General features: G+C 50.4%; 1 protein-coding gene across 1 annotated transcript; it reads left to right on the forward strand.

Moving 5' to 3' along the window:
* Positions 1-15,199: 15,199 nt before the first annotated feature.
* LOC140402553 (acidic phospholipase A2 E-like) lies at positions 15,200-86,191 on the forward strand. The gene is made up of 4 exons (XM_072490404.1): positions 15,200-15,422; positions 59,372-59,537; positions 71,935-72,038; positions 85,807-86,191. The coding sequence occupies exons 1-4, from the start codon at positions 15,380-15,382 to the stop codon at positions 85,956-85,958; spliced, it is 465 nt and encodes a 154-aa protein (XP_072346505.1). The 5' UTR covers positions 15,200-15,379; the 3' UTR covers positions 85,959-86,191.
* The last annotated feature ends 57,988 nt before the right edge of the window (positions 86,192-144,179 follow it).

Genomic DNA, 144,179 nt, shown 5'->3' on the forward strand with positions numbered 1-144,179 from the left:
ACAATCGACCGGTACCGGGTATGCCTCTGAGGCTGCACGGAGCTGGCAAGGACTCAAAACCCTGTGGAATGGGTGCAGCGCTGCCAAGTGCCTGTTGCTAATCCACGAGGGGACCTGACCCTGTCTCAGGTCCTCCAGATTACTCCTCCCCTCTCCTAGCAACCAGGCACCATACAGCCCACACACTTCATTCTGGGCAGCCTGATCCGATGAATTTCGATCTTCTTTAATTAGCGCGTTAATGGCTTTTGCATGCCCTTCCAATTGCGCGATTATTTCTTTTAGATGTAGGGTCATTGCCACCTCCTCGTGCAAACCCGACCGCACTACTGTGTTCTCATCCTTCAATACCTTTCTCAGCTGGCCTTTTAGCTGATTGATTTGCAAGGCCAGCTCTACAGTATCCACACTGTTGACAATGGATGTCCCCGTATTGAAGGCAGTGAACCCATCATTGACTAGCCCTCTACGTTGTCTACTGGAGTCCCCATTAAATTCCCCCGCCCTATTGTACAAATCCTCCACTTCCACGTCCCCAAAATCCAAGTTGTGGAATTTCTGGAACATGTCCTTCAGCAGCGCCTGGTACAATAGTTCAGTCTTGCGAGGGCACCACTCTGGTAACTTCACCTCGGTTAGGTTTAGCACCACTGAGGCAACCGCGTAATGTACCCCCTGGTATAATAGTTTCTTTGTTGGGACGAGCAGCAAACCATTTTCGGGCCCCCGGGTGGTGATTGGACAGTTGTGAGGGTCGATTGGTTGGGCTGTGGGTAGGGGCCTCTTTACCTGAACCAGCAGTTCGGTAGCTCTCACGGTTTCTTCCCCTCCGGGGGTTACACATCCCTTCCCATTATGATCCCAATTTATCCCATGCCCGGTGTCTTGCCACCACCTTACAAAGGTGATTGATGCCCATTGTGGACATGCCTTGGCCGACCCCCACAAACATAGATACATGCCCTGGTCGGAAGCCCACCACTTATCCCAGCAAACGGTGATCCTACCCGGTGACCCCGTGATGGTTCGGTAGGTGTTATTGTCCATTCGTTCCCAGTCCGAGGATCGATCCCTCATGTCCAGGCTCAGCTTCCTGAGCCACCACCATCTCCCCACAGGAACGTCCCCCTCGCAGGTTAAACACACCCGCCTGCCCTCAGTCACCCTAACCCGGTCAGTCGAAGGACTCTTCTGTCTCGCCTCTGCGGAGTTCTCCCGGTCCCACCATCGCCAAGATCATCAAACTCCACATCGTCGGGTGCCCCATCTGTAAAAAACAAAACACATCCTTGCCTCTACAGCCCTACCTACCTTAAAGTGCATGGGTTCTATCCAGCGGCAGCAGCAGCTCCCGCTTTGAAGTTGCCGCAGCCTGTCTGTGATTCTGTGTTTACAGCCCGGCTCCCCAGGGTCCTAGTGCCTGCCGCTATCCGGCGGCAGCAGCAGCTCCCGCTTTGAAGTTGCCGCAGCCTGTCTGTGATTCTGTGTTTACAGCCCGGCTGCACCAGGGTCCTAGTGCCTGGTGCTTCATCATTTTACCATTGCACCAGGCGCTTCTGTGTTCCCACGATCCTAAATACTTCACACACAACTACACACTAATTAGAACTAGCAGGGGAAAAGAAAAAGGAATATGATATATACAATGCCACCCGTCTCCGGGTGGCCAAATTAAAACTGTGCCCCGCTAAACTGAGGCAGTTCGCCTGTTTGGTCGAACGGCTCGGGCCAGACCGTCCCCTCCCGGGGGTTCGGGCTGCCCCTTGCCTCTCCTTCCCCAACAGGGTTCGGGGATCCCTCAGCGCTCCCTCCTACTCGGGCCCCCTTACTGCGGGACCGGGTTCTAGGGAGCTGTGATGGGGACCATCTTAGAGGGGGCTTGGAGACCCGATTGCTCCTTCGTCCCCTGACTGGTTCCCAAGCCCAAGGTGATATTTCCACTTCCTCCGCCTCCTTAGCCTCTATACTAAGGCAGGCCACCTGACCCACAGGTAAGGGCTTGGGAATCATCACTGTCCCTGGGCTGGGTGCTTGCAGCACTGTCGGTCTCTTTGGGACTGCCCCTTCGGGACAGCACCTTGTCACCGGTTGTGTGACCGTGGAGTCAGGGACCTCCCCCACCGTCGTTAATTCTACGGGGGGTTTCTCCACTACCACCCCCCGTCTTCCCCCCACCTTGCTCTTTCTTGTCCTTATGGGGTGGAACAATTTAAATTGGCTGATGTGGCGTTCGCATGGGTCCCACCTTAAGGGATTTAAACTGCAAATAGCCGCTGAGGAAGCCTCCAGAATGGGACCCTGCACCTGGACCGGACCAGGGTCTGGGGCTAGAACTACCCCTGCGCTCCCTTTTTCCTGAGGCTGCTCCCTGGGTAGTCATACGGGTTCTTGTGGTGTGGGTGCGGGCAGGCCCTGGCCCGTTGCCATTGCCACCTGTCCTGAGCCTTGCAAAAGGGCTAAAATTTTACTTATCTCGATGGTTCCCGGGGCAGCTGCTCCTGCCGCCGGGGTCTGACTTTCTACTGCGGGAGCCCTCTCCTGCTTGCTAGGGTTTTTACATTCCCTCTTGAAATGCCCGGCCTTCCCACACCCGTAGCATACCGGTTTCTCGTCGGAGGTCCGGGTGCCCTCATGCTTCCACTCTCTCTTAGGGGCTGCTGGCGCGATTTCATGCACCCTACCCTTAAGGGGCTTGTCCTCACCCCTCTCCCCATTACGATATGCAAGGGTGAGTTTTCTAAGGACCTCTGCCTCATTAAGGTCCGGACTCTGCGGGTCGAACCAGTGTTCGGCCTTTGCCCTAACGTGAGGGAGACAGTTAGCTACGAGGGTCTTCAGCCAGTGGGCTGTTCTCTCATCTAAATTCTGCCTATCCGCGGGAGCCCCACACGCCTCCACATAGACAGTCCACAGCCTGTCTGCGAACATATTTGGCGATTCCCCTAGCTGCTGCTTGGTTTCCCCCACCCTCATGAAGGGGCTACCCAGATTCAAGCCCATTGCCTCCAGAACAGCAGTCTGTGCTGCCGCCCATGTGTCAGGTCTTCCCCCATTCCCAGAGGTCACTGTCCTGCATAGCTGTGCATCTAGGGTCATCAGGAGCATCCTTATTTGCTCCCCCTCGTCGCAGTCATTAATGCTGGCGGCCTGCTCCACCTCCATAAAATGAAGCGACGGATCCCCTTTTGGAGTTAGCCTGGGAACGTGGGCCACCATCCCCCTGAGCGCGGGTGCCCCATGAGGAATGATAATGTCGCCCTCAACCGGTCCCCTATTCGCCCGCCCCGCCGGGGGACCATACCTTCTTTGTCTGACAGGGCACATCCGCCCTACCTGGGGTTCCTGCTCCTCCTCCCCACTGTCCAGCTCTCCTGCCCCGTTGGGTAGCCCCCCTGTCCCCGGGCTAACTACCCATATAGGAGACGCCGCTATCTGGGGATACACCACTGACCCCCCTTGGACCTGCCCCTGACCGGGCGGTCCAAACCCTACCTGCTGACCCGGCCCCATCACCGGCATCCCAGGCAGCGGTCTGTCCCCATCCCATGGGGACCCACATACGAAACCAGGCGGACACGCCGCCAGCTGGGGGTACCCTGCCGACCCCCCTTGGACTTGCCCCTGAACGTGCAGTCCGATCCCCCCCTGCCGGCCCGGACACAATCCCGGTGCCTCAGGAGGCGGTCTATTCCCCTTGGCCTTTGGGGAATCATCCGCTGCGAGGAGCACCTTGCCCCTAGGGAACCCCCCTGGACCTACCAGGTGTACCTGTCCCCTGAACCTGGACAAGGTCTCCTCCAACTCCGTTATTCGTGCCTGGCACGGCCCATGGGCACAGTCCCCTACTTCCTCGCGAGCCACTCGGTACGCTGCCTGGATGTCCCGGAATTTCCCCTCCAGCTTCCTACACTGCTCTGTACTCCGAGCATAGAGTTCCTGGAGCCTCCGTTCCTTTTCTTTACCCTCCACTATCTGGCAGTGGAGATAGTCCTTCTCACACCGGTTAGACTCGCTTTCCTGTTTCATTTCTGCCATTTCTTCCCGCAGTCGTTCCGCTACACTCGCGCTGTCCTGTTTAATTTCTGCCAATTCCTCCCGCAGTCGTTCCGCTGCGCTAGCGCTGTCCCCTGCGCTGGCCCTCACTTCTCTCAACTCCTGCTCTAACTCTTCGACCCTATCCTCTGTCTTGACTACCTGCTCGGACAGGCAAACCAGCCAAACTGCCTTCTCCAAGTGCCTTTTGTGCGCCTTGCTTTCTGTCCATGCAGCCGCTGCCATTACCGGTTGCTCCGCATTGATTAATTCTGAGACCCAAGGTTTGGTGAGGTTGACCTTTTGCCACAAATACGAGGATATTCTCTCCTCCATTTTGCTTCGTTCCCTCACCCCCTCTGCCAAGTCACATACTCCAAACCACCGGGCTCCTGCCTGACACGCCATTGTAGAGGGTGCCATCTCCGCTACTCCACTACTGGGCCGATATCTGGGGTTTGAATATCTGTGTGTGTCTCTCTCCAGTTGGCACTGAAACTTCAGAGGCCAGGGGATGTCGCACTGGGACACTTCCACTGAAGAGAGCACTGATTCAAGCCTGCCGTTTATTCCTAACCGGCAGCCTGAGGCTTATATCACACAGATCTCCAGACCCCTACCAATACCCAGGTGATTCTCTCTCTTGCCGGTGGTGCAACACCCACCCAGTTCCTACTCCGCTAGAGTAGCTTTCCCAAGAGAGAGAATAGGACACTGCTGTTTATTTCCTAACCAGCAGTCTGTCCTGAGTGAATCGCTCAAGATGACCCTCGATTCTTGAACCCGGAATTAAGGTGAGGAGTATTTTAACAATGACTTGGTCAGAGATCGCTGGTGAAAGATTGAAGAATTTAAACGACTCCAATTATCATCAAATCAAGGTTTATTGCAAAACCCAGGTCAAAATCGTCAACAGAAGAAACACAATAAAATCTTATGCTCTAATACACACTAAGTCTATTCAAAAGTAATATAGCGGACACAACGAAAATTCTTATGATTACACAGTTTTTAGCAATATCACAAGGCATAAAACAAGTTCCCTTCCCCAAAGCCTCAACCACTATTAAAGTCAAGGGAGTTTCGCAAGCTGCTGCAGGGTACTTACGGTCACAGGCTGCAGAGGTCAAGTCAGGGGTGCAGAGGTCGAGCCAAGAACGAAGAGAGACCCAATCGAAAACACAGCCCCTTTTATATTGTTTTACCTGGCTTTGTCCTGTGATCGGCCAGCCCCTTTTGCATTGAAAAAGGTAAGATTTAAAGTTCCCGCTGGTCCCGCCCCCTTTGAGCCGGTCAGACCTGTCGAGATGGGAGTACCTCCCCTAGGTCCGCCTCCAGTCTGTTTTTTTGAGATAACGAGGTTGAGCTCCCTTGAAGATTTTCAAAGACTTCCATCTGCTCCGGAGATAGCTGCTATGTTGATGGGGTGTTGATTGGATTCTGCTCTGGTGGAGGCCAGGTCATTTACATTTGCATGGGGCTATGACCATCCCATTGTCCTGCTTGCAGGCAGGCCCCCTGTGTATTCCCGTGCCCCTTGGTCTGTGTTTTGATCTTATCTCGTTGTCTGGCTCCTTCTTCGCGGTCGGGAACTCGGCCGGTCGGGGCGGAGCATCGGGGGATGGGCCTCTCCCCACACCACTGCCGGTCCCTAGCCTACCTCTTACTCCCAGCTAGGTTCCCCCCACCCCCTCATGGTCCCGTCCAAATCCAACCAGAACAAAGGCCAACACCCCATCCCCCAAGCCCATCCTCCCTACTCCCTTGTCCAAATCCCAGCATCCTTATCCTGCTTCTCGTTCCCTCCAATAACCACATTAATTCCCCGCTCCACCTCCCCGTGACCCTGGCCTCCAGGCAAAATGCCCCCAGCAAGCCCAAGAGCAAGAAGAGTAAAGACATATCTCACTATATTCCAATAGTTACAGCTACCCTGAACCAACTTTCACACACAATAAATCCCCCCAGCCCTCCTCAAACCAGTCCCTGTCCTTTGTCCTTGATGAAGGCCTCAGCCTGCTCCGGCTTGTTAAAATAGTGATGCTTCGAGTCCAGCGTGCCTCTCAGCCTCGCTGGATACACCACCCCGATCCGCACACCGTTATTGTACAGCTCCGCCCGCGCCTGATTGAAGGCCGCCCGCCGCTTCGCCAGTCCGGTACCAATATCCTGCTTGATGTGCACCGTGTGTGCCTCCCAATCGATGTTCCGACTCTTCTTGGCCCACTCCAGACCCGCTCGTTCCCCGGTAACTGTGAAATCGGACGATCACCGCCCGCGGCGGCTCGTTCGGCTGCGGTTTCTGCCGCAGAGCCCGATGCTCCCTGTCCAATTCCGGAGCGGAGAACACTTCATCCCCTCCCACCAATCGAGAGGACATTTCTGAAAAGTACTCGGCCGGTCTTGGGCCCTCCACACCCTCCGATAAGCCCACCACTCTGAGGGTCATGCGCCTCGACCTGTTCTCCAGAACTTCAACTTTGGCCTTCAGGCCCTTATTCCTGTCCGCCACGAGCAGCATCTCAGCTTCCTGCGAGGCAAACTGAGCCCCATACCTCGAAAAGGCCTCCTCCACGCCCTTCAGCATCTCTCCTTGCTCCTTCACAGCCTTGACCGTCTTGCTCAGCTGCTACTATATTGGGCCCAATGCCTCCTCGATGGTGGCTTTGAACGAGTCTTTAATCTCCTTCCCTTGTTGCTCAAATTGCCCAAACTTCTCCAACTCCTGCAGCATCTCCCCAGCCAGCGTCTCTAACGTGATGGGTGTGGCCGCCTCCGGCAGCTTTTCTCCCCAGATTCCTTTGCTGGTCTTCCAGCCGGACTTCATTCTGTCGCCATTCTGTTCTCCACACCAACCTTCTGGGTTAGAACCCAGTCAGGCAGCACGGTTGCACAGTGGTTAGCACAGTTGCTTCACAGCTCCAGGGTCCCAGGTACGATTCCCGGCTGGGTTACTGTCTGTACGACGTCTGCACGTCCTCTCCGTGTGTGCGTGGGTTTCCTCCGGGTGCTCCGGTTTCCTCCCACAGTCCAAAGATGTGCAGGTTAGGTGGATTGACCATGCTAAATTGTCCTTAGTGTCCAAAAAAGGTTGGGTGGGGTTACTGGGTTACAGGGATAGCGTGGGAGTGTGGGGTTAAATAGGGGGCTCTTTCCAAGGGCCGGTGCAGACTCGATGGGCAGAATAGCCTTTGTCTGCACTGTAAATTCTATGGTCCAACCCAAAATCTCCCAAAACAAAGAACAAAGAAAAGTACAGCACAGGAACAGGCCCTTCGGCCCTCCAAGCCTGCGCCGACCATGCTGCCCGTCTAAACTAAAGTCTTCTACACTTCCGGGGTCCGTATCCCTCTATTCCCACCCTAAAACACCAGGAAAATAATCAATAATCCGGGACCCTTGCAGGAGCCACATTTCCTGTGGCCGACTTTCACATGTCGTCACCGGAGGTCCACGGTCTGGACTCTCTGATTTTGAGGCTCTGTCCCCGATGCCAGCGTGGGAACGGTGGCTTTTCACGCCCGAAGAAATGGTGTAAAACAGCCACCGATCCTCCGTGTGGCTGGGGGCTGGCACGCCGTCAGTGTCGAGCACCCGGCTCTATCTGCCGATCCGGCCCGGAGAATTGCCCGGTCCGTGGCCGCACATGCGCACGGCGGCCCCACTGCCTGCGGATCGGCTCTCCGCCCTCTCCCACCGGACAAGTAATCCAGACGTCTGGACTAATGCTCCAGAGACTCGAGTTCAGTTTCCACCACAGCAGCTTGGGGGAGTTTAAATTCAATTAACTAATAAATCTGGAATAAAAAACGAGCTGGATGTGCAGCAACACTCAATGTGTTGGATGAGAACAAGGTTGGTCTCAGTTGTGATGCCCTCCAGGTTGCATAACTCTCATTTGCGTGTAAAAATAACTGGTGCTTGGGGAAGGTCTTCTGCTCCAAGTGTGTCTGGACCCCAGCAAAAGTCAGGAAGCCTGAAGCCCGACGTGACGATTTTCTTCCCATTCCGAGTATTTTCTAACAGTGCAAATGCAGACATTGCTGACTTTGTATTTCCAGAATTGTCTGTGTTTTTGGGTTGTGTGAACTCCAGCTGGCATTTGTGACATGATTGCACAGGGAACCAAAGAACTGGAATCGAGTTAGATTATTAAAAGAACTCCTGGGTATATTCTCAAGTAATTGAATTGAGTGGTTAGGAAGTAATTCAGCTTCGTAGAAAATAGATCGAAGTTACAATGTGAACATATTGAATGATGTCAGTAAAGTGTACGATGGGTGTGTGAAATTTTCCTACTGTTTTGACTGAAAAAGAACGAGCAGGTTGTTTTGCAGACCGGTGGAGTCCAGCATTTGGGGTAATTGAACATTTTGGGTTTTCTTGCAGAAACAGTGTGTTAAAATGTTGCCATATGTTATCTTCAAGATTCAAGATCTCTGTGCCCACTTTTATAACGCAAACAACTTTAGTGAATTTGTCATGTTACAATCACACCCTCCAGCCAGTGTCATTAATAATTACCAATTGACACGAATATCAAAACAATGTTTGAAAGTTAAATAAAACAAGATGCTGTAAATCCTCAGCAGATCAGGCAGCATCTGAGGGGGGGGGGGAGAGACAGTCAACATTTCAGGTTGACGACCATTCACCAGAACTGGGAAAGGTTAGAGATGTAATAGGATTGAAGCAAGTACAGAGGCAGGGAGAGGCGAGGGAGAAAAGAACAAATGGGTATCTCTGAAAGGGAGGAGTGCAGGAGAGATTCAATGGCAGAAGGGAGGCTTGGGAAGGTCAAATGGAGATGGGAACACAATTAGGTGTAAATTGAGAGAGGTGGATACTCAGCGAGACCTTGGCGTCCTCGTGCATCAGTCGCTGAAAGTAAGCGCGCAGGTACAGCTGGCAGTAAAGAAGGCAAATGGTGTGTTGGTCTTCCTGGCGAGAGGGTTTGAGAATAGGAATAGGGATATTTTACCACAATTGTATCGGCATTGGTGAGGTCACACCTGGAGTATTGTGGGCAGTTTTGGTCTCCTTATCTGAGGAAGGATGTTCTTGCTATGGAGGGAGGACAGCGAAGGTTTACCCGGCTGATTCCCGGGTTGGTGGGACTGCAATATGAGGGGAGACTTAATTGGTTAAGATTTTATTCATTCGAGTTTAGAAGAGTGAGAGAGGATCTCATAGAAACTTAGAAAGTTCTAACAGGATTAGTCAGGGTGGATTCAGAAAGAATGTTCCCGATGGTGGGGGAATCCAGAACAAGGAGTCCTAGTTTGAGGATTAGGGGAAAATCTTTTTGGACTGAGGTGAGGAGAAATGTCTTCACCCAGAGAGCGGTGAATCTGTGGAATTCACTCCCACAGAAAGTAGTTGAGGCAAAAACATTGTTTAATTTCAATAAGGAATTCAATATCGCTCTTGGGGCTAAAGGGATCAGGGGGGGTGGGGGGGGGGGGGTGGGGGGGGGGGGGTGGGGTGGGGGGGCGGATCAGGGTATTGAACGTGATGATCAGCCATGATCATAATGAATGGTGGAGCAGGCTCGAAGGGCCGAATGGCCTCCTCCTGCTTCTATTTTCTCTGTCTGTTTCTAATGTGCGGCGGTTGTTGAATGTGGCGCTGACCCTGCGGCCAGGCCGGGACCGGAGATAATTGTATCATTGGTCACGGAGAAGGTGTTTGACCGGGTGGAGTGGGGGCACCTTTTCCTGGAGTTGGAGAAGTTTGGGTTTGGACCTGGGTTTGTGTCGTGGGTGCGGCCCCGTTTTCCAGTATTTGCACCAACACCAGGAGCTTGCGGTCTTTTCGGTTACATCGGGTACGAGGCTAACAGGAAGATCGGGCAACACGGCCACACTCTGTGGGGTCCTTATCCTTTTTCAGAGGCAGCGAGATAGACCCCTGCTCCAACGTCTCTGCGAGGGTGTCCCGTGCCAAAGAGTCCCTAAACATGCCCAGCAACAGCGGACCCAACGGATCCGAAAACTTCTTTTAAAATTCCATTGGAAACCCATCCGGCCCCGGTGCCTTCCCTGCCTGCATGTGTTTCAACGCGATCTGAATCTCCTCCAGGCCCAGTGGTGCCTCCAGTTCCACCCACAATTCCTCCCCCACCTTGGGAAACTCCAAACCCACCCAGGAACTCTGCCATCCCTCGTTCGTCCTGCGGAGGCTCTGACCTATACAGGCTCACATAAAATAAACACTCCATTCACCTTATCCGGGGCTGAGTCCAGCCTCCCCTCCAAATCCCTAACCTGAACAATCTCCCTGGCCACATCCTGCCACGTTAGTTGGTGAGCCAAGTGAGGGCTGGCCTTCTCCCCATACTCATACACCGCCCCATTCACCCGCCTCAATTAGCCCTGTCCGTGGACAGCAAGTCAAACTGTATTTGCAGATTTTCCCGCACGCCTAAAACTCCGGGGTCATGTCCCTCACACACCTACGACCCACCCCGAGAATCTCATCCAGCTGTTTCTGTCGCTCCTCCCTCGCCTCCCTGTCCACATGTGCCTTAAACCCTCTGATCTCTCCCCTGATCACCACCTTCAGCCCCTCCCACAAATTCGAGGGAGAGAATCCTCATTATCATTATGTTCCACAGACTCCCGTATGGCCCTCGGAATCCTCACACAGAACCCCAAGTCCGACAGCACCCTACGTCTAACCGCCCCCCCCCTACGACCCTCCCTCCCGACATCAAACACCAGGTCCACCCAATGTGGGGCCTGATGTGAAATAACCCCCGCCGAGTACTCAGCCTTCCTCACCCCAGCGAGAAGAGTCCGACTCAGCATAAAATAATCAGGCCCCGGATACACTTGGGCTGGATTCTCCGATTCTGAGGCTCTGTCCCCACGGCAACGTGGCAACGGCAGAAAGAATGGTGTAAAACAGCCACCGACCCTGCGTTTGGCTGGGGGCCGGCATTCCGGCAGCACAGAGCACCCGGCTCGATCTGCCGATACGGCCCGGAGAATTGCTGGGTCTGTGGCCGCGCTTACGCAGGGCGGCGGCTGCAACCGCCCCGCCGTGCTACATGGCGGAGGCCGCTCGCGGACCCGGCCCACGAAATAGTGCCCCCACTGTGGTCGGCTTGCACACCCCGGACCACTCCCCTCCCCCCTCCCCTGGCTGTGACGCCGCTGGACTGAGTCCGCAGCCGCCGCTGCGTTCCCGACGGCTGAGACAACATCGACCAACGGCGTCGGGAACTCGGCCGGTCGGGGCGGAGCATCGGGGGGTGGGCCTCAGGCAATGTCCTGAGGGTGTCCATACGCCGCTTTAGGGCGGAGCATCGCGAAAGCTGCGCCGCCCCCAATTCGGTCGGGGACTTTGATTCTCCGGCCGATCGCCGAACCCAATTTTGCCGTCGGCGACGGGAGAATCCAGCCCCTTGTGTACCAAATAAAAAAATGAGAACTCCTTCTCCCCAGGGCGTGTAAACTGCCACAGATCTGCCCCCCCACCGACATTCCCCCCACCCTCCATCACCGCCATAAATGCAGACAATACCTTCACCATCCCTGCCGGGACCAAGGATTTCGGCCTGGAGCGATGCACCTTCGGGTCCAACACACAGTTTAGATCCCCCCTAAAATCAATTGGTGGGTCTCCATATCCGGCACTGTAGCCAGCAGCCGTTTCATAAACGACACATCGTCCCAATTCAGGGCGCTCACATTCACCAGAACCACCGACATCTCCTCTAATGCCCCTGCTACCATCACGTACCGTCCACTCTGATCAGCTATAACCCTCTCCCCCGGAACCAAACTCTGTTATTAATTAAGATCACCACCTCCCGGGCCCGACTATCAAAGCCCGAGTGAAACACCTGGCTCGCCCAGGATTTCCGGAGCCTAGAGGGGTCCCGTACCCACATGTGAGCCTCTTGTAAAAACACCACATCGGCCCCCAGACTCTTTCAATGTGCAAAAGCCTTCACCCCATTTACAGGTCCCCCCCCCCACCCAGGCCTCGCACATTCCAGGTGACTAACCCTGTCGGAGGCCTCTCACCCCCCTTCACACTCAAGTCAGCCATTACCACCGCAATGCATCATACCGTCATCACCGGTTCCTTAGGCCTCAGGCACACCTAAGATGGCCACCTGCCCCACCCAATGGTTGAGACAAAGAAAATCACCTGATCCCGGTTAGCTCCCTACCCCTTTCCCGCCCCCTTCATACCTACTGCCTACCCCCTGATGCACGATCAATTAACTCAAAGACGAGGTTGTAACATAACTGAAGGCTTTAGTAGACTAGATCTGTTCCCCAGCAGCTTCGGTACAGAATGAGGGCTGCTGGGACAGCACCGGTTCTTATACCCCGCCTGTCAGGGCGGAGCTACATACCAAACAGCCAATGGTAAACTCCTAGATTTACCCAATAGTCTACAGCCTCTTGGGTACTGCAATACCTGATAATACCACACACCTCAAGCCAGCAAACTGCCTCCTGCCTCAGCTAACCCCCTGCCCCTCTCAAAAATAACATTCTAGACTGATCGAGCCTCAGCAGACTGGTCCTTCAAATCGCAGCTGTAGATAAATTAATCTATTTAATAGATTTATCACTACTGTAGATAAACGTAGCAGGTCATCATTCACAAAAAACAGAATAAAAAACCAAAATATAAAAAAAGTAAAAAAATAACAAAAATTTTTTCTTTTTTGCATTTTTGGCCGTATTAAATTACAGTAGTTAGACCCGATAAAAGGTCTAAACCAGCAGCATTAATCCAGAATGCAGCCTCATGTTAAACAACTTTAAGTCCAGCCTCCGGTGACTTCTCCCACTTACTTTACAAGTCAATCCATTCATTTATTTTTGAAACATTCTCATTCACGTTTCTGTCCCCCTCCCTCTCTCGCTCTTTCTCTCTTCAAAATAAACCTTCTTGGGGACTTGAGGGTCTTGAATTGAGGCCTAGTCAGAGAGGCTGAATTAAACCTCAGGAGTCAATGATACACAGGCCACAATACACAGCTCCCGGTAAGACCCAGCCGGGTCTTAACAGGTCGGTGCTGAACTGGCCGGCCTTATATCCAACATAGATTGAGTTTCCCCCAACCACGTAACGAGTCTGATGGTCGCGCCCCAGCACGAGGGCGGGGTTGGGGAGGGGACGGTGGGTGGCTGGTGGGTGGGGGGGGAGCTGAGTCTACCCCACCCCACAATCTCCCCAAACATCTTCGTAGAAAATGGGAGTTGGCCATCCATCCCCTCTGACACCCCCACAATTCGGGTATTTTGGCTCCTGGAACAATTCTCCAAATCATTCACTTTGTCCTTCAGCACTTTATTCAGATCGGCCATCAGAGACGTCTCCGCTTCCAGAGAGGAGATCTGGGGCGGGATTCTCTGACCCCCCTGCGGGTCGGAAAATCGCCGGGGAGCGGCGTAAATCCCGCCCCGCGGCTCCGACGCTGGCTGCCGAATTCTCCAGCGTTGGGTTTTTGGCGGGGGCGGGGATCACGCTGCGCCGGTCGGGGACCGTTGGCAGTGGTGCCCCGCCGGCGATTCTCAGGTCCCCGATGGGCCGAGCGGCCGCACGTTTTTGGCCAGTCCCGCCGGCGTGGATTAGACCAGGTCCGTACCGGCGAGACCTTTCTCTGAGGGCGGTCTGAGCAGTTCTCGGGGGGGTGCGGGAGGATCCGTCCCTGGGGGGGAGGCCCCCTATAGTGGCCTGGCCCGCGATCGGGGCCCACTCTGCGGGCAGGCCTGTGCCATTGGGGCACTCTTTCCCTCCGCGCCGGCCTCTGTAAAGTTCCACCATGGCCGGCGCGGAGAAGAAACCCCCTGTCCATGCGCAGGAATCACGCCAGTGGTTCTGGGAACACGCTGGCGCTCCTGCGCATGCGCCAACTCCCGCTGGCCGGAGGATTCCGCACCTTCCGGGCGGCCCACGCCGGAGTGGTTCACGCCGCTCTTTGGCTCCGGTACGGCCCGCCCGCCGGATACCGGAGAATCCCGGCCCTGGTCACTGAGCCTCGAGAGGGCCACCTCCGTGCCTCGCTCTGTGTCACCGTGCACCGTTACCGTTTCCATGGTCCTCTCCAGCGCCAAACAAATGGGAGCCAAGGCCTCTTCCATCGATTTGTGGAGGTTCCGCGACACAAGCCGCCAGTGTTTGTCACATTCCGCTGCCAAGGTGCGAGGAGGCATCTCGGCCGTTAGTGGAGGGGCCGGAGTCACAGAGGCTGCCTCCGCCATTTTCTCCACCGACGAGCCTCGAGAGGGTCCGATTCAGTCGATGAACTTCTACTTTCAGCCTTTTCCCCCTGGGTTTTCTGGGCATTTCACCTGTGTAGGTTCCTTATTCCATCAAACAAGTGGGTTTTAAACAAAGATACCCCCTGAAACTAAGGGGAAAAAATAAAATAAATGGAGAGAAAACTTGTTGGAGCCACCTCGTGCCTGCCTCAGAACCAGAGAATTCCTCAGTGCACAGGGGGCCATTCAGCCCATCGAGTTTGCAACCCTCTGAAAGGTCACTCTACTTAGGCCCATTCCCTGTGCCTATCCCTATCACCCCATAACCTCGCCTAACCGATACATCCCTGGACACTAAGGGACAATTTAGCATGGCCAATCCACTTAACCTGCCCGACTTTGAGCTGTGGGAGGAAACTGGAGCACCCGGAGGTAACCCACGCAGACACGGGGAGACATTGCAAACGCCGCACAGTCACCCAAGGCTGGAATTGAACCCTCGGCGCTGGCGCTGTGAGGCAGCAGTGCTAACCACTGTGCCACCGTGGTGTCCCCTACATAACCTACATCTTCCCCCTACATAACGCCACCGGAAGTCAACCTGTCACAAAGCTGACCAAATCCAACAACCCAACACATGTTTTCTCAGGAATCTAACTCTAGTAAAATAGGGACCTTTCCTGGGACACATTTACTGGGACGCAGAGCGACACAACTCGGTCAGTAAATTCACACTCCGATAGATGAGGGAGATCATTAATCTGATCATTGTGACTGAATAAATTGGAGTGGGAATTGTGCTGGACTTACAGCTGAGTGACTCGGTCTGAGTGCTGATAGCTGAGTGCAACCTATAAAGTGACACTTTTTAGATGTCTTCACTTCTCAGTATTTTGCTCAGAGAATCCAAGCCTACAAGCCCCGCACCAGAATAACAGGTTCCTCAAACCTCTCACCTGTTGGACAACAGCAAAATATCTGAATCAGCAGCCGAGGATTCTTCACCCTATTTGCATTTGCTGAGCTAATCTGGGTTGTAACCACCCCGAGAGCCGAATAAAAGAGGCAGAGCCACGGAGAGACAAACATCGATCACTCGGAGGAAACGAGAAGTCATGGAGTCCCCGAAACTCACTGCCATCCTCATCGTGCTCGGAGGTAAGTGATCAACTGGAGACCTCAGGGATGTGCTGTAGGAGTGGGGGGAACAGCAAGTGAGGCAGCACCCAAAACTGGGGTAATTCAGAACAGAGAATTGTCAATGAGAAAGAAGTTAAAAGAAATGTGAATACCTGTCCTGGGAGTGTTTGATGGGGACAGTGTAGAGGGACCTTTACTCTGTATCTAACCCCGTGCTGTACCTGTCCTGGGAGTGTTTGATGGGGACAGTGTAGAGGGAGCTTCACTCTGTATCTAACCCCGTGCTGTACCTGTCCTGAGAGTGTTTGATGGGGACAGTGTAGAGGGTGCTTTACTCTGTATCTAACCCCGTGCTGTACCTGTCCTGGGAGTGTTTGATGGGGACAGTGTAGAGGGAGCTTTACTCTGTATCTTACCCCGTGCTGTACCTGTCCTGGGAGTGTTTGTTGGGGACAGTGTAGAGGGAGCTTTACTCTGTATCTAACCCTGTGCTGTACCTGTCCTGGGAGTGTTTGATGGGGACAGTGTAGAGGGACCTTTACTCTGTATCTAACTCCGTGCTGTACCTGTCCTGGGAGTGTTTGATGGGGACAGTGTAGAGGGAGCTTTACTCTGTATCTAACCCCGTGCTATACCTGTCCTGGGAGTGTTTGATGGGGACAGTTTTAGGGAGCTTTACTCTGTATCTAACCCCGTGCTGTACCTGTCCTGGGAGTGTTTGATGGGGACAGTGTAGAGGGAGCTTTACTCTGTATCTAACCCCGTGCTGTACCTGTCCTGGGAGTGTTTGATGGGGACAGTGTAGAGGGAGCTTCACTCTGTATCTAACCCCGTGCTGTACCTGTCCTGAGAGTGTTTGATGGGGACAGTGTAGAGGGTGCTTTACTCTGTATCTAACCCCGTGCTGTACATGCCCTGGGAGTGTTTGATGGGGACAGTGTAGAGGGAGCTTTACTCTGTATCTAACCCCGTGCTGTACCTGTCCTGGGAGTGTTTGATGGGGATAGTTTTAGGGAGCTTTACTCTGTATCTAACCCCGTGCTGTACCTGTCCTGGGAGTGTTTGATGGGGACAGTGTAGAGGGAGCTTCACTCTGTATCTAACCCCGTGCTGTACCTGTCCTGAGAGTGTTTGATGGGGACAGTGTAGAGGGTGCTTTACTCTGTATCTAACCCCGTGCTGTACATGCCCTGGGAGTGTTTGATGGGGACAGTGTAGAGGGAGCTTTACTCTGTATCTAACCCCGTGCTGTACCTGTCCTGGGAGTGTTTGATGGGGATAGTTTTAGGGAGCTTTACTCTGTATCTAACCCCGTGCAGTACCTGTCCTGGGAGTGTTTGATGGGGACAGTGTAGAGGGAGCTTTACTTTGTATCTAACCCCGTGCTGTACCTGTCCTGGGAGTGTTTGTTGGGGACAGTGTAGAGGGAGCTTTACTCTGTATCTAACCCCGTGCTGTACCTGTCCTGGGAGTGTTTGATGGGGACAGTGTAGAGGGAGCTTTACTCTGTATCTAACCCCGTGCTGTACCTGTCCTGGGAGTGTTTGATGGGGACAGTGTAGAGGGAGCTTTACTCTGTATCTAACCCCGTGCTGTACCTGTCCTGGGAGTGTTTGATGGGGACAGTGTAGAGGGAGCTTTACTCTGTATCTAACCCCGTGCTGTACCTGTCCTGGGAGTGTTTGATGGGAACAGTGTAGAGGAAGCTTTACTCTGTATCTAACCCCGTGCTGTACCTGTCCTGGGAGTGTTTGGTGGGGACAGTGTAGAGGGAGCTTTACTCTGTATCTGACCCCGTGCTGTACCTGTCGTGGGAATGTTTGATGGTCAGATAGTGAAACTCACTACCCCAGGGAATGTTTGATGTGAATATTATTGACGGCTTTGAGGGGAAGCTCAGTAAGTACATGAGGGCAAAAGGAATGGAACGTTACGCTGCAAGTGTGAGAGGAAGAGGGATGGGAGGAGCCTGGTGTGGAACAGATCCGGACAGGCAGCGAGATGGGTGACCACCAGAAGGGGCAGGCAGTTAGTGCAGGAATCCCCTGTGGTTATCCCCCTCTCGAACAGGTATACGGCTTTGGATACTGTTGGGGGGAATAGCCTATCAGGGGAAAACAGCAGCAGCCAGAGCAGTGGCATCACGGCTGGCTCTGATGTTCAGCAGGGAGGGTCTAAGCGCAGAAGAGCAATAGTCATAGGGGACTCGATAGTCAGGGGCACAGATAGGTGCTTCTGTGGATGTGAAAGAGACTCCAGGATGGAATGTTGCCCACCTGGTGCCAGGGTCCAGGATGTCTCAGAATGGGTAGCGGGCATCCTGAAAGGGGAGGGCAAACAGATAGAGGTTGCGGTACATATTGGTACTAACGACATAGGCAGAAAAGGGGATGAGGTCCTGCAGCAGGGGTTCAGGGAGCTGGGCAGAAAGTTAAAAGACAGGACCTCTAGGGTTGTAATCTTGGGATTACTCCCTGTACCACGTGCCAGTGAGGCTAGAAATAGGAAGATAGAGCAGCTAAACAAGTGGCTAAACAGCTGGTGTCGGAGGGAGGGTTTCCGTTATCTGGACCACTGGGAGCTCTTCTGGGGCAGGTGTGACCTGTATAAGAAGGACGGGTTGCATCTAAACTGGAGAGGCATACATATCCTGGCCGCAAGGTTTGCTAGTGTCACACCGGAGGGTTTAAACTAGTATGGCAGGCGGGTGGGTATCGGAGCAATAGATCAGAAGGTTCAAACATTGAAGGAGAACTAGGGAATAGGGCCAGTTTGGCTCTGAGGAAGAGCAGACAGGGAGATGTTGCTGAAAACAGTGGGACTGGTGGCCTGAAGGACATATGTTTTAATGCAATAAGTATGAATTTAGAGCTTGGATTAGTACATGGAACTATGATGTTGTTGCCATTGCAGAGACCTGGTTGAGGGAAGGACAGGATTGGCAGCTAAAGGTTCCAGGATTTAGATGTTTCAGGTGGGCTAGAGGGGGATGTAACAGGGGTGGAGGGGTTCCGCTACTTGTCATGTGAGAGTACCTTTAAGAAATGGGTGTTTATAAATGTGTGTGTATAAAAATATCTATCGTGAGAGTACATTTAAGAAATGGGTGTTTACTACTGCAGTGATGTCAGAGTGTGGGTGGAGCTGGGCTGTCTGTCAGTTTTTTACTTTTGTTTTTGAGCAGACTGCAGGGACTGTTTTAGTTTCGTTTTCAGTGTTGGAGCTGAAGCCAGACAGGGCAGGTGTACTGCTGTTCTCTCTGCCATCAAAAGTCTATCTCTTGATCATTTGGTGAATTCAGAATTATAAATGTTTTCAGTAGTGACTTTAACCTGATGTGCTTCTGATAAAGGTTTTGTTTTTAAGTCGTATGGATGTTAAAAAGGAAAGCTTAAAGGTTTACTTAGTGTTGTAGGCTTTGGCAGTTGTATTTGAATTAATGGTTGAATTAATATCCAGCAGAGGGCAGTAGAGCGGAGTTGCTGATTGGCTGTTGCGGGGGAAATTTGCATATGTCCGTGTGCTTACCCTAACTTGAAGGTGTGCCTGAGCAAGAGACCCTAGTTGTTCAAGTGAAGACAAGCATCCAGCAGAGGGCAGTGGGGTGGAGCTGCTGATTGGCTGTTGCAGGAGAAATTTGCATATGTCCGTGTGCTCACCCTAACTTGACGTGTACCTGGGCATCTGACCCGAGCTGTTCAGGTGAAGACAAGCATCCAGAAGAGGGCAGTAGAGTGGAGCTGCTGATTGGCTGTTGTAGGGGAAATTTGCATATATCCAAACTTGAAGGTGGTTTGTGGAGGAGCTGTTATCAAGTGACACTTAAACGCGAAACTTCTTCAGTGTATCCCTCCCTTCCCCCTCCTCTAACCAAAAATAAAACAACCGCCGTAATGATCAAGAAGAAATCTCGAGGACAGGTAGAGCACAGGGCTAAATTGTTGGCTTTGAAAGCAGACCGAGGCAGGCCAGCAGCATGGTTCGATTTCCATAACAGCCTCCCTGAACAGCGCCGGAATGTGACGACTAGGGGCTTTTCACAGTAACTTCATTTGAAGCCTACTTGTGACAATAAGCGATTTTCATTTCATTTCATTAGAAGTAAAAATAAGTTGAACCGTGACGTTACAGCCTGCAGGTAAGGGATTGGCTGGTGACTGGTAAGTATTTTTTCTTTTATTTTCCCTCAGGTGTTATCGTGCGGGGCGTAGAGGTTGCTGAGTGAGTGCTTGCTGAGAAGGGGAGTGAATAACAGGTAAGCTCTTTCTTTTTATTTTTTTTTATCCAGAGGGGACGGCAGGGAAGGCAGTGCAATGTTCCTCCTGCAGAATGTTTGAGGTGAGGGACACCGTCAGTGTCCCTGCTGTTTTCATCTGTGGGAAGTGCACCCATCTCCAGCTCCTCAGAAACCGCGTTAGGGAACTGGAGCTGGAGTTGGATGAACTTCGGATCATTCGGGAGGCAGAGTTAGTCATAGATAGAAGCTTCAGGGATGTAGTTACTCCGAAGAATAAAGATAGATGGGTGATGGTGAGAGGGGCTGGGAGGAAGCAGTCAGTACAGGGATCCCCTGTGGCCGTTCCCCTTAGTAACAAGTATACCGCTTTGGATACTGTTGCGGGGGGGGGGAACTTACCAGGGTTAAGCCATGGGGTACAGGTCTCTGGCACAGAGTCTGTCCCTGTTGCTCAGAAGGGAAGGGGGGCGAGGAGTAGAGAATTAGTCATTGGAGACTCCATAGTTAGGGGGATAGATAGGAGATTTTGTGGGAACGAGAGAGACTCGCGGTTGGTGTGTTGCCTCCCAGGTGCCAGGGTGCGTGATGTATCGGATCGTGTTTTCGGGATCCTTAAGGGCGAGGGGGAGCAGCCCCAAGTCGTGGTCCTCGTTGGTACCAACGACATAGGTAGGAAAAGGGATAGAGATGTAAGGCAGGAATTCAGGGAGCTAGGGTGAAAACTTAGACGATGAACAACAGAGTTATTATCTCTGGGTTGTTACCCGTGCCACGCGATAGCGAGATGGGGAATAGGGAGAGAGAGGAGTTGAACACGTGGCTACAGGGATGGTGCAGGAGGGAGGGTTTCAGATTTCTGGATAATTGGGGCTCATTCTGGGGTCAGTGAGACCTCTACAAACAGGATGGCCTACACCTGGACTAGAGGGGTACCAATATCCTGGGGGGGAAATTTGCTAATGCTCTTCGGGAGGGTTTAAACTAGTTCAGCAGGGGCTTGGGAACCTGAATTGTAGCTCCAGTATACAGGAAGTTGAGAGTAGTGAGGTCATGAGTAAGGTTTCAAAGTTGCAGGAGTGTATCCGCAGGCAGGAAGGTGGTTTAAAGTGTGTCTTCTTCAATGCCAGGAGCATCCGGAATAAGGTGGGTGAACTTGCGGCATGGGTTGGTACCTGGGTCTTCGATGTTGTGGCCATTTCGGAGACATGGACAGAGCAGGGACAGGAATGGTTGTTGCAGGTGCCGGGGTTTAGATATTTCAGTAAGCTCAGGGAAGGTGGTAAAAGACGGGGAGGGGTGGCATTGTTAGTCAAGGACAGTATTACGGTGGCAGAAAGGACGTTTGATGAGGACTCGTCTACTGAGGTAGTATGGGCTGAGGTTAGAAACAGGAAAGGGGTTTTCTATAGACCTCCGAAAAGTTCCAGAGATGTAGAGGAAAGGATTGCAAAGATGATACTGGATAGGAGCGAAAGCAACATGGTAGTTGTTATGGGGGACTTTAACTTCCCAACTATTGACTGGAAACGCTATAGTTCGAATACTTTAGATGGGTCCGTTTTTGTCCAATGTGTGCAGGAGGGTTTCCTGACACAGTATGTAGATAGGCCAATGAGAGGCGAGGCCATATTGGATTTGGTACTGGGTAATGAACCAGGACAGGTGTTAGATTTGGAGATAGGTGAGCACTTTGGTGATAGTGACCACAATTTGATTATGTTTACTTTAGTGATGGAAAGGGGTAGGTATATACCGCAGGACAAGAGTTATATCTTGGGGAAAGGCAATTATGATGCGATGAGGCAAGACTTAGGCTGCATCAGATGGAGAGGAAAACTGCAGGGGATGGGCACAATGGAAATGTAGAGCTTGTTCAAGGAACAGCTACTGCGTGTCCTCGACAAGTAACATGTCAGGCAGGGAGGAAGTGGTCGAGCAAGGGAACCGTGGTTTACTAAAGCAGTCAAAACACTTGTCAAGAGGACGAAGGAGGCTTATGTAAAGATGAGACATGAAGGTTCAGTTAGGGCGCTCAAGAGTTACAAGTTAGCTAGGGAGGACCTAAAGAGAGAGCTAAGAAGAGCCAGGAGGGGACATGAGAAGTCTTTGGCAGGTAGGATCAAGGATAACCCTAAAGCTTTCTATAGATATGTCAGGAATAAACGAATGACGAGGGAACGAGTAGGGCCAGTCAAGGACAGTAGTGGGAAGTTGTGCTTGGAGTCCGAGGAGATAGGAGACGTGCTAAATGAATATTTTTCATCAGTATTCACACAGGAAAAAGACAATGTTGTCGAGGAGACTACTGAGATTCAGACTACTAGACTAGAATGAAAAATGAAAATCGCTTATTGTCACAAGTCGGCTTCAAATGAAGTTACTGTGAAAAGCCCCTAGTCGCCACACTCTGGCGCCTGTTCGGGGAGGCTGTTACGTTCATAAGGAGGAGGTGTTAGCAATTCTGGAAAGTGTAAAAATAGATAAATCCCCTGAGCCGGATGGGATTTATCCTAGGATTCTCTAGGAAGCTAGGGAGGAGATTGCTGAGCCTTTGTCTTTGATCTTAAAATCATCTTTGTCTCCAGGAATAATGCCAGAAGACTGGAGGATAGCAAATGTAGTCCCCGTGTTCAAGAAGGGGAATAGAGACAACCCGGTAACTATAGACCAGTGAGCCTTACTTCTGTTGTGGGCAAAATCTTGGAAAGGTTTATCAGAGATAGGATGTATAATCATCTGGAAAGGAATAATTTGATTAGAGATAGTCAACACGGTTTTGTGAAGGGTAGGTCGTGCCTCACAAACCTTCTTGAGTTCTTTGAGAAGGTGACCAAACAGGTGGATGAGGGTAAAGCAGTTGATGTGGTGTAAATGGACTTCAGAAAAGCGTTTGATAAGGTTCCCCATGGTAGGCTACTGCAGAAAATACAGAGGCATGTGATTCAGGATGATTTAGCAGTTTGGATCAGAAATTGGCTAGCTGGAAGAAGACAAAGTGTGGTGGTTGATGGGAAATGTTCAGACTGGAGTCCAGTTACCATTGGTGTACCACAAGGATCTGTTTTGGGGCCACTGCTGTTTGTCATTTTTATAAATGACCTGGAGGAGGGCGTAGAAGGATGGGTGAGTAAATTTGCAGATGACACTAAAGTCGGTGGAGTTGTGGACAGTGCGGAAGGATGTACAAGTTACAGAGGGACATAGATAAGCTGCAGCGCTGGGCTGAGAGGTGGTAAATGGAGTTTAATGCAGAAAAGTGTGAGGTGATTCATTTTGGAAGGAATAACAGGAAGACAGAGTACTGGGCTAATGGTAAGATTCTTGGCAGTGTGGATGAGCAGAGAGATCTCGGTGTCCATGTATATAGATACCTGAAAGTTGCCACCCAGGTTGAGAGGGTTGTTAAGAAGGCGTACGGTGTGTTAGCTTTTATTGGTAGAGGGATTGAGTTTCGGAGCCATGAGGTCATGTTGCAGCTATACAACACTCTGGTGCGGCCGAATTTGGAGTCTTGCGTGCAATTCTGGTCGCCGAATTATCGGAAGGATGTGGAAGCATCGGAAAGGGTGCAGAGGAGATTTACCAGAATGTTGCCTGGTATGGAGGGAAGATCTTATGAGGAAAGTCTGAGGGACTTGAGGCTGTTTTCGTTAGAGAGAAGAATGTTAAGAGGTGACTTAATTGAGGCATACAAGATGATCAGAGGATTGGATAGGGTGGACAGTGAGAGCCTTTTTCCTCTCCATGGTGATGTCTAGCACGAGGGGACATAGCTTTAAGTTGAGGGGGAGATAGATATAGGACAGATGTCAGAGGTAGGTTCTTTACTCAGAGAGTAGTAAGGGCGTGGATAGCCCTGCCTTTAACAGAAGTGGACTTGCCAACACTAAGGGCATTCAAATGGTCATTGGATAGACATATGGACGATAAGGGAATAATGTAGATGGGCTATAGAGTGGTTTCACAGGTCGGCGCAACATTGAGGGTCGAAGCGCCTGTCCTGCGCTGTAATGTTCTATGTTCTGTGTTGCTCAGATGTTCACTGTATGTTTTAAAAGGTTTAACTTGAGTTCATAGAATAAACATTGTTTTGCTTTAAGAAATACTTTTCCATTTAGAACATAGAACATAGAACGATACAGTGCAGTCCAGGCCCTTTGGCCCACGATGTTGCACCGACATGGGAAGTCAAAAAACAAAAGCCATCCAACCTACACTATGCCATTAGCATCCATATGCTTATCCAATAAACTTTTAAATGCCCTCAATGTTGGTGAGTTCACTACTGTTGCAGGTAGGGCATTCCACGGCCTCACCACTCTTTGCGTAAAGAATCTACATCTGACCTCTGTCCAATATCTATTACCCCTCAGTTTAAAGCTATGTCCCCTCGTGCTAGCCATTTCCATCCGCGGGAGAAGGCTCTCACTGTCCACCCTATCTAACCCTCTGATCATTTTGTATGCCTCCATTAAGTCTCCTCTTAACCTTCTTCTCTCTAACGAAAACAACCTCAAGTCCATCAGCCTTTCCTCATAAGATTTTCCCTCCATACCAGGCAACATCCTGGTAAATCTCCTCTGCACCCATTCCAAAGCTTCCACGTCCTTCCTATAATGAGGTGACCAGAACTGCACGCAATACTCCAAATGCGGCCATACCAGAGTTCTGTACAGCTGCAACATGACCTCATGACTCTGGAACTCAATCCCGCTACCAATAAAGGCCAACACACCATAGGCCTTCTTCACAACCCTATCAACCTGGGTGGCAACTTTCAGGGATCTATGTATCCCTCTGCTTATCCACACTTCCAAGAATTTTACCATTAGCCAAATATTCCGCATTCCTGTTATTCCTTCCAAAGTGAATCACCTCACACTTCTCTACATTAAACTCCATTTGCCACCTCTCAGCCCAGCTCTGCAGCTTATCTATGTCCCTCTGTAACCTGCAACATCCTTCCGCACTGTCGACAACACCACCAACTTTAGTGTCGTCTGCAAATTTACTCACCCACCCTTCTGCACCCTCCTCTAGGTCATTTATAAAAATGACAAACAGCAACGGCCCCAGAACAGATCCTTGTGGTACACCACTTGTAACTGAACTCCATTCTGAACATTTCCCATCAACCACCACCCTCTGTCTTCTTTCAGCTAGCCAATTTCTGATCCACATCTCTAAATCACCCTCAATCCCCAGCCTCCGTATTTTATGCAATAGCCTACCATGGGGAACCTTATCAAACGCTTTACTGAAATCCATATACACCACATCAACTGCTCTACCTCGTCTACCTGTTCAGTCACCTTCTCAAAGAACTCGATAAGGTTTGTGAGGCATGACCTACCCTTCACAAAGCCATGCTGACTATCTCTAATCATATTATTCCTATCTAGATGATTATAAATCTTGTCTCTTATAATCCCCTCCAAGACTTTACCCACAACAGACGCGAGGCTCACCGGTCTATAGTTGCCTGGGTTGTCTCTACTCCCCTTCTTGAACAAAGGGACCACATTTGCTATCCTCCAGTCCTCTGGCACTATTCCTGTAGCCAATGATGACATAAAACTCAAAGTCAAAGCCTCAGCAATCTCTTCCCTGGCTTCCCAGAGAATCCTAGGATAAATCCCATCAGGCCCCGGGGACTTATCTATTTTCAGCCTGTCCAGAATTGCCAACACCTCTTCCCTACGTACCTCAATGCCATCTATTCTAATAGCCTGGGTATCAGCATTCTCCTCCACAACATTCTCTTTATCCTGAGTGAATACTGACGAAAAATATTCATTTAGTATCTCGCCTATCTCTTCAGACTCCACACACAACTTCCCATCCCTGTCCTTGACTGGCCCTACTCTTACCCGAGTCATTCTTTTATTCCTGACATACCTATAGAAAGCTTTTGGGTTTTCCTTGATCTTACCTGCCAAATACTTCTCATGTCCCCTCCTTGCTCATCTTAGCTCTTTCTTTAGATCCTTCCTCGCTACCTTGTAACTATCCATCGTCCCAACTGAAACTTCACACCTCAACTTCACATAGGCCTCCTTCTTCCTCTTAACAAGAGATTCCACTTCTTTGGTAAACCCCGGTTCCCTCGCTCGATGCCTTCCTCCCTGCCTGACCGGTACGTACTTATCAAGAACACGCAGTAGCTTTTCCTTGAACAAGCTCCACATATCCAGTGTGCCCAACACTTGCAGCCTAATTCTCCAACCTACCCCACCCAAGTCATGTCTAATGGCATCATAATTGCCCTTCCCCCAGCTATAACACTTGCCCTGCGGGGTATACTTATCCCTTTCCATCACTAACGTAAACGTCACCGAATTGTGGTCACTGTCCCCAAAGTGCTCACCTACCTCCAAATCTAACACCTGGCCTGGTTCATTAGCCAAAATCAAATGCAATGTGGCCTCGCCTCTTGTTGGCCTGTCAACATATTGTGTCAGGAAACCCTCCTGCACACATTGTACAAAAAACGACCCATCTAATGTACTCGAACTATATCTTTTCCAGTCAATATTTGGAAAGTTAAAGTCTCCCATAATAACTACCCTGTTACTTTCGCTCTTATCCAGAATCATCTTCGCCATCCTTTCATCTACATCCCTAGATCTATTAGGAGGCCGTTAGAAAACTCCCAGAAGGGTGACCTCTCTATTCCTGTTTCTAACCTCAGCCCATACTACCTCGGAAGAAGAGTCCCCATCTAGCATCATCTCCGCCACCGTAATACTGTTCTTGACTAGCAGCGCCACACCTCCCCCTCTTTTGCCTCCTTCTCTGAGCTTACTAAAACACCTAAACCCCGGAACCTGCAACAACCATTCCTGTCCCTGCTCTATCCATGTCTCCGAAATGGCCACAACATCGAAGTCCCAGGTACCAACCCATGCTGCCAGTTCCCCTACCTTATTTCGTATACTCCTGGCATTGAAGTAGACACACTTTAAACCACCTACCTGAACACTGGCCCCCTCCTGCGAAGTCAAATCTGTGCTCCTGACCTCTATACTCTCAATCTCCCGTACCCTAAAACTACAATCCAGGTTCCCATGCCCCTGCTGCATTAGTTTAAACCCCCCCAAAGAGCACTAACAAATCTCCCCCCCAGGATATTTGTGCCCCTCAGGTTCAGATGTAGACCATCCTGTCTGTAGAGGTCCCACCTTCCCCAGAAAGAGCCCCAGTTATCCAGAAATCGGAATCCCTCCCGCCTGCACCATCCCTGTAGCCACGTGTTTAATTGCTCTCTCTCCCTATTCCTCATCTCATTATCACGTGGCACTGGCAACAACCCAGAGATCACAACTCTGTTTGTTCTCGTTCTGAGCTTCCATCCTAGCTCCCTGAAAGCCTGCCTGACATCCTTGTCCCCTTTCCTACCTATGTCGTTAGTGCCAATGTGGACCACGACTTGGGGCTGCTCCCCCTCCCCCTTAAGGACCCGGAAAACACGATCCGAGACATCACGTACCCTTGCACCTGGGAGGCAACATACCAAACGTGAGTCTCTCTCGCTCCCACAAAATCTCCTATCTGTGCCTCTGACTATCGAGTCCCCAATTACTAATGCTCTGCTCCTCTCCCCCCTTCCCTTCTGAGCAACAGGGACAGACTCCGTGCCAGAGGCCCGTACCCCATGGCTTACCCCTGGTAAGTCCCCCCCCCCACAAGTATCCAAAGCGGTATACTTGTTACTCAGGGGAACGACCGCAGGGGATCCCTGCACTGACTGCTTCTTCCCAGTCCCTCTTACAGTTACCCATCTATCTCCAATCTTTGGTGTAACTAATTCCCTGAAGCTGCTATCTATGACCCCCTCTGCCTCCCGAATGATCCAAACTTCATCCAACTCCAGCTCCAGTTCCCTAACTCGGTCTTGGAGGAGCTGGAGATGGCAGCACTTCCTGCAGGTAAAATCAGCAGGGACACTAACGGCATCCCTCACCTCAAACATCCTGCAGGAGGAACATTGCACTCCCTTCCCTGCCATCCCTCTAACTTCCAGCCAAGTTCTGGTTAATAAATACATTTTTAAAAAAAAATAATATAATATGGCACTTACCTCACACCAATGGGTCTTATTATTAGGTTAGAGGAGGAGGGCGGGTGGGAGACACTACACGTGTAGTGTCTTGGGTTTCCTCTCCACCAGAATTTATTGCGGGGGGGGGGCGGGGGGTGGGGGGGGGGGGGGGGGGTACCTTCCCAGAAGTCCGCGGGTCGAACTTCCGGTTCCCGCCTAATATAAAAAAAATAAAAGAAGAACAGAATCGGGACCAGGTAAGTGTTTTTTAAATCAAAAACTCACCTCCCGACAGGCCCCTGCACTCTGCTCCCGTGAAATTCTAAGGACTGCTCTTCCGAAATTCTAAGGACTGCTCCTGCAAGGTAAGTATTTTTAAATCAAAAACTCACCTCCCGACAGGCCCCTGCACTCTGCTCCCGCCGAAATTCTAAGGACTGCTCCTGTAAGGTAAGTGTTTTTAAATCAAAAACTCACCTCCCGACAGGCCCCTGCACTCTGCTCCCGCTGAAATTTCTGCTGTACCACACCTGTAGAGTGGGCCGTGTGCTCCCCATACCACAGTCTATTAAAAGTTGTGGGTCAGGTGAACTCCATGATACACTTTGGGGTTCTCTAAACCCTGGTCCATAACATACTGGTTAGGGAGAATATCACAGCTGTACTGTGGGAGGACACCTCAGAGGGCAGCGAGGCTTTCTGGGAGATCAGGAATAAGGAGGGTGCAGTCACAATGTTGGGGGTTTACTACAGGCCACCCAACAGCCAATGGGAGATAGAGGAGCAGATAGGTAGACAGATTTTTGAAAGGAGTAAAGGCAACAGGGTTGTTGTGATGGGAGACTTTAACTTCCCCAAAATTGACTGGGACTCACTTAGTGCGAGGGGCTTGGGCGGGACAGAGTTTGTAAGGAGCATCCAGGAGGGCTTCTTAAAGCAATATGTAGATCGTCCAACAAGGGGCTGTACTGGACCTGGTATTGGGGAATGAGCGCGGCCAGGTGGTAGAAGTTTCAGTAGGGGAGCATTTCGGGAACAGTGACCACAATTCAGTAAGTTTTAAAGGGCTGGTGGACAAGGATAAGAGTGGTCTTGGGATGAAAGTGCTAAATTGGGGGAAGGCTATTTATAACAATATTAGGCGGGAACTGAAGAACCTAGATTGTGGGCAGATGTTTGAGGGTAAATCAACATCTGACATGTGGGAGGCTTTCAAATGTCAGTTGAAAGGAATTCAGGACTGGCATGTTCCTGTGAGGAAGAAGGATAAATACGGCAAACTTCAGGAACCTTGGATAACAAGAGATATTGTAGGCCTCGTCAAAAAGAAAAAGGAGGCATTTGTCAGGGACAGAAGGTTGGGAACAGACGAAGCCTGTGTGGAATATAAGGAAAGTAGGAAGGAACTTAAGCAAGGAGTCAGGAGGGCTAAAAGGGGTCACAAAAAGGCATTGGCAAATAGGGTTCAGGAAAATCCCAAGGATTTTTACATGTTGTGGTAAACCACAGTGTTCTGATATTAGAGGTTGTACGGTAGATCCTGCACTACAGGTTCACCTGTGGCCCCTGCATGCTAGCTCCGCCCAGGAGGTGGGTTATAAATATGCGTGTCCTCCAGCCCGCAGCCATTTCGCCAGCTGCTGTGGGAGGCCGCACATCAGATACTAATAAAGCCTCAGTTTGCATTCAACTTCGTCTCCAGTCAAATTGATCGTGCCTCACACGTACATAAAAAGCAAGAGGGTAGCCAGGGAAAGGGTTAGGCCACTAAAAGACAGGGGAGGGAACCTATGTGTGGAGCCAGAGGAAATGGGCGAGGTACTAAATGAATACTTTGCATCAGTAGTCACCAAAGAGAAGGAATTGGTGGGTGTTGAGTCTGGAGAAGAGTGTGTAGATAGCCTGGGTCACATTGAGATCCAAAAAGACGAGGTGTTGGGTGTCTTGAAAAATATTAAGGGAGACAAGTCCCCAGGGCCTGACGGGATCTACCCCAGAATACTGAAGGAGACAAGAGAGGAAATTTCTGAGGCCTTGACAGAAATCTTTGGATCCTCACTGTCTTCAGGTGATGTCCCGGATGATTGGAGAATAGCCAATGTTGTTCCTTTGTTTAAGAAAGGTAGCAAGGATAATCCAGGGAACTACAGGCCGATGAGCCTTCGGTCAGTGGTAGGGAAATTATTGGAGAGAATTCTTCGAGACAGGATCCACTCCCACTTGGAAGCAAATGGACGTATTAGTGAGAGGCAGCACGGTTTTGTGAAGGGGAGATCGTGTCTCACAAACTTGATAGAGTTTTTCGAGGAGGTGACAAAGATGATTGATACCGGTAAGGCAGTGGATGTTGTCGATATGAACTTCAGTAAGGCCTTTGACAAGGTCCCACATGGCAGACTGGTACAAAAGGTGAAGTCACACGGGATCAGGGGTGAGCTGGCAAGATGGATACAGAACTGGCTCGGTCATAGAGGCAGAGAGTAACAATGGAAGGATGCTTTTCTGATTGGAGGTCTGTTTCTAGTGGTGTTCCGCAGGGGTCGGTGCTGGGACCTTTGCTGTTCGTCGTCTATATAAATGATTTGGAGGAAAATGTAACTGGTCTGATTAGTAAGTTTGCGGACGACACAAAGGTTGGAGGAATTGCGGATAGCAATGAGGACTGTCAGAGGATACAGCAGGATTTAGATTGTTTGGACACTTGGGCAGAGCGATGGCAGATGGAGTTTAATCAAACAACTATGAGGTAATGCATTTTGGAAGGTCTTATGTCGGTAGGTAATATATAGTGAACGGTAGAACCCTCAAGAGTATTGAAAGTCAAAGAGATCTAGGTGTACAGGTCCACAGGTCATTGAAAGGGGCAACACAGGTGGAGAAGGTAGTCAAGAAGGCATACGGCATGCTTGCCTTCATTGGCCGGGGCATTGAGTATAAGAACTGGCAAGTCATGTTGCTGCTGTATGGAACCTTAGTTTGGTCACAGTTGGAGTATAGTGTTCAAATCTGGTCGCCACACTACCAGAAGGATGTGGAGGCTTTAGAAGGGATGCAGAAGAGGTTTACCAGAATGTTGCCTGGTATGGAGGGCATTAGCTATGATGAGCGGTTGATTAAACTCGGTTTGTTCTCACTGGAACGATGGAGGTTGAGGGGCGACCTGATCGAGGTCTACAAAATTATGGGGGACATAGACAGAGTGGATAGTCAGAGACTTTTTCCCAGGGTAGAGGGGTCAATTACTAGGGGGCATAGGTTTAAAGTGCGAGGGGCAAGGTTTAGAGGAGATAGTGACCACAATTCTGTGACTTTCACTTTAGTAATGGAGAGGGATAGGTGCGTTCAACAGGGCAAGGTTTACAATTGGGGGAAGGGTAAATACGATGTTATCAGACAAGAATTGAAGTGCATAAGTTGGGAACATAGGCTGTCAGGGAAGGACACAAGTGAAATGTGGAACTTGTTCAAGGAACAGGTACTACGTGTCCTTGAAATGTATGTCCCTGTCAGGCAGGGAAGAGATGGTCGAGTGAGGGAACCATGGTTGACAAGAGAGGTTGAATGTCTTGTTAAGAGGAAAAAGGAGACTTATGTAAGGCTTAGGAAACAAGGTTCAGACAGGGCATTGGAGGGATACAAGATAGCCAGGAGGGAACTGAAGAAAGGGATTAGGAGAGCTAAGAGAGGGCATGAACAATCTTTGGCGGGTAGGATCAAAGAAAACCCCAAGGCCTTTTACACATATGTGAGAAATATGAGAATGACTAGAGCGAGGGTAGGTCCGATCAAGGACAGTAGCGGGAGATTGTGTATTGAGTCTGAAGAGATAGGAGAGGTCTTGAACGAATACTTTTCTTCTGTATTTACAAATGAGAGGGGCAATATTGTTGGAGAGGACAGTGTGAAACAGACTGGTAAGCTCGAGGAAATACTTGTTAGGAAGGAAGATGTGTTGGGCATTTTGAAAAACTTGAGGATAGAAAAGTCCCCCGGGCCTGACGGGATATATCCAAGGATTCTATGGGAAGCTAGAGATGAAATTGCAGAGCCGTTGGCAATTATCTTTTCGTCCTCACTGTCAACAGGGGTGGTACCAGGGGATTGGAGAGTGGCGAATGTCGTGCCCCTGATCAAAAAAGGGACTAGGGATAACCCTGGGAATTACAGGCCAGTTAGTCTTACTTTGGTGGTAGGCAAAGTCATGGAAAGGGTACTGAAAGATAGGATTTCTGAGCATCTGGAAAGACACTGCTTGATTAGGGATAGTCAGCACGGATTTGTGAGGGGTAGGTCTTGCCTTACAAGTCTGATTGAATTTTTCGAGGAGGTGACCAAGCATGTGGATGAAGGTAAAGCAGTGGATGTAGTGTACATGGATTTTAGTAAGGCATTTGATAAGGTTCCCCATGGTAGGCTTCTGCAGAAAGTAAGGAGGCATGGGATAGTGGGAAATTTGACCAGTTGGATAACGAACTGGCTAACCGATAGAAGTCAGAGAGTGGTGGTGGATGGCAAATATTCAGCCTGGATCCCAGTTACCAGTGGCGTACCACAGGGATCAGTTCTGGGTCCTCTGCTGTTTGTGATTTTCATTAATGACTTGGATGAGGGAGTTGAAGGGTGGGTCAGTAAATTTGCAGACGATACGAAGATTGGTGGAGTTGTGGATAGTGAGGAGGGCTGTTGTCGGCTGCAAAGAGACATAGGTAGGATGCAGAGCTGGGCTGAGAAGTGGCAGATGGAGTTTAACCCTGAAAAGTGTGAGGTTGTCCATTTTGGAAGGACAAATATGAATGCGGAATACAGGGTTAACGGTAGAGTTCTTGGTAATGTGGAGGAGCAGAGAGATCTTGGGGTCTATGTTCATACATTTTTGAAAGTTGCCACTCAAGTGGATAGAGCTGTGAAGAAGGCCTATGGTGTGCTCGCGTTCATTAACAGAGGGATTGAATTTAAGAGCCTTGAGGTGATGATGCAGCTGTACAAAACTTTGGTAAGGCCACATTTGGAGTACTGTGTATAGTTCTGGTCGCCTCATTTTAGGAAGGATGTGGAAGCTTTGGAAAAGGTGCAAAGAAGATTTCGCAGGATGTTGCCTGGAATGGAGAGTAGGTCTTACGAGGAAAGGTTGAGGGTGCTAGGCCTTTTCTCATTAGAACAGAGAAGGATGAGGGGCGACTTGATAGAGGTTTATAAGATGATCAGGGGAATAGATAGAGTAGACAGTCAGAGACTTTTTCCCCGGGTGGAACAAACCATTACAAGGGGACATAGATTTAAGGTGTAGAGGGTTCCATCTCTGCTACTCCACTACTGGGCCGATATCTGGGTTTTGAGTATCTGTGTGTGTCTCTCTCCAAAGAACAAAGAACAAAGAAATGTACAGCACAGGAACAGGCCCTTCGGCCCTCCAAGCCCGTGCCGACCATACTGCCCGACTAAACTACAATCTTCTACCCTTCCTGGGTCCGTATCCTTCTATTCCCATCCTATTCATATATTTGTCAAGGTGCCCCTTAAATGTCCCTATCGTCCCTGCTTCCACTACCTCCTCCGGTAGCGAGTTCCAGGTACCCACTACCCTCTGCGTAAAAAACTTGCCTCGTACATCTACTCTAAACCTTGCCCCTCTCACCTTAAACCTATGCCCCCTAGTAATTGACCCCTCTACCCTGGGGAAAAGCCTCTGACTATCCACTCTGTCTATGCCCCTCATAATTTTGTATACCTCTATCAGGTCGCCCCTCAACCTCCTTCGTTCCAGTGAGAACAAACCGAGTTTATTCAACCGCTCCTCATAGCTTATGCCCTCCATACCAGGCAACATTCTGGTAAATCTCTTCTGCACCCTCTCTAAAGCCTCCACATCCTTCTGGTAGTGTGGCGACCAGAATTGAACACTATACTCCAAGTGTGGCCTAACTAAGGTTCTATACAGCTGCAACATGACTTGCCAATTCTTATACTCAATGCCCCGGCCAATGAAGGCCAGCATGCCGTATGCCTTCTTGACTACCTTCTCCACCTGTGTTGCCTCTTTCAATGACCTGTGGACCTGTACTCCTAGATCTCTTTGACTTTCAATACTCTTGAGGGTTCTACCATTCACTGTATATTCCCTACCTGCATTAGACCTTCCAAAATGCATTACCTCACATTTGTTTGTCTCCAGCTGGCACTGAAACTTCAGAGGCCAGGGGATGCCGCACTGGGGCACCTCCACGGAAGAGAGCACTGAATCAAGCCTGCCGTTTATCCCTAACCGGAAGCCTGAGGCTTATATCACACAGATATCCAGACCCCCACCAATGTCCAGGTGATTCTCTCTCTTGCCGGTGGTGCAACACCCACCCGGTTCCTACTTCGCTGGAGTAGCTTTCCCAAGAGAGAGAATAGGACACTGCTGTTTATTACCTAACCAGCAGCCTGTCCTGAGTGAACGGGTTCGAATCGTTCAAGATGACCCGAGATTCTCGACCCCGGAATTAGGGTGAGGAATATTTTAACAATGACTTGGTCAGAGATCGCTGGTGAGAGATTGAAGAATTGAAACGACTCCAATTATCAGCAAATCGAGGTTTATTGCAAAACTCAGGTCAAAATCATCAAACAGAAGAAATTATAATAAAATCTTAAACTCTAACACAAACTAAGTCTATTCAGGAAGTACTATAACGGACACAACGTAAAATCTTATCGTTACACAAGTTTAGCAATGGTACAAAACACAAATCAAGCCCCCTGCCCCAAAGCCTCAACCACTATCAAAGTACCGGGAGTTTCGCAAGCTGCTGCAGGGTACTTACGGTCACAGGCTGCGAGAGGTCAAGTCGAAGGTGGAGAGGTCAAGCCAAGAGACCCTCAATCGCAACACAGCCCCTTTTATATCCGTTTTACCTGGCTTTTTCCTGTGTTCAGCCAGCCCCTTTTGCATTGAATCGGTAAGGTTTAAAGTTCCCGCTGGTCCCGCCCCCTTTGAGCCGGTCAGACCTGTCGACTTCCGGGTTCTCCTCGCAGGTCCGCTCCTTCCAGCCAGGCAGACCTGCCGCGATTTGAATTTGGCACCGACTCCGCCCCCTCCACCCAGTGAGTTCCTGCCGGTGGCTTCTGTCAGGATTGGAGTACCTCCCCCAGGTCCGCCTCCAACTTGGTTTTTTCTACCGTTTATCTTCAAGGGGCTTTTCCAGCGCAATATACTGAGCCCAGACAGTCTGCTTTTTTAGATAACAAGGTTAAGCTCTCTTGTGAAGATTTTCAAAGTCTTCCATCTGCTCCGGAGATCGCTGCTATTCTCCCCTCGCTATGTTGATGGGGTGTTGATTGGATTCTGCTCTGGTGGAGGCCAAGTCATTTACATCTGCATGGGGCTATGACCATCCCATTGTCCTGCTTGCAGGCAGGCCCCCTGTGTATTCCCGTGCCCCTTTGTCTGTGTTTTAATCTTATCTAGTTGTCTGGCTCCTTCTTCCTTGTAGCTCCTGGGGGGGGGGGTTTGTAAATACCTATGCCCCTACTCGGCTCAGCGGACCAAGCCTGCTGGGAAATTTGGTTACGTTCTTTTGGCTGAAAAAGTGTCCAGTTTACAGTCTCTGGGTTTTATTCCTGGGCAGTCCAAAAAGGGCCGGATTGCCCGAAAACCTTACAGATGCCCCTTCGATACGTCCCTACCTGCTTGGACCGTATCGACACAGGTAAAGGGCAATCATTTCCTTTTGTGTGGACCGTAGGCCCCCCCTCAACAACATGCGAAACTACAAGTCCCAAGACAGTTCCCTTAATCTAGGCTTTCAATTTCATTGAAAGGGAAAGACAAGACCATACTTAATTTAAACACACAGTAACATACACACATTTCACCGGAACCCCAAACGTAAGGGTCCCTGTACATATATCACAGTCAAGTAACTGAAACCCGCGAATCCATCCAACTATTTACATTTGAATCCTTTTATTACACTACGGATCCTCTTTTGTGGGCTGCACTTCGCTTCTTCCCAAAAGCCCGTTGAAGGCTCTTCATTTTCCTCCGTCGTTGATACCTGCAGCTGAGAGGTTCAGTACAACTGAGGCGACAGCATAATGTACCCCCTGGTCCAACATTTTCTTTGTGGGGACAAACACTAAACCATTCTCAGGCCCCCTGGTGGTGATCGGACAGTTGTGAGGGTCGATTGGTTGGGCTGTGGGCAGGGGTCTCTTTACCTGAACCAGCAGTTCGGTAGCCTTTACAGTCATCCCTTCCCTGGGCGTTACACATCCCTCCCCACTGCGGTCAATTCATCCCATTCCCTGGGTTCTGCCACCACCTTACAAAAGTGATTGATGCCCCTTGTGGACATGCCTTGGTAGACCCCCATAAACACAAATAAATGCCCTGGTCAGAAGCCCACCACTTATCCCAGTAAACGGTGATCTTACCCGGTGACCCCGTGATGGTCCGGTAGGTGTTGTCCAGGCGTTCCCAGTCCGAGGACCGATCCCTCATGTCCAGGCTCAGCTTCCTGAGCCACCACCATCTCCCCAAAGGAACGTCCCCCTCACAGGTTAAACACACCCGCCTGCCCTCAGTCACCCTAACCCGGTCAGTCGCCACCTGTATCTCCTCGCAGAGTACAGAGGCCTCTCCATAGGTGAAGCTCTGGTGGCTGGAGTACCTGGTCGAGTTCGACCCCAGCCACCCAGGCCACCTCCCCAGGTGGGAGTAGCGGGTCTGCTCTGTGGCCACCTGGTCTCCCTGTCCGGTAGTGACAAGAGGGGCTCTGCCGCCAGAGCACCCATATACAAAGGACTCTTCTGTCTCGCCTCTGCGGAGTTCTCCCGGTCCCACCATCGCCAAGATCATCAGCAAGCTCCACATCTGTAAAACAGACAAAACACACCCTTGACTCTACAGAACTACCTACCTTAAAGTGCATGGCTTCTATCCCGCGGCAGCAGCAGCTCCCGCTTTGAAGTTGGGAAATCAGCATGAAATTGCCGCAGCCTGTCTGTGGTTCTGTGTCCACAGCCCGGCTCCACTAGGGTCCTAGTGCCTGCATGCACATTCATTATATCACTGCATTATACGCTTCTGTGATCCCACGATCCTAAATAACCCACACACCACTACACACTAATTAGAACTAACGGGGGGGGAATGCTATGTACAATGCCACCCGTCTCCGGGTGGCCTAATTAAAACTGGACCCCGCTATACTGGGGCTGTTCACCTGTTTGGACCAACGGCTCGGGCCAGACCTCCCCCTCCCGGGGGTCCGGACTGCCCCTTGCCTCTCCTTCCCCAAAGGGGTTCGGGGATCCCTTTCTGCTCCCTCCGGAGACCGGGCTACCTGTGGCAGCACTGGGTCTCCCTCCGGAGACTGCGCTACCTGTGGCAGCACTGGGTAATGTCCTACATCCCTCACCGTTCCCTTCTACTGGGGACCATCTTACCGGGGGCTTGGAGACCCGATTGCTCCTTCGTCCCCTGGATGGTTCCCACGCCCAAGGTGATACCTCCCTCTCCTCTGCCTCCCTAGCCTCTATACTAAGGCAGGCCACCTGACCCACAGGTAATGGCTTGGGAATCGTTACTGTCCCTGGGCTGGGTGCTTGCAGCACTGTCGGTTTCTTTGGGACTGCCCCATCGGGACAGCACCTTGTCACCGGTTGTGTGACCGTGGAGTCAGGGACCTCCCCCACCGTCGTTAATTCTACGGGGGGTTTCTCCACTACCACCCCCAGTCTTCCCCCCACCTTGCTCTTTCTTGCCCTTATGGGGTGGAACAATTTAAATTGGCTGATGTGGCGTTCGCATGGGTCCCACTGTAGCGCACAAAGGCTCCATGAGACGAATAGAGTGAAGTCGATGAGGCTTTATTAAGCGTGTCCGTTCCCCCGCAGCTCGATAGTAAACTGGCCTGCGGGGGAAGACTCCGGCTTCTTATACTCCGCCTTCAGGGCGGAGCTTGAGGTCAACGGCCAACCAGGACCCGGGATCTGTCAGCCAATGACATTAGGGCTTCCAGTCCCACATGACCCCCAATACATACTACCAGATTCACCCCTTGTCAAAAATGAACCCGGCGGGGTGATGCTTCGTATGGTGGTAAGGGTTTACAGGGCTGGTCCTGGGAGGATAAAACATTCACATGGCAATACAGTATTGGACAATTTCGTCCTGTTGCAACTATTTACAGAGGGTATAGGAAGAAAAGCAAAATGTTCTTGTGAACAGTCCATATTTGTTTTACATCGACGCCACGAGTCGGTCGGGCGGTCTGGTCGTCCGTGTCGATCGCCTCAGCCCCGGCGGTGGTGGTGGTGCTTGTACCAGTGTTGTCGCCTCCAGGAGCCGTACGGTTTCAGCTGTTGGTGCAAAGGGGAGGGGGACCGATCCTCCTGGGAAGGGGGCGGTCGCGGGGTGCGGCGGTGGCAGGAAGGGGGGCGGTTGGGTTGATGGTGTCGGGGGGGTGTGTGTGTTGCCGGCGGGCGCCAGATCCCGCAGGGAGACCGTGTCCTGTCGGCCGTCGGGGTACTCCACGTAGGCGTACTGGGGGTTTGCGTGGAGGAGGTGAACCCTTTCGACCAACGTGTCCGCCTTATGTGCCCGCACATGCTTTCGGAGCAGGATGGGTCCTGGGGCCGCCAGCCAGGTCGGCAGCGACGTTCCAGAGGAGGACCTCCTAGGGAAGACAAGGAGACGCTCGTGAGGCATTTGATTAGTGCTCGTACATAATAACGACCGGATGGAATGAAGAGCGTCCGGGAGGACCTCCTGCCACCGTGAAACTAGGAGATCCCTGGACCGTAGGGCCAGTAGGACGGCCTTCCAGACCGTGCCGTTCTCCCTTTCTGCTTGCCCGTTCCCCCGGGGGTTGTAGCTGGTCGTCCTGCTTGAAGCTATGCCCTTGCTGAGCAGGAACTGGCGCAGCTCGTCACTCATGAAAGAGGACCCCCTGTCGCTGTGGACGTATGCGGGTTAACCGAACAGTGTGAAGATGCTGTTCAGGGCTTTAATGACTGTGGCCGCGGTCATGTCAGAGCAGGGGATGGCAAAAGGGAAGCGGGAGTATTCGTCCACTACATTAAGAAAATATGCGTTGCGGTCGGTGGAGGGGAGGGGCACTTTGAAATCGAGACTGAGGCGTTCAAAGGGGCGGGAAGCCTTAATCAGGTGCGCTCCATCTGGCCTGAAAAAATGCGGCTTGCATTCCGCGCAGATGTGGCAGTCCCTTGTGACTGTACGGACCTCCTCTAAAGAGTATGGGAGATTGCGGGACTTGATGAAGTGGTAAAACCGAGTGACCCCCGGGTGGCAGAGGTCCTCGTGGAGGGTTTGGAGGCGGTTAATTTGTGCGTTGGCACATGTGCTGCGGGATAGGGCATCGGACGACTCGTTCAGCTTTCCGGGACGGTACAAGATCTCATAGTTGAAGGTGGAGAGCTCAATCCTCCACCTTAAGATCTTGTCATTTTTAATTTTGCCCCGCTGTGCATTATCGAACATGAAAGCTACCGACCGTTGGTCAGTGAGGAGAGTGAATCTCCTGCCGGCCAGGTAATGCCTCCAATGTCGCACAGCTTCCACTATGGCTTGGGCTTCCTTTTCCACTGAGGAGTGGCGGATTTATGAGGCGTGGAGGGTTCGGGAGAAAAAGGCCACGGGTCTGCCCGCTTGGTTAAGGGTGGCCGCTAGAGCTACATCGGAGGCGTCGCTCTCGACCTGGAAGGGGAGGGACTCGTCGATGGCGCGCATCGTGGCCTTTGCGACATCCGCTTTGATGCGGCTGAAGGCCTGGCAAGCCTCTGTCGACAGAGGGAAGGTCGTGGTCTGTATTAGGGGGCGGGCCTTGTCTGCGTACTGGGGGACCCACTGGGCGTAGTACGAAAAGAGCCCCAAGCAGCGTTTCAGGGCTTTTGGGCAGTGCGGGAGGGGAAATTCCATGAGTGCGCGCATACGTTCGGGGTCGGGGCCTATTATCCCATTGCGCACTACGTAGCCCAGAATGGCTAGCCGGTCGGTGCTAAAAACGCACTTGTCCTCGTTGTACGTGAGGTTCAAGACTTTGGCGGTCTGGAGGAATTTCTGGAGGTTGGCGCCGTAGATGGTTACATTGTCGAGATACGGGAACGTGGCCCGCAACCCATGTTGATCAACCATTCGGTCCATCTCCCGTTGGAAGACCGAGACCCCGTTTGTGACGCCAAAAGGGACCCGTAGGAAATGGTATAATCGCCCGTCTGCCTCGAAGGCTGTGTACTTGCGGTCACTTGGGCGGATGGGGAGCTGATGGTAGGCGGACTTGAGGTCCACGGTGGAGAAGACTTTATATTGGGCAATCCGATTGACCATGTCGGATATGCGGGGGAGAGGGTACGGGTCTAGTTGTGTGTACCTGTTGATGGTCTGGCTATAGTCAATGACCATCCTTTGTTTCTCCCCTGTCTTCACTACTATCACCTGCGCTCTCCAGGGACTATTGCTGGCCTGGATTATGCCCTCCTTTAGTAGCCGCTGGACTTCGGACCGAATGAAGGTCCGGTCCTGGGCGCTGTACCGTCTGCTCCTAGTGGCGACGGGTTTGCAATCCGGGGTGAGGTTCGCAAACAAGGACGGGGGTTGCACTTTGAGGGTTGCGAGGCTGCAGATAGTGAGTGGGGGTATGGGGCCGCCGAATTTGAACGTAAGGCTCTGTAGATTACATTGGAAATCTAATCCCAGCAAGGTTGGGGCACAGAGTTGGGGAAGGACGTTAAGTTTGTTGTTTTTGAACTCCCTCCCCTGCACCGTAAGGGTAACTATCCAGAATCCCTGGATCTGTACGGAGTGGGATCCTGCAACTAGGCAAATCTTTTGTGCGCTGGGGTAGGTAGTTAGGGAACAGCGTCTTACCGTGTCGGGATGTATAAAGCTTTCCGTGCTCCCGGAGTCGACTAGGCATGGCGTCTCGTGGCCGTTTATTAGGACCGTTGTCGTCGTCGTCTGGAGTGTCCGGGGCCGAGCCTGATCGAGCGTAATCGAAGCGAGCCGTGGTTGTAGTAGTGGAGTGGGGTCCGTTGTTGCCGTCCAAGATGGCGTCGGGGATGAACAAAATGGCCCCCCCCATACATCGCACGTGGCTGGGGTGTCACAAGATGGCGGCGGGGGTGGACAAAATGGCCGCCCCATGCGTCGTACAGGTCTGGGGCGGTCCAAGATGGCGGCGCCCTTCCTCCCCTCGTGGTGGCCGGGACCCAAAATGGCGGCGTCTGCGGGGCGCACATCGGCGCCCCTCCTCCCCTCGTGGTGGTCGGGACCCAAATTGGCGGCGTCTGCGGGTCGCACATGGTGTGCTGGGGGGGCTGGGGAGCGCTAGGACCGCGAGCGCTAGGACCGCGCGGAGCTCCCTCACCGCGAGCGCTGGGACCGCGAGCGCTAGGACCGCACGGAGCTCCCTCACCGGGGACAGCGGTGGTCCGGGCCCAAGTCGGCGGCGCCGGCGGGTCAGGCGTGGGGCCGCGAGCGCAAGGACCGCGCGGAGCTCCCTCACCCGGGACAGCGGTGGTCGGGGTCTAAGTAGATGGCGCCGGCGGGTCAGGCGTGGGGCGCGGGACGGGGGTTAGGGTGGCGTTGGGGACGCGAAAAACTCCCTCCTCTCCGTGGAGAGTGTTGGCCGGGACCAAAAGCGGTAGCGCCGGCGGTGGGTCATACATGGGCTGCGGGGAGGGAGGTTGGGGAGCGTAGGCGGCGTGCAGGGCTCCCAGTTCTCCCGGGACCGCGGTGGTCGGGACCCAGAGCGGCTGCGCCTGCGGGTCGTACATGGCGTGCTGCGGGGGTTGGGGCACATAGACTGCTTGCAGGGCTCCCTGTGCTCCCGGGACGGCGGCGACCTCGCGGGACCAGCACACAACCGCATAATGGCCCTTTTTCCCGCAGCTTTTGCAGATGGCTGCGCGGGCCGGACAGCGCTGTCGGGGGTGTTTCGCCTGGCCGCAGAAATAACAGCGGTGCGACTTGGCGTTTGGACCGCGCAAGCCTGTGGGGTGTCCGGGGTGGGGTAGGGGGTAGGGGGTTTGCCGCGACGGGTACGTACGGGGCCCAATGGCCTGCCGCGCGGTCGGGGCCGTAGGCGCGGGTATTACGCGCGGCCACGTCTAGGGAGGCTGCTAGGGCCCGTGCCTCTGAGAGTCCTAGTGCCTCTTTTTCTAGAAGTCTTTGGCGGATTTGGGAGGATTGCATACCTGCCACAAAAGCGGCGCGCATTAACATGTCCGTGTGTTCGTTTGCATTCACCGACGGGCAGCTGCAGGCTCGTCCCAAAATCAGCAGCGCGGCGTAGAACTCGTCCATCGATTCTCCGGGAGCTTGCCGTCTCGTCGCGAGCTGGTAGCGAGCGTAGATTTGGTTAACTGGGCGAACGTAGAGACTTCTCAGTGCTGCGAACGCCGTCTGGAAATCGTCGGTGTCTTCGATGAGGGTGAAAATCTCCGTGCTCACCCTCGAGTGCAGGACCTGCAGTTTTTGTTCGTCTGAGACCCGGCCGGTGGTCGTTCTGAGGTAGGCCTCAAAGCAAGTCTGCCAGTGTTTGAAGGCTGCTGCCGCGTTCACTGCGTGGGGGCTGATCCTCAGGCATTCCGGAATGATCCTGAGCTCCATAGTCCTTTTTAGGCACGCTTAATAAATTGTGGCGCACAAAGACTCCATGAGACGAATATAGTGAAGTCGATGAGGCTTTATTAAGCGTGTCTGTTCCCCTGCAGCTCGATAGTAAACTGGCCTGCGGGGGAAGACTCCGGCTTCTTATACTCCGCCTTCAGGGCGGAGCTTGAGGTCAACGGCCAACCAGGACCCGGGATCTGTCAGCCAATGACATTAGGGCTTCCAGTCCCACATGACCCCCAATACATACTACCACACCCACCTTAAGGGATTTAAACTGCAAATAGCCGCTGAGGCAGCCTCCAGAATGGGACCCTGCACCTGGACTGGACCAAGGTCTGGGGCTAGAACTACCCCTGCGCTCCCTTTTTCCTGAGGCTGCTCCCTGGGTAGTCATACGGGTTCTTGTGGTGTGGGTGCGGGCAGGCCCTGGCCCGTTGCCATTGCCACCTGTCCCGACCCAGCTGCTAGGCTCTGCAAAAAGGCTAAAAGCTTTTTCAAGTTGATGGTTTCCGGGGCAGCTGCTCCTGCCGCCGGGGTCTGACTCTCTACTGCGGGAGCCCTCTCCTCCTTGCTAGGGTTCTCACACTCCCTCTTGAAATGCCCGGCCTTACCACACCCGTAGCATACCGGTTTCTTGTCGGAGGTCCGGGTGCCCTCATGCTTCCACTCTCTCTTAGGGGGTGCTGGCGCGATTTCATGCATCTTACCCTTATGGGGCTTTTCCTCACTCCTCTCCCCATTGCGATATGCAAGGGTGAGTTTTCTAAGGACCTCTGCCTCATTAAGGTCCGGACTCTGCGGGTCGAACCAGTGTTCGGCCTTTGCCCTAACGTGAGGGAGACAGTTAGCCACGAGGGTCTTCAGCCAGTGGGCTGTTCTCTCATCTAAATTCTGCCTATCCGCGGGAGTCCCGCACGCCTCCACATAGACAGTCCACAGCCTGTCTGCCAACATATTTGGGGATTCCCCTAGCTGCTGCTTGGTTTCCCCCACCCTCATGAACGGGCTCCCCAGATTCAATCCCATTGCCTCCAGAACAGCAGTCCGTGCTGCTGCCCATGTGTCAGGTCTTCCCCCATTCCCGGAGGTCACTGCCCTGCATAGTTGGGAATCTAGGGTCATCAGGAGCATCCTCACCCGCTCCCCCTCGTCGCAGTCATTAATGCTGGCTGCCTGCTCCACCTCCATAAAATGAAGCGACGAATCCCCTTTCGGAGTTAGCCTGGGAACGTGGGCCACCATCCCCCTGAGCGCGGATGCCCCATGAGGAATGATAATGTCGCCCTCAACCGGTCCCCTATTCGCCAGCCCCGCCGGGGGACCATACCTTCTCTGCCTGACAGGGCACATCTGCCCTATCTGGGATTCCTGCTCCTCCGCCTCCCCGGCGTCCAGCTCTCCTGCCCCGTTGGGTAGCCCCCCTGTCCCCGGGCTAACTACCCATATAGGAGACGCCGCTATCTGGGGATACACCACTGACCCCCCTTGGACCTGCCCCTGACCGGGCGGTCCGAACCCTACCTGCTGACCCGGCCCCATCACCGGCATCCCAGGCAGCGGTCTGTCCCCATCCCATGGGGACCCACATACGAAACCAGACGGACACTCCGCCAGCTGGGGGTACCCTGCCGACCCCCCTTGGACTTGCCCCTGAACGTGCAGTCCGATCCCCCCCTGCCGACCCGGACACAATCCCGGCGCCTCAGAAGGCGGTCTATTCCCCTTGGCCTTTGGGGAATCATCCGCTGCGAGGAGCCCCTTGCCCCTTGGGAACCCCCCTGGACCTACCAGGTGTACCTGTCCCCTGACCTTGGACAAGGTCTCCTCCAACTCCGTTATCCGTACCTGGCACGGCCCGTGGGCACAGTCCCCTACTTCCTCACGAGCCACTCGGTACACTGCCTGGATGTCCCGGAACTTCCCCTCCAGCTTCCTACACTGCTCTGTACTCCGAGCATAGAGTTCCTGGAGCCTCCGTTCCTTTGTCTTACCCTCCACTCCCCTGCGCTGGCCCTAACTTCTCCCAACTCCTGCTCTAATTCTTCGACCCTTCGCTCTGTTTTGGCTACCTGCTGGGACAAGCAGACCAGCCACACTGCCTTCTCCAAGTGCCTTTTGTGTGCCTTACTTTCTGTCCATGCGGCCGCCGCCATTACAGGTCGCTCCGCATTGATTAATTCTGAGACCCAAGGTTTGGTGAGGTTGACCTTTTGCCACTTATACGAGGAGATTCTCTCCTCCATTTTACTTCGTTCCCTCACCCCCTCTGCCATTACTCCAAACCACCGGGGTCCTGCCGCGGTCGCCATTGTAGAGGGTTCCATCTTTGCTACCCCACTACTGGGCCGATATCTGGGGTTTGAGTATCTGTGTGTGTCTCTCTCCAGCTGGCACTGAAACTTCAGAGACCAGGGGATGCCGCACTGGGACACCTCTGCGGGAGAGAGCACTGAATCAAGCCTGCCGTTTATCCCTAACCGGAAGCCTGAGGCTTATATCACACAGATATCCAGACCCCCACCAATGCCCAGGTGATTCTCTCTCTTGCCGGTGGTAAAACAGCCACCCGGTTCCTACTTCGCTGGAGTAGCTTTCCCAAGAGAGAGAATAGGACACTGCTGTTTATTACCTAACCAGCAGCCTGTCCTGAGTGAACGGGTTCGAATCGTTCAAGATGACCCCAGATTCTCGACCCCGGAATTAAGGTGAGGAATATCTTAACAATGACTTGGTCAGAGATCGCTGGTGAGAGATTGAAGAATTGAAACGACGCCAATTATCAGCAAATCGAGGTTTATTGCAAAACCCAGGTCAAAATCATCAAACAGAAGAAATTATAATAAAATCTTAAACTCTAACACAAACTAAGTCTATTCAAGAAGTACTATAACGGACACAACGTAAAATCGTATTGTTACACAAGTTTAGCAATGGCACAAAACACAAATCAAGTCCCCTTCCCCAAAGCCTCAACCACTATCAAAGTCAAGGGAGTTTCGCAAGCTGCTGCAGGGTACTTGTGGTAGTATGTATTGGGGGTCATGTGGGACTGGAAGCCCTAATGTCATTGGCTGACAGATCCCGGGTCCTGGTTGGCCGTTGACCTCAAGCTCCGCCCTGAAGGCGGAGTATAAGAAGCCAGTGCCTTCCCCCGCAGGCCAGTTTACTATCGGGCTGCTGGGGAACAGACACGCTTAATAAAGCCTCATCGACTTCACTCTATTCGTCTCACGGAGTCTTTGTGCGCCACAATTTATTAAGCGTGCCTAAAAAGGACTATGGAGCTCAGGATCATTCCAGAATGCCTGAGGATCAGCCCCCACGCAGTGAATGCGGCAGCAGCCTTCAAGCACTGGCAGACTTGCTTTGAGGCCTACCTCAGACCGACCACCGGCCGGGTCTCAGACGAACAAAAACTGCAGGTCCTGCACTCGAGGGTGAGCACGGAGATTTTCACCCTCATTGAAGACACCGACGATTTCCAGACGGCATTCACAGCACTGAGAAATCTCTACGTTCGCCCAGTTAACCAAATCTACGCTCGCTACCAGCTCGCGACAAGACGGCAAGCTCCCGGAGAATCGATGGACGAGTTCTACGCCGCGCTGCTGATTTTGGGACGAGCCTGCAGCTGCCCGTCGGTGAATGCAAACGAACACACGGACATGTTAATGCGCGATGCTTTTGTGGCAGGTATGCAATCCTCCCAAATCCGCCAAAGACTTCTAGAAAAAGAGTCGCTAGGACTCTCAGAGACACGGGCCCTGGCAGCCTCCCTAGACGTGGCCACGCGTAATACCCGCGCCTACGGCCCCGACCGCGCGGCAGGCCATTGGGCCCCGTACGTACCCGTCGCGGCAAACCCCCTACCCCCCCCCGTACACCCCACAGGCTTGCGCAGTCCAAACGCCGAGTCGCACCGGGGGCGCCCGCTGTTATTTCTGCGGCCAGGCGAAGCACCCCCGACAACGCTGTCCGGCCCGCGCAGCTATCTGCAAAAGCTGCGGGAAAAAGGGCCACTATGCGGTGGTGTGCCGATCCCGCGAGGTCGCCGCCGTCCCGGGGCCACAGGGAGCCCTGCAAGCAGTTTACGCGCCCCAACCCCCCCAGCACGCCATGTGCGACCCGCAGGCGCAGCCGCTCTGGGTCCCAACCACCGCGGCCCCGGGAGAACTGGGAGCCCTGCACGCCGCCTACGCTCCCCAACCCCCCTCCCCGCAGCCCATGTATGACCCGCCGCCGACGCTCCCGATTTGGGTGCCGGCCAACACTCTCCACGGAGAGGAAGGGGTTTTTCGCGTCCCGAACGCCACCCCCACCCCCGTCCCGTGCCCCACGCCTGACCCGCCGGCGCCACCTACCTGGACCCCGACCTCCGCTGTCCCCGGTGAGGGAGCTCCTCGCGCTCGCGGCCCCACGCCTGACACGCCGGCGCCGCCGACTTGGGTCCCGACCACCGCTGTCCCAGGCGAGGGAGCTCCGCGCGGTCCTAGCGCCCGCGGCCCTGGCGCTCGCAGTGAAGGAACTCCGCGCGGTCCTAGCGCCCGCGGTCCTAGCGCCCGCGGCCCTGGCGCTCGCAGTGAAGGAACTCCGCGCGGTCCTAGCGCTCCCCAGACCCCCCAGCACACCATGTGCGACCCGCAGACGCCGCCATTTTGGGTCCCGACCACCACGAGGGGAGGAGGGGCGCCGCCATCTTGGACCGCCCCCGACCTGTACGACGCATGGGGGCGGCCATTTTGTTCACCCCCGACACCATCTTGTGACCCCTCAGCCACGTGCGATGTATGGGGGCGGCAATTTTGTCCATCCCCGATGCCATCTTGGACGGCAACAACGGACCCCACCCCACTACTACAACCACGGCTCGCTTCGGTTACGCTCGATCAGGCTCGGCCCCGGACTCTCCAGACGACGACGACAACGGTCCTAATTAACGGCCACGAGACGCCATGCCTAGTCGACTCCGGGAGCACGGAAAGTTTTATACATCCCGACACGGTAAGACGCTGTTCCCTAACTACCTACCCCAGCGCACAAAAGATTTGCCTAGCTGCAGGATCCCACTCCGTACAGATCTAGGGATTCTGCATAGTTACCCTAACGGTACAGGGGAGGGAATTCAAAAACTACAAACTTAACGTCCTTCCCCAACTCTGTGCCCCCACCTTGCTGGGCTTAGATTTCCAATGTAACCTACAGAGCCTTACGTTTAAATTCGGCGGCCCCATACCCCCACTCACTATCTGCGGCCTCGCCACCCTCAAGGTGCAACCCCCGTTCTTGTTTGCAAACCTCACCCCGGATTGCAAACCCGTCGCCACTAGGAGCAGACGGTACAGCGCCCAGGACCGGACCTTCATTCGCTCCGAAGTCCAGCGGCTACTAAAGGAGGGCATAATCCAGGCCAGCAATAGTCCCTGGAGAGCGCAGGTGGTAGTAGTGAAGACAGGGGAGAAACAAAGGATGGTCATTGACTATAGCCAGACCATCAACAGGTACACAGAACTAGACGCGTACCTTCTCCCCCGCATATCCGACATGGTCAATCGGATTGCCCAGTATAAAGTCTTCTCCACCGTGGACCTCAAGTCCGCCTACCATCAGCTCCCCATCCGCCCAAGTGACCGCAAGTACACAGCCTTCGAGGCAGACGGGCGATTATACCATTTCCTACGGGTCCCTTTTGGCGTCACAAACGGGGTCTCGGTCTTCCAACGGGAGATGGACCATTTGGTTGATCAACATGGGTTACGGGCCACGTTCCCGTACCTCGACAATGTAACCATCTGCGGCCACGATCAGAAGGACCACGACGCCAACCTCCAAAAATTCCTCCAGACCGCCAAAGCCTTGAACCTCACGTACAACGAGAACAAGTGCGTTTTTAGCACCAATCGGCTAGCCATTCTGGGCTACATAGTGCGCAATGGGATAATAGGCCCTGACCCCGAACGTATGCGCGCACTCATGAAATTTCCCCTCCCGCACTGCCCAAATGCCCTGAAACGCTGCCTGGGGTTCTTTTCGTACTACGCCCAGTGGGTCCCCCAGTACGCAGACAAGGCCCGCCCCCTAATACAGACCACGACCTTCCCTCTGTCGACAGAGGCTTGCCAGGCCTTCAGCCGCATCAAAGCGGACATCGCAAAGGCCACGATGCGCGCCATCGACGAGTCCCTCCCTTTCCAGGTCGAGAGCGACGCCTCCGACGTAGCTCTAGCGGCTACCCTTAACCAAGCGGGCAGACCCGTGGCCTTTTTCTCCCGAACCCTCCACGCCTCAGAAATCCGCCACTCCTCAGAGGAAAAGGAAGACCAAGCCATAGTGGAAGCTGTGCGACATTGGAGGCATTACCTAGCCGGCAGGAGATTCACTCTCCTCACTGACCAACGGTCGGTAGCCTTCATGTTCGATAATGCACAGCGGGGCAAGATTAAAAATGACAAGATCTTAAGGTGGAGGATCGAGCTCTCCACCTTCAACTATGAGATCTTGTACCGGCCCGGAAAGCTGAACGAGCCGTCCGGTGCCCTATCCCGCGGCACATGTGCCAACGCACAAATTGACTGCCTCCAAACCCTCCACGAGGACCTCTGCCACCTGGGGGTCACTCGGTTTTACCACTTCATCAAGTCCCACAATCTCCCATACTCTTTAGAGGAGGTCCGTACAGTCACAAGGGACTGCCACATCTGCGCAGAATGCAAACCGCATTTTTTCAGGCCAGATGGAGCGCACCTGATTAAGGCTTCCCGCCCCTTTCAACGCCTCAGTCTCGATTTCAAAGGGCCCCTCCCCTCCACCGACCGCAACGCGTATTTCCTTAATGTAGTGGACGAATACTCCCGCTTCCCTTTTGCCATTCCCTGCTCCGACATGACCGCGGCCACAGTCATTAAAGCCCTGAACACCATCTTCACACTGTTCGGTTACCCCGCATACGTCCACAGCGACAGGGGGTCCTCTTTCATGAGTGACGAGCTGCGCCAGTTCCTGCTCAGCAAGGGCACAGCTTTAAGCAGGACGACCAGCTACAACCCCCGGGGGAACGGGCAAGTAGAAAGGGAGAACGGCACGGTCTGGAAGGCCTTCCTACTGGCCCTACGGCCCAGGGATCTCCCAGTTTCACGGTGGCAGGAGGTCCTCCCGGATGCTCTCCATTCCATCCGGTCATTATTATGTACAAGCACTAATCAAACGCCTCACGAGCGTCTCCTTGTCTTCCCTAGGAGGTCCTCCTCTGGAACGTCGCTGCCGACCTGGCTGGCGGCCCCAGGACCCATCCTGCTCCGAAAGCACGTGCGGGCACATAAGGCGGACCCGTTGGTCGAAAGGGTTCACCTCCTCCATGCAAACCCCCAGTACGCCTACGTGGAGTACCCCGACGGCCGACAGGACACGGTCTCCCTGCGGGATCTGGCGCCCGCCGGCACCACGCACAACCCCCCGACACCATCAACCCAACCGCCCCCCTTCCTGCCACCGCCGCACCCCTCGACCGCCCCCTTCCCAGGAGGATCAGTCCCCCTCCCCTTTGCACCGACAGCTGAAACCGTGCGGCTCCCGGAGGTGACAACACTGGTACAAGCACCACCACCACCGCCGGGGCCGAGGCGATCGACACGGACGACCAGACCACCCGACCGACTCGTGGCGTCGATGTAAAACAAAGATGTACTGTCCAATGAACATTTTGTTTTTCCTATACCCTCTGTAAATAGTTGTAACAGGACGATACTGTCCAATACTGTACTACCATGTAACTGTTCTATCCTCCCAGGACCAGCCCTGTAAACCCTTACCACCATACGAAGCATCACCCCGCCGTGTTCATTTTTGACAAGGGGTGAATGTGGTAGTATGTATTGGGGGTCATGTAGGACTGGAAGCCCTAATGTCATTGGCTGACAGATCCCGGGTCCTGGTTGGCCGTTGACCTCAAGCTCCGCCCTGAAGGCGAAGTATAAGAAGCCGGTGCCTTCCCCCGCAGGCCAGTTTACTATCGGGCTGCTGGGGAACAGACACGCTTAATAAAGCCTCATCGACTTCACTCTATTCGTCTCACGGAGTCTTTGTGCGCTACAGTACTTACGGTCACAGGCTGCGAGAGGTCAAGTCGAAGGTGGAGAGGTCAAGCCAAGAGACCCTCAATCGCAACACAGCCCCTTTTATATTGTTTTACCTGGCTTTTTCCTGTGTTCAGCCAGCCCCTTTTGCATTGAATCGGTAAGGTTTAAAGTTCCCGCTGGTCCCGCCCCCTTTGCGCCGGGCAGACCTGTCGACTTCCGGGTTCTCCTCGCAGGTCCGCTCCTTCCAGCCAGGCAGACCTGCCGCGATTTGAATTTGGCACCGACTCCGCCCCCTCCACCCAGTGAGTTCCTGCCGGTGGCTTCTGTCAGGATTGGAGTACCTCCCCCAGGTCCGCCTCCAACTTGGTTTTTTCTACCGTTTATCTTCAAGGGGCTTTTCCAGCGCAATATACTGAGCCCAGACAGTCTGCTTTTTTAGGTAACAAGGTTAAGCTCTCTTGTGAAGATTTTCAAAGTCTTCCATCTGCTCCGGAGATCGCTGCTATGTTGATGGGGTGTCGATTGGATTCTGCTCTGGTGGAGGCCAAGTCATTTACATCTGCATGGGGCTATGACCATTCCATTGTCCTGCTTGCAGGCAGGCCCCCTGTGTATTCCCGTGCCCCTTTGTTTGTGTTTTAATCTTATCTAGTTGTCTGGCTCCTTCTTCCTTGTAGCTCCTGGGGGGGGGGTTTGTAAATACCTATGCCCCTACTCGGCTCAGCGGACCTAGCCTGCAGGGAAATTTGGTTACGTTCTTTTGGCTGAAAAAGTGTCCAGTTTACAGTCTCTGGGTTTTATTCCTGGGCAGTCCAAAAAGGGCCGGATTGCCCGAATACCTTACAAAGGTGAAAGGTGGAAGATATAGGAGGGATATCAGAGGTAGGTTCTTTACCCAGAGAGTAGTGGGGGCATGGAATGCACTGCCTGTGGAAGTAGTTGAGTCGGAAACATTACGGACCTTCAAGCAGCTGTTGGATAGGTACATGGATTACGGTAAAATGATATAGTGTAGATTTATTTGTTCTTAAGGGCAACACGGTAGCATTGTGGATCGCATAATTGCTTCACAGCTCCAGGGTCCCAGGTTCGATTCCGGCTTGGGTCACTGTCTGTGCGGAGTCTGCATATCCTCCCCGTGTCTGCGTGGGTTTCCTCCGGGTGCTCCGGTTTCCTCCCACAGTCCAAAGATGGGCAGGTTAGGTGGATTGGCCATGATAAATTGCCCTTAGTGTAAAAAATTGCCCTTAGTGTCCAAAATTGCCCTTGGTGTTGGGTGGAGGTGTTGAGTTTGGGTAGGGTGCTTTTTCCAAGAGCCGGTGCAGACTCAAAGGGCCAAATGGCCTCCTTCTGCACTGTAAATTCAATGATAATCTATAATTAATCTCGGACAAATGTTCGGCACAACATCGTGGGCCGAAGGGCCTGTTCTGTGCTGTATTTTCTATGTTCTATGTTCTATGTACGAGGCACGTTTTTTACACAGAGGGTAGTGGGTGCCTGGAACTTGTTACCGGAGGAGGTGGTGGAAGCAGGGACGATAGTGGCGTTTAAGGGCATCTTGACAAATACATGAATAGGATGGGATACGGACTCCGGAAGTGTAGAGGATTTTAGTTTAGATGGGCAGCATGGTCGGCACAGGCTTGGAGGGCCTGTTCTTTGATCTTTGTTGGATTCTCCATGCGGGCGACCAAGATTTCCCGCTGGACTAGAATCTCTCCGGGTCTGCGCTGGCACCAGGAGCAGTGCCCAGGAGCGATTCCCTCTCCCTCGCTATGTAAATGTATGCATGGCGTGAATCCTGTGGGATGCGGTCGGAACCCGGCTAGCAGGCTGCCAAGTGCTTTGACTTCCTCTGTTTCACAGCAGGAAGCACTTAGCTGCGTTTGGTGTGGCGAGGGGCTGTTACTCACTGTGGTAGTATGTATTGGGGGTCATGTGGGACTGGAAGCCCTAATGTCATTGGCTGACAGATCCCGGGTCCTGGTTGGCCGTTGACCTCATACTCCGCCCTGAAGGCGAAGTATAAGAAGCCGGTGCCTTCCCCCGCAGGCCAGTTTACTATCGGGCTGCTGGGGAACGGACACGCTTAATAAAGCCTCATCGACTTCCCTCTATTCGTCTCATGGAGTCTTTGTGCGCCACAATTTATTAAGCGTGCCTAAAAAGGACTATGGAGCTCAGGATCATTCCAGAATGCCTGAGGATCAGCCCCCACACAGTGAATGCGGCAGCAGCCTTCAAACACTGGCAGACTTGCTTCGAGGCCGACATCACATCGACCACAGGCCGAGTCTCAGACGAACAAAAACTGCAGGTCCTGCACTCGAGGGTGAGCACGGAGATTTTCACCCTCATTGAAGACACCCGCGATTTCCAGACGGCGTTCGCAGCACTGAGAAATCTCTACGTTCGTCCAGTTAACCAAATCTACGCTCGCTACCAGCTCGCGACAAGACGGCAAGCTCCCGGAGAATCGATGGACGAGTTCTACGCCGCGCTGCTGATTTTGGGAAGAGCCTGCAGCTGCCCGTCGGTGAATGCAAACGAACATACGGACATGTTAATGCGCGACGCTTTTGTGGCAGGTATGCAATCCTCCCAAATCCGCCAAAGACTTCTAGAAAAAGAGTCGCTAGGACTCTCAGAGGCACGGGCCCTGGCAGCCTCGCTGCACGTAGCCACGCGTAATACCCGCGCCTACGGCCCCGACCGCGCGGCAGGCCATTGGGCCCCGTACGTACCCGCCGCGGCAAACCCCCTACCCCCCCCCCGGACACCCCACAGGCTTGCGCGGTCCAAACGCCGAGTCGCACCGGGGGCGCCAACTGTTATTTCTGCGGCCAGGCGAAGCACCCCCGACAACGCTGCCCGGCCCGCGCAGCCATCTGCAAAAGCTGCGGGAAAAAGGGCCACTATGCGGTGGTGTGCCGATCCTGCGAGGTCGCCGCCGTCCCGGGGCCACAGGGAGCCCTACAGGCAGTCTATGCGTCCCAACCCCCCCAGCACGCCATGTGCGACCCGCAGGCGCAGCCGCTCTGGGTCTCGGCCACCGCGGTCCCGGGAGAACTGGGAGCCCTGCACGCCGCCTACTCTCCCCAACCCCCCTCCACGCAGTCCATGTACGACCCGCCGCCGGCGCTCCCGATTTGGGTGCCGGCCAACACTCTCCTCGGAGAGGAGGGGGTTTTTCGCGTCCCTAACGCCACCCTAACACCCGTCCCGCGCCCCACGACTGACCCGCCGGCGCCGCCTACCTGGACCCCGACCACCGCTGTCCCCGGCGAGGGAGCTCCGCACGTCCCAGCGCTCGCGGCCCCACGACTGACCCGCCGGAGCCGCCGACCTGGGCCCTCACCCCCGTCCCGCGCCCCACGCCTGACCCGCTGGCGCCGCCGACCTGGGCCCTCACCCCCGTCCCGTGCCCCATGCCTGACCCGCCGGCCTGGGCCCCGACCACCGCTGTCCCCGGCGAGGGAGCTCCACGCGGTCCCAGCTCTCGCGGCCCCACGACTGACCCACCGGCGCCGCCGACCTGGGCCCTCACCCCCATCCCACGCCCCACGCCTGACCCGCCGGCGCAACTTACCTGGACCCCGATCACCGCTGTCCCCGGCGAGGGAGCTCCACGCGGTCCCAGCGCTCGCGGTACTGACCCGCCGGCCTGGGCCCCGACCACCGCTGTCCCCGTCGAGGGAGCTCCGCGCGGTCCTAGCGCCCCCCAGACCCCCCAGCACACCATGTGCGACCCTCAGACGCCGCCATTTTGGGTCCCGACCACCACGAGGGGAGGAGGGGCGCCGCCATCTTGGACCGCCCCCGACCTGTACGACGCATGGGGGCGGCCATTTTGTCCACCCCCGACGCCATCTTGTGACCCCCCAGCCACGGGCGATGTATGGGGGGGCCATTTTGTCCACCCCCGACGCCATCTTGGACGGCAACAACGGACCCCACCCCACTACTACAACCACGGCTCGCTTCGGTTACACTCGATCAAGCTCGGCCCCGGACTCTCCAGACGACGACGACAATGGTCCTAATTAACGGCCACGAGACGCCATGCCTAGTCGACTCCGGGAGCACGGAAAGTTTTATACATCCCGACATGGTAAGACGCTGTTCCTTAACTACCTTCCCCAGCGCACAAAAGATTTGCCTAGCTGCAGGATCCCACTCCGTACAGATCTAGGGATTCTGCATAGTTACCCTAACGGTGCAGGGGAGGGAGTTCAAAAACTACAAACTTAACGTCCTTCCCCAACTCTGTGCCCCCACCTTGCTGGGCTTAGATTTTCAATGTAACCTACAGAGCCTTACGTTTCAATTCGGCGGCCCCATACCCCCACTCACTATCTGCGGCCTCGCCACCCTCAAGGTGCAACCCCCGTCCTTGTTTGCGAACCTCACGCCGGATTGCAAACCCGTCGCCACTAGGAGCAGACGGTACAGCGCCCAGGACCGGACCTTCATTCGCTCCGAAGTCCAGCGGCTACTAAAGGAGGGCATAATCCAGGACAGCAATAGTCCCTGGAGAGCACAGGTGGTAGTAGTGAAGACAGGGGAGAAACAAAGGATGGTCATTGACTATAGCCAGACCATCAACAGGTACACACAACTAGACGCGTACCCTCTCGCCCGCATATCCGACATGGTCAATCGGATTGCCCAGTATAAAGTCTTCTCCACCGTGGACCTCAAGTCCGCCTACCATCAGCTCCCCATCCGCCCAAGTGACCGCAAGTACACAGCCTTCGAGGCAGACAGGCGGTTATACCATTTACTACGGGTCCCTTTTGGCGTCACAAACGGCGTCTCGGTCTTCCAACGGGAAATGGACCGAATGGTTGATCAACATGGGTTACGGGCCACGTTCCCGTACCTCGACAATGTAACCATCTGCGGCCACGATCAGCAGGACCACGACGCCAACCTCCAAAAATTCCTCCAGACTGCCAAAGCCTTGAACCTCACGTACAACGAGGACAAGTGCGTTTTTAGCACCGATCGGCTAGCCATTCTGGGGTACATAGTGCGCAATGGGATAATAGGCCCGACCCCGAACGTATGCGCGCACTCATGGAATTTCCCCTCACGCACTGCCCAAAAGCCCTGAAAGCTGCCTGGGTTTTTTTTATACTACGCCCAGTGGGTCCCCCAGTACGCAGACAAGGCCCGCCCCCTAATACAGACCACGACTTTCCCGCTGTCGACAGAGGCTTGCCAGGCCTTCAGCCGCATCAAAGCGGACATCGCAAAGGCCACGATGCGCGCCATCGACGAGTCCCTCCCCTTCCAGGTCGAGAGCGACGCCTCTGACGGCCAACCTTAACCAAGCGGGCAGACCCGTGGCCTTCTTCTCCCGAACCCTCCACGCCTCAGAAATCCACCACTCCTCAGTGGAAAAGGAAGCCCAAGCCATAGTGGAAGCTGTGCGACATTGAAGGCATTACCTAGCCGGCAGGAGATTCACTCTCCTCACTGACCAACGGTCGGTAGCCTTCATGTTCGATAATGCACAGCGGGGCAAGATCAAGAACGACAAGATCTTGCGGCGGAGGATCGAACTCTCCACCTTCAACTGTGAGATCTTGTACCGGCCCGGAAAGCTAAACGAGCCGTCCGATGCCCTATCCCGCGGGACATGTGCCAACGCACAAATTGACCGCCTCCAAGCCCTCCACGAGGACCTCTGCCACCCGGGGGTCACTCGGTTTTTCCACTTCATCAAGTCCCGCAATCTCCCATACTCCTTAGAGGAGGTCCGTACAGTCACAAGAGACTGCCACATCTGCGCAGAATGCAAACCGCAATTTTTCAGGCCAGATGGAGCGCACCTGATTAAGGCTTCCCGCCCCTTTGAACGCCTCAGTCTCGATTTCAAAGGGCCCCTCCCCTCCACCGACCGCAACGCGTATTTCCTTAATGTAGTGGACGAATACTCCCGCTTCCCTTTTGCCATTCCCTGCTCCGACATGACCGCGGCCACAGTCATTAAAGCCCTGAACAGCATCTTCACGCTGTTCGGTTACCCCGCATACGTCCACAGCGACAGGGGGTCCTCTTTCATGAGTGACGAGCTGCGCCAGTTCCTGCTCAGCAAGGGCATAGCTTCAAGCAGGACGACCAGCTACAACCCCCGGGGGAACGGGCAAGTAGAAAGGGAGAACGGCACGGTCTGGAAGGCCGTCCTACTGGCCCGACAGTCCAGGGATCTCCCAGTTTCACGGTGGCAGGAGGTCCTCCCGGACGCTCTCCATTCCGGTCGTTATTATGTACAAGCACTAATCAAACGCCTCACGAGCGTCTCCTTGTCTTCCCTAGGAGGTCCTCCTCTGGAACGTCGCTGCCGACCTGGCTGGCGGCCCCAGGACCCATCCTGCTCCGAAAGCACGTGCGGGCACATAAGGCGGACCCGTTGGTCGAAAGGGTTCACCTCCTCCACGCAAACCCCCAGTACGCCTACGTGGAGTACCCCGACGGCCGACAGGACACGGTCTCCCTGCGGGATCTGGCGCCCGCCGGCACCACGCACACCCCCCCGACACCATCAACCCAACCGCCCCCCTTCCTGCCACCACCGCACCCCGCGACCGCCCCCTTCCCAGGAGGATCAGTCCCCCTCCCCTTTGCACCGACAGCTAAAACCGTGCGGTTCCCGGAGGCGACAACGCTGGTACAAGCACCACCACCACCGCCGGGGCTGAGGCGATCGACACGGACGACCAGACCGCCCGACCGACTCGTGGCGTCGATGTAAAACAAAGATGGACTGTCCAATGAACATTTTGTTTTTCCTATACCCTCTGTAAATAGTTGTAACAGGACGATACTGTCCAATACTGTACTACCATGTAACTGTTCTATCCTTCCAGGATCAGCCCTGTAAACCCTTACCACCATACGAAGCATCACCCCGCCGGGTTCATTTTTGACAAGGGGTGAATGTGGTAGTATGTATTGGGGGTCATGTGGGACTGGACGCCCTAATGTCATTGGCTGACAGATCCCGGGTCCTGGTTGGCCGTTGACCTCAAGCTCCGCCCTGAAGGCGAAGTATAAGAAGCCGGTGCCTTCCCCCGCAGGCCAGTTTACTATCAGGATGCTGGGGAACAGACACGCTTAATAAAGCCTCATCGACTTCACTCCATTCGTCTCACGGAGTCTTTGTGCGCCACACTCACACCATGAGGATTTGTGTTGTGGGGGGCTGGGCACCATCCATGGACTTTAGGGGGCACGTTCGTTACATACTTACCGCCTCGACCCACCGCGGGGTGCACAGCTTCAGGGCAACGCTTGCAAATACCCTCGCCAATCCACACCCGCCTGAATCCCGGCTGAGAGGCCTGGAGCATCCCGGGGGGAGCAGGAAAATCGGGTTTCCAGCCTGTTAATCAGGTTTTACTGGATGCCCATGACCCAGCGTGTAGCTCACTGCCGCTGTGGGTGGGGGTCGGAACATCGGGCTGGAGTCTTCGATTTTGAGGCTGTGTCCGGAGAACGTGTCCAGTATTACGGCCAAAAAGTCTTCGCCGCCTCCGCACCGATGCTCCACCCAGTGGGGGGTGAGCAGCCGCACCACGTAAACCCCCGGCTTCCCCTGCAGATACAGACGGAGAATTGCCGGGTCCGTGTGACCGCGCATTGCGCACGGTGACGACCTACAGCTGTCACGCCGGACAATATGGTGCCGGCCGCGCGGACAAGGCCTGCCAGATAGTGACCCTCTGTGACCCCGCAGCCCCCGCCGAAGCTCCCGTCACCAGAGGAGCGTCCCCCTGCACCCCCACCCCCCAGCCCGCCCACCACCCCCGACTGTGGGGCCACTGGACACAGTCCGCAGCTCTCAACTCTGGTCCGAGTTGACAAAATCTCAGACCACAAGTGATCCACGCTGTCCATCGGGGGGGGGGGGGGGGGGGGGGGGGGATCGGGGGAGGGCTTTCAGGTGTCGTCCTGAGGCCGTCCCAACGGCGAGCGGCGTCCTCACCGATGATGCCGTTTTGGTGGGCGGAGCATCGGAAGACAGGCGCAGCCCCCGAGTTCGGCGTTAAAAGGGTGATTTTGGCGTTGGCAATCGGAGAATCCCGCCCATCGTGCGCTGATCCCGCTTTTCGCCCGGCGCGCGATTCTCCGCTGGATCAGGAACCCCGTTACTGGTGGCGGGTGACAGAGAATCTAGCCCATGGAATTGTTGGGCCGAATGGCCTGGTTCCGAGGCGCAGGGCAGGATTCTCCGATTGCCGACGCCGGAATCGCGTTCAGCGATTGGCCGGAGAATCCGTTTCGACACCGAAATCGGGGGCGGAGCCATTTTCAGATGCTCCGCCCCCTGAAAAACAGCGTAATCGCTGATACGCCGCCGCACACCATTGGGACGTCCTCAGGACGTAGCCCGAGGCCCTCCCCCGATGCTCCGCTCCCGATTGGCCGATATTCCAACGGCGTCGGTCGCGTGTGCTCACAGTTTTCTGGGACCTCGCGTGGGGTCTGCGGACTGTGTCCAGCGCCCCCACAGTCGGGGGGGATAGTCGTTCCACTGGCCGGGGGGCTTTGGCGGGGGCTGGGGGGACTGGTGGGGGGCTGGACCAGGGGTGGCAAGGGGGTTACAGTGGGGCACTATCTGGCAGGCCGGGTCCGCGGGTGCCGCAGGATCCACCGTGCACAATGCGCGGCCACGGACTCGGCAATCCTCCATCCGTAGCTGCAGGGGAGGCCGGGGGCTTTACGTGGCGTGGCTGCTAGCCCCTCCCACCAGGCGGAGCATCGGTGCGGGGCCGGCGCCGACTTTTTCATTGTAAAACTAGACACCTGCTCCGGACATAGCCTCAAAATCGGAGAATCCAGCCCGGCAATTTCCGCTGAATTCAGGAATATTCTTTTGCCGTACTTCTGCTTTCTAAATCGGCGTGTTGGTAAATTGTCTCCCTGCTCACTCTGTACCAGGGCTTTCCTGACACAATGATTCATTTTGTTTTCCTCTTGTAGCAATTTGCATCCCTGCTCAGGGAGTCACAAATTACCGAAACATGAGGAACTTCCTAAACATTGTTCAGTGCGTCAATCCCGCTCTCCCGTACCAGCGCGACAGGAACTACGGCTGTTTCTGCAGGATTGGAGGAAATGGAAACCAGCCATTGGATGACCTCGACAGGTAAAATGAGACGATTCTTGTGTAAAAACTCTCTCCGTGAAGATGTGGGTGTTTGCGCTGGCTGAGAATCAGCAAGGTTTTACTCTGGTACAAAGCAGAGACAAGACATTCCTCAGAGAGACAGAGCTTGTTTCTCTATCGTCCTTATCACTGCCTCCAGGTAGAACGCAATTTGTACACAGCAAGATCCCACAATAGCTATGCTATAATGACCAGGTTGATCTATTTTCCTGATGTTGGTTTCGGGATAAATACACCTTGTGCTGTTTGTCACTGACACCCTGAGTTCCAGTTCAGTCAAGCAGAGCTGCTAAGAGTAATTTCTCAAAGTTACTTGAGGTAATTTGGGGAGTTACTGGGGGTAATTTACAGGAGTTACTGGTGTAATTTATAGACCATAAGACCATGAGACATTGGAGCAGAATTAGGCCACTCGGCCCATCGAGTCTGCTCCAAAATTCAATCATGGCTGAGATTTTCTCATCCCCATTCTCCTGCCTTTATTAATCAAGAACCTATCTGTCTCTGTCTTAAAGACACTCAGTGATTTGGCCTCCACAGCCTTCTGCAGCAAAGAGTTCCACAGATTCACCACCCTCTGGCTGAAGAAATTCCTCCTCATCTCTGTTTTAAAGGATCGTCCCTTTAGTCTGAGATTGTGCCCTCTGGTTCTAGTTTTTCCTGCTCGTGGAAACATCCTCTCCACGTCCACTCTATCCAGGCCTCGCAGTATCCTGTATATTTCAATAAGATCCCCCCTCATCCTTCTAAATTCCAACGAGTACAGACCCAGAGTCCTCAACCATTCCTCAGACAACAAGCTCTTCATTCCAGGGATCATTCTTGTGAACTTCCTGTGGACATTTTCTAAGGCCAGCTCATCCTTCCTTAGAGATGGGGCCGAACACTGCTCACAATACTCCAAATGGGGTCTGACCAGATCCTTATACAGCCTGAGAAGTACATCCCTGGTCTTGTATTCTAGCCCTCTTGACATGAATGCTAATGTTGCATTTGCCTTCCTAACTGCCGACTGAACCTGTACGTTAACCTGAAGAGAATCGTGAACAAGGACTCCCAAGTCCCTTTGTACTTCTCCATTCCTCCATCTAAGTTGTATAACCTCACACTTTTCCACATTATATTCCATCTGCCACTTCTTTGCTCACTCTCCTAGCCTGGCCAAGCCCTTCTGCAGCCCCCCTGCTTCCTCAATACTACAGATCTTTGTTTCATCTGCAAACTTAGCAACAGTGCCTTCAGTTCATTCTTCCAAATCGTTAATGTATATTGTGAAAAGTTGTGGTCCCAGCACCGACCCCTGAGGCACACCACTAGTCATCGGCTGCCATCCTGAAAAAGACCCCTTTATCCCCACTCTCTGCCTTCTGCCAGTCAGCCAATCCTCGATCCAGGCCAGGATCTTACCCTGAACACCATGTTGAGGAATGGGTGAAGAGACATTCCAATTAGATGTCTCATTTATGTTAAGTATCCAATAATTGAGACTGACATGTAAAGAGGCTTCAGGTGGTCTTTGATGTGGTGATCGAGTTTTGTACAGAGTGTGTCAAAGGAAAATAAAGGTGTTTGTGAAAAGGAGCAGAACTCTTGACTCTTTCCACAACAGCTGCCAAGGTTACCATTGGTAACACAGGAAGGTTGCTGTGCAAATGTGAAGGGCTGAAAGATACAACGTTTCCAGACTCAACCAAGCAGTGAGTGAGAAGACTAAAAAAATATATATAAATATGGCTGAACCTCGGACAAAGGTGGCCGGATATGACTATCCACCATTATTTTCTGAAAGGGGACCGTATGACCAATGGAGAAGTGCAGTTGTTATGTGGACTAAGGTAACTGCCTTGGGAAAGAGGAAACAAGGTATGTCATTGGCTCTTTCTCTACCTTATGAGAGTTAAATCCGAAGCAAAGTGTTTTCGGAACTGGAATTGGAAGAATTAAATTTAGGAGAAGGTCTGGAGACTCGATTACGTTTTATGGATAAGATTTATCAAAAGGAGGACTTGTTAAGTGTGTATGAAGCTTGGTCAGAATTTAATAGATTCCGGAAAACAGAGGACATTTCTATTGAGGATTATATAATGGAATTTAGCAGATTATACAGGAGGCTGCACAAACACCGCCTGGAATTTCCACAGTCTGTGTTGGCATTAAAGTCACTCGACTTGCTAGAGTGACCAATCTGGATAGGCTCCTGGTTTTGACAGGAGTTAAGGTTGTGGATAATGATACCTTATTCAATCAGATGATAGAGGCCTTAAAGAAGTTTCTGGGGAAACATTAAATTCCAATGGCTCTTATGGCACAAATGGGTCAGTCAGCAATTAAGCAGACTATGGAAGATACACTACTACAGGATGGCAAGATCATATGGCTACGAACAGGTTACAAGAGTCTGGAAGGAGCTCTGGACCCAGACATTATGAGGACAGAAACCCATTTAGAACCTATAATCGGAGGAGGGGCATGGAGAATGGGAATAGGAAGATGAACCCCAGAAATGCCCGGGGTACAATAAATGTTTGTACAATAAATCAATGTTTCGGTATGACTCTCAATACCATTATGCTTTCAACTGTCCTAACCCTAACCCTAAGCTACACATGACACGGAAGAGTCAGAAGGGGAAAACGATAGTGAGCAGAAAGAAGGCATTGTCCTGGTAACAAGCAGTTTTACTCCGATAATGAGGGTGTTGGTTGCAGAATCCTTCAGTTGTGCTGTATTGGACAGTGGCTGCACATCTACTGTGTGTGGAATTGACTGGTTAAAATGTTACCTGGACTCTTTGAATGCTGAAAATCGTAACAAGGTAAAGGAATTTGAAAGTTCCACAAGTTTCAGGTTTGGGGATGATAATACTTTGAAGTCACTGAAAAGAGTGGTGATCCCTTGCAATATTGCCAGAGTGAATCATTCCATGAGCACGGATGTTGTATCAAGTGAGATACCTTTGTTTCTGAGCAGACCGTCGATGAAGAAAGCACACATGAAACTGGATATGGAACAGGATAAGGCAACAGTTTTTGGAAAGACGGTGGACTTACAATTTACACAGTCGGTACACTATTGTATTCCATTACTGACAAATAATATTTCAGGTGCAGTTGTTAAGGATGTGTTATTATCAGTTGGAAATCACTTTAGCTGCTAGAAAGCTTGTTGTATTAAAACTGCATTGGCAATATGCGCATGCATCTCCTCGGAGGCTGAAAAATTATTAAAGGATGCAGGGGTAAGGGAGGAAGTCTATACTAAGCTGATAGAACAGGTTAGTGATCGCTGTGAGGTTTATAGGAAGTACAGAAGGACACCATCACAATATATTTATTTGGCATTTTGTCGATTTAGCAACCAGATTTAGTCAATCAACCATTTTACAAAGTCAAGAAAAGAGAGTAATCCTGGATCAGATGGTGGGAAAATGGTAGGGACATGACTGGGGTCCCTGGAAAATTCCTCACAGACAATGGGGGAGAATTTGCTAATGATGAGTTTCGGGATATGTGAGAAAATGTGAATATCACTGTTATGAATACAGCTGTGGAAAGCCCATCTAGTAAGGGTGTGTGTGAAAGAAACCATGCAGTAATAAATGGCATGCTCCAGAAAATGTTGGCAGATAGACCAAATTGCAAGTTAAAATCAGCTTTAGCAGGGACGGTACATCCAAAGAATTTGTTGCAGATGGTTGGGGCGAATGTCCCTATCAATTAGTGTTTAGTAGAAATCCTTAAATTCCGTCCATTTTGGATGACCAGTCTCCAGCTTGTGAAGAGACTACAATTAGCTCTGCCTTTGCTGAGCATTTAAATGCATTACATAGCAGCAGAAAAGCTCTTTTGGAAGCGGAAGTCTCTGAAAGAATTCGCAGAGCTTTGAGGCGTAATGTACAGCGATCAAATACCGTTTTTCAGCAAGGAGACACAGTATACTATAAGAGAGACAACTTTAATGAATGGAAAGGCCCAGGGAAGATCATAGGCATAGATGGCAAAACAATTATTTTGCAACATGGCAATCAAACAGTTAGGGTACATTCATCAAGGATAATGGTTACAGATTACAAATTTTCAAATTTAGACAGAGCAAACAGACATGATGAAGAACCAGGGTCATATGATACACATGTGTTACAGAACTACGAGGACCAGTTAACTGATATGGACAGGGTTTCTGTAGAGGAACACAATACTTCTGATGAATTAGAACAGGTAATTTTCCAAAAGGACAACTGCCAAAAGTTGGTACAAAAGTGACATTCTTGCCTGAAGGATCTAGTCAATGGAAGGATGCAACTATTATTAATAGGGCAGGGAATGCCACTGGAAAGTATAAATACTGGTTTAATGTACAGAATACATGGGAGGGTGTCAAGACAATGGATTGGAAACACCAAGATCAAAAATGGAGGACCAGAAACCAAGTGCCAGTTCAGATAATACATCGGATAGTGAACAGGTTCACAGGAAAAAGTCGAGAACTATTGGAAGGACATCCCACAACAGAAGGAAAAGATCAAGCAGTAGCAGTACTGAACGAGATACCAGGCGGGAGAGGGGACATAGTTTGTCAAGGTCTCGGAACATGGGTAAGACTATGAATGCTACTAGGTGTAGAAGCCCACATGAACGTGAGATTTTGGTGGCCTCCAATAAGTTTGATGAAGTTATCAAAGACGCCAAACAGCAAGAACTGCATAGTTGGAGTGAATTTGGGGTATACACAGAAGTACCAGATCGGGGACAAAGAGCTCTATCCCACAGATGGATATGCACGGAAAAGGTTCTTCCAGATGGAACTTATGAGGCCAAGGCCATGCTTGTGGCAAGGGGATTTGAAGAAAACTTAGAAGATCAGGATTAAGGGTAGATTCACCGACGGAGGCAAAGGTTATTTTAAAGACCTCCTTGGCTCTATTAGCCACAAAGGCATGGGAATGCAAATCTATAGATATAAAAGCTGCCTTTTTGCAGGGGCATCAGCTGCAGAGAGACATTTTTCTCCGTCCTCCTAAAGAAGCAGCTAACACAGAAGGGGTACTCTGGAAGTTGAACAAATGTGTATATGGATTAATTTATGCATCTAGAGTCTGGTAGTTTTTGATGAGGTCAGTTTTGTTAAAGTTAGGCTGTTGCCAGTTGAAAGCAGATCCGACAATGTTTTACTGGCACTATAAAGGAAATCTTTCTGGCACCTTTATAATGCATGTCGATGATTTTTTTGTGGGGGGGGGGACTCGTGATTTTGAAGCTATTGTAATCTCTGGTTTGAGGAAAGAATTCAGGGTTCAAAGTCAGGCTTCTGGTGCATTTAAATATGTTGAACTGGAAATCGGACAGACTAAGTTAGGGGCAACTTTACGTCAGCAATCTTATTTAGAGAGCATCAGCCCAATAGCAATTAGTCGTGGTCGGGTTTAACAAAAAGACGCAGTGGTTTGAAAGTTGGAAAAAAAGCAAGTTTAATTGGGCACTGAATTGGTTAGGTAGACAGACTAGACCAGACATTAGTTTTGATGTCTTAAAGTTGAATACAAAAATGAATGATCCCAAAGTGGAAGACATAATGAGAGCAAATAAAGCATTGGTCAAACTAAAAATGCAAGAGCATGTTTTGAGGTTCCCGGTTTTAGGTGACCTTAGGCACTTGAAACTCATAATTTATAGTGATGCATCCTATGCAAATTTATATGATGGGGTTTCAAGTGCAGGAATTTTCATAATTTTCCTTTGTTGCCCTCTTGTGTGGGTAAAAAAGAAAATAAGGAGAGTGGTCAAAAGCACTTTGGCTGCTGAGATGACAAGCCTTGTAGAGGCGGTGGATATGGCCTTTGATTTATCTCAGATATTGACAGATATTTTGGGATTAGGGGATTTGGGAAACATACCCATTGAGTGTCACATTGACAGTAAACCCCTGTGGGAAAATGTGCACTCTACAAAAAGTGTCAATGAGAAAAGGTTAAGGATAGGCATCGCAAGTTTGAAGCAGATACAGAGATACATAGAAGATCGGGGCAGGAGGAGGCCTTTAGGCCCTTCGAGCCTGCTCTGCGATTCATCGCGATCATGGCTGATCATCCAACTCAATAGCCTAATCCTGCTTTCTCCCCAGAGCCTTTGATCCCATTCTCCCCGAGTACTATATCCAGCCGCCTCTTGAATATATTCAAAGTTTTAGCATCAACTACTTCCTGTGGGAATGAACTCCACAGGATCACCAATCTTTGGGTGAAGAAATGTCTCCTTATCTCTGTCTGAAATAGTTTACCCAGAATCCTCAGGCTGTGACCCCTGGATCTGGACACACCCATCATTGGCAACATCTTCCCTGCATCTACCATGTCTAGTCCTGTTAGAATTTTATAAGTCTCGATGAGATCCCCCCTCATTCTTCTGAACTCCAGCGAGAACAATCCCAACCTGGTCAATCTCTCCTCATATGACAGTCCCGCCATCCCTGGAATCAGTCTGGTAAACCTTCGCTGCACTCCCTCGAGAGCAAGAACATCTTTCCTCAGAGAAGGAGACCAAAGCTGCACACAATACTCCAGGTGTGGCCTCACCAAGGCCCTGTACAATTGCAGCAACACATCCCCGCTTCTATACTCAAAACCTCTCGCAATGAAGGCCAACATACCCTTCGCCTTCTTTACTGCCTGCTGCACCTGCATGCTTACCTTCAGCGAATGGTGCACAAGGACACCCAGGTCCCGCTGCACACTCCCCTCTCCCAATTTACAAACATTCGGGTAGTAATCTGTCTTCCTGTTTTTGTTCCAAAATGAATAACCTCACACTTATCCAAATTATACTGCATCTGCCATTAGTTTGCCCACTCGCCCAACCTGTCCAGATCTTGCTGTAGGATCCCTGCATCCTCGCCACAATTTACCCTCCCAATTAATTTAGTATCATCTGCCAACTTTGAGATGTTACATTTTGTTCCCTCATCCAAATCATTAATATATATTGTGAATCGCTGGGGTCCCAGCATCGATTCCTGTGGTACCCCACTGGTTACTGCCTGCCAATTTGAAAAGGACCCATTAATCCCTAGTTGTACGGTTACTGGAGGTAATTTATCGGAGTTGCTGGGGGTAATTTATAGGGGTTACTGGCGGTTAATTTATAGGAATTACTGGGGTAATTTATGGGAGTTACTGGGGTAATTTATAGGGGTTCCTGGGGGTTAATATTTTGGAGTTACTAGGGTAATGTATAGGAGTTACTGGGGGTAATTTATAGGAGTTACTGGGGTAATTTATAGGAGTTACTGGGGGTAATTTATAGGAGTTACTGGAGGTAATTTATAGGGGTTACTAGGCGTAATTTATAGGAGTTACTGGGGGTAATTTATAGTAGTTACTGGGGGTAATTTATAGGAGTTATTGGGGTAATTTATAGGAGTTACTGGGGGTAATTTATAGGAGTTACTGGGGGTAATTTATAGGAGATACTGGGGGTAATTATAGGAGTTACTGGGGGTAATTTACATGGGTTACGAGGGGTAATTTACAGGGGTTACTGGGGGCAATTTATAGGAGTTATTGGGGTAATTTACAGGAGTTACTGGGGGTAATTTATAAGAGTTACTGGGGGTAATTTATAGGAGATACTGGGGGTAATTATAGGAGTTACTGGGGGTAATTTATCGGAGTTATTGGGATAATTTACAGGAGTTACTGGGGTAATTTATAGGGGTTACTGGGGTAATTTATAGGAGTTATTGGGGTAATTTACAGGAGTTACTGGGGGTAATGTATAGGAGTTACTGGGGGTAATTATAGGAGTTACTGGGGGTAATTTATAGGAGTTATTGGGATAATTTACAGGAGTTACTGGGGTAATTTATAGGGGTTACTGGGGTAATTTCTAGGAGTTATTGGGGTAATTTACAGGAGTTACTGGGGGTAATTTATAGGAGTTACTGGGGGTAATTTATAGGAGTTACTGGGGGTAATTTATAGGAATTACTGGGTGTAATTTATAGGAGTTACTGGGGGTAATGTATAGGCGTTACTGAGGTAATTTAGAGGGTTTGCTGGGGGTAATTTACAGGGGTTACCCGGGTTAATTTATAGGGTTTGCTGGGGGTAATTTACAGGGGCTACTCAGGGTAACTACCCCGTTGTTCCTGCTCTGTGAGGCACCGACTCCAGGAGCAGTTATGCTCAGTATTTCCCGGGAGACCCTGTTCAGAGATCCAGCTGAGAAAAATTGAGCTCCTGTTCAAGGTAAGTGAAAAAGGTAAAGTCGCCATAATCCCGGATGGCCATAGACTGCTTTCCCCTTTGAGGGAGAGAGTTGACTGTTGGTGATTTAACCTGAGAGTCACCACACCTCAGGAGAGGGTCAAGGTTGAGAAGGCGGGGCCTTCATGGATAATCTCAGCCGGTACGGGAATTGAACCCACGCTGTTGGCATCTCTCCACATCACAGACCAGCAGCGAGGGAAGTAAGTGTGAGAGGACTGGCAATCCGATGATCAGTGATCGTCATTCCTCGGAAGATTGGGTCCATTGAAATAGAAGTCTGTCGCTCATAACCGCTGTCTTCAATAATTGGGAGTCTTTAAAGGGTTAAGCTAATCTGATTGGACATATTCTGGGAGATGTCATCACATGGTCTCCTAATCTGAACTGCCCCTTCCCCAGACTCCTGCCATTGGTCACTCAACATGAGCATCATCTCGGAGCTCCCCAAGGATTCTCACTGTGTCCGACTTTTGACTTTTGAAAAGCTGGTCACCTGAATGAATGACCCAATTTAACTGGACACCTGCTGTTACTTAGAAATCCTGGGAATCTCCCACTATCAGAATACAAAGCAGCAAGTTAAAACAGATGTACAATTTTGGTTTGTAACTGGAAAAGAGCAAATACATCAGACAGCAGTGTCAGTAATTGGGAGCCTCTATATTTGTCATGGGCAGGTTATTGCCACGTTTCTTGTGGGCAGTGCTCCATCTTTGATGCGGGCAGTGCTCCATGTTTGTTGTGGGCTGTGCTCCATGTTTATTGTGGGCAGGGCTCCATGTTTATTGTGGACAGTGCTCCATGTTTATTGTGGGCAGGGGTCCATGTTTATTGTGGGCAGTGCTCCATGTTTATTGTGGGCAGGGCTCCATGTTTATTGGGGGCAGTGCTCCATGTTTATTGTGGACAGTGCTCCATGTTTATTGTGGGCAGGGCTCCATGTTTATTGTGGGCAGTGCTCCATGTTTATTGTGGGCAGTGCTCCATGTTTCTTGTGGGCAGGGCTCCATGTTTATTGTGGGCAGTGCTCCATGTTTATTGTGGGCTGTGCTCCATGTTTATTGTGGGCAGTGCTCCATGTTCATTGTGGGCAGTGCTCCATGTTTATTGTGGGCAGTGCTCCATGTTTATTGTGGGCAGTGCTCCATGTTTATTGTGGGCAGTGCTCCATGTTTGTTGTGGACAGTGCTCCATGTTTATTGTGGGCAGTGCTCCATGTTTATTGTGGGCAGAGCCCCATGTTTATTGTGGGCTGTGCTCCATGTTTATTGTGGGCAGTGCTCCATGTTCATTGTGGGCAGTGCTCCATGTTTGTTGTGGACAGTGCTCCATGTTTATTGTGGGCAGTGCTCCATGTTTATTGTGGGCAGTGCTCCATGTTTATTGTGGGCAGTTCTCCATGTTTATTGTGGGCAGTGCTCCATGTTTATTGTGGGCAGTGCTCCATGTTTATTGTGGGCAGTTCTCCATGTTTATTGTGGACAGTGCTCCATGTTTATTGTGGGCAGTTCTCCATGTTTATTGTGGGCAGTGCTCCATGTTTGTTGTGGACAGTGCTCCATGTTTATTGTGGGCAGTGTTCCATGTTTATTGTGGGCAGTGCTCCATGTTTATTGTGGGCAGTTCTCCATGTTTATTGTGGACAGTGCTCCATGTTTATTGTGGGCAGTTCTCCATGTTTATTGTGGGCAGTGCTCCATGTTTATTGTGGGCAGTTCTCCATGTTTATTGTGGGCTGGGCTCCATGTTTGTTGTGGACAGTGCTCCATGTTTATTGTGGGCAGTGCTCCATGTCGGTTGAAGGTCCTGTGCGGTAAGTAGGTCCTGTTCAAACTTGTCTTATACAACCGACGTTATACACCAGATACATTGATGACATTTTTTTCCATTGGACCCACGGCGAAGAATCACTGAAACGACTACACGATGACATTAATAAGTTCCATCCAACCATCAGACTTACCATGGACTACTCTCCAAAATCAGTTGCATTCTTGGACACACTCGTCTCCGTCAAGGACGGTCACCTCAGCACTTCGCTTTACCGCAAACCCACGGATAACCTCATGATGCTCCACTTCTCCAGCTTCCATCCTAAACACATTAAAGAAGCCATCCCCTATGGACAAGCGCTCCGTATACACAGGATCTGCTCAGACGAGGAGGAGCGTAACAGACATCTACAGACGTTGAAAGATGCCCTCGTACGAACGGGATATGGCCATCGACTCATCGATCGACAGTTCCAACGCACCACAGCGAAAAACCGGACCGACCTCCTCAGAAGACAAACATGGGACACAACCGACAGAATACCCTTCGTCGTCCAGTACTTCCCCAGAGCGGAGAAACTACATCATCTTATTCACAGCCTTCAACACGTCATTGATGACGATGAACATCTTGCCAAGGTCATCCCCACACCCCCACTACTTGCCTTCAAACAACCGCGCAACCTCAAACGAACCATTGTTTGCAGCAAACTACCCAGTCTTCAGAACAGTGACCACGACACCACACAACCCTGCCATGGCAATCTCTGCAAGACGTGCCAGATCATCGACATGGATACCACTATTACACGTGAGAACACCACCCACCAGGTACGCGGTACATACTCGTGCGACTCGGCCAATGTTGTCTACCTCATACGCTGCAGGAAAGGATGTCCCGAAGCGTGGTACATTGGCGAGACCATGCAGATGCTGCGACAACGAATGAACGGCCATCGCGCTACAATCACCAGGCAGGAATGTTCCCTTCCAGTCGGGGAACACTTCAGCAGTTACGGGCATTCAGCCTCTGATCTCTGGGTAAGCGTTCTCCAAGGCAGTCTTCAGGACGTGCGACAACGCAGAATCGCCGAGCAGAAACTCATAGCCAAGTTCCACACACATGAGTGCGGCCTCAACCGGGACCTGGGATTCATGTCGCATTACATTCATCCCCCACCACCTGGCCTGCGAAATCCTACCAACTGTCCTGGCTTGATGCAATTCACACCTCTTTAACCTGGGGTTACCCCACCTCTGGATCTGTAAAGATTTAATCACCTGCTAATGGTCGCATTCCTAGCATTGTTTGGCATCTTTGAATTTGTCTATATATGTGTTTCTGGAACATACCTCTTCATTCACCTGAGGAAGGAGCAGCGCTCTGAAAGCTAGTGACATCGAAACAAACCTGTTGGACTTTAACCTGGTGTTGTAAGACTTCTTACTGTGCTCACCCCAGTCCAACGCCGGCATCTCCACATCATTAACAATACAATTAAGTTAATGTGAAAAGCCAATAGTCGCACATTCCGGCACCTGTGAGGTACGCAGAGGGAGAATTCAGAATGTCAAAATTACCTAACAGCACGTCTTTCAGGACTTCTGGGAGGAAACCGGAGCAGCCGGTGGAAACCCACGCAGACACGGGGAAAACGTGTGGACTCCGCTGTTATGGGCGAGGCCTCTCTCTATTTCTCTTTCTTTTTCCTCTCTCTCACTCCCGTATTCCAGCCGCTTTAATTCTTTCTGATGTTCCATTTGTTTATTTTGCAACTGATGTTTTGCCATTTCCAATGAGTCAAACTCGATCTCAGTCAACTTTAAATGCTGAACCACCACCCTAATTTCCTCATCTTTTCACATTTTGTCAGGTAATGTTAACTGCAATGTTCTTGCCAAATCTAACAGTCTGCTTTTCTCATGTTCCTGGAGTGTCACCTCAAACATCCCACCTCCATGCTGCCATTGGTCAGACATGTCCACTCTCGGGGTGCCCACCTTTCCAAACCAATTGGAAAGTGAACAGACTCTTTGTCATCTGATTGGGTGTTTTTTCAGAAACAGCTTTTCCCTCCCACCCCCAGTTTCTCTCCAATGAACAAATGCGTTGAAATAAAATCGGAGAAGACCATGTTGCTGCAGTGACCTTATCCCCTCAGTTATGTGAAATGAGTTCCCTGAGGATTCATCTTTACTTCCTGAAAACTCCAGGACAATTCTTCAGAGTTGGGAACCCAATCTGAGGCTTGTTTGAAATCATTAAGCCCCTGACTGAGTTTCAGTCTCTCCGTGAAAAACTTACATCTGAAATGATATCTCTTGTTTGTCACCCACTCAGATGCTGTCAAGTTCACGATGACTGTTATGGAGAAGCTGGAATGATGGAATGTCCCGTATACTTGTGGTACCCTTCAACTTGTGAAAATGGAATTCCCAAGTGCGGTAAGTTAACACCAAACAAAACCGATGTTGACCTCGGGAAGTTGCTCTGACCCCCTGACCTCTCCCTTCCCTCAATAGTTCAACATCAGTAAAGTACAACAACAACTTATATTTATGTGGTGCCTTCAGAGTAATGAAACATCCAAAGTGACTGACCAAAAGCTTTTGTTAAAGATGTTTTAAGGAATGTCTCAATAGAGGCGGAAAGGTGGAGGGAGGGAATTTCGGAGCTTGGGGCCCAGACACCTGAAGACACGGCCACCAATGGTGAACCGATTAAAATTGGGAATGCTCAAGAGACCAGGCCCGGAACTTTCCGTTTGGGAGACTAAGGGCCGGATTCTCCGTCGCATCGGGAAATCCGCTACCAGCGGCGGGCAGCGGCGAATCCAGCGCGGGCAGAAAACGGGATCGCCGACGGGCACCAGCGGGAGAATGTGAATGGGTCATTAAGATTTATTTGCCCCATATTCTCCGAATCGTCGGGATTCTCCGGTCCTCTGGGCCGGGAATCACGGGGGCAGGAATTAGTGCAGGTCTTGACCAGCGTGGCCCTGATGTGGTGGGCCTCACAGTGGGCCAAGGGGGTCACTCTTTACGGGAGTTACCCCCAAAGTCCAATGGAGGGTCACCCTCCCCACCCCCCACAATGCAAGACCTGCCCACCCCACCCCCACCAGACACCCCTCACCAGAGGCCCCCTAATGAAAGAGACCCCCACCAGACACCCCTCACCAGAGGCCCCCTAATGAAAGAGACCCGCACCAGACACCCCTCACCAGAGGCCCCCTAATGAAAGAGACCCCTGCTGCCTGTGTCCTTTAAACCCTCAGAAGGCCTATGGTCATCTGGGAGCCCCCCCAGGCCGCCCCCCCCCCCGGACACCCTCATACCTCAGCTGCATCATCAAGGGGATACAGACTGAGGAGCAGGATTAGGCCATTCGGCCCATCAAGTCTGCTCCGCCATTCAATCATGGCTGAGATGTTTCTCATCCCCATTCTCCTGCCTTCTCCCCAGAACACCTTGGTAATCCCCTTGTTAATCAATGGGCGTGGCCAAGATAAATCCGATGCCCACCAGGTGTTGGCACTCCTCAGAAGCGCTGCCCCACTGCAGAGGGCAGATGATCAGCCGAGCTCACCCCAACCAGAGGATTCCTGCACCGTGGCCTTTGGAGGCCTCCCTGGTTCTCTGTCCATCTCAGGGCAGAGGCCTCACAGCGTAGGTCCCGAAGGTCGCTCGGTGTGGGTCGCGAAGGTTGGTCGGTGTGGGTCGCGAAGGTCGCTCGGTGTGGGTCGCGAAGGTTGGTCGGTGTGGGTCGCGAAGGTCGCTCGGTGTGGGTCGCGAAGGTCGCTCGGTGTGGGTCGCGAAGGTCGCTCGGTGTGGGTCGCGAAGGTCGCTCGGTGTGGGTCGCGAAGGTCGCTCGGTGTGGGTCCCGAAGGTCGCTCGGTGTGGGTCGTGAAGGTCGCTCGGTGTGGGTCGCGAAGGTCGCTCGGTGTGGGTCCCGAAGGTCGCTCGGTGTGGGTCGCGAAGGTTGGTCGGTGTGGGTCGCGAATCCTCTGCATTTCCGGGGTCTCGGTCGACGCCGGAAGGTTTGGCGCTGCGCCAACTGGCGGCGAGGGGCCAGCGCGAGTTGACGAATGTGCAGAACCGCCTGCGTGGTTCCGCGCCTGCGCAGACTGGCCGGTGTGTTCCTGCACAGGCGCAGGGAGGTTCCTCTCCGCGCCGACAATGCCGAGCCCTACAGGGGCAGGCACGGACGGAAGGAGCGCCCCCACGGCACAGGCCCACCCGCAGATGGGTGGGACCCGATCACTGGCCAGGCCACCTTGAGGGACCCCCCGGGCCGGATCCTCCTGCACCCCCCCCACCTCAAGGACTCACCTAGCCGGCCTCCAAGCCGGGTCCCACCGTGATGGACCATGTCCATTTCACACCGGCGGGACAGGCCAGGAAATGACGGCCGCTCGGCCCATCAGGGCCCGGAGAATTGCCGGGGGGGCCGCTGCCAATGGCCCCCGACTCGCGGGCCGTAAACCCAGCCGCCACCCGAAAACCGGCGCCGGAGAATACGACAGCCGGCGTCGGAGCGGCGGGGCGGGATTCACGCCGCCCCCGGGGATTCTCCGATCCTGCGGGCGGTCTGAGAATCTGCCCAAGATTTCAAATCTCACAAATTCACATTTGCTCCACAACAAACAAGTAAACCAGCTGTCAAGAAAGATGACATACAGAATCAGCTCCACAAACACAGGAAAAGGTCCAGGTCAGACAACAAAGATGTAACACAGAATCGCGACCACAAGCAGAGAAAGAAAAAGCATAAATCAGACAACAAAGAGATTCGACCATTCAAATACCTCATTGATGACTTCTTGGTTACTTAAACACAGGAACACTGGTGACGTTCACAAAGAAATAACAACACCAACATCACCACTTCAACAACAGAAGACGAAAGCAACTCGACCGAACAAACTCATAAAGTTTGGACTCACAATTTTTTTTTATTAACACTGGACTCATAAATATTAATTGACTTTGTATAATCGCCAAGATCATCACAACTTGCACATAACATCATTTGTCGGCCTATTTCACGCAAGCAACAAAAAAACTTAGGAGACTGAATGTATCAACATTTGACGGACTAACTCGTTGATTTTATGTCATGCATTTGCAAACTGCATCCATTATGTTTTGTTCAATTTTCTTTACAACATACAGAAAATATGTAACAAGAAAAAAAGGGGGATGTGGTACCTCTATGTGTGCATGTACACAAGGGGTTAATGTGTCATCAGTAGCACCACATGATCACTAGAGGGCCGGACCAACAGGGGTATAAAAGGCAGCCACATTGTCTCTCTCTCTCTCTCTTGGGTGCACTGTGATCAAAGCAACAGCAGACTAGTTCCAGTGGAGTTACGTACAGTTACTATAGTTAGATCTTGTTAACCTTATCACTAGTATCAAATTTAAAGTAAAGAACTCATGTAAATATTGTTGCAGTTACTCAATAAACCTTTTGTTACCACTGGAAGAGGTTGAATCTTCTTCATCAGGATTCAGAATACCTCATCACTAACCAAGGATTGAGAAGCACATGTTACCTACCACACTGGGAACAAAACAGTGCTCTTTCTAAGGGCCGGTGCAGACTCGATGGGTCGAATAGCCTCCTTCTGCACTGTAAATTCTATAGAAATTCTATGAAATTTATTACTAATCCACCTCCCACCATTTTGTTTAAAGTCTGCTCCACAGCCCTGGTCATGTGATTTGCCAGGACCCAGCTCCCAGCGCCGTGCAAGTGAAACCCACCCCAACGGGACAGCTCTCTCTGTCCTCAGTACTGATGCCAGTGCCCCATGAATGGTGACCCATTGCTCCCACACCAATCTCTGAGCCACGCACTCAACTCCCTGATCTTATTTACCCAATGTCAATTTGTCTGTGGCTCACAGATTCTTACCTTTGTGGTTCTGTTTTTTAATTGTGTCCCGAGCTGCTCATCCTCCCTGATCAGAATCTCTTTCTTAGTCCTATCTGTGTGGTTGGTACCCACCGATACAACAACAACTGAATTCTTCCCCCAGGAGTTATTAACCCTGGCACCGGGCTGGCAACACGGCCCTCGGGTCTCACACTCTCTCGATGCTGAGAACACTGTCTATCCTCTAACAACACTGTCCCCTGCTACAATCCCATCCCTTTACCTTCCTCCCACTTGTCTGTGTCCCTGTCCCCAGGTGCGGTGGTCAGTCTGCTCATCCTCCCTGCAGCCCTCGCTCTCGTCCACACAGGCTGCAAAAACCTCCAATCTCTCGGACAAGTGCAAGGGCTGAGTGTCTTCCATTACTCCCCCCTGGATCCTCACGTGGAGTCATACCGTCTGTCCCTGATCACGGACCCAATGAAGCAGCTGAGCGAAGGGGTGTGACACAGTGTCCAGGGAGCATTCTCTCTCCCTGATGTCATTGCCCTGTCTGAAGCTCCGGGTCCAGCTCATTCACTCTGAGTCGAGCTGTGGACACTTACTGAAGATGTGGTTGCTGTGGATCACACATCACCTGTGTGGTGATATGCATCACTGTAAATACACAAGGGATTAATGTAGGTACACTGCAACTAGGTAAACACTAGAGGGAGCACCAGAGACATCATGACACACAGACATTCAACCAATAGGTCAGTAAGATAGGACACGACCAATTGGGCAGTCAAGGCACACCCCAGAGTTTACGCTACCACAAGGGGGCTACCCATATAAAAGGACAGGGCACACATGCTCTTTCTCTTTCCATAGGCGACACTCAGAGAGACAGGGGCAGATCAGGAAGCATCACACCCCCCGCATGGATTAGAGCAGACTGGTTAGTTAGATTGAGTTAATATTGCAAGATCAGTCAAACTCAAGTAGGAGAATTGTTAACTGTTCAATCAATGTGTTAAACCTCTCTCCAAGTCTGAACCTTCCTTTGTCAGAGTTTACATCAAGGAAGCAGCTTAAGCTACACGAAGAAGCAGAACACAACAACTTGCCTCGCAGTGAATTTTCTTTAACGAATTTGGTTTCAATTTGGAAATATTGCTCAGTGAGATTTCACAATTCCCCAGATTCGAGGTGGGGAACATTTGTGGCGATATCGAGGTTTGAGATAGTTTGCTGCTTCTCGCTGTGGTGGGACTCTCATTATGTCACCCATAGAAATCACCCTGTTAGGGACCCCCCCCCCCCACAATGTTAGGGACCCCCAATACATTAAAGGAACGCAGCCCACATCACTGACAGCATTAGGGAATTTCACAATATTGGGGAATCCTGACAACACCAAGGACAGAATCCAAAGCCGATGATTCCAGGCCACCCCTTCCTCACCCACGTTAACGACTCTCCACAGCTTTGGACTCTGTTTTGTTCTGCTCTTGTCGTAGCATAAGCTGGTTCCTTAATGTGCACTCTGACAAAGGAAGGTTCAGACTTGGAGATAGCTTTAACATGTTTATTAAACTATTAACAATTCTCCTACTTGGATTCGACTCTACTGTTCATCCTTCTGTAGCTACTCAGACTGACGAACCAGTCTGCTACAATCCACGTGGTGGGAGTGATGTTCAATCAATCCTGTGTCTGTACTCACTGAGAGTCTCCACTGGAAAGAGGAAGATCATGTGTGCTGTGTCTTTATATATGGGCTGGTGTAATGCCCTCCTGTGGTCGTGTCACCTCTATGTGTATCGTGAATGCCCATTGGACGTGTCCTAGTTTACTGACCTATTCGTTGACTGTCTGTGTGTCATGTCTCTGGTGCTCCCTCTAGTGTCTAGCTAGGTGTAGTGTATGTACATTAACCCTTTGTGTACTTACAGTGATGTATATCACCACATTCCCACTTTTTTTGTGTTACATATTTTCTGTACAGTGTTAAACAAAATTTAACAAAATAGGTAGATAAGAACATAAGAACATAAGAACTAGGAGCAGGAGTCGGCCATCTGGCCCCTCGAGCCTGCTCCGCCATTCAATGAGAACATGGCTGATCTTTGTGGACTCAGCTCCACTTTCCGGCCCGTACACCATATCCCCGAATCCCTTTATTCTTCAGAAAGGTATCTATCTTTTTCTTAAAAACGTATGCTATGTCAAGTTATGATGACTGTGATGACTGTACAATAGTATACAAGACCAAATAATAGTTGTGATGACTTTGAGGATAAGACAATGCAAAATAAAAGTTGAGTCCAAAGTTCATTAATTATTATGGTCTGGTATAGAAGTGTCAATGGTGACGTTGTCATTCCCTTGTGAATGCCGTCAGTGTCCTGGTGTTTGGTCATCAGGAGGTGTCCAATTGTTCAAATCACCTCATTGATTGATTTGGAGTCTGTTGTTTTTTTTTCCGATGCTTGTGGTGGCAATTCTTGATGGCATCTGTCCTGAATGCCAGGTTGCCAGTTGGTAGGGCAGCAAATGTGAACTGGTAAGATGCATCGTCCTGCCACGGTCTGTCATTGTACTGAGCTGAGCAGTAACAGTGTTCCTCATGGGCAGAGTCGTACCAGTCGTAGTGCCATTGTTGTTTGTGTCGTGCTTGTTGTCGACGTTGTTGCCTCTGGTGCGCTTCTTGTTGATGTCTTTGATGTTGTTGTTGTGTTGGTTGGTTTTCTTGTCGTGTTTGCTGCGCTCAAGGACCACACTCTGTGTGTAATACGAGTCCTTCACACAGTTACTCGTGTTAGCGTGCTTTGTGGCATCAGCTGTCTCATAGAACATAGAACGATACAGCGCAGTACAGGCCCTTCGGCCCACGACGTTGCACCGAAACAAAGGCCATCTAACCTACACTATGCCATTATCATCCATATGCTTATCCAATAAACTTTTAAATGCCCTCAATGTTGGCGAGTTCACTACTGTAGCAGGTAGGGCATTCCACGGCCTCACCACTCTTTGCGTAAAGAACCTACCTCTGACCTCCGTCCTATATCTATTACCCCTCAGTTTAAAGCTATGTCCCCTCGTGCCAGCCATTTCCATCCACGGGAGAAGGCTCTCACTGTCCACCCTATCTAACCCCCTGATCATTTTGTATGCCTCTATTAAGTCTCCACTTAACCTTCTTCTCTCCAACGAAAACAACCTCAAGTCCATCAGCCTTTCCTCATAAGATTTTCCTTCCATACCAGGCAACATCCTGGTAAATCTCCTCTGCACGCGCTCGAAAGCCTCCACGTCCTTCCTACAATGCGGTGACCAGAACTGTACGCAATACTCCAAATGCGGCCGTACCAGACTTTTGTACGGCTGCAACATGACCTCATGACTCCGGAACTCAATCCCTCTACCAATAAAGGCCAACACTCCATAGGCCTTCTTCACAACCCTATCAACCTGGGTGGCAACTGTCAGGGATCTATGTACATGGACAACTAGATCCCTCTGCTCATCCACACTTCCAAGAACTTTACCATTAGCCAAATATTCCGCATTCCTGTTATTCCTTCCATAGAGAATCACCTCACACTTCTCTACATTAAACTCCATTTGCCACCTCTCAGCCCAGCTCTGCAGCTTTTCTATGTCCCTCTGTAACCTGCTACTTCCTTCCACACTATCGACAACACCACCGACTTTAGTATCGTCTGCAAATTTACTCACCCACCCTTCTGCGCCCTCCTCTAGGTCATTGATAAAAATGACAAACAGCAACGGCCCCAGAACAGATTCTTGTGGTACGCCACTTGTAACTGAACTCCATTCTGAACATTTCCCATCAACCACCACCCTCTGTCTTCTTTCAGCTAGCCAATTTCTGATCCACATCTCTAAATCACCCTCAATCCCCAGCCTCCGTATTTTCTGCAATACCCTACCATGGGGAACCTTATCAAATGCTTTACTGAAATCCATATACACCACATCAACTGCTCTACCCTCGTCTACCTGTTCAGTCACCTTCTCAAAGAACTCGATAAGGTTTGTGAGGCATGACCTACCCTTCACAAAGCCATGCTGACTATCCCTGATCATATTATTCCTATCTAGATGATTATAAATCTTGTCTCTTATAATCCCCTCCAAGACTTTACCCACTACAGACGTGAGGCTCACCGGTCTATAGTTGCCGGGGTTGTCTCTACTCCCCTTTTTGAACAAAGGGACCACATTTGCTATCCTCCAGTCCTCTGGCACTATTCCTGTAGCCAATGATGACATAAAAATCAAAGCCAAAGGCCCAGCAATCTCTTCCCTGGCCTCCCAGAGAATCCTAGGATAAATCCCATCAGGCCCCGGGGACTTATCTATTTTCAGCCTGTCCAGAATTGCCAACACCTCTTCCCTACGTACCTCAATGCCATCTATTCTATTAGCCTAGGTCTCAGCATTCTCCTCCACAACATTATCTTTTTCCTGAGTGAATACTGACAAAAAATATTCATTTAGTATCTCGCCTATCTCTTCAGACTCCACACACAACTTCCCATCCCTATCCTTGACTGGCCCTACTCTTACCCTAGTCATTCGCTTATGCCTGACATACCTCTCGAAAACTTTTGGGTTTTCCTTGATCCTACCTGCCAAATACTTCTCATGTCCCCTCCTTGCTCATCTTAGCTCTCTCTTTAGATCCTTCCTCGCTACCTTGTAACTATCCATCGTCCCAACTGAAACTTCACACCTCAACTTCACATAGGCCTCCTTCTTCCTCTTAACAAGAGATTCCACTTCTTTGGTAAACCACGGTTCCCTCGCTCTACGCCTTCCTCCCTGCCTGACCGGTACGTACTTATCAAGAACACGCAGTAGCTGTTCCTTGAACAAGCTCCACTTATCCAGTGTGCCCAACACTTGCAGCCTACTTCTCCAACCTATCCCTCGCAAGTCACGTCTAATGGCATCATAATTGTCCTTTCCCCAGCTATAACTCTTGCCCTGCGGTGTATACTTATCCCTTTCCATCACTAACGTAAACGTCACCGAATTGTGGTCACTGTCCCCAAAGTGCTCTCCTACCTCCCAATCCAACACCTGGCCTGGTTCATGACCCAAAACCAAATCCAACGTGGCCTTGCCTCTTGTTGGCCTGTCAACATATTGTTTCAGGAAACCCGCCTGCACACATTGTGCAAAAAACGACCCATCTAATGTACTCGAACTATATCTTTTCCAGTCAATATTTGGAAAGTTAAAGTCTCCCATAATAACTACCCTGTTACTTTACCTCTTATCCAGGATCATCCTCGCCATCCTTTCCTCTACATCCCTACAACTATTTGGAGGCCTATAGAAAACTCCCAACAGGGTGACCTCACCTTTCATGTTTCTAACCTCAGCCCATACTACCTCGGAAGATGAGTCCCCCTCTAGCATCCTCTCCGCCACCGTAATACTGCTCTTGACTAGCAGCGCCACACCTCCCCCTCTTTTGCCTCCTTCTCTGAGCTTACTAAAACACCTAAACCCCGGAACCTGCAACATCCATTCCTGTCCCTGCTCTATCCATGTCTCCGAAATGGCCACAACATCGAAGTCCCAGGTACCAACCCATGCTGCCAGTTCCCCTACCTTATTTCGTATACTCCTGGCATTGAAGTAGACACACTTCAAACCACCTACCTGAACACTGGGCCCCTCCTGCGACGTCAAATCTGTGCTCCTGACCTCTATACTCTCATTCTCCCGTACCCTAAAACTACAATCCAGGTTCCCATGCCCCTGCTGCATTAGTTTAAACCCCCCCAAAGAGCACTAACAAATCTCCCCCCCCAGGATATTTGTGCCCCTCAGGTTCAGATGTAGACCATCCTGTCTGTAGAGGTCCCACCTTCCCCAGAAAGAGCCCCAGTTATCCAGAAATCTGAATCTCTCCCGCCTGCACCATCCCTGTAGCCACATGTTTAATTGCTCTCTCTCCCTATTCCTCATCTCATTATCACGTGGCACGGGCAACAACCCAGAGATAACAACTCTGTTTGTTCTAGTTCTGAGCTTCCATCCTAGCTCCCTGAAAGCCTGCCTGATATCCTTGTCCCCTTTCCTACCTATGTCGTTAGTGCCAATGTGGACCACGACTTGGGGCTGCTCCCCCTCCCCCTTAAGGACCCGGAAAACACGATCCGAGACAGCACGTACCCTTGCACCTGGGAGGCAGCATACCAAACGTGAGTCTCTCACGCTCCCACAAAATCTCCTATCTGTGCCCCTGACTATAGAGTCCCCAATTACTAATGCTCTGCTCCTCTCCCCCCTTCCCTTCTGAGCAACAGGGACAGACTCCGTGCCAGAGGCCCGTACCCCATGGCTTACCCCTGGTAAGTCCCCCCCCCCCCCCCCACAAGTATCCAAAGCGGTATACTTGTTACTCAGGGGAACGACCGCAGGGGATCCCTGCACTGACTGTTTCTTCCCAGTCCCTCTTACAGTTACCCACCTATCTCCAATCTTGGGTGTAACTTATACCCTGAAGCTGCTATCTATGACCCCCTCTGCCTCCCGAATGATCCGAAGTCCTTCCAACTCCAGCTCCAGTTCCCTAACTCGGTCTTGGAGGAGCTGGAGATGGCAGCACTTCCTGCAGGTAAAATCAGCAGGGACACTAACGGCATCCCTCACCTCAAACATCCTGCAGGAGGAACATTGCACTCCCTTCCCTGCCATCCCTCTAACTTCCAACCAAGATCAGGCTAACAAATAAATTTTAAAATAAAATAATAATAATATAATATGGTACTTACCTCACACCAATGGGTTTTATTATTAGATGTGATGTGGAGATGTGGGCGTTGGACTGGGGTGAGCACAGTACGAAGACTTACAACACCAGGTTAAAGTCCAACAGGTTTGTTTCGATGTCACTAGCTTTCGGAGCGCTGCTCCTTCCTCAGGTGAATCCCTTCCTCATGGATTCGCCTGAGGAAGGAGCAGCGCTCCGAAAGCTAGTGACATCGAAACAAACCTGTTGGATTTTAACCTGGTGTTGTAAGACTTTGTACTATTTTATTATTAGGTTAGAGGAGGAGGGCGGGTGGGAGACACTACACGTGTAGTGTCTCGGGTTTCCTCTCCACCAGAATTTATTGGTGAGGGGAGGGGGGGAAACCTTCCCAGAAGTCCGCGGGTCGAACTTCCGGTTCCCGCCTTAAAAATTTAAAAAAAATAAATAAATAATACAACAGCAAAGAGGAACAGAAATGGGACCAGGTAAGTGTTTCAAACCTAAATACTCACCCACCGGCAGCCCCTGCACTCCGCTCCCGCCGAAACTCCAAGTGCTGCTCTTGCAAGGTAAGTTATTTTAAACCTAAATACTCACCTACCGGCAGCCCCTGCACGCCGCTTCCCAGAAGTCCGCGGGTCGAACTTCCGGTTCCCGCCTTAAAAAATAAATTAAAAAAAAAAAACAACAGGAACAGCTCTCGTTGAGCGTGCCGTCACTGCGTTCGCGGCACTCCCCGTCTGGAATCATGTCCGGCTTACTTGTATCAGCTTTGGTTTGTCGATGCTCCCCGTCTGGAGTCTGGGCTGTTTCACCTGAGTCAGTTTTGGCTTCTCGATGCTCCCCGTCCGGAGTCTGGGCTGTTTCACCTGAGTCAGTTTTGGCTTCTTGATGCTCCCCGTCCGGAGTCATTTCAGGTTCACTTGCATCTTCTGAGGTCTCTTGATGCTCCCCGTCCGGAGTCAAAACAGTCAGGAATGCATTTGCTTGTGGAGAGGCTCGAGCGAATGAGGTTTGACGTAACGTGGTGTCACCGGAGTCACCAGTAGCCTCACTGTGATTGTCGAGTGCCTCTGTAAATTCGAGCTGAGGTCTGTCACGTTGCACATCTTGCATGGGAAGTCGCACATACAGTGGGTAGAGCCTGAGTGTGTTCTTGTCGTTCACTTGAGCTGGGTAGACTGTCAGAGTCTTCTTCTTGGTCACTGGAGCGTGGTAGAATGTCAGAGTCTTCTTCTTGGTCACTGGAGTGTGGTAGACTGTCAGAGTCTGCTTGCTGTACACTTGAGCATAGCAGACTTGCATCGTCTGCTGCTGGTTGTTCAGAGGAGGTTGCTAGACCCTCATGGTCTTGCGCATGCAAGGACTGCGCTCTGGAGTCTTGAGTTGCCTCTATCGTGGAGGCTGTCCACGAGCTTGCTGTGGAGGCTTGTGTCACTGGAGACACTTTCTGTGTGGAGACGTACAGTTGTCTCGTTGTGGAGTCTTTCATCGCTTTCTGTGTGGAGGCTGGGACCCTTTGTGGTGCGTGGACCACTCTCTGTGTGGAGGCTGGGGCCCTTTGTGGTGCGTGGACCACTCTCTGTGTGGAGGCTGGGACCCTTCGCAGTGCGTGGACCACTCTCTGTGTGGAGGCTGGGGCCCTTTGTGGTGTGTGGACCACTCTCTGTGTGGAGTCGGGGACCCTTTGTGGTGTGTGGACCACTCTCTGTGTGGAGTCGGGGACCCTTTGCGGGGCGTGGACCACTCTCTGTGTGGCAGCAGGCCGCTCTCTGTGGGCATGTACTATAATTAATCTAGGACAAAGGTTCGGCACAATATCGTGGGCCAAAGGGCCTGTTCTGTGCTGTATTTTCTATGTTCTATGTTCTATGTTCTATGTACCGCTCTCTGTCTCTTGGTGTCAGGCCGCAGCATAATCCTGCTCTCACGAGTCGGGATGTCATATGTGCTGGACTGAAGATCCTCAAATCCGAAGAACACATTCGCTTCTGTGTCGGATTCTTCACTGTAGAACACATCTCGTTGCGGTTTGGATTTGGTACTGGGGTCGCCATCGCCAATGATGAATTCATCATCTGAGTCGCAGTTTTCTAGGACCATATCATCCCATTTTGTGCCGGAGCTGGCATTGGGCTCGCGATGTCCAAAGAAGAGTTCAAGGTCTGAGTCATAGTCTTCAAGGACTGTATCATGTCTTTGGGCGGTGCTACCTGCTTGCTGCAGGGTTCTGCGGAGATTACTTTCAGTTACTGGTCGAATTTCAGGCATTGTGTTGTCGTTCCAGGTGAAAGAATCTTGTTTTGAGGCTTTAAACATTTTTTTTCTTGTTTTGGGACATTTCTCCTTTAAGTGGGTGTGGTCCGGGGCCTCTGATGTCACGAAGCATGTGACGTAATGCGTAGGAAGCGATTGCGCATGCGCAGATCGCTGTTCCTTTACTTTGCGAATTTCTCTCAACTGCTCATGTGCAGTACCTTTTCCAAGATGGCCGCCGATCCAAATTGTCGTTCGTTGCTCCGGGACCTCGTGGTGAGTATTGGCGCCTCTCTGACCGTTTTCTGTTGGTTTGTTTGTGGTTTCCTCGCAGTATTGTTCGAATTTGTCCAGGACTGCCTGGAAGTCTCTCTTTGCTTGTCCCCTGGTGGACTTGAAGGTTTTAACGATTTGTTCTGCATTTGCACCGCGATTGTGAGCAGAAGCTCTGTCTTTTCAGCATCGGCCACGTCTTGTAGGTCGGCTGCTACCAGGAAGATCTCAAACCTTTGCCTGAATGCTCGCCAGTTTGCACTGAGATTGCACCTGAGGCGCTGTGGAACCGGAATCTCGATCATCTTGCCTGGGTGTTGTTGCTGGCTGTCACTGTTTGCTGAGTTGTAACTATATGGATTTAAACAGTTACTCACTGGTACCATGTTTTATTCTGCTCTTGTTGTAGCAGAAGCTGCTTCCTTGATGTGCACTCTGACAAAGGAAGGTTCAGACATGGAGATAGCTTTAACACGTTTATTAAACTATTAACAGACCCCACCCACCCCCTCAGCACCAAAGCATTAGATTAAAAATTAATGACCATCCAGAACTTGAGGACGGCCATTCGCACATCAGAGACATTCTGAGACGTTAGCTGCCCCGTCGTTCAGGAAACTTCAAGAACATTATTGGGCCCAACCATTGTGAATCACCCACAACATTAAGAACCTGGATCACTTTCCGTGTGGAGTTTGCACATTCTCCCCGTGTCTGGGTGGGTTTCGCCCCCACAACCCAAAGGATGTGCCGGATTGGTGGATTGGCCACAGTAAATTGCCCCTTTATTGGAACAAAATAATAATTGGGGACTCTAAATTTATTGAAAAAATGTTTTTTAAATGGACCAAAAAACAATGAAGATTTTACAACATTGCAGAATCTCACATTCTTAACCCCACCCAGCACATCAGTGTGTCCATTAATGTGTGTATATCCCAGTGTGTGTTTCCATGTGTACATTACAGTGCATATTTTACACAATGTATATTTGGTTGTTCTCTCCTATTTTTCAGATGATTTCTCGGTGATGTCTGACTCCGCAGAGTGTCTTAAGAAGTTGTGTGACTGTGACATTGCAGGTGCCCTGTGCCTCAAGGAGAATAACGATAAATACAACCCAAAGTTTGTGGATTATGACCAAAGCCTGTGTAAGACCGTCCCATAGCTCCAGCTCGCAATGAAGCGATGGAGATGTGACCGAGAGTCACACTGACAAGAATCTCTCCAATAGAATATTCCGGGTGTGATTGATGGGATTTCTCTCTCGCCGTCTCCCTGATTTCTAATTGCTCACTGAGTCTCTCTCAGATCTCGCTTTTGTTGCTGTTTTACCTTTAATTCATTTCAAATGTACTTTACAATTCTGGTGAAATAAAATACACTGATTGAAGCATGCAATGCTGGGAGTGGGAGTGTTTATTCATTATTGATACAGGGGGCGTGTCCAATTAGTTTCTGCACAGACATTCTGACCTTTCACAGACAGTATGGGATCCTGCTGTTCTCTTTGTACTTTGTGGTGCGACACTGCCACCTGCTGGTGTAACAGCAGCAGCAGCCGTCACGTCTCTGCTCTCTGGGGTCACAGTCTGAAACTGCCAAATTCATAGAGCCAAACACTGCAACACGTGGGGTAATTTCGACATTGTGTCAATAAAAATTGGGAGAGATATGGGGCAGGATTCTCCGATTTGCCTGAAACCCGCTGCCGGAGGAGGTGGTGGAAGCAGGGACGATAGGGACATTTAAGGGGCATCTTGACAAATACATGAATAGGATGGGAATAGAGGGATACGGACCCAGGGAGTGTAGAAGATTGTAGTTTAGTCGGGCAGCATGGTCGGCACGGGCTTGGAGGGCCGAAGGGCCTGTTCCTGTGCTGTACATTTCTTTGTTCTTTGTTCTTTGACGCTCCGTGGCGGAATGGCGGCCAGCGCGGGGGCAGAGAATAGCTGTTCCCACCGGAAATCCGGAGCGACGGCGATCATAGATCATGGATCATAGAATTTACAGTGCAGAAGGAGGCCATTCGGCCCATCGAGTCTGCACCGGCTGTTGGAAAGAGCACCCGACCCAAGGTCAACACCTCCACCCTATCCCCATAACCCAGTAACCCCACTAGTAACAATTTTGGACACTAAGGGCAATTTATCATGGCCAATCCACCTAACCTGCACATCTTTGGACTGTGGGAGGAAACCGGAGCACCCGGAGGAAACCCACGCAGACACGGGGAGGATGTGCAGACTCCGCACAGACAGTGACCCAGCGGGGAATCGAACCTGGGACCCTGGAGCTGTGAAGCAATTGTGCTACCCACCATGCTACCGTGCTGCCCGATTCTCCGCGGACCCGCCAGTCCCCCGCGCGCGCGGTCGACGCAGCGCTGGTCGGGGCCACTGGAACAGGCCCCCGCGGCGATTCTCAATGGTCGACCGGCCGAACTCCTGCCGGTGTGGTTTACATGTGGAACCACCCCGCGGGAGAGGGGACCCATGGTCTTGGTGGGGGGGGCGGGGGTATCTGACTCCGGCGGAGACCTCAGCGGTGGCCAGGCCCGCGATCGGGGGCCACCGATCGCTGGGCCATCGCGATCTGGGACCTACCTTCCTCCGTGCGGGCTCGCTGTGTGGCTCTGCCATGTCGGCGGCGCCCGTGCCCGAGGTGGGTCGCCACACGCAAGCGCGGACCAGCTTGTGGCTGCCGTGCACGTGCGCGGCCGTGCGGTCTGGCTAGCAGTGTCCTGCCGGCAGACAGAGCAGCGGGACGCACACCGGGGCGCTGTTAGCTCCCTGAAAAACGGAGAATCACCCCGGACCTGCGAGGAGTGATGTTCGCCCGTTTTCCGGCGGGCGTGGGGACTTAGTTATAAGATCATCAGAACTCGGAGCAGGAGTCGGCCATCTGGCCCCTCGAGCCTGCTCCACCATTCAATGAGATCACGGCTGATCTTTTGTGGACTCAGCTCCACTTTCCGCCCCGAACACCATAACCCTTAATCCCTTTATTCTTCAAAAAACAATCTATCTTTATCTTAAAAACATTTAATGAAGGAGCCTCAACTGTTTCACTGGGCAAGGAATTCCATAGATTCACAACCCTTTGGGTGAAGAAGTTCCTCCTAAACTCAGTCCTAAATCTACTTCCCCTTACTTTGAGACTATGCCCCCAGTTCTGCTTTCACCCGCCAGTGGAAACAACCTGCCCGCATCTATCCTATCTATTCCCTTTTATATGTTTCTATAAGTTCCCGCAGCAGCCTTCTAAATTCCAACGAGTACAGTCCCAGTCTACTCAACCTCTCCTCGTAATCCAACCCCTTCAACTCTGGGATTAAGCGAGTGAATCTCCCCTGCACACCCTCCACTGCCAGTACGTCCTTTCTCAGGTAATGTTTCTCATTCAGTCTGTTCACATTGTAACTTCGATCTATTTTCTCCGAAGCTGAATTACTTCCTAACCACTCAATTCAATTACTTGAGAATATACCCAGGAGTTCTTTTAATAATCTAACTCGATTCCAGTTCTTTGGTTCCCTGTGCAATCATGTCACAAATGCCAGCTGGAGTTCACACAACCCAAAAACACAGACAATTCTGGAAATACAAAGTCAGCAATGTCTGCATTTGCACTGTTAGAAAATACTCGGAATGGGAAGAAAATCGTCACGTTGGACCTCCGGCTTCCTGACTTTTGCTGGGGTCCAGACACACTTGGAGCAGAAGACCTTCCCCAAGCACCAGTTATTTTTACACGCAAATGAGAGTTATGCAACCTGGAGGGCATCACAACTGAGACCAACCTTGTTCTCATCCAACACATTGAGTGTTGCTGGACATCGAGCTCGTTTTTTATTCCAGATTTATTAGTTAATTGAATTTAAACTCCCCCAAGCTGCTGTGGTGGAAACTGAACTCGAGTCTCTGGAGCATTAGTCCAGACGTCTGGATTACTTGTCTGGTAACAGTGGTCACTATGCAACTGTCCCCATTGGCCAGTCACTGCTGTTAATGACCATCCCCTCCCCAATTCTAAATGTGGCTATCGGATCTTTTACGTTCACCTGAGAATGGACAGGACCTCAGTCCAACACCTCGTCTGAAAGACAACACCTCAGGCAGCGCAGCACCACATTCGAAGACAACTTCCGCCCCATCACAAACCCCGTCTGATCTTCCCCTACCACCTCCGGAAGGAAAGGCTCCGACCATAAAGCCGATACCTTGGCGAATAACTTGGCATGTACATTGAACAGGAAGATGGGGCAATACGGCCACACTCTGTATGGGTCCTTATACTTTTTCAGAATCAACGAGATAGACCCTTGCTCCAACGTCCGAGTCTGTACTCACACAAAATTTGAGTTGATCAGTAGACTTTAAAACTGATACAAATAAAGCTATACTTTACTTCACCCAAGAAGCTCAGTCTCAAGTTCTGTTGGTTAATATATAGTGCGGTGGCACATAAATATATTAATAAAGTACAGATTCATCAGTGTCCCGTGCCAAAGACACCCTAAACATGCCCAGCAACAGCGGTCCCAACCAATCTGAAAATTTCTTTTAAAATTCCATTGGAAACCCGTCCGGTCCCGGTGCCTTCCCTGCCTGCATGTGTTTCAACGCTATCTGAATCTCCTCCAGGCCCAGTGGTGCCTCCAGTTCCACCCACAATTCCTCCCCTGCCTTGGGAAACTCCAAACCTGTTTTGTTCTGCTCTTGTCGTAGCAGAAGCTGCTTCCTTGATGTGCACTCTGACAAAGGAAGGTTCAGACTTGGAGATAGCTTCAATAGTTTATTAAACTATTAACAATTCTCCTACTTGAATTTGACTCTTCTGTTAATCCTGCTATAGCCTCTCAGACTAACTGACCAGTCTGTTACAATCCACGTGGTGGGTGTGATGTGTTGAATCAACCCTGTGTCTGTACTCACTGAGTGTCTCCACTCGAACGAGGAAGGTCATGTGTGCTGTGTCCTTTTATATGGGCGTGTGTAATGCCCCTCTGTGGCAGTGTCACCTCTGTGTGTATCGTGAATGCCCATTAGTCGTGTCCTATCTTACTGGCCTATTGGTTGAATGTCTGTGTGTCATGTCTCTGGTGCTCCCTCTAGTGTCTAGCTAGTCTACGTGTATTTACATTAACCCCTTGTGTATTTACAGTGATGCATATCACCACCAAACCCACCCAGAAACTCTGCCATCCCTCGTTCTTCCTGCGGAGGCTCTGACCTATTCAGGCTCACATAAAATAAACACTCCATTTACCTTATCCGGGGCTGAGTCCAGCCTCCCCTCCAAATCCCTAACCTGAACAATCTGGCCACATCCTGCCACGTTAATTGGTGAGCCAAGAGAGGGTTGGCCATCTCCCCATACTCATACACCGCCCCATTCACCCGCCTCAATTGCCGCAGAGCCCTGTCCGTGGACAGCAAGTCAAACTGCATTTGCAGATTTTCCCGCACGCCTAAAACTCCGGGGTCGTGACCCTCACTCACCTACGACCCACCCCGAGAATCTCATCCACCTGTTTCTGTCGCTCCTCCCTCGCCTCCCCGTCCACATGTGCCTTAAACACTCTGATCTCTCCCCTGATCACCACCTTCAGCCCCTCCCACAAATTCGAGGGAGAGACCTCCTCATTATCATTATGTTCCACATACTCCCGTATGGCCCTCGGAATCCTCACACAGAACCCCAAGTCCGACAGCACACTACGTCTAACAGCCCCCCCCCTACGACCCTCCCGACCGACATCAAACACCAGGTCCACCCAATGTGGGGCCTGATGTGAAATAACCCCCGCCGAGTACTCAGCCTTCCTCACCCCAGCGAGAAGAGTCCGACTCAGCATAAAATAATCAGGTCCCGGATACACCTTGTGGTTTATGTTCGTCTTATCGTTTTCTTTCTGCACATTTGGGTGTAGTCTGGGTGCCATAGGGTGAGGAAGAGGGGGGAGGGGTCATTTGCTGACCGTGACTGCAGTTTTCTCTTTGTTTAATCCTGTTAGTGGGTTTGGTGGCCATCTTGGGTGGGCCTGGTTGCTGCACTTCCGATGTAGCTGTTGGATAATACCTCTTGGTGGAAATGGCTGACTCCGGATCGATGGGGGCGGGGGGGGGGGGAGTGGGTGGGGGGTGTGGGAGGCCCCCAATTCATTTGGTCACCTGCAAGAGACTCATTTGTGTCTCGGAGACCGGACAAGGTTGGGGAAGGTGTGGGTGGGACAAGTTTTTAATTCGGGTTTTGATGGTGGGGTCGGGGTGAGGCAATTTTAATCAATCAACGGGTTCAGTTTTCTGACGATAAGATCTTGGCTGACCCCAATGGCAGAAATGTTATTGTCTGTGAGTCTTTGACGGGCACCTCGATGGTCCTGGTTAACGTCTCTGCTCCAAACTGGGACAATCCGGGTTTTATTAACAAGCTGCCAGCCTCCAACCCCGATTTGGATTCATTTCAGCTTATTTTGTGGGGCGACTTAAACTGTGTTCCGGACCCCGCGATGGACCCAGACCCAAATCTCTGACTCCATCAGGGGTGGCCGAGGCGGTGTAGGCTTTCATGGAGCTGGCGGCGGGGGGGGGGGGGGGGGGGGGGGGGGGGGAGGGGGCGGGGGGGGGAGGGGGGCGGGGTGGGTGGGCGGGGGGGTTGGGGGCGGGGGGGTGGGGGGCGGGGGGGGGGCGGGGGGGGGGGGCGGGGGGGGGCAGGGGGGTGGGCGGGGGGGCAGATCCGTGGTGATTTTTGTACCCGGGCGATAAAGACTTTTCCTCTTTCTCCCGTCTCCACCAGGTATACTCGCCGATCGACTTTTCTGTGGAGGATAATCTCTCCTCCCTTTGGTGGAGGGGACGGGCTACTCGGCCATTGTGATTTCCCATCATGCCCCACATTGTGTTGCTTTGGCTCCAGAGTCAGGCCCCTCCCAGCGTCCGCCATGGAGATTGGATCCGGCATTATTAACGGACAAGAGAGTTTGTGAACGCGTGTCCACCGCCATTGGGGAATAGATTTAAATGTAATAAAAGTGAGTCTTTCTCATCTTCTACGCTGTGGGAAGCCCTTAAGGTGGTTATCGGGGAGATAATTTCCCTGAACGTGCCCATGGAAAGGAAAGTGAGGGCGGAGTGGCAGAGGCTGGTGGACTCCATCCTTGAGGTGCATCATCAATACTCACTTGTCCCAACCCCGCAGTTGTTGCCAAGTAGGAAAAAGCTGCAGACACAATTTGAATTATTATCAATCAGCCGGCACGGTGGCACAGTGGTTAGCACTGCTGCCTCACGGCACCGAGGACCCGGATTCAATCCCGGCCCAGGGTCACTGTCCGTGTGGAGTTTAACATTCTCCCCGTGTCTGCGTGGGTCTCACCCCCACAACACAAAGATGTGTCGTGTCGGTGAATTGGCCACGCTAAATTACCCCTTCATTGGAAAAAAAAAGAATTGGGCATTCTAAATATAGATTTAAAATTGAATTCTCATCACTGGATAAGGCGGTGGGCCAGCTGTGACGTTCGAGGGGAGTATTGATAAACACGGGGAGCAGGCCAGTCGCCTCTTAGCTCACCAGCTCAGACAGCAGGCAGCTTCCCGGGAGATTGAGCAGAGACGGGTCTCGAGTGGCAGCCTGGTTTCCACCCGCCTCAGCTCAATGCAGCTCCTGAAACATTTGATCAGGATCTCAGTACATCGGAGCCCCCGGTGGGGAGTTTCGGCAATGACGGATTTTTTGGATGTGTTCCCCATCCCAGTGATGGAGAGGGAGGCGGGACGAGTTGGAATCCCGGTTGGGCCTGGAGAAAATGAGGAAATGCGTTGGGTTGATGCCGACGGGTAAAGCTCCTGGCCCTGATGGATTTCCCACTGAGTTTTATGAGAAGTTTGTGGAACAATTGGTCGCTCTAATTTTCGATATGTTCAGCGACTCCTTGTCCCGGGTTTTGTTGCTCGTTACACTTGCGCAGGCTTCTATTTCCCTCATCCCTAAGAAAGAAAAGGGCCCGACAGAATGAGGGTCGCACCGACCTATTGTACTTTTAAATGCGGACACTAAGTTACTGCCAAAGTGCTGGCTGCGGTTGGAGTCCTGCCTCCCAGAGGTGATCTAGGAAGACCAGGCTGGCTTCGTCAAGGTCGGCAACTGTTGGCCAAAATACATTGTCTATTGAATGTTGACCTCTCCCCCTCTTCGGTGCTCGAGCCGGAGGTGATTGGTTCCCGAGACGCTGAAAATGCCTTTGATACGGTGGAGTGGGGATCTCACTTTGAGATTCTTGGCAGGTTTGGATTTGGACAAAGTTTATATCCTGGATTGTTTATTGTCTCGGGCCCCCCCTGCGAGTGTTCACACAAATACGGGGAATTCGGTGACATTCCGCTGAATAGGGGCACGAGGCAGGGATGTTCATTGTCTCCTGTTTGCTTTGCCGATAGATCTGCCGTCCATCGTGCTGAGATCTTCCAGTAAGTGGAGGGGGATGAATCGGGGAGGGGTGGAGCAGAGGGTGTCCTTGTACACGGATGACCTGCTTCTTTATATTACACACCCAGTGTCCACTCTGGATGAGACAATGAAGCAGCTCGGGAGCATTGGCTCCTTCTCTGGGTATTAGTTGAAGTTGGATAAGAGCGAATACTTCCTGGTTCCCCCCCCGGGGAGGGGAGACTTTCTGGGGATGTGACCTTTACACCTTGCCAGATCGAGTTTTCGTTACCTGGGAATCCGGGTGGCCCACGATTGGACCTCGCTTCATAAATTAAATTATACTCGTCTGGTTAATGGGGTCAACTCTGATTTACAGAAGTGGGGTAACCTCCCCCTGTCCTTGGGGGGCAGGGTCCAGACTATTAAAATGAATGTGCTCCCGAGATTTTTATTTGTGTTTTATTGTTTCCCCACTTTCTCCCCAAGTCCTTCTTTGTCAAAATTAATAAATTGGTGTCCTCATTAATTTGGGCAGGAAAGACCCCAAGGATCCGGAGGGCATTCCTCCAGAGGGATCGACAATCAGGAGGCTGGGCTTTACCCAGTTTATTATTTTACTATTGGACAACCAATATTGAGAAGGTACTGGGGTGGTTTAGTGACCCGGGTTCCACAGGGGGGTAAATGGAGGCGACTTCCTGTCAGGGTTCTAGCCTTGGTGCTTTCGTAATCGCATCGCTGCCGTTCTCTCCGATAGGATTTTCCTCGAATTCGGTCGTGGTGACCACCCTGAGAATCCGGAAGCAGTTCAGACAACATTTTAAACTTAGTTCCTTGTCTCTGCTGCCCCCTATCTGCAATAATCAGCTCTTTTTGCCAGCGGGTTTGGACTCGACATTTAGGTCCTGGAAGGGGAAGGGTTTGGAGAGGTTTGGGGACTTGTTCGTGGACGGAAGGCTTGCCAGCTTTAAGGAGCTGTCGGAGAAATTCCAACTCCCTGGTTCCAATCTGTTTAGATACTCCCAGATTCCCGACTTTTCTCACATTCCCTCTTTTGTGCAGAAGCGGCCAGATCCTATCAGCGGAGTCAGCTCCGGTGGATGAGGTGAAGGTGAAATGGGAGGGTGAATTGGGTCCTATTCTGGATGAGGAGGTGTGGAGCGAGGCTCTTCACAGGGTCAGCTCCACCTCCTCTTGCACTCGGCTTAGTCTGATCCAGTTCAAGGTGGTTCACAGGGTTCATCTGACCAGGGCGAGGATGAGTGGATTTTTCTCTGGGGTGGGGGACAGGAATGAGCGTTGTTCTCGGGGGGCCGGCTAACCCCACTCATAGGTCCTGGTCTTGTCCCAAGTTAGTAAGTTTTTGGGTCTCTTTCATCAACACCATGTCAGAGAGACTCAATGTCGACCTGGAGCCGTGTCCGCCGGTGGCCATTTTCAGGGTATCGGACTCACCGGTGCTGAGGTCAGGGGTGAAGGCGGGTGTCAGCGCATTTTCCTCGTTAATAACCAAAGACGAGTTCTGATTGGGTGGAGGTTTCCGACTCCGCCCAGTCCCTCGGCTTGGTTGGGTGACCTCATGTCGGTCTTACATTTGGAGAAGGTCAAGTTCACCATTAGGGGGCGGTTGAAGGGTTCTAACGAAGATGGCAGCCAATCGTGGAATCATAGAATTTACAGTGCAGAAGGAGGCCATTCGGCCCATCGAGTCTGCACTGGCCCTTGGAACGGGGGCTCCCCACCCAAGCTCACACCTCCAACCTATCCCCGTAACACAGTAACCCCACCCAAACTTTTCTTTGGACACGAAGGGCAATTGAGCATGATCGCTCCATCTAACCTGCACATCTTTGGACTGTGGGAGGAACCCGGAGCACCCGGAGGGAACCCACGCAGACACGGGGAGAACGTGCACACTCCGCACAGTCAGTGACCCTGCCGGGAATCGAACCTGGGACCTTGGAGCTGTGAAGCCACTGTGCTAACCACTGTGATACCATGCCGCCCATTTACATTTTTAAGATCAAGTCACTGTCAGTTGTTCAGGGGTTTCGTTTCCTGTTTGGGGGTTAGTTAATTCCAATTTTAGATCGTCATGTTCTTTGTCATTGTAACTTAAATGAACTGTTTTATATTGCATTGTTGTAATGAAAAATTTGCAATAATATATTTTATTTAAAACGCTTTGAGATAGGTGATGTACCACATGGTTAAATATCCTGCCACAATTTGCACTGTGGCTCACACATAAACAAGAGGAATTCCTATGAGTGAACTAGGAAGAGTCACCTTCAGCACTCAGCAACTGTACCCCAGTGAGAGTCAGCACCCTCAGGAACTGTAGCCCAGTGAGAGTCAGCACCCTCAGGAACTGTACCCCAGTGAGAGTCAGCACCCTCAGGAACTGTGCCCCAGTGAGAGTCAGCACCTTCAGGAACTGTACCCCAGTGAGAGTCAGCACCTTCAGGAACTGTACCCCAGTGAGAGTCAGCACCTTCAGGAACTGTACCCCAGTGAGAGTCAGCACCTTCAGGAACTGTACCCCAGTGAGAGTCAGCACCTTCAGGAACTGTACCCCAGTGAGAGTCAGCACCTTCAGGAACTGTACCCCAGTGAGAGTCAGCATCTTCAGGAACTGTACCCTAGTGAGATTCAGCACCCTCAGGAACTGTACCCTAGTGAGAGTCAGCACTGTCATGATATGCAGACATGCAGATAATGATGTACAGACAGGCACAGACAGGCAGCTAATGAACACAGAGAACAGGACATGACCAATGAGCAGGCAGGACACTCAAGGGTGGGATCTCACTATAGAAGGCACGAGGCACTCACACTCCACCTCTTTCCACTGATGAACATCTACAGAGTGAGTCAGGGTGTATGTACAGTATCACACCTCCAGCACGTGGCTAAGAGCTAGTCTGGTTCAGTCAGGCTCAGTAACCACACTTAGGTTAGCAGAGAGTCGAACTCATAGAGAACTGTGCTAACTGTGCTGCTGGTTCAATACATCAGATTGAACTAACTTCAACGTCTGGAGTATCTTTTGGTTAAAGCTGCGTCCCGTTGCAGCCTGTGTTATCCCAGAGTACATAACACAACAAGTACATGCAGAAAGTGGATCTCAGAAAAGGTCACCATCTGTAGGAATAGAAGCTGATAAAGAAAACCTGGATTTGCGGCTCGTGTGACGAATGATCACTGGTATTAGGAATGGTGTCATGTGTGGAGCTGAACTGAGCATTTATCAGGAGTTTGAGGAGATGCTGATTCTCACTGGCCCAAAACCTCTGATGTGTGTGTGTGTGTCTGGGTCTGTGTCTGCATGTGTGTGTGGGTGTATGTCTGGATATCTGTCTGCATGTGTGTGTGGGTGTATGTCTGGATATGTGTCTGCATGTGTGTGTGGGTGTGTATCTGGATATGTGTCTGCATGTGTGTGTGGGTGTTTGTGTGTCTAGTTGTTTGTGTGTCTGGGTGTGTCTGGATCTGCATGGAGGCAAGAATTGAAGATACCTGCTGTGGAATTGACAATGACTTTTCAGGATAACAAATTCAAATGACAAGCCTTGCCTGGGTCTGCCTGTTCCCACATTGTTGTCCGTCTTCCCCGGGGTCCTGACAACCGGAGCCAAGAGCGATTTCTGTGTCAGTGATTAACACACATTCCCACTGCCAGCATTGCAGCCTCCAATCAGTGAGAGCAGCAGAGAGGCTCCCTCACTCTGCTTTATTTCACCACAACCTCATCTTTAAATGAACATAGAACATAGAAAATACAGCACAGAACAGGCCCTTCGGCCCACGATGTTGTGCCGGACCTTTGGCCTAGATTAATCATAGATTATCATTGAATTTACAGTGCAGAAGGAGGCCATTCGGCCCTTTGAGTCTGCACCGGCTCTTGGAAAGAGCACCATACCCAAACTCAACACCTCCACCCAACACCAAGGGCAATTTGGACATTAAGGGCAATTTATCATTGGCCAATTCACCTAACCCGCACATCTTTGGACTGTGGGAGGAAACCGGAGCACCCGGAGGAAACCCACGCAGACACGGGGAGGGCGTGCAGACTCCGCACAGACAATGACCCAAGCCGGAATCGAACCTGGGACCATGGAGCTGTGAAGCAATTGCGCTATCCACAATGCTACCGTGCTGCCCTTAAGAACAAATAAATCTACACTATATCATTTTACCGTCATCCATGTACCTATCCAATAGCTGCTTGAAGGTCCCTAATGTTTCCGACTCAACTACTTCCACAGACAGTGCATTCCATGCCCCCACTACTCTCTGGGTAAAGAACCTACCTCTGATATCCCTCCTATATCTTCCACCTTTCACCTTAAATTTATGTCCCCTTGTAATGGTGTGTTCCACCCGGGGAAAAAGTCTCTGACTGTCTACTCTATCTATTCCCCTGATCATCTTATAAACCTCTATCAAGTCGCCCCTCATCCTTCTCCGCTCTAATGAGAAAAGGCCTAGCACCCTCAACCTTTCCTCGTAAGACCTACTCTCCATTCCAGGCAACATCCTGGTAAATCTTCTTTGCACCTTTTCCAGAGCTTCCACATCCTTCCTAAAATGAGGCGACCAGAACTGTACACAGTACTCCAAATGTGGCCTTACCAAAGTTTTGTACAGCTGCATCATCACCTCACGGCTCTTAAATTCAATCCCTCTGTTAATGAACGCGAGCACACCATAGGCCTTCTTCACAGCTCTATCCACTTGAGTGGCAACTTTCAAAGATGTATGAACATAGACCCCAAGATCTCTCTGCTCCTCCACATTACCAAGAACTCTACCGTTAACCCTATATTCCGCATTCATATTTGTCCTTCCAAAATGGACAACCTCACACTTTTCAGGGTTAAACTCCATCTGCCACTTCTCAGCCCAGCTCTGCATCCTATCTATGTCTCTTTGCAGCCGACAACAGCCCTCCTTACTATCCACAACTCCACCAATCTTCGTATCGTCTGCAAATTTACTGACCCACCCTTCAACTCCCTCATCCAAGTCATTAATGAAAATCACAAACAGCAGAGGACCCAGAACTGATCCCTGCGGTACGCCACTGGTAACTGGGATCCAGGCTGAATATTTGCCATCCACCACCACTCTCTGACTTCTATCGGTTAGCCAGTTCGTTATCCAACTGGTCAAATTTCCCACTATCCCATGCCTCCTTACTTTCTGCATAAGCCTACCATGGGGAACTTTATCAAATGCCTTACTAAAATCCATGTACACTACATCCACTGCTTTACCTTCATCCACATGCTTGGTCACCTCCTCAAAGAATTCAATAAGATTTGTAAGGCAAGGCCTACCCCTCACAAATCCGTGCTGACTATCCCTAATCAAGCAGTGTCTTTCCAGATGCTCAGAAATCCTATCCTTCAGTACCCTTTCCATTACTTTGCCTACCACCGAAGTAAGACTAACTGGCCTGTAATTCCCAGGGTTATCCCTAGTTCCTTTTTTGAACAGGGGCACGACATTTGCCACTCTCCAATCCCCTGGTACCACCCCTGTTGACAGTGAGGACGAAAAGATCATTGCCAACGGCTCTGCAATTTCATCTCTTGCTTCCCATAGAATCCTTGGATATATCCCGTCAGGCCCGGGGGACTTGTCTATCCTCAAGTTTTTCAAAATGCCCAACACATCTTCCTTCCTGACAAGTATTTCCTCGAGCTTACCAATCTGTTTCACACTGTCCTCTCCAACAATATCGCCCCTCTCATTTGTAAATACAGAAGAAAAATACTCATTCAAGACCTCTCCTATCTCTTCAGACTCAATACACAATCTCCCGCTACTGTCCTTGATCGGACCTACCCTCGCTCTAGTCATTCTCATGGTCAAACAGCAAAGGGCAATTTCTCATCGCTTCAACTTCTAACCGGGCCCCAGAAACAGCAAGCTCTCCCTGATCCGGCTGCCATGGCGACATTCCGGAGCTGGGAGGATGGCATCACGTGGAAGATGTCTTTACCGTCCAATTGAATCTCAGTCTCCTGACCCACCCACAGCCTCATCTCTGCAAGAGTTTGGAAAGGGCCAGCAAATGACCCTCAGCAGGAGGTAAACTAACCAGCTGCCCTGGAGCAGGGTGACCAACAGGGGAGGAGGTCACCACCCTGACATTGTCGGGAGTCTCTCCTGTATCCATTGGTCCTGAGGCTGAGATGGATAGAGTTTTGGTCACTCAGGGAATCAAGGATGTGGGGACGGAGCAGAAATAAATAATTGAGTCCAAGGATAAACCCTGATCGTTTCGAATGTCGGAGCAGGCTCGAGGGGCCGAGTGGACTCCTCCTGTTCCCATTTCTCATGTTTTTATGATATTTGAGAGTGTCTCTGGTGAGAAGATTCCTGTAGTGAACACGGTTTGGTCTCACATTGCTGAAGAATTAACCACTTTCTTGGGGCAGGAGTCTGAATAAATGAGATTTAACAATATTTACTAGGGGTAATTTTGACCCGGGTGTGATAGCCACTTTATATCATGTGATGAGAATGTCGCTTTAAGAAACGTTTGGCTGCTCATGTTAATGCAGTGATGTCAGAGTGTGGGTGGAGCTGAGCTCTGGTTCTGCTATTTTGTTTCACTTTGAGAAAAGCTTGGGTGTGACTGTTTGGTTTTGTGTCTCAGTGTGTTGCAGCTGAAGTCAGAAAAAGCAGCTGTACTGTTGAGCTCTCTGCCATGAAGGACTATCTCTTGATCAGTTGGTGAATTCAGAATTATTAATGTTTTCAGTAGTGAATGTAAACCCTGATGTGCTTCTGTTTAAAGGTTTGTTAAGTCTTCTGGGTGTTAGAAGGGCAGCATACAGATTACTTAGTGTTGCATTCTTTGGGGGGTGCATTTGATTTACTGGCTGCTAAGACGTTCACAGTTTGTTTTAGAAAGGTTAACTTGAGTTCATAGAATAAACATTGTCTTGCTTTAAAAAATACTTTTCTATTTCTCCTGTACCACACCAGTAGAGTGGGCCGTGTGCTCCCCATACCACAATCTATTAAAAGTTGTAGGTCAGGTGAACTCCATGATACACTTTGGGGTTCTCTAAACACTGGCCCATAACAAATTGGGGACTCGTCCGTGATAAAAGTCTATCTATTGGATTGGCTTAGTGAACTTAAAGACAGTGAGGGGTGAGCATATTGTTGTTGCTTTTCATGTGTGGTATTTCAGTTTAAGTAGGGAGTGTGTTGTGGACAATGGCTCTTTCAGAGGCTCTGAAGTTTTTGGGGGTGGAGACGGTCACACGCAGTACCTTATGGACAGAGACTAAAAGCAGACTGTTAGATTTGGCAAAAACATTGCAGTTAACACTACCTGACAAAATGCGAAAAGATGAGGTATTTATGGTGGTGGCTAAGCATTTAAAGTTGCCTGAGATACAGTCTGACTCATTAGAAATGACGAAGATCCAGTTGCAGATTAAGCAACTTGAACATGAAAAAGAATTGAAGCAGCTTGAATAGGCAATGAGAGAAAAAGAAAGAGAAAGGGATATACAGATCGGGGAAAAAGAAAAGGAGAGAGATGAAAGAAACAAAGAAAGAATAGCCCTCGCAGAACAAAAAGAAAGAGATAGAGAGGAAAGGGAAAAAGAGAGAGATTTGAACTTCAGAAAATGGCTATGAAGCATTACAGTCAGGTAAAATTGGCAGACATAAAGGGAACCATACAGTTGGATGATAGCGATGAGGATAGTGAGAAAGAGCGTCATAGTCGAAGGCTTGGTGGGGATCTATTTAAATATGTCCAAGCATTGCCAAGGTTTGACGAGAAGGAAGCCTTTTTCATTTCATTTGAGAAGGTAGCTAAACAAATGAAATGGCCACAAGACATGTTGGTATTACTGATTCAAACAAAGCTGATAGGTAGGGCTAGTGAAGTGTTTGCATCACTACCGGAGGAGGCATCTGGGATGCATGAGGAGGCGAAAAAATCCATCTTGCGTGCATTTGAACTAGTGCCTGAAGCTTACAGACAAAGGTTTAGAAATTTACGGAAAGAATTTGGTCAAACATACATGGAGTTTGAGAGGCTCAAACAGAGTAATTTTGAAAGGTGGATAATGGCTTTGAAAATGGACCAAACGTATGAAGCTCTCAGAGAAATTATACTTTTGGAGGAGTTTAAAAATTCAATCCCTGATGTAGTGAGAATTCATGTGGAAGAACAGAGGATTAAAACTGTGAGATTAGCAGCGGAAATGGCAGATGATTATGAATTAGTTCATAAATCAAGGCTTGGTTTCCGGCATCAGTTTCAGCTGGTGAGGGATAGAAACTGGGGACATGAGAAATACTCAAGTGGTAAAGGTAAAAGTGATCTGATGGGAGATAATAAGGAGAGTGTACCACAGATTAAAAAAGAAATCCAGGAGGGTGGAAGAAAAATGAAAAGTTTCAAATGTTTTCACTGTAATAAACTAGAAGACCAGAAGACATAGGAGTGGAAGTAAGGCCATTCGGCCCATCGAGTCCACTCCACCATTCAATCATGGCTGATTTCAACTCCATTTACCCGCTCTCGCTCCATAGCCCTTAAATCCTCGAGAAATCAAGAATTTCTCAACTTCTGTCTTACAGACAGTCAATGTCCCGGCCTCCACCGCCCTCTGTGGCAATGAATTCCACAGACCCACCACACTCTGGCTGAAGAAATTTCTCCTCATCTCTGTTCTAAAGTGACTCCCTTTTATTCTAAGGCTGTGCCCCCGGGTCCTAGTCTCCCCTGTAAATGGAAACAACTTCCCTATGTCCACCCTATCTAAGCCATTCATTATCTTGTAAGTTTCTATTAGATCTCCTCTCAACCTCCTAAACTCCAATGAATATAATTCCAGGATCCTCAGACGTTCATCATATGTTAGGCCTACCATTCCTGGGATCATCGTGTGAATCTCCGCTGGACCCGCTCCAGTGCCAGTATGTCCTTCCTGAGGTGTGGGGCCCAAAATTGCTCACAGTATTCTAAATGGGGCCTAACTAATGCTTTCTAAAGCTTCAGAAGTACATCCCTGCTTTTATATTTCAAGCCTCTTGAGATAAATGACAACATTGCATTTGCTTTCTTAATTACGGACTCAACCTGCAAGTTTACCTTTAGAGAATCCTGGACTAGGACTTCCAAGTCCCTTTGCACTTCAGCATTATGAATTTTGTCACCGTTTAGAAAATAGTCCATGCCTCTATTCTTTTTTCCAAAGTGCAAGACCTCGCACTTGCCCACGTTGAATTTCATCAGCCATTTCTTGGACCACTCTCCTAAACTGTCTAAATCTTTCTGCAGCCTCCCCATCTCCTCCATACTACCTTCCCCTCCACCTATCTTTGTATCAACGGCAAACTTAGCCAGAATGCCCCCAGTCCCGTCATCTAGATCGTTAATATATAAAGAGAACAGCTGTGGCCCCAACACTGAACCCTGCGGGACACCACTCGTCACCGGTTGCCATTCCGAAAAAGAACCTTTTATCTCAACTCTCTGCCTTCTGCCTGACAGCCAATCGTCAATCCATGTTAGTACCTTGCCTCAAATACCATGGGCCCTTATTTTACTCAGCAGTCTCCCGTGAGGCACCTTATCAAAGGCCTTTTGGAAGTCAAGATAGATAACATCCATTGGCTCTCCCTGGTCTTACCTATTTGTTATCTCTTCAAAGAACTCTAACAGGTTTGTCAGGCACGACCTCCCCTTACTAAATCCATGCTGACTTGTCCTAATCTGACCCTGCACTTACAAGAATTTAGAAATCTCATCCTTAACAATGGATTCTAGAATCTTGCCAACAACCGAGGTCAGGCTAATTGGCCTATAATTTTCCATCTTTTTCCTTGTTCCCTTCTTGAACAGGGGGATTACAACAGCGATTTTCCAATCCTCTGGGACTTTCCCTGACTCCAGTGACTTTTGAAAGATCATAACTAACGCCTCCACTATTTCTTCAGCTATCTCCTTTAGAACTCTAGGATGTACCACATCTGGGCCTGGAGATTTATCAATTTTTAGACCTCTTAGTTTCTCTAGCACTTTCTCCTTTGTGATGGCTACCATATTCAACTCTGCCCCCTGACTCTCCTGAATTGTTGGGATATTACTCATGTCTTCTACTGTGAAGACTGACGCAAAGTACTTATTTAGTTCCTCAGCTATTTCCTTGTCTCCCATCACTAGATTACCAGCGTCATTTTGGAGCGAAGCAATGTCTTCTTTTGCCTCCCGTTTGTTTTTAATGTATTAAAATAAACTTTTACTATCATTACTAATGTTACTGGCTAGCCTACCTTCATATTTGATCCTCTCTTTCCTTATTTCTCTCTTTGTTATCCTCTATTTGTTTTTGTAGCCTTCCCAATCTTCTGACTTCCCACTACTCTTTGCCACATTATAGGCTTTCTCTTTTGCTTTGATGCATTCCCTAACTTCCTTTGTCAGCCATGGCTGCCTAATCCCCCCTCTGATAACCTTTCTTTTCTTTGGGATGAACCTCTGTACTGTGTCCTCAATTACTCCCAGAAACTCCTGCCATTGCTGTTCTACTGTCTTTCCTACTAGGCTCTGCTCCCAGTCGATTTTCGTCAGTTCCTCCCTCATGCCCCTGTAGTTACCTTTATTTAACTGTAACACCTTTATACCTGATTCTACCGTCTTTCTTTCAAATTGGAGATAGAATTCTACCATATTATGATCACTGCCTCCTAAGTGTTCCCTTACTTTAAGATCTTTAAACAAGTCTGGCTCATTACATAACACTAAGTCCAGAATGGCCTGTTCCCTCGTGGGCTCCATCACAAGCTGTTCCAAAAAGCCCTCCTGTAAACATTCAATGAATTCCCTTTTCTTGGGTCCACTGGCAGCATTATTTACCCAGTCCACCTGCATATTGAAGTCCCCCATGATCACTGTGACCTTGCCTTTCTGACATGCACTTTCTATTTTGTGGTGCATTTTGTGCCCCTGGTCCTGACCACTGCTAGGAGGCCTGTACATAACTCCCATTATGTTTTTTTTGCCTTTGTGGTTCCTCAACTCTACCCACACAGACTCCACATCATCTGACCCTATGTCGTTTAGTGCTATTGATTTAATTTCATTCCTAATTAACAAGGCAACCCCGCCCCTTCTGCCCACCTCTCTGTCTTTTCGATAGGTTGTGAATCCCTGGATGTTAAAATTGCCAGTCCTGAACCCCCTGCAACCACGTCTCTGTGATGCCTACCACATCATACCTGCCAGTCACAATCTGGGCCACAAGCTCATCTACCTTGTTCCGTACACTGCGCGCATTTAAATATAGCACCTTTAATTCTCTATTGACCGTCCCTTTTTGTTTTCTTAGTGTGGTGGACCTTGGTTTACTGAGCCTTTCCATACACTGTGGCATATTTTGTGGGATGGGGACTATCGTAACCTCTCCTGAGTTCTGTTTTTTTGTGCTTTTTTGTATTCCTAAGCAGCTACTAGGCCATGTAAAGTCACGGTTTTGGTGGTTGAAGAAAAGCACTGGGAAGGCTGATGTGGTAAAAGGCTGACAGTGGGTTTGTTAAAGTGGGAAAGGAAAGCCCAAGTGAAGCGAAGGAGGTGCGAAAGATTATACAGCCTGATCAAGATGTGATTGATAAGAAGGTGCCAGATCTCTTTAAAGAATTGACTTGTGTGGGTAAAGTTTACTCATGTGTATCAGGAGGAGCAGGTCGTAAAGAAGTCACAATTTTATGAGATATGGGAGCTAGTCAATCTTTAATGGTAAGAGTTGAGGAATTATATAGTTTGGGAAGAATGTTGCCTGAAAAGGTGTTAATATGTGGAATTCAGGGTGAGAGGAGTAGTTATCAATTATATAAGGTAAGGTTGGAAAGTCCAGTGAAGAGTGGTGAAGTGGTAGTAGGAGTAATAGAGAAACTATCTTGTCCAGCAATAGTTTATCTTGGGTAATGAAAAAGCTGGATGGCAGGTGGGAGTGATGCCTACTGTGGTTGATAAGCCAGTGGAAAATCAGACAACTGAAGTGTTGAAGGACGAATATCCTGGGATTTTTCTGGATTTTGTAGTAACAAGTTCACAAAGTCACAGGTTAAGACAAGAGGAGAAATCAAAGCGTGAAGATGAAGTTGAAGTGCAATTATCAGAAACGATTTTTGATCAGATGGTTGAAAAAGAACAAGAACAGGTGGAGGATGAGACAGATATTTTTAGTTCAAGAAAATTGGCGGAGTTACAACAAAAAGATCTAGAAATAATATGGATGTATCAGAAAGCATACACGGAAGAGGAATCTGAATGTCTACCAGAGTGTTATTACAGTAAAAGTAATGCCTTGCTGAGAAAATGGAGACCTGTACATATGCAGGTGGATGAAAAGTGGGCAGAAGTTCAAGTAGTATTGCCGGTAGGGTATAGAAAGGAGGTGTTGCGAGTTGCACATGAGGTACCAGTGGGAGGTCATTTGGGAATAAGGAAAACTCAAGCTAAAATCCAAAAACATTTCTATTGGCCTGGACTACATAAAGATGTAGTCAAATTTTGCCAATCATGTCACACATGTCAAGTGATAGGGAAATCTCAAGCAGTGATAAAACCAGCGCCCTTAATACCCATTCCAGCATTTGAGGAACCTTTTACAAGGGGCCTAATTGATTGCGTAGGACCGCTTCCTAAAACGAAAAATGGGAATCAATATCTTTTGACTATAATGGATGTGTCTACTAGGTTTCCAGAGGCCATTCCAGTACATAATATTACAGCTAAAAAGATTGCGGAGGAGTTACTTAAATTCTTTATGAGACATGGCCTACCCACAGAAATACAATTGGATCAAGGTCAAATTTTACCTCGAGGTATTCAAAGAAGTAATGGATACTTCAGGAATAAAACTATTTAAATCAACTGCGTACCATCCAGAATCGCAGGGAGCGTAGAAAGGTGGCATCAGACATTAAAGACAATGTTGAGGGCTTATTGTCAAGATTATCCAGAGGATTGGGATAAAAAATTCCATTCGTACTGTTTGCAATTAGGGATGCTCCCAATGTGTCAACCAAATTTAGTCCATTTGAACTAATTTTTGGTCATGAGGTAAGAGGACCACTTAAATTGATTGAGGAAAAATTGTTGAGTGTGAAATCGGAAATTACATTATTGGATAGTGTGTCAAAATTTACTGAACGATTAAATAGAGCAGGTGAATTGGCTAGACAACATTTAAAAGTTGCACAAAATGTGATGAAACGGGTAGCGGATAAGAAATCTAAAGTTTGTAGTTTTGCCAGTGGGGGTAAAGTTTTAGTGTTGTTACCAGTGGTAGATGAACCTTTAAGAGCTAGGTTTCGTGGACCTTATCAGATTGAAAGGAAATTAAGTGAGGAGAATTATGTGGTAAAAACACCAGATAGAAGGAAGACTCACCGAGTGTGTCATGTGAATATGCTTAAAAGGTACTTTGAAAGAGAAGGAGCGAAAAAGGAGGAGGTTTTAATGATTCTAACTCAAAGTGACAAACCAAATCCAGATGACTGTGATTCCAACATACCTCAAATTAAATTGGAAAATGAGGTTGTTCTTAAAAATTGGGATAAATTGTTGAGTTACCTTAACCCTTTAAAATTGGCCAGGTTAACAAAGAGATTGAAAGTATGCTTAAAAATGGCTTAATTAGAACATAGAACATAGAACATTCCAGCGCAGTACAGGCCCTTCGGCCCTCGATGTTGCGCCGACCTGTGAAACCACTCTAAAGCCCATCTACACTATTCCCTTATCGTCCATATGTCTATCCAATGACCATTTGAATGCCCTTAGTGTTGGCGAGTCCACTACTGTTGCAGGCAGGGCATTCCACACACTTACTACTCACTGAGTAAAGAACCTACCTCTGACATCTGTCTTATATCCATCACCCCTCAATTTAAAGCTATGTCCCCTCGTGCTAGACATCACCACCCGAGGAAGAAGGCGCTCACTGTCAACCCTATCCAATCCTCTGATCATCTTGTATGCCTCAATTAAGTCACCTCTTAACCTTCTTCTCTCTAACGAAAACAGCCTCAAGTCCCTCAGCCTTTCCTCATAAGATCTTCCCTCCATACCAGGCAACATTCTGGTAAATCTCCTCTGCACCCTTTCCAATGCTTCCACATCCTTCCTATAATGCGGCGACCAAAATTGGTCGCACCAGAATTTTGTACAGTTGCAACATGACCTCATGGCTCCAAAACTCAATCCCTCTACCAATAAAAGCGAACACACCGTATGCCTTCTTAACAACCCTCTCAACCTGAGTGGCAACTTCCAGGGATCTATGTACATGGACACTGAGATCTCTCTGCTCATCCACACTGCCAAGAATCTTACCATTAGCCCAGTACTCTGTCTCCCTGTTATTCCTTCCAAAATGAATCACCTCATACTTTTCTGCATTAAACTCCATTTGCCACCTCTCAGCCCAGCGCTGCAGCTTATCTATGTCCCTCTGTAACTTGTAACATCCTTCCGCACTGTCCACAACTCCACCGACTTTAGTATCATCTGCAAATTTACTCACCCATCCTTCTACGCCCTCCTCCAGGTCATTTATAAAAATGACAAACAGCGGTGGCCCCAAAACAGATCCACTAGTAACACCACTAGTAACTGGACTCCAGTCTGAACATTTCCCATCAACCACCACCCTTTCGCTTCTTCCAGCTAGCCAATTTCTGATCCAAACTGCTAAATCACCCTGAATCCCATGCTTCTGTATTTTCTGCAGCAGCCTACCGTGGGGAACCTTTTCAAACGCTTTACTGAAATCCATATACACCACATCAACTGCTTTACCCTCATCCACCTGTTTGGTCACCGTCTCAAAGAACTCAATAAGGTTTGTGAGGCACGACCTAAATATTGAAGTGGGTTGCAGCCAATGGAGCTCACCCATACTGATGGTACCTAAACCAGACGGTACCCAATGGTTCTGTGTGGACTATAGGTTATATATAAGGTTAATGCAGTTACAAGAGCGGACTCTTATCCGATCCCACGTTTGGAGGATTGCATTGAGAAAGTGGGACAATCAGTTTTTATTTCCAAACTGGATTTACTTAAAGGTTACTGGCAGGTACCTTTATCCGAAAGGGCGAAGGAGATTTCAGCTTTTGTGAATCCAGATGGTATATACCAATTCAAAGTTATGCCATTTGGTATGAAAAACGCCCCAGCCACATTTCAACGGTTAACTAACAAAGTTGCTTCAGGATTACCCAACTGTGCGGGAAACATCGATGATCTGGTAATTTTCTGCCAGACATGGACAGAACATTTAAAACATCTGATGGAGTTATTCGATCGACTTCAGGAGGTGGGTTTGGTGATAAACCTAGCCAAATGTGAATTTGTAAATCCCAAGTCACTTTCCTTGAGGAGTTTTCGACACCTCGAGACGAACGGAAATGATGCAGTTTCTTGGCACGAGTGGATTTGATCGAACATTTGTGTAAATGTTTTGTAGCGTGATCGCTCCACTGATGGACTTGCTTGAGAAACGTCGAAAATTTCAATAGACAGCAGAGTTTCAACAGGCTTGAAAGCTGTGATAACCAATGTGCATGTGCTGGAGAATTACAAGGGAATCTGTGATCAGATTGAACTAAAGTATCTGACTGAAAAGAGAAAGGCCGAGGCGTAGAGAAATGGACGGATCGTGCAGAGACCTTCTTGTTCAAAGAGACTGTCAATCGAGAGGGATTTCATTTGGAGGAAGAACGTAAAAAAAAATGGACTATATTATTATACCTGTTTGGGTGTGTTTTTTGAAACAAAATAGTATATTTACTGTGTGCATTTCTTAAAGGATAGTGAAAAGGCATGGTGGCGCAGTGGGTTAGCCCTGCTGCCTCACGGCGCCGAGGTCCCAGGTTCGATCCCGGCTCTGGGTCACTGTCCGTGTGGAGTTTGCACATTCTCCCCGCGTTTGCGTGGGTTTCGCCCCCACAACCCAAAGATGTGCAGGGTAGGTGGATTGGCCACGCTAAATTGCCCCTTAATTGGGAAAAAAAAAAAAAATGAATTGGGTACTCTAAATTTATGTCAAAGAGATCTAGGAGTACAGGTCCACAGATCACTGAAAGGGGCTACACAGGTGGAGAAGGTAGTCAAGAAGGCATACGGCATGCTTGCCTTCATTGGCCGGGGCATTGAGTATAAGAATTGGCAAGTCATGTTGCAGCTGTATAGAACCTTAGTTAGGCCACACTTGGAGTATAGTGTTCAATTCTGGTCGCCACACTACCAGAAGGATGTGGAGGCTTTAGAGAGGGTGCAGAAGAGATTTACCAGAATGTTGCCTGGTATGGAGGGCATAAGCTATGAGGAGCGATTGAATAAACTCGGTTTGTTTTCACTGGAACGAAGGAGGTTGAGGGGCGACCTGATAGAGGTATACAAAATTATGAGGGGCATAGACAGAGTGGATAGTCAGAGGCTTTTCCCCAGGTTAGAGGGGTCAATTACTAGGGGGCATAGGTTTAAGGTGAGAGGGGCAAAGTTTAGAGTAGATGTACGAGGCAAGTTTTTTACGCAGAGGGTAGTGGGTGCCTGGAACTCACTACCGGAGGAGGTAGTGGAGGCAGGGACGATAGGGACATTTAAGGGGCATCTTGACAAATATATGAAGAGGATGGGAATAGAAGGATACGGACCCAGGAAGTGTAGAAGATTGTAGTTTAGTCGGGCAGTATGGTCGGCACGGGCTTGGAGGGCCGAAGGGCCTGTTCCTGTGCTGTACATTTCTTTGTTCTTTGTTCTTTGTTCTTTGAAAAGGTGGAAAATGAAACCATCTTGAAGTTGATGGGTTTTTTATTTTTCTTGGGGGGAGGTGTCATGAGAATGTCGCTTTAAGAAACGTTTGGCTGCTCATGTTAATGCAGTGATGTCAGAGTGTGGGTGGAGCTGAGCTCTGGTTCTACTTTTTAGTTTCACTTTGAGAAAAGCTTGGGTGTGTCTGTCTTTTTGGTTTCGTGTTTCAGTGTGTTCCAGCTGAAGTCAGAAAAAGCAGCTGTACTGTTGAGCTCTCTGCCATGAAGGACTATCTCTTACATAGAACAAAGAACATAGAAAAATACAGCACAGAATTGGCCCTTCGGCCCACAAGTTTGTGCCGAAACTTTGTCCTAGATTAATCATAGATTATCATAGAATTTACAGTGCAGAAGGAGGCCATTCAGTCCATCGAGTCTGCACCGGCTCTTGGAAAGAGCACCCTACCCCCAAGGTCAACACCTCCTCCCTATCCCCATAACCCAGTAACCCCACCCAAAACTAAGGGCAATTTTGGACACTAAGGCAATTTATCATGGCCAATCCAACTAACCTGCACATCTTTGGACTGTGGGAGGAAACCGGAACAGCCGGGGGAAACCAACGCACACACGGGGAGGATGTGCAGACTCCGCACAGACAGTGACCCAAGCCGGAATCGCACATGGGACCCTGGAGCTGTGAAACAATTGTGCTATCCACAATGCTACCGTGCTTGATCATTTAGTGAATTCCGAATTATTAATGTTTTCAGTAGTGAATGTAAACCCTGATGTGCTTCTGTTTAAAGGTTTGTTAAGTCTTCTGGGTGTTAGAAGGACAGCATACAGATTACTTAGTGTTGTATTCTTTGGGGGGTGTATTTGATTTACTGGTTGCGAAGATGTTCACAGTTTGTTTTAGAAAGGTTAACTTGAGTTCACAGAATAAACATTGATTTGCTTTAAAAAATACTTTTCCATTTCTGCTGTCCCACATCTGTAGAGTGGGCCGTGTGCTCCCCACACCACAATCTAGTAAAAGTTGTGGGTCTGGTGAACTCCATGATACACTTTAGGGTTCTCTAAACCCTGGCCCATAACAAACACTCCCAATTTTTATTTACACCGATTGCAGCAATGTCGAAATTACCCCCCGAGTTGCAGCATTCGGCTCAATGAAGTTGGCAGTTTCAGACTGTGACACCAGGGGTGCCTCTGTCATCATTTGAGAGCAGAGACGTGACGGCTGCTGCTGCTGTTACACCAGCAGGTGGCAGTGTCACACCACAAAGTACAAAGAGAACAGCAGGATCCCAGACTGTCTGTGAAAGGTCAGAGTGTCTGTGCAGAAACTAATTGGACACGCCCCCTGTATCAATAATGAATAAACACTCCCACTCCCAGCATTGCATGCTTCAATCAGTGTATTTTATTTCACCAGAATTGTAAAGTACATTTGAAATGAATTAAAGGTAAAACAGCAACAAAAGCGAGATCTGAGAGAGACTCAGTGAGCAATTAGAAATCAGGGAGACGGCGAGAGAGAAATCCCATCAATCACACCCGGAATATTCTATTGGAGAGATTCTTGTCAGTGTGACTCTCGGTCACATCACCATCGCTTCATTGCGAGCTGGAGCTATGGGACGGTCTTACACAGGGTTCGGTCATAATACACAAACTTTGGGTTGTATTTGTCGTTATTCTCCTTGAGGCACAGGGCAGCTGCAATGTCACAGTCGCACCACTTCTTAAGACACCCTGCGTAGTGAGACGTCACTGCGAAATCAGCTGGAAAATAGGAGAGAACAACCAAATATACACAGTGTAAAATATGCACTGTGATGTGGACATGGAACACACACTGGGATATACACACATTAATGTACACACGAATGTGGTGGGCGGGGTTAGGTGTCTGCGATTCCACAATGTTGAAAAATCTTCATTGTTGTTGGGTCCTTAATGTTGTGGGTGACTCACAATGGTTGGGGCCCAATAATGTTCTTGAAGCTTCCGAAACGACGGGGCTGCTAACGTCTCAGAATGTCTCTGATGTGCGAATGGCCGTCCTCAAGTTCTGGATGGTCATTAATTTTTAATCTAATACTTTGGTGCTGAGGGGGTGGGTGGGTCTGAAGCTGTGGAGAGTCGTTAACGTGGGTGAGGAAGGGGTGGCCTGGAATCGTCGGCTGTGGATTCTGTCCTTGGTGTTGTCAGGGGTTCCCCAATATTGTGAAACTCCCTAATGCTGTCAGTGATGTGGGCTGCATTTCTTTAACGTATTGGGGGTCCCTAACATTGGGAGGGGGGGGTCCCTAACATTGTGGGGGAGGCCCTAACAGGGTGATTTCTCTGGGTGACATAATGAGAGTCCCACCACAGCGAGAAGCAGCAAACTATCTCAAACCTCGATATCGCCACAAATGTTCCCCACCTCGAATCTGGGGAATTGTGAAATCTCACTGAGTGATATTTCCAAACTTGAAACCTGATTTAGTTAAAGAAAATTCACTGCGAGGCAGGTGATGTCTGATCCACAGCAACCACATCTTCAGTAAGTGTCCACAGCTCGAGGAACTGCGGCTCAGAGTGAATGAGCTGGACTCGGAGCTTCAGACAGGGCAATGGCATCAGGGAGAGAGAATGCTCCCTGGACACTTTGTCACACCCCTTCGCTCAGCTGCTTCATTGGGTCCGGGATCAGGGAAAGACAGTATGACTCCACGTGAGGATCCAGGAGGTAGTAATGGAAGACACTCAGCCCTTGCACTTGTCCGAGAGATTGGAGGTTTTTGCAGCCTGTGTGGACGAGAGCGAGGGCTGCAGGGAGGATGAGCAGACTGACCACCGCACCTGGGGACAGGGACACAGACAAGTGGGGGGAATGTAAAGGAATGGGATTGTAGCAGGGGACAGTGTTGTTAGAGGATAGACAGTGTTCTCAGCATTGAGAGAGTCTGAGCCCTGAGGGCTGTGTTGCCAGCTTGGTGCCAGGGTTAATAACTCCTGGGGGAAGAATTCAGTTGTTGTTGTATCGGTGGGTACCAACCACACAGATAGGACTAAGAGGTTCTGATCAGGGAGGATGAGCAGCCCGGGACTCAATCTCTGGGCCACAGACAAATTGACATTGGGTAAATAAGATCAGGGAGTTGAGTGCATGGCTCAGAGATTGGTGTGGGAGCAATGCGATTATGTCATTTCCGAGGGGGCGGCGCATAGCTGATCTGGGGGATCCCTGCATGTGTGACGGCCAATCCATCTCAAGGGGCCATATATCCTTTAGCAGGGGCGGTGGGGTGGGGGGGGGGTGGGGGCGGTGGTTATTTGGGGAGATGGTGACTGTTGCGGGGGGGGGGAGATGGGGGTGGGGGGGGCGGTGGTTATTTGGAGAGATGGTGACTGTTGCGGGGGGGGGGGGATGGGGGTGGGGGGGGCGGTGGTTATTTGGGGAGATGGTGACTGTTGCGGGGGGGGGGATGGGGGGTGGGGGGGCGGTGGTTATTTGGGGAGATGGTGATTGTTGCGGAGGGGGGGATGGGGGGGTGGGGGGGGGCGGTGGTTATTTGGGGAGATGGTGACTGTTGCCGGGGGGGGGGGATGGGGGGTGGGGGGGCGGTGGTTATTTGGAGAGATGGTGACTGTTGCGGGGGGGGTGGGGGATGGGGGGGGGCGGTGTTTATTTGGGGAGATGGTGAGTGTTTAGATCTCACTCACTGGCTAAGCTGTCATACGAGGCGGGCTCTCACTTCCAGTCCCGTTCACTGCCACCTCGCACTGAGGGTCCTACCCCATCCTCCTGCTCCCCCCACCCCACCCCCACCTCGTGCACCCTCTACACCCAGGCCCTGTCCATCCCTAACTCCCTTCAGATAGAGGATGGAGGCAGGTCGGAACGTTGGGACAAAAGTGTTTCCTGGTGACTATCGTTGTTTCAGATCCGGCCCACTACGGTCGTGTCCTCAGCAAACTTGTGGATCGAGTGATGCGCAATCAATTACTCTCGAGACAAGGTGAGTCATAACTAATAGGCTTGAATCAGCGAGAACTCTTCCCAGCAGCTTCGATACGTGAAGGCTGCTGGGACGGCATTGGTTCTTATACTCCGCCTCTCAGGGAGGAGCTATATACATTAGCCAATGGTAGACTCCTGGGTCTAGCCAATGGTCATCCACCTCTCAGGTACTGCAATACCTGGTATTACCACATTCACCCCCTGTTAAAAAGAACCCGGCGGGGTGATGGCCAGCCTTAATGTTGCCTTTTGCATGGTAGGGCCAGGTATGGAGGTACCGTGATGTCGAGGGTAACAGAAAAAGTGTTCATGGTGCAGCAATCAGTCGATCGGGTGGCCTGGTCGTCCTTCTGGAGCGTCTGAGCTTCGGCGATGAACCTGGTCGGGGCCCCGGTGGTTGCGACTCCGGGAACGTGGTGTCTTCCTCCCAGGCAGCTTTGTCACCCCTAGGCGCCGCTGTTGGGGCAAAAGGTGGGCAGGGGGGAGGGGCACCTGCAGGGGGCGTCGGTGCTTGTTCGGCGCTGGGTAGGGGTGGCGGCAGTACTGACCCTCTGTTCAGGTGCTGCAGGGAGGGTGGGGGTGGGGGCAATGGTGCGGGAGGGGGCAATGGTGCGGGAGGGGAGCCGGCGGTGGCCAGGTCCCGAAGGGAGACCGTGTCTTGGCGGCCGTCGGGGAACGCTACGTAGGCGTACTGGGGGTTGGCATGCAGCAGGTGGACCCTCTCGACCAACGGGTCCGACTTGTGCACCCTCACATGTCTCCGAAGCAGGGTCGTCCCTGCTTCCACCACCTCCACCGGTAGCGAGTTCCAGACACCCACTACCCTCTGTGTAAAAAACCTGCCTCGTATATCTCCTCTAAACCTTGCCCCTCGCACCTTAAACCTATGCCCCCGAGTAATTCACCCCTCTACCCTGGGAAAAAGTCTCTGACGATCCACTCTGTCTATGCCCCTCATAATTTTGAAAACCTCTATCAGGTCGCCCCTCAACCTCCGTCGTTCCAGTGAGAACAAACCGAGTTTATTCAACCGCTCCTCATAGCTAATGCCCTCCACACCAGGCAACATTCTGGTAAATCTGCACCCTCTCTAAAGCCTCCACATCCTTCTGGTAGTATGGTGACCAGAATTGAACACCATACTCCAAGTGTGGCCTAACTAAGGTTCTATACAGCTGCAACATGACTTGCCAATTCTTATACTCAATGCCCCGGCCAATGAAGGCAAGCATGCCGTATGCCTTCTTGACTACCTTCTCCGCCTGTGTTGCCCCTTTCAGTGACCCGGATATAAAAACATACAAGCTTAGATTCTGTTTTATGACCAAATTTTTAAATCAGGAGGTCATGTATCAGAGCCCATGCGGGTCAGTGAGCACAATGGCGAGAGGGGAACGGACTTGGTGCGAGTAAAGATACGGGCGTCAGATATTTAGATAACCTCAAGGTTACAGAGGATGGAATGTGGTCAATTGTCCAGAAGTGCATTGGAATAATCAAAGGGAGACAAAGGACTGGTTAAGGTTCCAGTAGTAGATGGGCTGAGGCGGTGGATGTATTGGGTGATTTTATGGAGGTGAAAATAGGTGGTCTTCGTGATGGTGACGATCTGTTCTCAGAAGCTCAGCTCGGGATCCACTTTAACACCAAGGTTACGGACCGTCTGATTCTCCCGCAGACAGGCAGTTGCCGGGGAAAAGGGTGCAGTTGGTCCCAGGTCCGAAGACAAAGGCTTCCGACCAAATATTCAGTTGGAGGAAATTCCTATTGACCCAGTGCTGGACAGAGCCAGGTGTGTATAGTGTATCTTACATATATTTACAGTCTCCATTTTTACAGGTGAGCCCTGGCTATCGAGGGTCCTGTGCAGGAACAAGGGGCGTCACTCTCCGACCCCCCGCCGGGTCGGAGAATGGCCGTTGGCCGCCGTGAATCCCACCCCCGCCCCCGCCGAAGTCTCCGGTACTGGAGATTGGGCGGGGGCGGGAATCGGGCCGCGCCGGTTGGCGGGACCCCCCGTTCAATTCTCTGGCCCGGATGGGCCGAAGTCCGGCCCAGAAATTGCCTGTCCCGCCGGCGTAAATCAAACCTGGTATTTACCGGCGGGACCAGGCGGCGTGGGCGGGCTCCGGGGTCCTGGGGGGGTCGCGGGGCGATCTGACCCCGGGGGGTGCCCCCACGGTGGCCTGGCCCGCGATCATGGCCCACCGATCGCGGGCGGGCCTGTGCCGTGGGAGCACTCTTTCCCTTCCGCCTCCGCCACGGCCTCCACCATGGCGGAGGCGGAAGAGACTCTCCCCACTGCGCATGCGCGGGAAACTTTCAGCGGCCGCTGACGCTCCCGCGCATGCACCGGGAAACTGTCAGCAGCCGCTGACGCTCCCGCGCAGGTGCCGCATTTCCGCGCCAGCTGGCGGGGAAACAAACGCCATTTCCGCCAGTTGGCGGGGCGGAAATCCCTCCGCATTCCGCAACTTTGGGCCGGCGCGATGCCTGACTGATTGGCGCCGTCTTTGACGCCAGTCGGCGGACATCGCGCCGTTGGGGGAGAATTTCGCCCCGGATGTGTGAATGTGATGTTGCAGCTGGCCTGTGCTTCAGGAAGCACATCGACAAATACAACCAGACATTTGTGGACATTGACCAGGATCTGTGTCAGACCCTCCCAGGCACCAGCCTGCAATGAAGTGGCGGAGATGTGGCTGAGTGTCACCCGCCAAGCGGATCTCCAATGGAATATTCCTGGCTGGGAGTGACCCCGCCAAGGGGATCTCCAATGGAATATTCCTGGCTGAGTGTCACCCTGCCAAGCAGATCTCCAATGGAATATTCCTGGCTGAGTGTCACCCCTCCGAGCGGATCTCCAATGGAATATTCCTGGCTGGGAGTGACCCCGCCAAGCGGATCTCCAATGGAATATTCCTGGCTGGGAGTGACCCCGCCAAGCGGATCTCCAATGGAATATTCCTGGCTGGGAGTGACCCCGCCAAGCGGATCTCCAATGGAATATTCCTGGCTGGGAGTGACCCCGCCAAGCGGATCTCCAATGGAATATTCCTGGCTGGGAGTGACCCCGCCAAGCGGATCTCCAATGGAATATTCCTGGCTGGGAGTGACCCCGCCAAGCGGATCTCCAATGGAATATTCCTGGCTGAGTGTCACCCGGCCAAGCGGATCTCCAATGGAATATTCCTGGCTGAGTGTCACCCGCCAAGCGGATCTCCAATGGAATATTCCTGGCTGGGAGTGACCCGGCCAAGCGGATCTCCAATGGAATATTCCTGGCTGGGAGTGACCCCGCCAAGGGGATCTCCAATGGAATATTCCTGGCTGAGTGTCACCCCGCCAAGCGGATCTCCAATGGAATATTCCGGGCTGGGAGTGACCCGGCCATGCGGATCTCCAATGGAATATTCCTGGTCTACAGGATGGGATGCCTGTTGGGTCGTTTCAGCGATTATTCGGTCACTGAGTGTCACTGATCTCTCGGTTTTGTTGCTGTGTGACCGTGAGTTCATTTAAAGATGAGGTTGTGGTGAAATAAAGCAGAGTGAGGGAGCCTCTCTGCTGCTCTCACTGATTGGAGGCTGCAATGCTGGCAGTGGGAATGTGTGTTAATCACTGACACAGAAATCGCTCTTGGCTCCAGCTGTCATGGCCCGGGGGAGATGAACAATAATGTGGGCATTTCGCTGAACTAAATAAAACTGTCAGTCAGTATGAAATAAAATAAAAATATCCAAAAAATTATAAAATATGCAGCAATTGCAACATGTACACAGATCAATACACAATTTAACCCCCTCACACACACATACACACTCACACACCCTGGGTGAGCGCGCGGTCAATTCTAGCCCCACAGACACCCGAGTCCCAGCATAAGTGAAATCACCAATAATTTGTATATTTTTCCTGAGATCTTTGATCCTCGCTGCTCCAATGACTGACAGGCACCAGATTTGTAAGCAACCCATATAAAAACTGTTTATTTGTAACAAGAGAAAAGATAAACAGGTAATTGTAATACTAGAACTACAGGCCGCTAATCTAATTATTCCCCGAACCCCGTTTCACCCTCAACCCAGACATGCGAAAGACAGACAATCGGTGGGGGTAGGGAAGGATCACAATAACGGGGATTAAGCTGGGGATGAGAGATGAGTAACTTCGCTGCTGAGGTTGTGGTCTTTGTCGGCGATGATCCTCTCTGGCCACAAAGTGTTGAAAACCCTCGGTTAATTCTGACCTTTTCCTATCTGCCTTCAATTGGAACTCTCAGGCTGGAAAGCTTCCTCTGGGGAGTTACCTTCACTCCCATTGACTTGGGCTTTCACAGAGAAAACTCCTGCCAGGTAATTAGTAAAGAAATGCTTCTGGGGAAATTAAAGGGATTGAAGGCAGACAAATCTCCAGGGCCTGATAATTTTCATCCCAGATTACTGAAGGAAGTGGCCCTAGAAACAGTAGATCCATTGGTGGTCATTTCCCAAAATTCACTATGGAATGGTTCCCAGATTGGAGGGTAGATAATATAACCCTGCTACTCACAAAGGGAGGTGGAGAGGAAACAGCGAACAATAGACCAGTGAGCGTAACGTCAGTACCAGAGAAGTTGCTGTCCATTATGGAGACCATGATCAAAGATTTCATAGCACAGAGTTTGGGAAGCAGTGGCAGAATCAGACAAAGTCAGCATGGATTTACAAAAGGAAAATCATGCTTGACAAATCTACTGGAATTTTTTGAGGATGTGACTTGTGGAGTTGACCAGGGAGAACCAGTGGATGTGGTTAGTCAGACTTTCAGAAGGCTTCGACAAGGTCTGACATAGCAGATTATTGTGGAAATTTAAATCGCATCGAATCACGAGTAGTGTCTTGAGATGGAGAGAAAGCTAGTAAGCAAACAGGAAGCACACATTTGGAATAAATGGGCCTTTTCCGATTGGCAGGCAGTGACTAGTGGGGTACTGCAGCATCTGTGGTAGGACCCCAATTGTTCACATTACATTTTAATGATTTGGACGAGGGAACTAAATGTATTATCTCCAAATTTGCAGATGATGCAAAGTTGAGTGGGAGGGTGAGCTGTGAGGAGGATGCAGAGATGCTTCAGCGGGAGTTGGACAGGCTGAGTGAGTGGGAAAATGCATGGCAGATGCAGTATAAGGTGGATAAGTGTGAGGCTATCCGCTTCGGGAGCAAGAATAGGAAGGCAGATTATTGTTTGAATGGGTGTAAATTGAGGGAGGTGTAGATACTCAGTGAGATCTTCGTGTCCTCTGCATCAGTCGCTGAAAGTAAGCGTGCAGGTACATAAACACAGAACATACAGTGCCGAAGGAGGCCATTCAGCCCATCGAGTCTGCACCGACCCACTAAGCCCTCACTTCCACCCTATCCCCCTAACCTAATAACCCCTCCTTACCTTTTTTTTGGACACAAAGAGAAATTTAGCGTGGCCAATCCACCTAACCTGCATGTTTTTGGACTGTGAGAGGAAACCGGAGTAACCGGAAGAAACCCACGCAGACGCGGGGAGAACGTGCAGACTCCACATAGACAGTGACCCAGCGGGGAATCGAACCTGGGACCCTGGCGCTGTGAAGCCACAGTGCTAACCACTGTGCTACCGTGCTGCCATCAGACAGTAAAGAAGGCCAGTGGTATGTTGGCCGACACAGTGAGAGGGTTTGAGTAAAGGAATAGAGATGTTTTACTGTAATTGTATCGGCATTGGTGAGGTCGCACCTGGAGTATTGTGGGCAGTTTTGGTGACCTTATCTGAGGAAGGATGTTCTTGCTATGGAGGGAGGACAGCGAAGGTTTACCCGGCTGATTCCCGGGATGGCGGGACTGCAATATGAGGAGAGACTAAATCGGTTAGGATTAGATTGACTGGAGTTTCGAAGAGTGAGAGGGGATCTCACAGGAACTGACATAATTCTAACAGGATTAGACAGGGTCGATTCAGAAAGATTCCGATGTTGGGGAGTCCAGAACAAGGGGTCATAGTTTGAGGATAAGGGGTAAACCTTTTAGGACTGAGGTGAGGAGAAATTTCTTCATCCAGAGAGCGGTGATTCTGTGGAATTCACAACTACAGAAAGTAGTTGAGACCAAAACACTGTTTAGGAAGGAATTCGATGTCGCTCTTGGAGCTAAAGGGATCGAGGGATATGGGGGGAAGGCGGGATCAGGGTATTGAACTTGATGATCAGCCATGATCAGAATGGATGGCAGGGCAGGGCCGAATGGCCTCCCCTGCTTCTGTTTTCGATGTATGTTTCAATGTCGGTCTGTGCAATTCTAACTTGTGTCCACCAGGTGGACTATCAGCCTCACTGAGTCAACGTTCGAATTCTCTGGCTGGGAGTTTCTAGCAGCTTTCCCGCCCACTCTCTGCCTTTCAGCGACTTGTCTGGTCTTTGTGCAGGATTCCTGGCTGTGGTATGAAGAGGGGGGGAGAAGGGCCTGGTCTTCAGGACCCTTTTCGGGTTCTCAGGGCGGTGAGGCAGCCTCTCTGCTCCTCGCTCTGATTGGAGCCTGCAATGCTGGGAGTGGGAATGTTTGTTAATTCCTGATTCCGGAATCACGGCTCCGGTTGTCAGGACCCCGGGGAGATGATCAACAATGTGGCCATTTCGATGAATTTAATAAAACTGTCAGTCAGGAAGAAAAATCAAATGTTCAAAAATAAGAAAATTACCACCAATTGCAACATGTCCACAATTTAATACATAATTAAATCCAGAATACATCACACACACACCCACTCAGACACTGTTACAATACACTGGGCGAGAGCACAGTCAATTACAGCCCCACAGACCCTCCACACCCACAGCAGCTCCCCCAGTCCCACAGTGTCTCCCCCTCCCACACCACATCCCCCTCCCCACCACATCTCCCCCTCCCCACCACATCCCCCTCCCCACCACATCTCCCCCTCCCCCACCACATCCCCCTCCCCACCACATCTCCCCCTCCCACACCACATCCCCCTCCCCCACCACATCCCCCTCCCCACCACATCTCCCCCTCCCCCACCACATCTCCCCTCCCCCACCACATCCCCCTCCCCACCACATCCCCCTCCCACACCACATCTCCCCCTCCCACACCACATCCCCCTCCCCCACCACATCCCCCTCCCCCACCACCCCCCCCTCCCCACCACATCCCCCTCCCACACCACATCTCCCCCTCCCCACCACATCCCCCTCCCCCACCACATCCCCCTCCCCCACCACATCCCCCTCCCACACCACATCTCCCCCTCCCCACCACATCCCCCTCCCCACCACATCTCCCCCTCCCCCACCACATCCCCCTCCCCCACCACATCCCCCTCCCCCACCACATCCCCCTCCCCACCACATCTCCCCCTCCCCCACCACATCTCCCCCTCCCCACCACATCCCCCTCCCCACCACATCTCCCCCTCCCCCACCACATCTCTCCCTCCCACACCACATCTCCCCCTCCCCACCACATCTCCCCCTCCCCCACCACATCCCCCTCCCCACCACATCCCCCTCCCCCACCACATCCCCCTCCCCCACCACATCTCTCCCTCCCACACCACATCTCCCCCTCCCCACCACATCTCCCCCTCCCACACCACATCTCCTGACTATTGGATTTCGGCGGCAGCGGTGCGCAGGGGCCTTCTTGGAGGTGAGTAGTGAGTTTAAGAACCTTACCTTTACAGGAGCAGCCCTTTGGATTTCGGCGGCAGCGGTGCGCAGGGGCCTTCTGGGAGGTGAGTAGTTAGTTTAAAAGCACTTACCTTTACAGGAGCAGCCCATTGGATTTCGGCGGCAGCGGTGCGCAGGGGCCTTCTTGGAGGTGAGTAGTTAGTTTAAAAGCACTTACCTTTACAGGAGCAGCCCATTGGACTTCGGCGGCAGCGGTGCGCAGGGGCCTTCTTGGAGGTGAGTAGTGAGTTTAAGAACCTTACCTTTACAGGAGCAGCCCTTTGGATTTCGGCGGCAGCGGTGCGCAGGGGCCTTCTTGGAGGTGAGTAGTTAGTTTAAAAGCACTTACCTTTACAGGAGCAGCCCATTGGATTTCGGCGGGAACCGGAAGTTCGACCTCTGGCAAGTCCCCCCCCCCCCCCCCCCCCCAATAAATTCTGGTGGAGAGGAAACCCGAGACACTACACGTGTAGTGTCTCCCACCCACCCTCCTCCTCTAACCTAATAATAAGACCCATTGGTGTAAGGTAAGTGCCATATTATATTATATATTATTAGCATTGTGCAGGCCAAGGATTGGAGGTGGAGGAGCAGTCTCTGTCAGCGAGAGAACCTGAGAACATCTCAGAAGGTAAGCAAGTGATTTTTACTTTTATACCTTTTTTCAAATTGTGTGTGTCGGGGGGGACAGAAAAGCTGTGACCTGAGTGGCTGGTTGGGATTCTAACCTAATTTTTTTTTTTTGACTATTTGGGAACTAATTAAACATAATAACTTAATTATAATTTAGAGGATATCTAAGCCAGAGATCGGAGGATATTATAGTTAGCTATCGCATTTCTATTAGAAATCTAGTGCTAGGAAACAGATAGTTGACAGTAACTTTGTAATTTAAAAAAAAAAGTATTTATTAAAAAAAAAAAGACAAATTTTAATTTTAATTAATTGACGCAATGTCAGTTAGAGGGGTGCTGTGCTCTGACTGTGAGATGTGGCAGGTCCGGGAGGCTTCCAGCGTCCTGGATGGCTTCATCTGCAGAAAGTGCACCCAACTGCAGCTCCTCACAGACCGCATGGTTCGGTTGGAGCAGCAATTGGATGCACTTAGGAGCATGCAGGTGGCGGAAAGCGTCATAGATCGCAGTTATGTAAGTGTGGTCACACCCAAGGTGCAGGCAGAGAAATGGGTGACCACCAGAAAGGGCAGGCAGTCAGTGCAGGAATCCCCTGTGGTTGTCCCCCTCTCGAACAGATATACCCCTTTGGATACTGTCGGGGGGGATAGCCTATCAGGGGAAAACAGCAGCAGCCAGAGCAGTGGCACCACGGCTGGCTCTGATGTTCAGAAGGGAGGGTCAAAGCGCAGAAGAGTAATAGTTATAGGGGACTCTATAGTCAGGGGAACAGATAGGCGCTTCTGTGGACGTGAAAGAGACTCCAGGATGGTATGTTGCCTCCCTGGTGCCAGGGTCCAGGATGTCTCCAAACGGGTAGAGGGAATCCTGAAGGGGGAGGGCAAACAGGTAGAGGTCGTTGTACATATTGGTACTAACGACATAGGCAGGAAGAGGCATGAGGTCCTGCAGCAGGAGTTCAGGGAGCTAGGCAGAAAGTTAAAAGACAGGACCTCGAGGGTTGTAATCTCGGGATTACTCCCTGTGCCACGTGCCAGTGAGGCTAGAAATAGGAAGATAGAGCAGACAAACACGTGGCTAAACAGCTGGTGTAGGAGGGAGGGTTTCGGTTATCTGGACCACTGGGAGCTCTTCCGGGGCAGGTGTGACCTGTATAAGATGGACGGGTTGCATCTAAACCGGAGAGGCATAAATATCCTGGCCGCGAGATTTGCTAGTGTCACACGGGAGGGTTTAAACTAGTATGGCAGGGGGGTGGGCACGGGAGCAATAGGTCAGAAGGTGAGAGCGTTGAGGGAGAACTAGGGAATATGGACAGTGTGGCTCTGAGGCAGAGCAGACGGGGAGAAGTTGCTGAACACAGCAGGTCTGGTGGCCTGAAGTGCATATGTTTTAATGCAAGGAGCATTACGGGTAAGGCAGATGAACTTAGAGCTTGGATTACTACTTGGAACTATGATGTTGTTGCCATTACAGAGACCTGGTTGAGGGAAGGGCAGGATTGGCAGCTAAACGTTCCAGGTTTTAGATGTTTCAGGCGGGATACAGGGGGATGTAAAAGGGGAGGCGGAGTTGCGCTACTTGTTCAGGAGAGTATCACAGCTATACAGCGAGAGGACACCTCAGAGGGCAGTGAGGCTATATGGGTAGAGATCAGGAATAAGAAGGGTGCAGTCACAATGTTGGGGGTATACTACAGGCCTCCCAACAGCCAGCGGGAGATAGAGGAGCAGATAGGTAGACAGATTTTGGAAAAGAGTAAAAACAACAGGGTTGTGGTGATGGGAGACTTCAACTTCCCCAATATTGACTGGGACTCACTTAGTGCCAGGGGCTTAGACGGGGCAGAGTTTGTAAGGAGCATCCAGGAGGGCTTCTTAAAACAATATGTAAACAGTCCAACTAGGGAAGAGGCGGTACTGGACCTGGTATTGGGGAATGAGCCCGGCCAGGTGGTAGATGTTTCAGTAGGGGAGCATTTCGGTAACAGTGACCACAATTCAGTAAGTTTTAAAGTACTAGTGGACAAGGATAAGAGTGGTCCGAGGATGAATGTGCTAAATTGGGGGAAGGCTAATTATAACAATATTAGGCGGGAACTGAAGAGCATAGATTGGGGGCGGATGTTTGAGGGCAAATCAACATCTGACATGTGGGAGGCTTTCAAGTGTCAGTTGATAGGAATACAGGACAGGCATGTTCCTGTGAGGAAGAAAGACAAATACGGCAATTTTCGGGAACCTTGGATGACGAATGATATTGTAGGCCTCGTCAAAAAGAAAAAGGAGGCATTTGTCAGGGCTAAAAGGCTGGGAACAGACGAAGCCTGTGTGGCATATAAGGAAAGTAGGAAGGAACTTAAGCAGGGAGTCAGGAGGGCTAGAAGGGGTCATGAAAAGTCATTGGCAAATAGGGTTAAGGAAAATCCCAAGGCTTTTTACACTTACATAAAAAGCAAGAGGGTAGCCAGGGAAAGGGTTGGCCCACTGAAGGATAGGCAAGGGAATCTATGTGTGGAGCCAGAGGAAATGGGCGAGGTACTAAATGAATACTTTGCATCAGTATTCACCAAAGAGAAGGAATTGGTAGATGTTGAGTCTGGAGAAGGGGGTGTAGATAGCCTGGGTCACATTGTGATCCAAAAAGATGAGGTGTTGGGTGTCTTAAAAAATATTAAGGTAGATAAGTCCCCAGGGCCGGATGGGATCTACCCCAGAATACTGAAGGAGGCTGGAGAGGAAATTGCTGAGGCCTTGACAGAAATCTTTGGATCCTCGCTGTCTTCAGGGGATGTCCCGGAGGACTGGAGAATAGCCAATGTTGTTCCTCTGTTTAAGAAGGGTGGCAGGGATAATCCCGGGAACTACAGGCCGGTGAGCCTTACTTCAGTGGTAGGGAAATTACTGGAGAGAATTCTTCGAGACAGGATCTACTCCCATTTGGAAGCAAATGGACGTATTAGTGAGAGGCAGCACGGTTTTGTGAAGGGGAGGTCGTGTCTCACTAACTTGATAGAGTTTTTCGAGGAGGTCACTAAGATGATTGATGCAGGTAGGGCAGTAGATGTTGTCTATATGGACTTCAGTAAGGCCTTTGACAAGGTCCCTCATGGTAGACTAGTACAAAAGGTGGAGTCACACGGGATCAGGGGTGAACTGGCAAGGTGGATACAGAACTGGCTAGGCCATAGAAGGCAGAGGGTAGCAATGGAGGGATGCTTTTCTAATTGGAGGGCTGTGACCAGTGGTGTTCCACAGGGATCAGTGCTGGGACCTTTGCTCTTTGTAGTATATATAAATGATTTGGAGGAAAATGTAACTGGTCTGATTAGTAAGTTTGCAGACGACACAAAGGTTGGTGGAATTGCGGATAGCGATGAGGACTGTCTGAGGATACAGCAGGATTTAGATTGTCTGGAGACTTGGGCGGAGAGATGGCAGATGGAGTTTAACCTGGACAAATGTGAGGTAATGCATTTTGGAAGGGCTAATGCAGGTAGGGAATATACGGTGAATGGTAGAACCCTCAAGAGTATTGAAAGTCAAAGAGATCTAGGAGTACAGGTCCACAGATCACTGAAAGGGGCTACACAGGTGGAGAAGGTAGTCAAGAAGGCATACGGCATGCTTGCCTTCATTGGCCGGGGCATTGAGTATAAGAATTGGCAAGTCATGTTGCAGCTGTATAGAACCTTAGTTAGGCCACACTTGGAGTATAGTGTTCAATTCTGGTCGCCACACTACCAGAAGGATGTGGAGGCTTTAGAGAGGGTGCAGAAGAGATTTACCAGAATGTTGCCTGGTATGGAGGGCATAAGCTATGAGGAGCGATTGAATAAACTCGGTTTGTTCTCACTGGAACGAAGGAGGTTGAGGGGCGACCTGATAGAGGTATACAAAATTATGAGGGGCATAGACAGAGTGGATAGTCAGAGGCTTTTCCCCAGGGTAGAGGGGTCAATTACTAGGGGGCATAGGTTTAAGGTGAGAGGGGCAAAGTTTAGAGTAGATGTACGAGGCAAGTTTTTTACGCAGAGGGTAGTGGGTGCCTGGAACTCACTACCGGAGGAGGTAGTGGAGGCAGGGACGATAGGGACATTTAAGGGGCATCTTGACAAATATATGAATAGGATGGGAATAGAAGGATACGGACCCAGGAAGTGTAGAAGATTGTAGTTTAGTCGGGCAGTATGGTCGGCGCGGGCTTGGAGGGCCGAAGGGCCTGTTCCTGTGCTGTACATTTCTTTGTTCTTTTGTTCTTTGTTCATCCTCCCAACCTCACCACATCTCCCCACCCCCATGCTGTCCCTGTCTGTCCGAACACCCACCACGTTTCCCGACCCTCGCACCCATGCCAACACTCCCCACCCTCCACCACGTCTCCACACCCCGGTTCAATGACCAGTTCCAAGATTGTTAATCTCTCTTGGATCATCCACCTTGATTAGAATCTCTGGTGACGGCGAATTCAGTCCGGATCTGTACCGAGTGAGACCCTGTTTGGCGGGAGAGGGGGTTTGGGTCCCACACGGAACTCACTCCCCCGGGTCTCTATTACCCTCCTCCTTTGGCCTGGGTCCATCAGCGCCCCCTGCGGCCGTTCCCGGTACTGACGCTGCTCCTCAGTCTGGGACAGCTTCAGCAGAGAAAGCTGCCGAATCTGTCTCCCACCTCATTCCAGCAGCCAGACCAGTTCACATATTTTTTATTCTTCCTTCACGGGATGTGGGCTTCACTGGCAGGGCCGGCATTCATTGCCCAGCCCTAATTGCCCCTTGTGTAAAAGGTCGGCCAGTGAGGCACCGAGCAGGAAAGGGAGCCGGTCGGGATCCACCGGGAAGGGTCTATCCCGTCATTGTAAATAAATCTAACTTCTTTATTTTACTCAGTGTGAACGCCCCATGTCCTGAGTAAAAGCTGCCTTCTTGAATTGCTGGAGACCATGTGGTGTAGGTACACCCACAGTGCGGTTAGAGAGGGACGTCCAGCGAGAATGGAGCCGATGTCTCTCCAGGTCAGGATGGCGAGTGCGTTGGAGGGGAACTTGCAGGAGGTGATGTTTCTCTGCAGCCTTGTCCCTCTCGGATCTCGAGGTCGTGCATTTGGACTTATGGAGATTTAAGAACTCTCAGCAAAGAATCATCTCCATGGGAACGATTTTCTGAAAAGGGTGGTACGGTGGCACAGTGGTTCGCTCTGCTGCCTCACAGCGCGAGGCCCCGGGGCTGGGTGACTGCGGAGTTTGCACGCTCTCCCTCTGTCCGCGTGGGTTTCCTCCGGCTGCTCAAACCTCCTCCCGCAGTCCAAAGATGTCCAGGTTCGGGGGATTGACCATGCTGACTTGCCCCTTATTGCAGGTCAGGTGGGGTAATGGGGTTACGGGGATAGGGTAGGGGAGTGGGGATAGGTGGGGTAATGGGGTTACGGGGATAGGGTAGGGGAGTGGGGATAGGTGGGGTAATGGGGTTACGGGGATAGGGTAGGGGAGTGGGGATAGGTGGGGTAATGGGGTTACGGGGATAGGGTAGGGGAGTGGGGATAGGTGGGGTAATGGGGTCACGGAGATAGGGTAGGGGAGTGGGGCTAGGTGGGGTAATGGGGTTACAGGGATAGGGTAGGAGAGTGGGGATAGGTGGGGTGATGGGGTTACGGGGATAGGGTAGGGGAGTGGGGCTAGGTGGGGTAATGGGGTTATGGGGATAGCGTAGGGGAGTGCGGATAGGTGGGGTAATGGGGTTACGGGATAGGGTAGTGGAGTGGGGATAGGTGGGGTAATGGGGTTACGGGGATAGGGTAGGGGAGTGGGGATAGGTGGGGTAATGGGGTTACGGAGATAGGGTAGGGGAGTGGGGATAGGTGGGGTAATGGGGTTACGGGGTAGGGTAGGGGAGTGGGTATAGGTGGGGTACTGGGGTTATGGGGATAGGGAGCGAGTGGGGATAGGTGGGGTAATGGGGTTACGGAGATCGGGCAGGGGAGTGGGGATAGGTGGGGTAATGGGGTTACGGGGATAGGGTAGGGTAGTGGGGATAGGTGGGGTAATGGGGGTTCGGGGCAGGGAAGGGGAGTGGGGATAGGTGGGGTAATGGGGTTAGGGAGATAGGGTAGAGGAGTGGGGATAGGTTGGGTAATGGGGTTACGGAGAGAGGGTAGGGGAGTGGGGCTAGGTGGGGTAATGGGGTTACGGAGATAGGGTAGGGGCGTGGGGATAGGTGGGGTAATGGGGTTACGGGGATAGGGTAGGGGAGTGGGGATAGGTGGGGTAATGGGGTTACGGGGATAGGGTAGGGGAGTGGGGATAGCTGGGGTAATGGGGTTACGGAGATAGGGTCGGGGAGTGGGGATAGGTGGGGTAATGGGGTTACGGAGATAAGGTATGGGAGTGGGGATACGTGGGATAATGGGGTTATGGGGATAGGGTGCGAGTGGGGATAGGTGGGGTAATGGGGTTACGGGGGAGGGGAGTGGGGATAGGTGGGGTAATGGGGTTACAGGGCAGGGTAGGGGAGTGGGAATAGGTGGGGTAATGGGGTTAGGGAGATAGGGTCGAGGAGTGGGGATAGGTTGGGTAATGGGGTTACGAAGATAGGGTAGGGAGTGGGGCTAGGTGGGGTAATGGGGTTATGGGGATAGGGCAGGGGAGTGGGGATAGGTGGGGTAATGGGGTTACGGAGATAGGGTAGGGGAGTGGGGATAGGTGGGGTAATGGGGTTACGGGGATAGGGTAGGGGAGTGGGGATAGGTGGGGTAATGGGGTTACGGGGATAGGGTAGGGGAGTGGGGATAGGTGGGGTAATGCGGTTGCGGGGATAGGGTAGGGGAGTGGGAATAGGTGGGGTAATGGGGTTACGGGGATAGAGTAGTGGAGTGGGGATAGGTGGGGTAATGGGGTTACGGGGATAGGGTAGGAGAGTGCGGATAGGTGGGGTAATGGGGTTACGGGAATAGGGTAGTGGAGTGGGGATAGGTGGGGTAATGCGGTTGCGGGGATTGGGTAGGGGAGTGGGGATAGGTGGGGTAATGGGTTACGGGGATAGAGTAGTGGAGTGGGGAGAGGTGGGGTAATGGGGTTACGGGGATAGGGTAGGGGAGTGGGGATAGGTGCGGTAATGGGGTTACGGGGATAGGGTAGGGGAGTGGGGATAGCTGGGGTACTGGTGTTACGGAGATAGGGTAGGGGTGTGGGGATAGGTGGGGTAATGGCGTTACGGAGATAGGGTAGGGGAGTGGGAATAGGTGGGGTAATGGGGTTATGGGGATAGGGTGGGGGAGTGGGGATAGGTGGGGTAATGCGGTTGCGGGGATAGGGTAGGGGAATGGGAATAGGTGGGGTAATGGGGTTATGGGGATAGGGTGGGGGAGTGGGGATAGCAAATGTGGTCCCTTTGTTCAAAAAGGGGAGCAGAGATGTTGATTCCCAAATTTCTTTCTCCGTCAGTCTGGCCTCAATAAAAGTTGAGATGGATTTGCACGTAAAAAGAAGTTATTTATTTAGCTTGCAAGCTTGATTCATCTTACAGAAACATAAGAGACATCCAGTCTCCTACACTCCAGAAAGCGAATGAACAAAGAGACAAAGGGATCTCTGCAAATCAATTCAAATGGTAACAGGTTTCACATCCTCGACGCCCATAGGTCAGCCTATGTCCCTCCTGACCTGTTTGATCTATTCTGATTGGCTCACTTCCAATCCCTTTCTCTGGCCCCTATCAATGCAGCATCACTCTCACAGACACACCTCTTCCTGCTTTTTCCATGCGGTCTCAATCCCTTTGTCTCTATTTGCCAGAATCAAAGTGGCTTATTTCTACATTACATTAACTAGTATCTCTAAAGTAACTATTTTATATCACATTCGTCATTCCCTCCTTTTATCATTCCATGATAACCGAACTACCCAATCCATAGCTACGGTTCCTCATCTAAAAAGATCCGTTGCTGCATTTCCAATTCCTGTCTTAGCCCCCCTTCATCTGTCTCACCCTCATGGATTTTAACAGTTAAATTTTTTTTTCGGTGATTGGGGCGGTGATCTGATCCAGTGCACCCCGCATTCTACCCATCACACATTTAAGGATGGCCAGGCCCACAAAGGTGCAGCCGATAGCTACCACTAGATACATGGCCATATTTATCAACCAGTCCTTCCATCCTCCAAATCCCCAGTTACCCCAAGAGCCAGGATCCTGCATCCCGTCCAAGTGATCCCGTATGCGATCCATAAATTTAGTGATGTTAGCGGTCAAGTCCTGAACTCCCATGATACACTTGCCATGTACTATGGCGCATACCCCACCCTCACGGGCCAGAAGATAGTCAAGAGCATACCGGTTCTGCATTGCAAACAACCGTAGCTGAGACAACTCCTTAGTTATTGCCCCGAGGGCTCCCAAGGTTTCATTTCCCAAGATGGTAAGGCCGCAAATAAAATAATTCCGATCACTGACTACTACCCGGGTTTTCCTCAGTTTGTCCTTTAATTAACTTAAGTGTATCTCCCGGTAACCTACGTTCTAGCTGTACTTCCCTTCTCATACGCCCCATCCTCTCTCTAGTCCCTTTCTCTTTCTCATGGTCTCTTCCTACACTCTTCTGACAGCCTGATTTTACCTTTATTGTACCACTCTTAACACATCCAAAATCAAATTTACATGTATTCCAAAAACAAGGCAATGTCCATATAATGTTCCCTTCCCATCGCCGGGACCGGTGCAATTGCTTCATGACTCCTGCATTCTCCTTTACTTTGATGACCTTCCATGAGTCGATACCATGTCCTCGTATATGGGGGCAGCGAAGAACATCACCTTTGCATAGGTGATGTATCCTTGTAGATTGGTTGGGGCTACACAGATACATAATATTGCCTTTTTCCATGTCCATCGCCAATAACACGCCAAGCGAAGTGAGGCCAAATATCAGACAGACGATGCGTAGCCACTCCATCATGCTCCACACCTGTAAAATAGCACTGGAGAAGGGAGGCAGGTTAGTATCCGACCTTTTACAGTAGTGGAGATGGACTCAATTTACAGTGATGTAGGTGGACCCAAGCACTTCGCCCCTCCACTTTAACTGCTGTGGGGGTGGTAAGGAGAACTTGGAAGGGCCCGTCCCATCGCGGCTCCGACCCCTTCCTCGTCCAATTTTTGACCATGACATAACTACCGGGCTGGACTGAAAGTGAGCTAGGTACTGGGGGCAATGGCTGGTGAACCGCGCGGACCTGGCCATGGAGCTCCTTGAGCACTTGCGTGAGGGCTAGAACATAGGTGGTCATTTCTTCAGTCATCTGATGAAACTGAACCAGTCTGGGAACCTGCAGGCTCCAGGGAGTTCTAAGAGGCCTGCCAAAAAGAATCTCGGCAGGAGAGAGCCGGGCCGGTCCCGCAGGTGTAACCCGCAGCTGGAAGAGGGCAACGGGGAGCAACTTAAGCCATGTCAGTCCCGTGTCTGCTCTTAATTTAGCCAATTTAGTTTTGAGGGTCTGATTGTGTCTCTCAACCAACCCGGCCGCCTGCGGTCTGTACGCACAGTGTAACTGCTGGCGTATGCCCAACTGGGAGCAAATCTCCTTGTTAATTTGTCCAATAAAATGAGGCCCATTATCAGAATTTAACTGAGCTGGTATACCGTACCGGGGAATGATTTGCCGCATCAAGACTTTAACCACAGTAGCAGCTTAATTATCGATAGTCGGATACGCCTCAACCCATCTGCTGAACACATCCACAATGACCAAAACATATTTGTAACATTGACACCTTTCCAACTCAATGTAATCCATTTGGAGCGTCTCAAAGGGACCACTGGGCAACGGGGTTTGCCCCATCCCACAAGGGATACCTTTTCCAGTGTTATATTGCTGACAAATCAAACACCGATTACTGATACTTTGGGCCAACCCCTGCATTTTAGGGTGCCACCAAGTGTCCAGCAACAAATCACTAGTCCCTCGAGCCCCACAATGAGTTGCAAAGTGTACACATTCAATGACCCATAAAGCCAGTACATCAGACATACAAGTCTGATGTGCTGGCGTGGTCCATAAAGAGGAAACAGAATCATATGTACAACCTAACCGCTTCCACATTTGTTTATCACTCTCAGGAGCGTCCTCCTGTAACCTTATGACGTCTTTGATGGTTGGCATTGACTTGTCAGAAGCAGACATATTCATAGTAGATCGTTTAGTCTGACTTAACATCTTAGGCACCATCACTTGCTGAATTTGCGCGGCTGTTCACGCTGCACAATCTGCTCGTTCATTACCAACGTCAACTGGGGTCCTACCGTTCGTGTGGGCAGCGCATTTAATAACGGAAACCTGCGCTGGCATAAGGAGGGCCTGCAGTAGGTCATTAACTAAACCCCGGTTGGATATTTCTGTGCCTGCCGAGGTAAGGAATCCCCTATTCTTCCAGAGTTGTCCGAAGTCATGAACTACCCCGAAAGCATATCGGGAGTCAGTGTAAATATTTACCCGACGATCTCCCCCAAGTATACATGCACGGGTGAGGCAAAAAGTTCGGCTTGTTGTGCTGAGTAAGGGGTCTGGAAAGCTGCCGCTTCTAGAATCAGACCATCCTGATCTACGATTGCATAACCGGACAATCTCCGGCCAGTGGGGCTTACTAATGCACTGCCATCAACATACATAATCATGTCAGGTTGTTCTAACGGAATATCACTCAGATCGTCCCTTATTGTTGTAGTTTCCTGAATCAAGGCTAAACAGTCGTGACCAGGCGCATCCTCATGGACCGGGGGACCACTAAGAAAACAGGCTGGATTGATAGTGGTACAGTATTTAAATGTCAGACGTGGATTGTTCAAAAGGTATATCTCATACCTATTCTGACGAGCTGCGGTAAGATGCTGAGTCTGCAGTTGCCCCAATAGTGCGATTACCGAGTGGGAGCTATACACCGTAATATCCTGTTGGAGAGTGATGTTGGCAGCAGCCTGCAAACTATTGTATATCGCTGCCAAGATCTGGGTGCAAACAGGGTGGCCCAACGCCACTGGGTCGAGTTTGGAAGAGTAATATGCTACGGGCCGGTGCTTGTCCCCATGTTGCTGGGTGAGTACCGCTGTTGAACATCCTTCCAGAACAGTACAGTATATCTGGAATGGTCGGTCGTATAGGGGCCTACCGAGGGCCGGTGCTTGTAACAAGGCCTGCTGCAGGCAACGGAAGGCCTCGAGTGCCTCGCTGGTGAGAGCAAAGTTTCCCTCTTCACTAGTGTAAGGCGTCAGCAGCTTTGTATAGACAGCGATGTTTGGTATCCACTGCCGACAATAATTCACCATACCCAGCCAATGACGATCCTCCTTGGCTATTGTAGGGGCGGGGAATTGGCATATTGGTTCAATCCTACTGGGTTCGAGACTTCTTTCTGTGGCTGTAAGTAAAACTCCTAAGAACTTAACTTTTCTCTGAGCCACCAAGACCTTTGCTTGTGAAACAACATAACCCAACGAGGATAGGTGGTTCAATAATTGGATCACATCATCCCTATTACTGGGCTCGTCAGGACTTGCCACCAATATGTCATCTACATACTGCACTAGAGTGGAACCATGCTCCAATGTCAAGGCCTGGAGTTGGGTCTGCAGACATCTGGAGAAGAGTGTAGGTGAGTTGACGAACCCCTGTGGCAGTCGGGTCCAGGTATACTGCTGCCCATTGTAAGTGAAGGCAAACAAATATTGACTTTCAGTCGTAAGTGGGAGGGCAAAGAAGGTGTGCTGAAGGTCAATTACGGCGAAGACCCGGGCTTGACGGAGCAGCTTGGGATTTCAGGTGGTATTGCCGAATGGAAGGTAGCTTTACATGATCCTTAATCATTACCTTAATAGGTGTAACATTTGTCTTTCCCACTTGTGATGGGTATTCCGCCCAGACCTGTGGATTGACATATTCCAACACATCATGTCCCCTGTGATGCTGCAGTCGAGTGTTAATCGTTTCAGGGACCTCAAAATATTTGATGGGTAGTGCCGTCCGGCATGACTTGAAGTGCGTATCTGTTGGATCCGAATGATCCACTGCCCTCCTTACCATTCGCCCCATATCCCTGGCATGGTACTGGTCGTGGACCTGACGTGTAATATGAGGGCTTACCGAAGCTGACTGTGGCCATAACTGTGGTGATATTGCAACAAAATCGGCTGTAACTTCTTTTCCCGTGACTGTGGCTGTAACCTTGACTGGCCATTCCGTCCCAATTAATGGCCGGTATTTGTCCTCCAACTCCCTGTTTCGTCCAGTTCTGTCATAGGCCAGGTTAACGTGATGCAGTGACTGTTCAATGTCTAACGTCCACCACTGGGGGGTGATAGAAATATAGCACTGTTGTCTCATCCTCCATGATGTAACCGTTACCCCCTCATCTCCGCACTCTCGCTGTAGCTGGAAGATACACAGTAAATCTCGGGCCAACAAGTTACAGTCCAATCCAGTAGTCACGACAAACTGATGATCTGCAGACTTATTCTCGTAAGTGACTGTTACAGGTTCAGAAATAGGATACTCACACAACTGTCCTTGGAACCCCGACAATTTCTGCGTGTGGTCGGATACTGGTAGTCCAAGTGCTGATTGCACAGAAGACATGGCTGCTCCAGCGTCGATTACAAATGGGTGATGTTGATCTCCTATCTGCAGAGAGATAATAGGTTCCCTGTCCGATTGGAGAGTCCTTATGGCTAAATTAGCTAGTCAATCCTGTGTTGGGAAAGGGTTTTCCTGGGAGAAGTCAGTATATCTCGTCTGTCCTCCCCTCGGTGGGTACCCTCTCCTTTGGGTCGGATAATCTCCGTCTACTGCCTGTCTTTTAAAGGGGCATTCCTGTTGCCAGTGATCTGCACGGCCGCAATTAAAACATGCATTGCGCCCTCTATATCTGCCTCGTCCTCTTCTCCCAGTAGACCAATGGCCCCTCAGAGGGGGCTGCGGTTGTAAAGCTGTTGATGCATTCGGTGGGCCATAAAAAGGAGCTGAGGGTCCCTTTGGGTGGGTTTGGTATCCTCCCCCTCGCTGATCCACCCACCCAAAGTCACAATATTGGGGCTCCTGCTGGTAAACTACCATTTCTGCCGCTTGTTGGGGTCGCAGATCATCCTTTTTCATTACATACTCAGTCTTAACCTTTGTAACTGAGCCTCCTTCCTGGCCTACACCCTCCTTCCAATAAAATCTGACTGCCCTTGCCATCTGGGAAGGGTCGTTCTCTGTCCAATTCATGTTATTACATTTCACAGCAGTAACCACAGAAGGTGGTAGGCAATGCATTAACATAGCACAATATTGAGGGGAATTCTGACCATTTTGATACAGCAAGTCGCCTGACTGCCCACGGTAGATTTCATTAAAACGCTCCAGAAATTACTCTGGCTCTTCAATCTTCTTAGGTTTTAGGTCTAAGATAACAGAAAGATTTATGGGCTTTTGAAATGTGCTATTCAACGCATTCAGGATCTGTGTCCTTCTATCGTCGTCTAACGCATAGGCCTGCTGAAGTGCGGCATGGCTAGCATATTTCAAGTGGTTAAGATAATTGCGGTACTCTGCTGGGGTTAAAACCTACTGGACTAGGGCCCAGAGGTCCCTTGAATCAGCTTGATAAATTGAGATGGTAGTTCTCAAGGAATCCACGAAAGCAGCAGGAGATTTTTTTCTATCTGGGATTGTAGCCATAATAGCCATCATCTCACTGGGTGTCCATGGGAAGTAAACGTCTATCATGGGGTGCACTCCCGCAGTCGCCGCGTCAGGGTTTTGCATCTTCCTAATCGGTAACTGTCTCCGAATGTCACCAGGGGGCACTCTAGCTATTTCTCCTGGCTGTTCCAAGACTTCAACGTCTCTCCCTGTCACTAGGGGGAGTTCTTTCTCTTCAAAATAATTTGTTGCAGCTTCCTTTGTTCCCGAACCTTGTGGTTTCTCCTTAGTTTGGAGAGACTTAGGTGGTATACTTAATTGTTTCTGGTGAGGGTCAAGCCCCTCTCTCGCTGTCCGAGATCTTGTCCTAGAGCTAACTGGGCTTGTGGAACAGAGCTCCTCTTGCTCTTCTGATCATGAAGATGGTAAATCAGGACCCACACTCTCACCCAAAAGGGCTTGAGTTACTGGCATATTTGGAATCTGGTGAGCAATAACTGGATATATATTATTATACTCTGGTGGTTCTGGAATGAGTGCAGACCATGCTACAGGTGCAGACGGAACTTTCAGTGACTTTTCCAAATTATTTAATTTATCATTTTCTGTCAATTCAAGGCCAGCCATTGAACTACGTAGCTCAGCTCTTGTTTGACCCGCGTCTTTCCTGTCTCTACTTGCGCTTTTTTTTGAATGCACATTCCTTTTTCAAGACCTGTAATGTTTTTAGGTTACCCTGTTCACTAATTGGAATTCCCATTTTAAGGGCATTGTCCTGCCAACTGGACAACATGATCTTATCTCTTTCCTCTTGACAATATTGCCTCCATAATCCAATTAATTCTTTTGCTTTCATACTTTGACTCTTTTTACAAATTTGTCCCTGGATTTTCTTAACCATTTCTAGGTCTTTGGTGCCCCCTAGTGGCCATTCATCTCCCATTTTACTTCTTAACTGTGCTGACAATTTTCTAAAATCCTTCGCTTTATCCGGATACTTATCACATAATATTTGCAGTGACATGCCTGGATCATTTGTGCTATCCAAGGAATTCCCCATAATCTAAACTAGTCCTCGGAACTGCGTTTTTCGCCACTACGGTCCAAGGGTACAATTTTAGCTTAATCAACTATATATTTAACACACTCACACATAGAGTTGAACCATTTTCAATTTCAAATGTCCCATCAACTCTATAACTTAACCCAAGCCGAATTAACTCACACATAGAGGTGAACCATTTTCAATTTCAAATGTCTCATCGACCTCCCATAACCTAACCCAAGCCGAATTAACTCACACATGGAGGTGAACCATTTTCAATTTCAAATGTCTCATCGACCTCCCATAACCTAACCCAAGCCGAATTAACAATATGAAATCCCATCAATTAAATTGCTAATCCCCAGACTGACCTTTGATTTCGTCGAGACGATCTTTCTGTACCAACCGCGAGTGACCAGACTAATCAGACGATAAGAAGAGGGGAAAAATCAATGCACGGTCATTTTCCAGCTGTCCATTGAGGGCCCTTTCTTCCCCATCCTCCTGTTCATAATCAGTCTAATTCTGATTTTGCAGTTGGATCAGGACCGTCTTGAGAAATCCGGGTTTTCGGCACCAAATGTTAAATCCTCAGTTTCTTTACCCGTCAGTCGGGCCTCAATAAAAGTCGAGATGGATTTGCAGGTACAGCATTAGTTATTTTATTAGACTTGCAAGCTTTCTCAGTTCACAGCAGTACAGAACGCCTCTTGCTCTCTGTACCTCCGGAATCAAGTGAAGCTATCAGACAAAGAGCTCTGTACTGATACATTCAAATGGCATCAAGTTTCACATACTCGACGCCCATAGGTCATCCTATGTCCCTCCTGACCTGTTTGATCTATTCTGATTGGCTCACTTCCAATCCCTTCCTCTGGCCCCTATTACTCAGCATCACTTTGGTGGACACACCTCTTCCTGCTTTTCCATGTGGTCTGAAATCCTTTGTCTGTGAACTAAGCAGAATTAAAGTGGCCTATCTTCTACATTACATTAACTAATATCTCTAAAGTAACTATTTTATATCATATTCGTCACTATAAGGTCCTTGATAATGGATTGAAGCAGTTTCCCCACTACTGGTCTAAATTTCCCTACTTTCTCTCCACCTCCCTTTTTGAATATTGGAGTGACGTGAGGTACCCTCCAATCTGCAGGGACAGTTCCAGAGTCTCGAATCCCGGAAGATGACCACCAATGCATCCATTCTTTCCAGAGCCACCTCCTTATATACTCTGGGATGCAGATTCTCAGGCCCTGGGGATTTATCCGCCTTCAATCCCATCAGTTTTCCCAGCACCATTTCTCTACTAATGTTTATCTCCCTCAGTTCTTCCCTCTCACGAAACCGTTCAATCTCCAACATTTCTGGGATCTGATTTGTGCCCTCATTTGTGAAGACAGAACCAAAGTATGTATTCAATTGCTCAGCCATTTCTTTGTCCCTCATTATGCATTCCTCTATTTCTGTCTGTAGTGGACCCACATTTCTCATTACCAATCTCTTTCTCTTCACATAACTGTAGAAACTCTTAGTGTCAGTCTTTATGTTCCCTGCAAGCTTCCGTTCGTACTGTACTTTCCCCTTCTTAATCAATCCCTTCGTACTCCTTTGCTGAATTCTAAACTGCTCCCAACCTCAGACCTATTATTTTTCTTGGCCAATCTGTATGCTTCTTCCTCGTATCGGATACTATTTCTAATTTCCTCTGTAAGCCATGGATTAGCCCTCTTACAACCTTTCCTTTTGTGCCGTTTATTAAGATTCAACACCCTAGTCTCCAAATCAACTACTTCACTCTCCATCTTGATAAAAATTTCTACCATGTTGTGATCGCTCATCCCCAAGGGGTCTCATACAGCCAGATTGGCAATGATTCCCTTCTCATTACACAGTGCCCAGTCTAAGATGGCCTGCTCTCTGGTTGATTCCTCCACATATTGGTCAAGAAAACCATCCCGTATACACTCCAGGAGTTCCTCTTCTACGGCATTGCGGCTAATTTGATTTGCTCAATCTATGTTAAGATTAAAATCACCCATGATCACCGATATTCCCTTGTTACATGCATCTCTAATTTCTTGTTTAATGCCATTCCCAACAGCACCAGTGCAGTTTCAGGGGTCTGTATATGACACCCACTAATGTTTTTTGCCCTTGGTATTTCTCAACATCCAGATTCCACATTGTCAGAGCAAATATCCTTTATCGCTGTTGTGTTAATTTCCTCTTTACCCAGCAGTGCCACACCACCACCTTTTCCTTTATGCCTGTCCTTCCTAAATACTGAGAACCCTGGGGCATTCAGTTCCCATCCCTGGTCACCCTGCAGCCAAGTCTCCGTAATCCCAATTATATCATACCCATTTATATCGATCTGCCCGATTAGTTCATCCACTTTATTGCAAATGCTTCGTGCATTAAGGCACAGAGCCTTTAAGTTTGTCTTTTTCACAATGCTTGTCTTGCTCCCAACATTTTTCTCTACTGCCCTGTTTGAATTTTGTCCCTGGTTTCTCCACCTATCACTTTTCTGATTCACTTTTCTACCATTTGCTCATAGAACGATACAGCGCAGTACAGGCCCTTCGGCCCACGATGTTGCACCGACATGGGAAGTCAAAAAACAAAAGCCATCTAACCTACACAATGCCATTATCATCCATATGCTTATCCAATAAACTTTTAAATGCCCTCAATGTTGGCGAGTTCACTCCTATTGCAGGTAGGGCATTCCACGGCCTCACCACTCTTTGCGTAAAGAACCTACCTCTGACCTCTATCCTATATCTATTACCCCTCAGTTTAAGGCTATGTCCCCTCATGCTAGCCATTTCCATCCGCGGGAGAAGGCTCTCACTGTCCACCCTATCTAACCCTCTGATCATTTTGTATGCCTCTATTAAGTCTCCTCTTAACCTTCTTCTCTCTAACGAAAACAACCTCAAGTCCATCAGCCTTTCCTCATAAGATTTTCCCTCCATACCAGGCAACATCCTGGTAAATCTCCTCTGCACCCGCTCCAAAGCCTCCACGTTTTGTACAGCTGCAACATGACCTCATGACTCCGGAACTCAATCCCTCTACCAATAAAGGCCAACACACCATAGGCCTTCTTCACAACCCTATCAACCTGGGTGGCAACTTTCAGGGATCTATGTACATGGACACCGAGATCCCTCTGCTCATCCACACTTCCAAGAGTTTTACCATTAGCCAAATATTCCGCATTCCTGTTATTCCTTCCAAAGTGAATCACCTCACACTTCTCTACATTAAACTCCATTTGACACCTCTCAGCCCAGCTCTGCAGCTTATCTATGTCCCTCTGTAACCTGCAACATCCTTCCGCACTGTCGACAACACCACCGACTTTAGTGTCGTCTGCAAATTTACTCACCCACCCTTCTGCGCCCTCTAGGTCATTTATAAAAATGACAAACAGCAACAGCCCCAGAACAGATCCTTGTGGTATGCCACTTGTAACTGAACTCCATTCTGAACATTTCCCATCAACCACCACCCTCTGTCTTCTTTCAGCTAGCCAATTTCTGATCCAAATCTCTAAATCACCCTCAATCCCCAGCCTCCGTATTTTCTGCAATAGCCTACCGTGGGGAACCTTATCAAACGCTTTACTGAAATCCATATACACCACATCAACTGCTCTACCCTCGTCTACCTGTTCAGTCACCTTCTCAAAGAACTCGATAAGGTTTGTGAGGCATGACCTACCCTTCACAAAGCCATGCTGACTATCCCTAATCATATTATTCCTATCTAGATGATTATAAATCTTGTCTCTTATAATCCCCTCCAAGACTTTACCCACAACAGACGTGAGGCTCACAGGTCTATAGTTGCCGGGGTTGTCTCTACTCCCCTTCTTGAACAAAGGGACCACATTTGCTATCCTCCAGTCCTCTGGCACTATTCCTGTAGCCAATGATGACATAAAAATCAAAGCCAAAGGCTCAGCAATCTCTTCCCTGGCTTCCCAGAGAATCCTAGAATAAATCCCATCAGGACCCGGGGACTTATCTATTTTCAGCCTGTCCAGAATTGCCAACACCTCTTCCCTACGTACCTCAATGCCATCTATTCTAATAGCCTGGGTCTCAGCATTCTCCTCCACAACATTATCTTTTTCCTGAGTGAATACTGACGAAAAATATTCATTTAGTATCTCGCCTATCTCTTCAGACTCCACACACAACTTCCCATCCCTGTCCTTGACTGGCCCTACTCTTACCCGAGTCATTCTTTTATTCCTGACATACCTATAGAAAGCTTTTGGGTTTTCCTTGATCCTACCTGCCAAATACTTCTCATGTCCCAGTGCCTGGTATGGAGGGCATAAGCTATGAGGAGCGATTGAATAAACTCGGTTTGTTCTCACTGGAACGAAGGGGAGGTCGTGTCTCACTAACTTGATAGAGTTTTTCGAGGAGGTCACTAAGATGATTGATGCAGGTAGGGCAGTAGATGTTGTCTATATGGACTTCAGTAAGGCCTTTGACAAGGTCCCTCATGGTAGACTAGTACAAAAGGTGGAGTCACACGGGATCAGGGGTGAACTGGCAAGGTGGATACAGAACTGGCTAGGCCATAGAAGGCAGAGGGTAGCAATGGAGGGATGCTTTTCTAATTGGAGGGCTGTGACCAGTGGTGTTCCACAGGGATCAGTGCTGGGACCTTTGCTCTTTGTAGTATATATAAATGATTTGGAGGAAAATGTAACTGGTCTGATTAGTAAGTTTGCAGACGACACAAAGGTTGGTGGAATTGCGGATAGCGATGAGGACTGTCTGAGGATACAGCAGGATTTAGATTGTCTGGAGACTTGGGCGGAGAGATGGCAGATGGAGTTTAACCTGGACAAATGTGAGGTAATGCATTTTGGAAGGGCTAATGCAGGTAGGGAATATACGGTGAATGGTAGAACCCTCAAGAGTATTGAAAGTCAAAGAGATCTAGGAGTACAGGTCCACAGATCACTGAAAGGGGCTACACAGGTGGAGAAGGTAGTCAAGAAGGCATACGGCATGCTTGCCTTCATTGGCCGGGGCATTGAGTATAAGAATTGGCAAGTCATGTTGCAGCTGTATAGAACCTTAGTTAGGCCACACTTGGAGTATAGTGTTCAATTCTGGTCGCCACACTACCAGAAGGATGTGGAGGCTTTAGAGAGGGTGCAGAAGAGATTTACCAGAATGTTGCCTGGTATGGAGGGCATAAGCTATGAGGAGCGATTGAATAAACTCGGTTTGTTCTCACTGGAACGAAGGAGGTTGAGGGGCGACCTGATAGAGGTATACAAAATTATGAGGGGCATAGACAGAGTGGATAGTCAGAGGCTTTTCCCCAGGGTAGAGGGGTCAATTACTAGGGGGCATAGGTTTAAGGTGAGAGGGGCAAAGTTTAGAGTAGATGTACGAGGCAAGTTTTTTACGCAGAGGGTAGTGGGTGCCTGGAACTCACTACCGGAGGAGGTAGTGGAGGCAGGGACGATAGGGACATTTAAGGGGCATCTTGACAAATATATGAATAGGATGGGAATAGAAGGATACGGACCCAGGAAGTGTAGAAGATTGTAGTTTAGTCGGGCAGTATGGTCGGCGCGGGCTTGGAGGGCCGAAGGGCCTGTTCCTGTGCTGTACATTTCTTTGTTCTTTGTTCTTTGTTGTCCCCTCCTTGCTCGTCTTAACTCTCTCTTTAGATCCTTCCTCGCTACCTTGTAACTATTAAGCGCCTCAACTGAAACTTCACACCTCATCTTCACATAGGCCTCCTTCTTCCTCTTAACAAGAGATTTCACTTCTTTGTTAAACCACGGTTCCCTCGTTCAACGCCTTCCTCCCTGCCTGACCGGTACGTACTTATCAAGAACACGCAGTAGCTGTTCCTTGAACAAGCTCCACATATCCAGTGTGCCCAACACTTGCAGCCTACTTCTCCAACCTACCCCTCCCAAGTCATGTCTAATGGCATCATAATTGCCCTTCCCCCAGCTATAACTCTTGCCCTGCGGGGTATACTTATCCCTTTCCATCACTAACGTAAACATCACCGAATTGTGGTCACTGTCCCCAAAGTGCTCACCTACCTCCAAATCTAACACCTGGCCTGGTTCATTACCCAAAACCAAATCCAATGTGGCCTCGCCTCTTGTTGGCCTGTCAACATATTGTGTCAGGAAACCCTCCTGCACACATTGTACAAAAAACGACCCATCTAATGTACTCGAACTATATCTTTTCCAGTCAATATTTGGAAAGTTAAAGTCTCCCATTCTAACTACCCTGTTACTTTCGCTCTTATCCAGAATCATCTTCGCCATCCTTTCCTCTACATCCCTCAAACTATTAGGAGGCCTATAGAAAACTCCCAACAGGGTGACCTCTCCTTTCCTGTTTCTAACCTCAGCCCATACTACCTCGGAAGAAGAGTCCCCATCTAGCATTCTCTCCGCCACCGTAATACTGTTCTTGACTAGCAGCGCCACACCTCCCCTTCTTTTGCCTCCTTCTCTGAGCTTACTAAAACACCTAAACCCCGGAACCTGCAACAACCATTCCTGTCCCTGCTCTATCCATGTCTCCGAAATGGCCACAACATCGAAGTCCCAGGTACCAACCCATGCTGCCAGTTCCCCTACCTTATTTCGTATACTCCTGGCATTGAAGTAGACACACTTCAAACCACCTACCTGAACACTGGCCCCCTCCTGCGAAGTCAAATCTGTGCTCCTGACCTCTATACTCTCAATCTCCCGTACCCTAAAACTACAATCCAGGTTCCCATTCCCCTGCTGCATTCGTTTAAAGAGCACTTAATTCTTCAAAAAACTATCTATAGATTCACAACTCTTCGGGTGAAGAAGTTCTGACTGAGTTCAGTCCTAAATGTACTTCTCCTTATTTTGAGTCTATGCCCCCTAGTTCTGCTTTCACCGACAGTTGAAACAACCTCCCCACATGTATCCTATCTAATTCATAATTTTATATGTTTCTATCAACACACGCCCCCCCCCCCCCCCCCCCCACCCCCCGCATCCTTCTAAATTCCA

The sequence above is a fragment of the Scyliorhinus torazame genome, chromosome 25, assembly GCF_047496885.1.
Source record: "Scyliorhinus torazame isolate Kashiwa2021f chromosome 25, sScyTor2.1, whole genome shotgun sequence".
NCBI lineage: Eukaryota > Metazoa > Chordata > Chondrichthyes > Carcharhiniformes > Scyliorhinidae > Scyliorhinus > Scyliorhinus torazame.

What these genes read in the sequence shown, in the direction of transcription:
- LOC140402553 (XM_072490404.1), top strand. Translation starts at nt 15,380, where the DNA reads ATGGAGTCCCCGAAACTCACTGCCATCCTCATCGTGCTCGGAG. An exon ending in CATCCTCATCGTGCTCGGAG is followed by an intron (nt 15,423 to 59,371) that starts GTAAGTGATCAA and finishes TTCCTCTTGTAG; the next exon opens with CAATTTGCATCCCTGCTCAG. An exon ending in CCATTGGATGACCTCGACAG is followed by an intron (nt 59,538 to 71,934) that starts GTAAAATGAGAC and finishes TCACCCACTCAG; the next exon opens with ATGCTGTCAAGTTCACGATG.